General features: G+C 41.1%; 4 protein-coding genes across 20 annotated transcripts; 2 read left to right on the forward strand and 2 right to left on the reverse strand.

Annotated features, from left to right (window-relative positions):
- Positions 1 to 5,873: 5,873 nt before the first annotated feature.
- Positions 5,874 to 29,213, forward strand: LOC110985973 (metastasis-associated protein MTA3-like). Of its 4 annotated transcripts, none has more exons than XM_087132911.1 (20): positions 5,874 to 6,196; positions 7,860 to 8,687; positions 13,096 to 13,163; positions 13,699 to 13,792; positions 15,522 to 15,709; positions 16,315 to 16,432; positions 16,974 to 17,076; positions 17,977 to 18,076; positions 19,045 to 19,233; positions 19,493 to 19,626; positions 20,047 to 20,177; positions 20,380 to 20,496; positions 21,061 to 21,167; positions 21,989 to 22,217; positions 23,550 to 23,675; positions 24,185 to 24,346; positions 24,606 to 24,659; positions 25,061 to 25,104; positions 25,489 to 25,583; positions 27,054 to 29,213. In XM_087132911.1, exons 1-20 carry the CDS (start codon positions 5,998 to 6,000, stop codon positions 27,178 to 27,180), a joined length of 3,213 nt encoding a protein of 1,070 aa, XP_086989037.1. In that variant the 5' UTR covers positions 5,874 to 5,997; the 3' UTR covers positions 27,181 to 29,213. The 4 variants fall into 4 exon arrangements, with proteins under 4 accessions (XP_086989037.1, XP_086989045.1, XP_086989048.1 ...); XM_087132919.1 differs by having other exon boundaries at positions 5,875 to 6,196; positions 15,534 to 15,709; XM_087132922.1 differs by lacking the exon at positions 5,874 to 6,196 and having other exon boundaries at positions 7,893 to 8,687.
- Positions 29,214 to 30,085: 872 nt separating this feature from the next.
- LOC110985947 (uncharacterized) lies at positions 30,086 to 46,615 on the reverse strand. 12 transcript variants are annotated; one of them, XM_022247439.2, is made up of 5 exons: positions 46,490 to 46,615; positions 36,719 to 37,108; positions 36,184 to 36,264; positions 32,422 to 35,226; positions 30,086 to 30,963 (listed from the first exon to the last, which is right to left on the reverse strand). In XM_022247439.2, exons 2-5 carry the CDS (start codon positions 36,996 to 36,998, stop codon positions 30,584 to 30,586), a joined length of 3,546 nt encoding a protein of 1,181 aa, XP_022103131.2. In that variant the 5' UTR covers positions 36,999 to 37,108; positions 46,490 to 46,615; the 3' UTR covers positions 30,086 to 30,583. The 12 variants fall into 12 exon arrangements, with proteins under 12 accessions (XP_022103131.2, XP_022103127.2, XP_022103130.2 ...); XM_022247435.2 differs by having other exon boundaries at positions 32,422 to 35,229; XM_022247438.2 differs by lacking the exon at positions 46,490 to 46,615 and adding an exon at positions 46,333 to 46,447 and having other exon boundaries at positions 32,422 to 35,229.
- On the forward strand, positions 46,604 to 57,313 carry LOC110985949 (uncharacterized). Of its 2 annotated transcripts, none has more exons than XM_022247449.2 (9): positions 46,604 to 46,791; positions 47,702 to 47,858; positions 49,495 to 49,589; positions 49,888 to 49,980; positions 50,615 to 50,688; positions 51,942 to 52,057; positions 52,722 to 52,814; positions 53,185 to 55,544; positions 55,996 to 57,313. In XM_022247449.2, exons 2-9 carry the CDS (start codon positions 47,773 to 47,775, stop codon positions 56,142 to 56,144), a joined length of 3,066 nt encoding a protein of 1,021 aa, XP_022103141.2. In that variant the 5' UTR covers positions 46,604 to 46,791; positions 47,702 to 47,772; the 3' UTR covers positions 56,145 to 57,313. The 2 variants fall into 2 exon arrangements, with proteins under 2 accessions (XP_022103141.2, XP_022103142.2); XM_022247450.2 differs by having other exon boundaries at positions 49,498 to 49,589.
- A 9,704-nt stretch (positions 57,314 to 67,017) lies between these two features.
- LOC110985950 (homeobox protein Meis1-like) lies at positions 67,018 to 119,146 on the reverse strand. 2 transcript variants are annotated; one of them, XM_022247455.2, is made up of 12 exons: positions 118,805 to 119,146; positions 113,032 to 113,279; positions 110,603 to 110,744; positions 110,058 to 110,108; positions 107,498 to 107,548; positions 100,308 to 100,460; positions 90,528 to 90,732; positions 89,641 to 89,789; positions 88,199 to 88,275; positions 85,173 to 85,231; positions 82,172 to 82,323; positions 72,469 to 72,604 (listed from the first exon to the last, which is right to left on the reverse strand). In XM_022247455.2, exons 1-11 carry the CDS (start codon positions 118,814 to 118,816, stop codon positions 82,193 to 82,195), a joined length of 1,278 nt encoding a protein of 425 aa, XP_022103147.1. In that variant the 5' UTR covers positions 118,817 to 119,146; the 3' UTR covers positions 72,469 to 72,604; positions 82,172 to 82,192. The 2 variants fall into 2 exon arrangements, with proteins under 2 accessions (XP_022103144.1, XP_022103147.1); XM_022247452.2 differs by lacking the exon at positions 82,172 to 82,323 and having other exon boundaries at positions 67,018 to 72,604.
- Between the last annotated feature and the right edge of the window lie 517 nt (positions 119,147 to 119,663).

A 119,663-nucleotide genomic window follows, 5' to 3' on the forward strand; every position in this document is an offset into this window, starting at 1 on the left:
TCAATTTGTGTTTGTGTTATTTGACAAACCATTTTTAAGTGGCAAGCTTGCTTTGTGGTTAAAATGAATCGAGCAAACGTGTTGACTAGGCACTTGCACAATAATTGAGAAAATGGAATCTGCAATCTTGATAACACCATAATGGATGAAACCGAGTTCCAGTGCTATGGCACCAAACGAAAAGAAAACCAAACCATCAGTCGGCGACGTCAAGGCTATCAGCTAGCGCAGGTTGGACGCCAGTCTCAGTCATTTCATTACGACTGACCATGGAGGAATAAAGTCGTAGTTCACAAAATGAGCCTTTTTTCGCCATAGGCTCTGCAGAAAAAGTGACGTTTAACAGGGCATGAACAGGGATTTAACTATAGTTGTGTGCCCATAGAAATGCTGCTCCCTTTCGCCCAGGAGTTCTGTGTTCTCTGTTCGTACCCTGTTAAACGTCATGCAGAGCCTATGGCGAAAAAGGCTCATGGGGGGGGGGGGTTCGTGGTAGCGGGGCCGACCCGGACCCCACTTTTCGTGGTAGCGGGGCGGACGTCGGACCCCACAGTTCTGGGGGAAGTACGGTCAGGGAGTCCCACCTGGGCTAGGCTGAGTATCAGCTAACACTTATTGGAGTCACTCAGGCTGTGTATACTGAGACCTTCCTGATGTTAACAAACCTTGATTTACTGAAGAAACAACAAATGAACAAAGTCAGAAAATCTAAGAGAAAATGACCATCGAAGTCGCACCCCTGTATATTTTTAATGGCCCGCTCACACTACTTGCAGCCAAGGCCATTTGTGCGCGTGCGTGCATACGAGTCCAACAAACATGATAAAAACTTTCCTTTACAAGATAGTAAAATGTCCTTACGACAAAAGTCCCCCCCCCCGGTTAACTGATGCTATCTACAACCCTATTAGACGCAAAACCATCTGTATAGGAACCTTTTGAGAAACCCAACTTAAAAACAACCAATTTATATATACTCTTCAAAGCCTGTGAGAAATAAACTTAATTCCCTGATTAAGGTTGCTAGGAAAGACTATCTACACAAAATCTTTCACGCCATTGGCAATATTCAGGGAACCTGGGAAGCGATTAATTCCATACTGAAAGGACACTAACAACTTGAAACCACTTCCTATTTTTTTCCAGGATGGGGCTGTAATTAATGATAACAGAGACATTGTCGAGGCGTTTAATAACTGCTTTGTCAATATTGGAAGTAGCCTCTCCAGCGAGCTTCCACCTGCCAGCACTTCCTTTGATTCTTTTCTAAGTAACCAAAACTCAAACTCGCTGTTTTTCACACCTATTATCCAAAAAGAGGTTGCTGATTGTATAGGAAAATGTCCTTCTGGGAAGGTCCCCAGTTGGGATGATCTTAAAGTCCCTTTGTCATCAAGCAAGCAAGGAATGCACTTGCTAAGCCCTTGACTGATATCTTTAACAAGTGTCTAACAGCTGGAGTGTTTCCTGATCATCTAAAAATAGCCAAAGTAATACCGATTTACAAAAAAATTGTAAGCACGATGTAACTACAGACCTATTTCTGTCCAATCTACATTTTCAAAATTGTTTGAAAAGCTTGTTTATCACAGATTAATATCTTTCATCAGTAAACATGACTTTTTTTCTGAATCACAATGCGAATTCGGACAAAAACGCTCTACTGAACTGGCGATATCGTATGTTGTTAGTAGATTATGTAATGCGATTGACAAACAGAATGTCTCCATTGGTGTATTTCTAGACTTATCAAAAGCTTTTGACACTGTCAATCATAATAGTTTAATTAAAAAATTAGAGCATTATGATATCCGTGGTACAGCGCTGGACCTATCAAAAAGTTATCTCTGTAATAGAGAGCAGTACGTATCGTTTAAATCTGTGAATTCCAGCAGTCTAGGAATCACATGTGGGGTGCCACAAGGTTCTGTATTGGGTCCATTGCTATTGTTACTTTTAATACATCAATAATAAATGCAGTACCTCAAAGAGTACAACATTTTGTTCATTTGCCGATGATACGAGTTTGTTGTATACACACAATAATGTAGCAATTTGTAGCAAAACCTTAATTTGGAACTTGCTAAAATCAATGAGTGTTTTTTAGCAAACAAACTTTGTATTAATGCCCTCAAATCACATTACATAATATTTTGTTCAAATCAATTTAAGTGTACACAAAATGCTCATTTGATCTTTAAAAATCCGAGGTTGACCCGGGTTAAAAGTACAAAATTTCTGGGTGTAACCCTGGATGAAAATCTTACTGGAAATTTTGTACTTATGATATCGATGAGGTAGCTAAATCCAAGAATATAGACATTATGAATCGCTCAATGTTTTACTTCCTGATAAAGTTTTATTAACATTGTATAATTCCTTAGTTTTACCTTATTTGAATTACGCTATTATTACCTGGGGCAGCTCGCCATCTCAATGTAACATTACTTTACAAAAGCGAGCGGTTCGTTTAATTACAAATGCCGGTCACCATGATCATTCTGCACCGTTGTTTTCTAAATTAAATCTTTTACCACCTGAATCTAGCGAAGTTTATGTACAAATTAAGGCATGGCCTACTCCCTCCTTGTCTTAAAGCCTGTTTTACCTTGAAATCAACCATCCACGATTACAGTACACGAAGTAGTTCAAAGGGAAACTTGTACGTCCAGTTTAGCAGGACGTCGATATCTAAAAAATAATGTCATTCACCAAGGTATACAGTATCGGAATCTTTTTCAAGATGTATTTTTGCGTTGGGGAGATGTTAATTATATATAACAGGTTTTGACTCGGACCACAGGGCAAAACCTGTTATATATAATTAACATCTCCCCAACGCAAAAATACATCTTGAAAATAGTTCGCGGTACCCGCTGCTTCATTTGACTCAGACCGGCCAGCCGACCCCGGCAAGCCGACCCCGGCAAGCTCGGTGGTCGAGTGGTTAAGACATCGGCACTAGTAAGCAGGAGGTCGTGGGTTCGAGTCCCACCCGAGTAAGCTTGTGAGGTTTTTTTTCGCAAGCTCTCGGACAAGCACTGAGCATACGGTGCTTATTAATATTCGTTGGGTAAGGGCAAAACCTGTTATATATAATTAGTATCGGAATCGCTGTTTTCCAGCATTGGAACGAGGTGAAGGGCAAGATTTTTGCATGTTTGAATGTATTCACATCCTTCTTTTAAATGTAAACTTCATACATCTGACGTTCTGGTCCCACTGTGTCCCACAAGCTAAGTCCAGTTCGTAAGTGTGACGTCACTTCAGTTTAAACCACGCCCACTGCACATGCACTACACATAGAGTTACATGCATTGATCACCGTTTACATGGAACCGGAAGTTAACGCGCAACTTCAGCGATTGTCCAATGAGAGCCTGCAAATCATGGTGCGTCCGCCTTTGTGACGAAGTTTCTTGCTTGCCTTTTTGTGGGGCGGTAGTTACGTTTAGGGTGTATAGCACTAAAGGGGCGGGGACAGAGGAGAGGGACCCCTCACGGCTCAATCGACAGGAGCATCTGCCACCAAGTACTCTTGTCTAACCATCAACCGAAGAGGATGACCAGGTTAATTAATTACTGAAGAAAGGCCTCCTCCGGTCCTGAACAGGCGGAGACACAGATGCAGCGACTGATGCTGCCCCCGACGAGCAGAATGGTGGAGATACGGGGTCTAGCTCGTAAGGCCAATGAAGGATGAAGCAACCACACCCCCAAAGAGTCACCCAACGGTGAAAAGAAGATTGTTGGCCCAGTCGTAATTGCCCCCACTTAAATCCAATTCCAACTTGTTTCTTTCTTATTGTGCAACGGCTCCAGTGGCTTGCCTACAGCCGATAAAGTATACCTGCAGAGGCACCAGAAGATTGCGAGTGCGGCGTCCTACCTTTAACTTGCCCTCTTGATTGCCGTTTCTTTGAGTGCAAACCTTTACACCAAGCAAGAAATGGGACGCAGTGGTACCCCCGGCCCCCCACACGTCCAATCTCTATACACACCCAAGAGTTATGTTATACCTAACACATCCCCCTAGATGTCTGTAAAGATTTCCTAAGATTCCGATCAAACAATGACCAACACAAAGATTGGGGCGCTCTCCGTCCCATATCTTGCTTCATATTCTAAGGTGGGTCCATACAAGCCTGTTTTTGGTGTAGTTGATCAATAATTATTGTGATTATCCTAGAACCCTGTTGAAAAACCTCCCACCAGCCTGTCGCCTCTTCCAGTGAGGGTGTGCTTGAAGAAGGACGGAAACCACAGACGTGCGCTTATATGTCTGTGACGGAGACACGGTACCTGATCGCAGAAACGACTGGTGCGATACGAGCATTGAGCGAGAGCATGCTCTTATCTTGCGTCGAGATGACAGAAAGGTCAACATATTCCGTTCGATGTAATCTGAGATTGACTGATGTGCATGCAACATTTTCCTGTATCTTGAGAATCAAGAGGAATAGGCATAAAGCAGCCAAAGAGCCACGGAAATCTTGACAGTGGGACCAACAAATGGAACTTACCATTTCCCAGTGATAAAGTAGCAATAAACCTTTTCTTTTCGTTTGTAGCGGATATTGTGTGCCGTATTGTATATGGTCTACCAAAGTTTGAAAAAAGGTCATTTTGGCTTGCAACAGGGATTTGTTTGTTTATTTGGTTTTGAATTCGTAAAAGTGCACGTTATTACTTTGTCCATGTGGTAAGCTATTTTAACTTTTGATAACTTTTGATTTTGATGTGAAAGTGTGAGACGTTTATAGTTTGTGAACTATTATGAAATTGTTTTTGTACTGGCGGCCAGGCATGGGTCATTGGTGAAAAATTTATTTCGTTGTTTGACTTGAACTACTGAGTGTCAAGCGTCCAAATCAGCGACAAAAAGAAAGGATTGCAATACCTGTTTAGCACTACCTCGACATATTTTCATAGCCAAACTGAGCCTGGAATAGTCCAGAGAAGAATAATTCCTTCTTGACGTTAATTTTCGTAATTTGACAATGGCATACTATTGTTAGAATTCAAGTTTTTTTTACAGGGGTGTCAAAACCATAAGCAGCAAACTTTCTAACCATTTACGGTGATACGAGGTCCATTATTCAGAAGTGTATTTTCAAAGAAACTGTTGATTTTTATCCCCTTTCTTTCACATCGCCCTTATTTTTTCCAGAGGGCAACCCCCCCGTGATGTCCATTGTCTTGACCAGATTTAAGAGGACGGCACACAACTAAAAATCTAACTTCTTAGTTAGGTTTCGCCCTGTGAAGGAAATTCAAAGCATTGCGGGAAATGTACTGTTATGATCATGGGTTTTAATCGGAGCCTCTCTGTAAGAAAATCTGAAAGTGAGATCCCAGAAACAATTCTCTTCAGAAATCTTGGACAGGACAATTTTGCCGTGGGAGCGAAAGATTAATGCCATGGCAACCTGCTCAGTGATTTCTCAAGCTAGTCTCATTAGCCGAGGCAGAATGCTGAAATTAGTATCACGAATATCCATGATTCCTACAGCGCTATGCTTCTTGAATTGTTGGTAATGTAAATACATAATGTATTAAGAAGCACATAATATACCCATTCTTTGATCTATGATATAACAGAATAAACAGGCATACACAAAAAGCCGGGAATAAATTATGCACTTACACCAATCCACGCACGTGTATGTAACAGTGTTGCGCCGTCGAGCTGTACTGTACATGTACTGTACATACATGTACATGTACATGTACTACATCCAGTTGTGATGCGCGCGCATATACGAAGGCAGATGACTGATAAGGCCGGAAGTGAGTGGGAATAATGCTCGAAGCACGAAGGTCGTTCTGTGTCCCGTACAGCCGTCTAAGTGCGTTGCAGACACACTAACCAAGTCTCTTGCATAGTCACATTGTAAATGGCCGCAGTCCATGTGAACTGCCACTGCATGCAAATTCCGATCGAGCTGAAAACTCTTCTGACCAATTTGTCACAGACGGCTTGAGTTTCGTTTCGACATGGTGACGAGTTGCTGTGCCGTGGGCTGCACTAACAGGAAAACCCGCAATTCTAAGCTTCATTTTTATACAATCCCCAAACGCAAGACCCCGTTTGAGCAGCGTAGGCGTCAACTGTGGCTCGAGGCCATAAGTCGGGACAACTGGCCTGAACAGCAGGTAAACAAGGCCTTCCTGTGCAGTGCTCATTTTATATCTGGTGAGTTCACAACTCCAGGCCTTGAAGCTTTACAGACTTGAGGTTTCAATAGGTAAAACTTTTATGACTCGACTTCGCGCTTGCCATTTATTATTTTGATATAGTATAACCCATAACCATGAGGTAGGCTACTGCGTGCATATTATATCCCTTGTAAGAAAATAAAGGCTGCGATTCCATGCGTATACCAATTAGCCAGTAATAGACTGGCTAAGCAAGATTAGGGAACGGATAGCTAAAGAACTCAGACTTGCAAAAAGTTGAGAGGGCTGGTGATGGACTTGTCTGTTATCCGAACGACCCCCCCCCCGAAAAAAACAAACATCGTCAGGACAGGCATGGGCGTAAATCCCAGGGGATGGGGGTATATATCCCCCACACACTTTTTTTTTTGGGGGGGGCTATTGAATCATTCCCCACACACTTTTAGTGATGAGCAAAGAAATCGAAGTGGATTGTGAAGAATTTTCAATATTTCCCAACGACTAAAATGTTTGCAAAATCACAGTTTAAAAAGAAAGTAATTTTAAAAAAACCATAAATATGCCATGCCGATGTAAGATTCTGCAAGAATCTTTAGCATGCACATCGCCCCCAATATAGTGTAAATGGTGCCCCCCCCCGCTTTTCAAATTTCCATACATATGCAGCAAGGTATGAGACGGAGAGAAACCCCCCCCCCGCTTTGTGTTGGTCATTGTCTCGCAGGAATCTGGGAAATTCCTTTTAGACATCTTGGAGGAATGTGTTAAGTAACAATAGTCTGCAATGTGTATAGGGATTGGACATGTTGGGGGGGTACCCCTCGGTCTCATTTCTTGCTGGGTATAAGGACATGGGCGACGACGATTCCTTCAAGCTCCAATATCGACCAGTGGTCTTTGGTCTGAGGTTATCATTATTCAGTGGTGCTAGCTTGATAAGAAAGCACCAGAAGAATAAAATTTATAAATTATCAAGTATCCCGTTGCCACTCTGGAAATTTCAAATGAGGGTTTTGTGGGTGCAGTCTGTATCTTGAGGTCAAGGCAACAGTGCTGCAGGCCCTTTCTGTCCACAGCTTGGATGGCGGAGTGTTTGCCTGAGCACGGGAACTATACCATTGGTATGGGAAAATTCAGACCTACACAGCATTCGCACGATCGTATCCTGAATTGGGGAGAAGTATTTCAGGCTTATGCGTCTGAAATAGACTGAAATTCTTTCGGGATTTAGGACTAAGAAGGTGTTGCTTCATTCAAGTTTCCTCCCGTGCCCCTGGCATCCTTGACGTCCTTGCTGTCACAGGCAAAGGGGCTCCATCGATTTTCGCTTAACACTATAGGTAATTACAAAATAAAGAGGATTCAATGACAATTCAGAAACATTAATAATGTAAAATAGTTTTGTCTTCTGAAGGTTGTGCATGGGACAAATAATTATTGATGTTACCAGTCTTTTAGTATGGCTCGTGTGTATAAAGCTTGAGTAATTCTGTGTTTGTCATGCCGTCCATAAAGTAGCTTTAAAAACTTTAATTCTAACGGGTATTTTTCTCATTGCAAAGGATTTTCAGGGCCAGTCAAACCTCATTTCAGACGCACGCATGACTTTATCCCATAATGCATGATCAAGCATGTTGTTCATGTTCTGGTTCAAATTATTACATTTCACTGCATTTCAGGGAAGAGGTCGGATGATCCAGAAAATCCAGATTTTGTGCCGTCAATATTCAACTTCACGTCATCTCAGCCCTATTCCAGAAAACATGGCAGGAAAGTTGGGAAAGTGAGCAAACTTAAAGACTCAGTCTCGACTGTTCCACCGTCAACTCTAAGCACAGCTTCAAGCACGTCGACTCGGGAGCAGAATGAGAACTTCACAGGCGGCAATTCTCGTCATCAACAACCCGAACTTGTGGGGTGTGACCACCTAGATTCAGCGTGCAGACTATCACAGACAATAGCTGTTAGCTTGACAAATGCATCTTCCGAACCCTCAGCGTCGGGGTGTAATCAAAAAAGTTCAAAGATCAGCAATAAACAAAAACTTACAACCAGACTTTCCAGCACATTTCCCCTGCCCTTAGATTTAAGAACAAACTTTCCAGGAAAACAGGCGGTTATTGAATCACTGAAGACCGCTGAATCAATTGACGAACCGTTGGATTTAAGTGCTGCTTCGTACTCAGCGGAGACAACTCATCGTGCTAATTCAGCCTTTGAATTCAATTCAGGCCAGGCGATACAAGGGTGTCACGATTATTTGAATCTAATAAACGCAGCCAGATTAAAGCACAGAATGACACAAATGGTCGGTCATTTACCTACTCCAGACAAGTCAATCATTTCGACAGATTTCCAAGATCCAAATGCACAATACCGCCAACCTAGAAGGGACTGTGATGGAGCAATGGATATGACGTCAAAGCATAGAAACCGTTTGCCTCAATATCACACCTGCACTTCCCAACTTTCAGAGGTGTTAACGCCAGTAAAGGTGTCATGTAAAGGCAAGTATTTTTCCGGATATGGGAATAATAATTGTGTACAATCCCCAAACAAGACATTTTAACAGACAGAATTTTGATTTTAATGATTGTTTTTCTTTTTCAGGAATGGATAGGATTGATGGACTCCATATTCCCGATACACGATCACACATTTATTTTCCAATCTTTGATCCAGCTGCTGAAATAAATGAGAACTTATGTGCAACTTCCGAAAAAAATGCTAGGACGCTATTCCTATCCGAGAATGTTCAAAACATCATATCTCACTTCACAGCAGTCAACAATTGTTTTGTTATATTTCTGGTGATGATGTTTTTCACCTTTTTTTCTAGGGAAATTAAGGGCAACGAAGGAATCTCAGTTGCGTGCGCGCGCCCTGTCACATGATCTTTCTGTGTCAGTAAAAAAACAGTATTCAAGACAGTAGAGGCTACAAGTAAAAGGTCACGCAGCGAGCTTCTGGAACCCTTGCGCGGTCTGCCTATGGGGATTTTACATCGGGCCGTCCCATCACGTTCGATAAATTTTGGAAAAATAATTTCTTACTGAAACCACCCCATGAAACACTCATGTTAGAATTTACCTTTGTCTTCCTCAAGTAATATTTAGGAAAAGTCACCTGGAGATGGGTAAAAAACGATTTTTATTAATGACCTTTCACGTCCGGCGATGTCGTACCTAGGTCTCCTTGTTCGTGCACGTTTGCTTTTACTCGCCGTGATTTCTTGAAAACGAAATTGTACAACCTTGCCAAAATTTACCTACCTGCAGTCGGTGGGTTCCAGAAGTTCCGTTGAGTTGACGTCACGCAGTTGTTGTCAGCAAGGGTTAGATACAATATAAGAATCTTTCGTAAAAGTATGTTTATTACCTTATAAACTGTCAAAGGCGGTAAAATATTTTGATATGTGTTCATTTCGGCTTTTACCCACAGACTACCATAAAATTTCAAACCGTAAATGTTCATCTGCGTACGAGACTGCCATATTACACTGTTCTTCGTGTATTTCAGACTTTCGGAAGTGATGGGTCAATTTTTGGAAGGAATTTTCTCTTTTAGATCCGGTAATTTTTCAGGTTCTATAAATTGATATACTAGCAAATATTTTCCAAAGCCCTTTTTCCAAGATGAATTTTTTTAACGAAGAAACTAACGAAGAAATATTACAAATTCTATCATCTTTACACGTTATTTTTCCTATCCAAGGGTTCCGGAAGCGCGCCATCAGGGGTCAACTTTCAGGCCCTATACCGGTGCGTTCGAGCATGCATATGTGTTAACACGAGTCACCGTACTCTCGAGCGCACGAACGGCAGGAGTACCGAGCCGCCGGTGTGCTCTCAATCTAGCAGAATATAGGGCCTACGATCGATCCGAGTGTAATGCACATGTACCATTTTGCTCCACTCGGAGTTAACAGAGTAGCAAACACGAATGCACCTTAATAGTTATTATACTTGGAATGAAAAAAATTATGGTTTCTTTCTCTAACTGAGACTCCCAATCACGGGCGTCGCCAGGAATTTTTCCGGGAAACCTATTTTGGCTAGGGGATATCCGGGTGAGGAACAGTCATCAGCCAAAAAAAAAAAAACCACAGCGGGAGGGGGTCAGCTTTTATTTTTTTCAGAGTAAATTTGATGATTCTAATTCCATATCATCCATATTTTTGTTATTTCTTTCCAGTGGGCAGATGTCCCCTTGTTTTTCTTCCTCCGATGCCCCGGCATGTCCCAAGTCTCACGCGACGGAGTTGTCATTGTTCCCACGGTTCTATGCGAAGTCATGCGCATTACCGGTCAACGTGTTCTTTCCTTTTTCGTAGTTTAAATTATTAGACGTACCCTATCTGGATAAGTTGCCAGGCCGTTGATGACACAGGTGCATAGGGACCACTATTCCCATCGTTTGGGCTCTATTGTTTCTACGTCAAGTCTTTGACATCCGATCTACCTGTCTAAGATTGATGAGTAAAACCAAGGCTTGACTGTTCATGCACTTCGTCTAGCCATAATATGTGGAGTGTAAGTTATAATAGACAGACATATCATCCCCTCTGGGTAGTTTGGAATTCAAAGCTTGCGCATAAGTAGCATTCGTGTAAAAATAAGGACGTGCCGGGATGGCCCTTCTGTCAGTTTTTTTTTAATCGGAAGACGAATCTAATTTGACTTCCGGATACATTTGGACTTGTCAGTAACATGGGTTTATACGTTATCACTAAGGGAGGCCTCGGTGTAGCGCTCAGTAATTTTACAAGTGATTTATCGACATAGTAGTTGCTGCTAAACATTAACAATTATCATTTCCTTTATTCACTGGGGGATCCGGATCCAGGGGGCAACGGGCATCTTCCTACAGTCGTAAGCTTCACAATTAAGCATTGATTGAATCACATAAATAGACAGCAACCTGTATTGAGAAAATTGAAAAATTCTTTAACACAGAATTTGAGGAAAGCGAGAAAATTTGAAGTTCAGCTCAACTCGTCATTGCATGGCATTCTGACTTATGGACGGTATCTTGGAAAACTTATATCTTTTTGGTGCCATAGTGGCAGTGCACTGTTGGGGTAGGAAGGATGTTCAGATGTGGGTTAATTTAATGTGACCCACACTTTAATTTATAACCCTTGACTGATTTATCTCTTTTCTTGTTACCTTGCGTCTATAAGCGGAAATCCTGGAGGTGGGGGGGGGATGCTGGCGCCCGGGGAAAAGGTGACTTCGTCTCAGGCTGGTGGTATGGGCTGGTTGCAGCTTCACTATGACTGAGGTCACGCGACGATTGTTCCACACTTCCAGTGGCAACTCATCCCCGCGTGCACGAATACGTGTAGCGTGCATTGATTGACAGAACTAAACGCTTTACCGCAGCCGGGTTGTAGCTCTATGGTGTACCATACTTTTCTCTGTAACCCTTCAAAGAGCAACAGCGGGGTTTGTTTTCCAGTTGCATGGCGATTGTTGCGATTGGGGTTGGGCTTTTCAGTCTGAATGTTCAGGAAATTGGATCTCGAATTGGTGAATGAATTGTAAATCTTTTCATTCTCGAAAGTGTGGTCATTTAATTAATTACCAGTTCAGGGAGAGTTAATTTTTTTCACGCAATTTCTTCTATTGTCTTTATGTGTTCCAAGTCAAAAGGTCCATGCGTGGCTAGTCTTTGTCCGGTGCATTGTTTGCATTTGAAGCTTATACGATAGCGCCCTCATCGTTTGATTCATAGAATACGTTCGTACAATGTACACGCCGTTAATGCGCAGGGAACGCGTTGGTACGGTTTGGGGTAAAGAAAGTGAGGGGTTGACGGACTGACCGACGACATTTCCCCCTTCCCAAGCCGTTGAAATGCTCCTAAGATCAAGTATATAGTGTCTGTAACAACAGTGTTGCCATGGCAGCTAACATGTATCGGGTCGGAGGTAAGGAAAATCTGTCTGTTTGTAGTGCGTTTTTGTCGTTCAGTATTTGGGAACGTTCAGAAGGCCGACCTCAGCGCTGCAGCTACGCGCGTGTTCCGTGATCTGTAATGGCCGCTTGTCCTGCCTGCGACGCTGGCGCGCAATGGACAAATGCACTCGTCATGACTTCGTTGGCTTTTTGTCATTCGATCTGTGATTCCTGTAGTTTTCCTGGTTCCCAAATGTTGTTTTTAAAATGGCCTGAAGTTACTTCCGAAGGGAAGTTAAGTTCAAGTCTTGTCACATTTTGGGCGGAGTCACGACCTTGAGAGTGGGAGGCAAATAAAGTGTAAACACACGTAGGCCCACCATCTTTAATAACTCATGCTGTTTTAATTTCATATGCCCCTGCATTGGTTCATATAGTTTATACGAATGTGCATTTGACTTAAATTTCTTGATTTGTAACAAAGACGGTGCATATTGTGAACTGGTTCCCAATTATTTTGTAGGCCCCTAACACTGACACCAACAGGAATTTACTGGCACAGCACTGAACATGCATGTCAAGTTGGACAACGTATGACACCCAGTTACAGTTTGGTGTCAAAAATGAACAGTCATGACAGTTGACATTCTTCATTTGATTCTAATGAAAAACAAAATCTTATTTTTGCCTTTGAGAAAGATTCTGCTAGGATCGAAACATCAGGCCCTCCATATTTTGTGATATGTATTGAGGTCACTGTAGTCAGCAAGCATTTTGCAGCAGTTCTGTATTACATATGTTCTGACAAACAAAATTTAAAAGTTAATTGACTTTCGTTTGAAGTGTTGCAGTAACTGAAGACGGGCTTTAGCCTTAGGCTTGACGACGGAGCATGTCAAGCTCAACCTTAGGTTTCATCAGAGCAGCCACATTGCATAAGTATCAAAGGATAATTAAAAAAAAGGTTTCACAATGTTGACAAAACTCTATGAGTTTTTATTTCTTTTGTTTCCAGATTACGTGTATTTTGAGACATCATCTTCACAGCCGTACCTGATCCGACGAATTGAAGAACTGAACAAGGTTGGTCAAAGTACATTACATTATTGCAGAGTGATGCCTTTGTTGCGAAGGTTGTGGTTATGCAAAATGTTAAAAAAGTCAGAGTTATTGTAGACGAGTCTGCCACAAGTCCATCAAGTAAGCTAGACCCCTCAACACGTAATCTTATCCAATCATAAATCTCGTAGTTGTTAACAGTGTCTTTGTCAAAGTTCATGTTAACATCTTGTAACCAGAGACTGGATGGTTTGTGTTTGACTTGCAAGGACTTCCGAGGGCTTGATTGATTACAATTCAGCACAAAACAGTGATTTATGTGTGTAATACCATTCAGGCTTCACCCCTCTCTATGGTAGGTGAGTGGTTGAAAACCAAATATGGCCCCAAAAAGTTCTGTCGAAGATGGCAATGCAACTGCAGAATCCTTTCAATGCCTGTAAAACTTCTATTATGATTAACTCTTACCACTTTAAAACAGCTCCTCAAATGTTACACTTATTTTCGAAGCACTTTGAAGGAATATTGTCACTGATTCTTTTAATGTTATCTTTGCCAGACCGCAAGCGGAAATGTGGAAGCCAAAGTTGTCTGTTTCTACAGGAGAAGAGACATTCCAAGCTCCCTCATCCAGCTAGCTGATAAGCATGCTTGTAAGCAACTCGGAAGATGATACTCTTGGCATTTTTAGAAGAATATTTGTGGCATTGTTAATGTGTATGCTATGTATGGATAGAGGTGCACGTGCATGTTCATGCACATGTGCAAGTACATGAACAGATAAATACACCACCGTTATTTCTTGACCTTCCGGATGGCCCCCTTTAATGGTGCAACGGAACACTTGGTACACGTATTAGACACAAATGATACACAGGCATGTAGCCACGGTTTGTCGTACTATGGAGGGAGAGACATGGCGTTTCCTATTATGCATATGATCGAGTATTCAGGAATATCTATGACAGTTTAGACATTTTGGTTAAGAGCCTGTCACGCGGCCAGTCCTTAATGGTTGATAAGGAACCAGCTCATGGGAGGCACATGCCGCCGCATGGTGAGATGGTTGTTTGAAAAATTTGTTGAACAAAATCGTTGGTAATTCACAGTTTGAAACTTCTTTTGACTTTCCGACTCTGGAGGATTTCATGAATGGGAATGGTTATGTTCTTGGTCTCAAACATTCATTAAAGACCAGCTCAGGACATTGATGATGTCTCTCACCACTGGCTCATCATGTTCTGCACCACCTCCTGTAATATATACCACACGCATGCCAATCTCCAGTTAAAGAGAGTGTCAATGACTACTTATGAGAGGCTCAGACCATAATATTGCTAGAGGGTGATGCCAAAAAGTGAAGTAAAATTGTAAAAATAAAAATCCTTTGAAATTTGTAATTAACTAACTTTATTTGAGTTTCTTACTCAAAACTTATTTAAGAATGGGAATAAATATGTGACTGGCAGGTGTTAAACCTTCATTTTATACCCTGTCAGGAAAAGGGATGCTGATTATGTCCCTCGCCTTTGGCTTTGGCCATTAGCAGCATCCATTTTCCTGACACCAGAATTTGTAAGACCGTCCTAGCACGTATTTATTCCCTTAACATAATACTCGCCCATAGACTAATCATAGACATAAACAGAATTGAGCAAAGGACTAGCCTCAGAGAGCAGGAAAAACATTCTGTTGTCTTTGTGAGTCCGTTCTCTGTGGTAAAATGAAATCTGTTGACAATTATATACACATGAATATGCAAGAAATGCATACATATATGCATAAGTAAGGACACCAAAAACAGCCTCAGTGCTGGTCAAACCTTTTTGCCATTTAAGCTGCAAAATTACTTTAGAATGTACCTGCAAACAGTCGTCCTTATGAAGTGTAGCGGAATACATCTTGTTTGTATGTACTGAACATGAAGACAACAGCAGTATCGTGTCCAAAACTAGTATCAAAGTGAACACTTCCAGGGTAATTTAGCTTTCTTTTAAGTGTTTCTTTGATTTGCTTCAAACCCTACAGTTAAAGATATAAAAAGCATTAATTCACTTAGATATTGGAAATCAGCCAGGTTGGTTGTTCAGCAGTATATATGCCCAAATGAAGTACATCAACAGTCATTGGGGAACAAATACATATGTGCAAGGTCTGCCTGTCAAATCCATCACAGGCTGACTCATGTGGAGGTTATTATTTTTACCATTCAGGCATATTGTCTAAGTTTTTTCACCATGTTCAATGTCTCTACATTTCTTTGGAATTTGTTTTCGTCCTGCCAGTTCACATCTCTGCGACTCTGCCTGGTAAGAAGCACAGGCCTTGTGGGCCGCAGGCATCGTTGTCGTCATGAATTGATATTTCTCATTGTCTTTCCAGTGGCCCTCGAAGATGAACAAGAGGAGACCCTGGAGGAGTTGTCGGAGAAACAGCGCCACCAGCTGAAGCATCGGGAGCTCTTCCTGTCACGCCAGCTGGAGACGCTGCCAGCGACCCACATCCGGGGGAAGTGCACTGTCACCTTGCTGAATGAGACAGAGTCTCTCCTTTCGTATCTGTCCAAGGAGGTTTGTAATGTCAACTGTCATGTTTGAAGCACACTTGCGTCAGCAAGAAGACATGAACGTGAAAAGGACGACCTCAAGAGAGATGGCCTGTTTCCCTGTTGGGCCAATACTTCATTTCTTTGTCATCATTCATCCTGTTCCTTGTCACTACTTTAGTGACCCATTCTGTGAATGGTCTCGCGTATAGTCTAGTGTCCTGTTTCGGGATGGTCTCTACTGCAACACTGCTGCTGAATAAAGTATACTTTAGAAATAACATGAAAGAGTTCTAAGCACTTTGCAGCATGAAAGTCCACGTACATGTCGTGCCATTTTCAGGACATTTTTGATTCATTGAAAATTAATCTGTGAAAAATCTTAGTCATGTTTATCCCACTGGAAGAAGAGCAGTGAGTAGGTTCCATGAACAATTGGAACTACAGCCAAGCATTTCTGTCCGCTTTTTGTGTCTGTTGTTCATAATGGAATGTATTTTTCCTTTCAGATAGAAAACAAACGTAATTTTCTGTTCCAACTGCAAACAAAATGTGGTGACACACTTGACGTAACTTTAATTTCTCAGTATAGTCTTACACTTCCCTCCTGGCCCATGTATTCTCTTTCAGGATGCTTTCTTCTATTCCTTGGTCTATGACCCCCAGCAAAAAACCCTCTTGGCTGATAAGGGTGAGATCCGCGTCGGTCCCCGCTACCAGGCAGAGATTGCATCAATGCTTGTCGAAGGTAGGTCACCAGTGTAGCGGTGCCTAGTCAGCTTGATAATTTCATAATGTGATCCAAAAGACACTACAGCCATTTTTGTAATTACAAAATGATGAAGAGCCCATCAAAACCAAGTTCCAATGGGAATGTCATAGGTTTTTGCTCTCATGTAGTCGTAGTCATCAAGAGGGGAAGATGACTGTTGAAGTTTGAAAAACCCAATTTCCTCATAAACCATTATGTTTTGTTTTTGTTTAAGGTTAAAGTAAGCCAATTGGATATCTCAATCAGGGAAGGTCATTGTGATTTGGAATGTGGCTTTGCTAACAGCCAGTGTCATGCTTATGTAGTGGTTATCCTAAAAGTGGTCTACGACAGGCTTCGCTGTGTACATGTTGAGTTAGAGTACCACATTTGCTTCTTCATGAATTATAACTGTTGCGGTAAAGCCAGGCATAAACTGAGAAACCTAGCATGGTGGTTCTCTCCTGAGCCCTGGTTTTGCATTTGTTGGCTTAATTTTCAACCTGTTTTCTTTTGATCGTCGATTACCTGTTTCCAGATGAGGGGGACAACCGAGATTTGGCTAAACTAGAGACTAAAGTCTGGCACCCAGACCACAGCCTCCATGATCGTCAGATTGACCAGTTCCTAATCTTAGCAAGGTATGTAGTGGCATTATTTGTTTTAACCCTAAGCACAGATAAGCTCAAGCACAGATAAGAGTGCCCATGTACAGTATCATAATTTCACCCCAGTCTTCAAAAATCTATGACAGTAGAGCACTTTTGATCACTTGGAAATGGTCAAACAAAGCTTGATAGTAACACAAAAATCTCAAGAACTAGCCCTATGAACATCTGATTGTCGTGTGATACTGGTGTCTCATGTGTTCTTATAGTGTCCATCATCTTTACCGTAAGTCTTAGAATGCCAACCTGCTTTCATCATCACACAGCCTTCTCATGGCAGATATCGGTGGTGAACCCTCCTATGGTTTAACAGCACAGATATGCATGAATGCCAACAGTCACTCTTGTGCATGTATTTTTTACATGGAACACAAATATGCACAGGTTCATTGTGCATACAGTTGGTTGCCGGCGCAAAATGACACAGGATCTTTTGTGCAGTCCTCTTCACTGCATTTGGTTTATAGCACAATAATGCACATGAAACAGTGAAGCACAGTTGTTGGACAGCGTGCAATCTGATATTCCTGTGTAGGATAGTTGGTGCAGTGCACAACACGACACAGCTGTGCAGCTTTGTGCAGCTGATTAATTGACCCAAAGAGTGACTTCAGCATAGGAGGGTTAATAGGCAGGTCCTCCCACATGGGCTAGGAGACCTCATGGCTGATGTCAAATTGTCTCTCTCATTCACCCATTGTCTCCCCACACCAGAGGTTGTTGAAGCAGAAAGCTACAAAGAGTGCAAATGGATCTGTCGATTTAAACAGCAATTCCACAAGGCAACAATCAAGAAAGTGTGTCTTGAACTTGCCGTCCCCGAGTTGTCCCAGTGTTATGTCATTCCAAACCCAATTTTCTTTTCACTAACAGGTCTGTTGGTACATTTGGTCGAGCCTTAGACTGCAGCAGTTCAGTCCGTCAACCTAGCCTCCATATGAGTGCTGCGGCAGCATCAAGGGACATCACACTGGTGAGTTTGGCACCATGTTTCTTCACTGAGTTTGATGTGTGTGTCACTTAAAGTGTCAGGGTATGAAAAGTCTGTCAGCCAATTTGTCGACTCAAGCGATGAGCACCGTGCTTGAGGCACCACACGTCACAGTTGCCCATACAGTCAGTCAGTTCTTTCTTGGATTCAACTGCTGCACCCTCCCTCGTGACCTTACCCATCGTGTTCGCTTTGAAGAAGTTCCTGTGAAAAGACTTAAGACATTTACAGTTGATATGATTAATTACAGAAATTAGAGGTCCAAAAGTGTGACATTTTTGTGTCCCTGTTACATTTGACCTTTGTTATTTGACATGGAAATATCACCGGCATTTGATCTCAAACTATTACGGTTTGTTTTGCAGGGAATTTGCATTAATTTCTCACTCTTGGATATTAGAAAATGTGTTCTGAACTGACAAAATCATTTGTCAGATGTGACAGGGACATCAAAAAAATGGACCCCTAATTTCTGGAATTGCCCACACATTACACACACCATTTTAGAAGACTTAAATTGTGTAGTAGTGGCATGTATTTCAAAACACTTTAAACCGTCAGCATCAAACTGTGCAAAACTCCATGGACAGGATGTGCACTCTGTGAGAACAGCTTGCAGCTTTGGCCTAGTGCAAGAACCGGTGTGTGGCAGACACTACATGAGTGCACTTGGAGTGTACTCAATCAAATTTCATCTGTATGTTATGCTCACACTTACAGCATTTTCACAGGCAAATGCATGTGAGCGACGGTGTGCAGTGCCAAGCGTCCATCCGTCTCTCTTGTTTCCACTGCCTAGGGACTATTTCTTCACCAAGCCCGTCCTGATAAACCATTTCACTTGACGTTTTTGTGAACCCTTCTCCCCCAACTATCCGTTAGAGTTAAGCACGTATTGTCGTCATTCACTTCCCGTGCAAATACAAAGTCATCTTTCCTTTTCCTGCCAGTTCCATGCCATGGACATGCTGCACAGCCAAGGCTACGAGATCACCAAGGCAGTCTCAGCCCTTGTTCCCACCGGGGGACCGGTCATCTGCCACGACCAGCTGGAGGAGTGGTCCGCCTCTGAGGCCAACCTCTTTGAAGAAGCCCTGGAGAAATACGGCAAGGACTTCAATGACATCAGACAAGACTTTGTAAGTTGTTAACTCAGTTGAGGGCTCTCTTGTTTTTGTCAGTCTGATTGAGTCAGATTTGCAATTTACATCCGGCAGTGTTTTTGAAAGTAGGTGAATGAAGCAACATTCTTTCCAGTGACTGCATGAGTACAGTGTACTTCCAGTATTCATGTGACCGGTAACTTTCCCGATTCTTGGTCCATCTTTCATTTTGACATCATCTGAACCCATTTAAAAGCAGAGTCCTGATTATTATGTAACACCTGCCCACTTGCAGCTCCCTTGGAAAACACTGAAGAGCATAGTAGAGTATTACTACATGTGGAAGACCACAGATCGCTACGTCCAGCAGAAACGTCTCAAGGCGGCCGAGGCAGAGAGCAAACTCAAGCAAGTCTACATCCCCAACTAGTAAGTAGGAGGTCTCGGTATTGGTTGACTCGGCCTTGGGATTGGAAACTTCTGTCAGAGCAGCAAGTTCATGGAACCATCCGATTGAGTTGAACATGGGGTATTAGCCACTTTGCTGGCTCAAAGACATTTCTTAACCCACCCTACTCACACCTACCAAGGTCCCTGTGGCCACGGCGTGAAATAACAAGTCTAAGCTTTCCGCTGGCCTGACATTTCAATCCCAGCAGAATCTTTGACTTTGAGAAAGGATCGATACTTCAGGCACTTTTTGATGTTTCACATTTCTGATGAAAGAAGATCAGTTTCTGCTTTCTGTAATAAATTACTGAGCATCTTCATCTGCACTCCCACGACAAACGCTGAAGTACTCTGTCATACTACTGTTTCTCCAAATATTTTTGTTTTGTCTATTTACAGTAACAAGCCCAACCCCAACCAGATCCCCAGCAAGCCCAACATCACTCTTGGAAGCCAGATGGGTGTAGGAGGGGCACCAGGCATGCCCCCTGGGGTCACCCCTGGCAGTAGGGCCTGTGAAAGCTGCTACGGTAAGGATCTCCGTCAGTCAGTCAGTCTGACTGTCTGTCTGTCAGTCTTTCACTGCTGTGTTGGTCTTTGAATAGTTTCGCTAAGTACGGTGATCAGTTCTTATCTCTGATCAGCACAGTTTTATGCAGTCTGCGCCGGATTTTACCAACTTCTGCAGTCAGTACAAGATTCTGATATCCACATGTTTCCTGCTATTCACAGCAAGTTCCTCTTATCAGTGGTATTCCTGGGGACCAGCCAACATGCAGTGTCGTCTCTGTGCCACCTGCTGGATCTATTGGAAGAAATGCGGTGGCCTCAAAATGCCAACTCGACTTGGTGAGTTTTGAATATGAACAGTAGAATGCACCCCCCCTACAAACATAGCGTCTCAAGTGGTCAGTTGCAAATATTGTGCCAAACACATTTACTTCTTTGTTAATAAGAAGCACGTTCCTGTACATCATTGTTTCCAAGGTGGTTTTTGAGTGGAGTAGTGCTGTGTAATGTTGGGGTAATGTGATCAATATAAAATATAATTTGTATATGTCTGATAGATATATATGGTTGATTTATGGAAAGGTTATCATGTTCTGGCATAATAAAGCCAGGAAGAAAATTAAAAATTAAGAGCGTTTTTTTGCTCCTTTTATGTATTTTATTAAAAAGAGGAGGATGTCACAACAGCATCAAAACTTTGCTGACAGGTGTTTTTTTGATCAGTACATTATCTAAACCTTCTGAATGGAAACTGCTCAGAGAAGAAGACAGTTGTTTTTGCAGTACACGGTAGAAAAGAAACGTGGCAATCTGGAGATGATATGGTCACGCTGAGCCAATTACTGGCAACAAGTGCTCTATTAGTTATATCGTTAACAAATGATATTTTCCTGTTGACACCAGATGGCGACCGTCCAGGACCTCTACGTAACCGCCCTGAACGCCCCCAGGGTATGGGCACATTTGGCATGCATCGCCCATTCCGTTGTACCATCAGTGGCTGTGGCAAGGTGAGTCCATAGTGCGCTGTTGTTCCTCCCGTCTGATGGACTCACTGTGTTATTCGTTTCATCAAATAAGCATGAGATCCAAATATGCCCTTGAAGCGATTCCTTTGAAGTAAAGCGATGGTAGGAACTGTCCACGTTGCCAAACTGCTTCTCTTAGTCGTCTGTCATTTGCTCTAACAATCAGCTAGTAATGTCATTCCCATCAGATTGGAGAACCACTCACAAGGAAAGAAGTTGTGTTGCTGTGTTTCTTCTGACTATCGACCTCAAAAAGTTTTGAGTTTTTCTCTTTGGTTCTGTGGAATAAACAGTGCAGCTACATGTGACCTGCCACAACAAAATGAGAGTAAAGTCGCATCCAAATCGTTCCTATTTTGAGGGTTCAAAGTCAAATATTGAAGTGGAGGTCAATTTTGGGGTTTTGCAATATTAGAGAGAGTAACCCGTCTCCTATTTAACTGGAAATATTTCTAAGGATCATATCTTTAGAAATGTCATTTTCTCAGCAATTTTTTATGATACCATTGTTTGTGCCTGGTCTGAAATGTTGAAACAGTGTCAGGAACAAAGACGCAAAGTTGCCAGAATAATGTCACATTGTCACCTATACTTTTACCCTGGGTTTTCCTGTGTACATGCCATTGGAAAGCTCTTTTTCCACTGAATTAAAAAATATCAGTATCTCAATTTTTGAAAATGTCCAACTTTCAGCGCATTTTGTGATGACAGCTCATATATATACTCCAGTGGAATCCATATTTGAGAATTTTCTTACGGATAATTCCCAAATCTTTCCCTGTTTTTTTTTCCGGTTTGACCAGGAGTTCAAGCTGAAGGCACACCTAGCCCGCCACTGCCAAACTGTCCATGGACTGACCATCCGCACCAGTGGGCCCCGAGCCCTGGGCCTGAAGACTCGCCAGGCCTTCTATCTCTTCACCACACCACTGACCAGGCTGTCCCGCACCGTCTGTCCTAACCTGCTGAACATACGGCACGCTGCCCGCAGTCCGTTTGAACCCATCAACATCGCTGCCATTAAGCAAGCCTGTGAGTGACTCTGCGAGCCACGGAGCTTGAGTAGTGTTATACTAGAACAACAACATGGGTGTTTGCAGAATGCACTGATGTTAGATAGAGTGGGATTTGAAATAATATATGTTAGGCAACGTTACCCAGGTTGACCAAAAGGAAATCCCCTGCACTAATCATGGGTTTGGTTTGGGTGTATTGGATTTGGATGACATGGAATAATATACTGACATAGAGAACAATTTAAATACGCATTTAGCCATACTTAAAAAGCAGTACAGTTTAAGCTTCCTGTTGGTTGGTACACAAAGATGGTCTGAGCAGGTTTCACAGAGCACATTATTCTTGTAATACGGCCGTTTCACAATAGTGCGCCAGCAAGAGTTTGCAAAGCGTTGGCCAATCACAATGCGAGAAATTTGTCAGCCCAATACGCGTTTGCAAAGGGTCGACAAATTTCGCGTGTTATGATTTGGCCAATGTATTACAAACTGTCGGTGTGAATCACCCGTATTGGAATGTTAGATAGCTGTATAACTCAAACCCACAGGTGCAGGGGCCAGGCAAAATTTTTTGTTATAAGCAAGACTTCTAAAGAGTGGAAAAACAAAGAACAACACAAGAATTCAAGAAACTGGGATTGGCACAATATTTCTCTTTATACCAGTCTTTTATTATAACAGTGTTCATTATATCCTGAGTTGGCTGTAAATATGTGGGTCAGAAATCCTGCTGGAATGTAACAATATGCAACAGTTAACTTTGTGAGAAGCTCATCAATGCATATAGCATCAGACTTTGAGCCTGTCAGTCATCACAGAATTCAACCGTGGCATCATTCAGTGAGACTGATCCACTGATCTCTGCCCAAGTCTCATAGATCTACTCTGGTGTATTTTAATCAGTGTAAAAGCTGAAGGAGACATGCACTATGGAATTATCGCCATCTTGACTTGTCTCACAACCGCGGAAGCGACTTAATACTAGCCCGTGAAACCTGGTGCGCTACTTTTTTTCAGTAGCTGGGGTGACAAATGATTCATGAAGAGGGGACAATGCAATACACCATTTAAGATATTTCAAAAACGCGAATCCATTACGTCGCTTCGATAGCTTAGTTGGTAGTGATTTGAACTACAGATCTATAGACCCTGGTTCGAATCCGACCCATTTATGCTATTCATTTTCCAATTTTATCATTGTGTTTGGGATTTCCTTTTTCAATTGATGCAGAAACAGAGTCCAAGCATGAACCCTCTAAGAGTCTTGAGAAAAATAGCAGACCAGGTTTCACGGGTTAGTATCTAGTCTTTTCCCACAACCGCATCCTTGCCTGGGTTTTCTCGGCAGGTCAAGTGCTCATTCCGGAAGGAGAAAGCAAAGCGAAGAGGTTCAAGGCTCGTAACTGGCCCAAGGTGGATGTGGTCGTCACTAAACTACAAGGAATGTTAGAAGCCAGCAGGAAGAGTGGACGAGGTGAACAACCAAACATTTCTGAAGAATGTTATGCCTTAAGACCCAACCAATTAAGTAGTGTTTTCCTAAGTGTGTTGACGTGGTGTGTATTAAACTTAACCCATATCCACTGAAATCGACAAGGTGGTTTGGCAAAATTCTGCAGTATTTGTGAAGGGCAGAGCCAAACCACTGTTGTTTGATGTGTTACTTGACGCTTCTGAAAGTCAAAATGCAAAGAGTGTGTCATTGGTTTCATTTGCAGTGGAGTTTTTGAAGGTTGAGAAGGCTGTTAGGAAATCAAAGAGTCAGAGATACTCTAAAAGAATAGACAACTGCTCACATGAACAGTCTTTCACTTTTCTGCATCGGTATATTAAAAAGCAGGTGACAGTTAATTTTAATAGAAATGATGCGTGGAATATTTGTGGAGTTTTTACATTGACTGGATGGGAATGAAGACCACTTGCTGATCCATATAATCCACCAATTTGTTTGCTCTGAAACAAAAATATTGGCACTTGATTCAGATTTAGCTGATGGGCGCAGTGCAAGCACCTCAGGAACCAGCAGCCAGCAGGCCATGTGGTCCAAGGGAGGACGCTCTGACCTGAAGGACACCTCGTCCATCAGCACCATCTCCCCAACCATGATGAGGAAACGAGGATATGAACACAGCACCTCGGCCGACGGTAAGCAGGCATTGTGACTGACATGTTCCACGATCTTTGTTATGACTCCAGCTAATCCCTTTTAACCACAGTGGTCAGAGCTAGTGGTCACTGGTCAGGGTTGAGAGCTTAAATCCATACACAAGCATCCAAAATGGAAAGGTAAAATCGAATAATCGTTATCAACTAACTTGGAACCAAGAGCGTGTTCTAAATGGCTATTTACAGAACAATACTTGAATCATTGTGCTTGATTGTATACAATGTTTTCCAATTTCAGCTCCTGCCAACAAGAGAATGCAGTTGGCCCCACAACGCCACATTCCCAAGAAAGGTAAACAGCAACAGCTAAATTTGTGAATGATTACTGTCCATACCAACTACAGTGCCTAGCACTTGCCACGCTGCAGCATAAAATTGTTGACATGGGATGGGAATCAGAGATCATGTTAGTTCTTGGCACTGACTGGCAATGCAATTAGGTGTTAGTGTAAGTTGTGATCAGATCTGCAGCACTTTACACTTAGACTGTGCTCAATTTGCTGTTGATGATTTCGGGTTAACTCAGATGCTTTTAGTGTTATTGTTTTATCAGTCTTGTTTTATCTTTAATCGCATTGATAAACATTCCAGACAGGTACAGACAAGGGTAAAAACTTTTTATTGTCGGTACAGTTTAGGTTTGCTATGTGCTTTCTATGTGTAACATTTGTAATTTGCATGCGTTACTTGAAGGTGAAATGTCCGAGGAGAATGGAAGTGGAGAGGCTGGCCTTCAGGTAAGCCGTGAGGAATTCTGTGACCATCAAAGTCATACCAATGAAAGCTTGAAAGCACCAAGTCAGGTTACGACAGCTTGATCATCTGGTGTCTGAGTATCTTATGACACCCAAAGGGTCGGTTGACCTTTGTTCATATGATTGGGTACGGTGCCTGGGAGTATTGTCGGCTTTAACAGCCCTACCGAAGGGGAGGGCAAGTCATCTCCGCCAATGAAAACCCAGGAGCCATGAAGCAGCTACCAGCGATATCACCGAGACTAAAAAAGCCAGTCTGTTGAGCATCCAAACCAAAAAGTTCTGTGTGATCTGTTGTAGACTCAGAGATATTAGTTGTAATTTTCATCTTGATATAACCATCGCATTTCTTGGACCTCATTTTAGGTGGATGAGGGTAGGATGCTTTTTAAGAAGCGTAGACACCTGAGCTGGTTAGATGCGCCAGATGATGTTTACTTCCACGCTGATGAGAACACAAGGTCAGTGTGTGAAAGTGATGAAACTTGAGGCTTTTCTTCATGACGTTTTCCTGAAACTTCTTTGTCATTTGAAGTAGATTGAATAAAAGAGGTTTTCCCCTGAACCACTTGCTGCCCAGGGACCCGGTTTCGGGTTCGTTTTCTTTATACCTAATGCCGGGCTGCCCGAAACCAGACAAAACAGCTGGGCCTTGTAATAAAAGATTGTACTTGGAACAAAATACCAAGCTGCTGGGAATTTCCAACTTTTTTCAGTTGTCAGTAGTGGAGGAAATCCATCATTGTTTTGAAAGATTATGCCACTGTTTGTGGTATTCAGCGCAAGCGGATTACCACTGGGGACAAAAGCGCTCTGGTGCTCCAGTGATGAGCAATACAATACCGCTGCATGCTAATCTGGCCCCTATTGAAAAGACGTCAGCACTGTGCTGATTTCGGGAGCAAAAGAAAATTACATAACATCATACAATCTGGACTCTTTTTACAAGGCGGCAGGCCTGGCTGAAATATTCGGGCATCAATAGATATTGTCTTTCAGATTAGAGTAGCCACCAGACAGTCCTTTGTGTGGGTGTAGTATGTCTAGTAAATGAAGATACGAATTTTTTAAGAATTTTAAAAACAGAAAAAATTAAAAATCACCCAGCCCGGCAGAATCAACATGGATAAATGGGCCCTGCATGAAGTGGTTAAGCCATTTTCTGGTTCTTGCTGTAGGACACAGAATCATATGTTTCAGTAATACAGAAACTGTATTCATGGGGAAGCCATTTTTGATCATGTTCCCTGAATTTGTCATATTCAGTGTAATCTGGAATCTGGTAATCAATGTAATGGGGGGGTGCCAGACTTTTTCAGGTTCCAAACCACACTTTCATTTATTAAATGTGGCTTTAACCATTTATCACAAATTTTGAATTCAAATGTAAAACTGGCATGAATTTGTAATGCTGTTGCTGCTGTTCTTTTACTCTCGGTTTAAAAAATAAAAGTTAACCTCATTGTCAATATGGGCAATTCACAGTAGTGCACCTTCAAGAGTTTGTAACATGTTGACCAATCCCAGTGCGCAAAATCTGTTGACCCTGTGAACTGTGATTGGTCAACGCGTTGCAAACTTTTGGAGACGCACTATTGTGAATCGATTGTATTCAAGAGGGCCAATACATAAAGTTTTTTCTCAGTTAGTAAACATAAGTCCTGGAAACACCGTCTATAGAGGCAAAAGGCACTTGAGAGTTCTATAGAAGCCATCATTTTATTGCCCTACTTGTATTTCATTTTTTAAAAACTTACAGATAAATTTAACTAGTCTTAAGTAGTGTGAAAAGTCACATCTTCGTGTCTGTGATCTTATGTTCAAGTTCCCTTTTTCACATTTTCTGGCCAAAGACTCGTTAATCAGTTTCCGTTTGCTGTGCTTTGTTGAAAGTCTCTCTTTTTTGATTTTCCCCTTTTGGAACACTACAGGAAGCTGCGGAAGCAGCTGACCATTGTGGCACAGAAGCGCTTGGCCCGTCGTCCCTGGAAGATCATTCCTCAGACCACGCGATTGGTCAGCAAGATCCGGTCGGCAGAGACTATCGTCATTGACTGAGCTGGTTAAGAATTAAGTTTCACTTAAATTAACGTTAGAATGTAGAATTTCAGTTTCAAGTTTATGATATTTTTGTTTCAGTTTATAAAAGATGTCTGTGTGACACAACTTGGTTTAGGGACAATTTTTCAATATCACAAAAATTTTAACCTTAGCTGCAACTCAAAAGGCTTTGCATGGTAGCCATCTTGAAGGGCACTTCTTTTGTGCTACAGGGAAACCTCCTTTGCGCAAACTCTGTGGAACAAAAGCGCAGGCTGGAAGATGGCAGCCATGTAAACCCCTATAGCTGCACTGGTGATCTGATGGCATTTTTTAGCCATTGTCAAAGCATAGCATAAAGTGATGTAACTTGTCAGTATTATTCAGGTTCAATTGTCATGCAAGGCAGAAAGTGACACCTTGTTTCAATATTCACAAGCATTTTTGTAGACTTGCTGCTGTATGTTAGCTCTTCGTATTGTATTAATTCCATAGAGTCTGTCATTAATACTCACTTCGTGTGTTTCTTTTTCCCCTCGTCTCAGTAGGAAATAAGAACATCCCATGCGGCTTGGTGAAAGAAGTTACATTTGTTTTCAGAATTCTACCGCACGGAACATGTCGTTTCCTATTTTGAAATGCTTTCTAGAAGGCAAGTTATACCCCAGCTCAGTTGCCGTCTTTTTTTAACATTGCATTCACTACAATAAGCCAAATGAACGGCTATCCACACACGTCCTCATTAAACAGCCCTGTGGCCCATGTAAAATATTTTGTAAATGCTTTTATCGTGCTGAAAACAAATCAACCTTTGGAGGGAGGACTTTCAATTAATGAAATAAAATTTCCTACAGTGTGCTTAGTTTAGTAGTTACATTTTTCCAATCTTCGGGGATAGTAGAGGTGTATTTACCCTACAACCTTCAAGCCCCTTCCCTTCCTTCCCATGGGTGTTTCACAGCTCAGCCAACCATGGAAATTGAGTGTTTATGCCGGGCATTCTGAGTGGGGTCATGCTATTTAGTGTCAACAAGTATCAAGTAGCGTCAACAAGTATATTTAAGCAAAAAAAAAAATATGTACAATATTAACTAGATATCTACATATCATATTCACTGTGTCACATTTAGCTAAAATGATATTTGAATGTGGAAATTGAACAACAAAGTTGGTTCGCATGGATGGCAAAGAAAAGAAAGATGGCGGCCACCTTACATCGCAAAAAAATTTCATTTTCCTGCATGAATCTGGAATAAAATTCTGTTTTTCTTACACAGTTAATCATGTTAGAGTCTGCAAAATATGATAAAACCACTTTGAAACCTTCAGAGGATATTTTCAAGTTGTTGACGCTACTTATGTGTGTTGACACTTGTTGATGTTAAATGGCACGACCGTTCTGGGTGTACCAATTGGACACAGAATCCTCACTGATGGGATTTGCTCATGTGCATCGCTCAGATATCCTTGCTAATTTGTGAAACACGCTTAACTTTAGCGTAGAGTTTTCTGCCATAGTAAACAATGGTCCTTTCCCCAAGTGTTTTTGTCAGGATAAACACCTGCACTGCAACACGTTGGCATGGAGTTGACTCTAGGTGTAGATGTATAGTGCTGATTGCCATTTCCACATTCCCATCTAGGTGGGTTCAGAGGTGTAGATTGTAAATAACATTGATCAAGGCACTTTCTCTATTGTGTTAGTGATAAATTAGATATGCCCATAGCATAAGTGTACTTGCATGTTTGTGTCATCTTAAATATCTGGGCATGGTTTAAATTGGTCACCGGTTCAGAAGGAATTTGTATGTAATAGCGAAGTCATTTTTTGCGACATTTGTGTCGTCAAACGTTTTTGTAGTTGATCATACCACAATAATGAAAACATTAATTTGGTTGGCTGTGAAGCAGACAACTTAATAGTGGAATTGGTGTGAAGTTGGGCACCGTACTTCACAAACTTAATTTTTTTTTTTTAAATGTGAACAAGGCATTTTAGTAATAACCCCATCATAATTGAAACCAAATAAAAAACCTTTTTGGAAAGAGTATTTGGTTTTCAACAGGAGTTACTTGTTTCTGAGACAGAAGCTGTGGAGTCAAACGGACAAGTCGTTAAGGCAGATTGGATGATCCAATGGCAACATCCCATGTTGCAGCTGCATATCCCACTGCCATCCTTTAAAACACCTGCATTTAAATCTTGCTGGTGATCAAGTCATCCCTCCAAGTCCAAGACCCAACGAATAAGGAATATGTTATACAATTCCTGCAAATTCACGGTGAAATTTTAAAACCCTTTTACTGGTTTTGCAAGAGAGTTGCATCCATTTTTATAAACACCCAGGAACCCTTATAGCAACTATAAAAGTAAACATGTTCATATCACATAACTGCCATGTTCACTGTCCTCTTGCAATCATCCACACTTGGTTGGTTCTTTGTTTGTCCTGTCCCCTTGCCATTTTGCCTTTGAGAAAGATTCTGCTAGGACTGAAACGTCAGGCCCTCCATATTTTGAGATATTCACTGCTGCATAGCTCTTGAATCCCCTTCATGCAGCCGAGTGAAACCAACCTTTTTTGAAAAGGTTTAATACTATATTTATTTGTGAGAGTGTTCAAAAACTGCAGAACGCTCGCCCTTAGTAGGCAGCAGATTTTACCTTAAAATGCAGATTTTTTTCTCGCATTTAAAATTGCAGGGCTTTTTATGGAGTACTCTGATAGCTGCAAGAGTTTTTCCAGCACTTATGAATGAGACTTTTCTTTGTGCTAACGTCCAACTACACGCATAGTTTGCCAACCATGAGTAGGCAAAAACTAGGACCATAAAGAGAGGGATCTTTTTATCTTGAGTTGATCTCTCGTCACACCTCTCTCCAGAAAAGTACTGGAAAGTGACATTTCAAACAAAGGCATAGTTTTCGTTTACTTCAAAAGCAGTTATCACTGCCACCTTCAGTGGCCTTTTTATTATATGATGATGAAAATTCTTTTACATTTCTTGATATAAATATTGCTCCACACATGAACAAATGGGTATAAGTCTCAATGATATGAATTTCTGGGTTATATGAGAATCAGATATATGTTTGATTGTTTCCATTTATGACAGCAGAGGCTTTTGTAAGTAATAGGCTCCCACACTTCTATCATTCCATGTTACTCGAAAGAGTTAAGACCATTTGAACAACTTCAAGATGTGGCACACAAAAGTGGGAGTACGAAGCCAGGAAGCCTGTGTCCTCCAAAACAAAATGAAGACTAACATCTTGTGAACAACATGTATCCATCACCAAGTTTATCCCTGCATTAAGTTGATGCACCCCGTGAGGTTGCTGTTTTGCACTGTTGAGAATTTTCAGAAAAATCACAGCAAAACTGTTCAGTTCAAATGAGAAGTCCCTCAGCTGAGCATGTCATAGAAGATGAACATCTTCAAGACTTTCTTCTTCCATCTGAAGATCTTGATTTTCAGTCGTTGCATGTAACTGTCCCTCTTCAGACAAGCTGGCCACAGAACGTCTAGCAAGGAAGCACTTGCGCTTGCTGGGAATCTTTATTTGGTACTTCCAAGGTTCCAGGAACCTTCTGCTGTCCTGACATCTCTCTGCATCCCTCCTTGCCAGCACCGCTGAGATTCGTCTCCGCTTGCGGCCACGGCGCAACTCTGCCACAACATCAGAGCCAGGCTGGCAGCCTTTTTGGCCTCCCTTAGTCTCCTTTGCCAGCAGGCTGTCATCGCGGTTGACTGGATCCATGAGGGGGGCGTGTAGAAGATTTGTAGCCATTGGAAGATCTGAGAAGTGAGCAATCCCGAACCAGTGTGCTTTGTTACAACATGGAAGACAACAATGAACCCATTATGCTCAAAGTTCATAGGAAAACATCATTACCATACCTCACAAAACAGCCAAATTTTGATCGGTCCGCTCACCATCACATCAACTGATGTTTTTCTGCTAACCAGAGAGCTTATGTGAGGATCCATACACAAGTCAAATATGTACATAAAGTTGACTTCCCACCAGTTCACCCAGGGACAGTCTACGTACATGTTTGCTTTACAAATCAATCATGGAGCTATGGTAACGGGTTAGTACACATATATGCACATGTGAACATCACCCTGCTTCTAATGAACAAAACAGCAGTACAAAATAATTAAATCCCCATTTTCCATCATTCATTTCTTGTGTGAGGTATGGCAAACAAATACAATAAGGTTTATACAAAGCAGATAGTTTTGGACAGTACTGAAAGTTGACGATACCGAAGGAGTGTCTATTGACTAAAACCATCAAGCGTTGTTAGATTTAGGTATTTTAACAATATCTCTGTTTCTCTTTATATTAGTGAGGATATCACATTACAATAATTATTTTCACAAATGTATGAATAACTTTGTACCATGTATAGATACCTTGCACTACAAATTTGTGGCACAGTTGTGCAATGTACTGATTGCACGAAAACTTGCTTAGTTGTCCAATCTTTTAATTACATGTATATTAAACTTCTTGGACGAGGGTGATCACGGCTTTATGATGGCTGTTCCTTTACAATATTTCAGCAGTCATCACCAGTCATAAAATTATCTCCATCTGGCATTTTGAAAAAAACATTTCCATCACTTCTTCATCAGAACTGATTAGAGAATCCCAAAGTTCTCTTACTTCCGAACAAGTTTGTTATTACCTCTATAATGTCAAGAAGTACATTTCTTGTATAGCCCCTTTTAAGTTTAACAATGAGCCATAACAAAACATGATTCATTCATTACATGAACATGTAAACTGTTCATTGCCAACTTGCTTGAAGCAACTTACGATATCTAATAAAATGATTCAGTGATACCACAATTTGTTGTACAAGTCGCAGACTTACCCAATGTGTAGCTTTATTGCATGAAATGTGTCATGATATGTTGTGCATCTGATACCATAAAATGTGGCATTAGTAAAGTTACGGCACTACATAAAAAATTTCATGAAGTCAGCTTCAGATGTGCCACACAAAGATTTTTGTAGAGTGGCTTAACACATTCACTCACTTTTTTTCAAAGGAGCTTCAGCGATTGGGGTTTGTGAAGGAAAGTGCCAGTACAATATTTGACGATGCCCAGTTTCCAACCTGAAGCCAGCCTTGAGAGGGTTTGCTAAAAGTGAGGTAGCAAATGGTGTTTCATCACAGCTTGACTAAGGCAATCTAAACAAAAATACACAACCTCACTTGCTTTTTTCATGAGGGAACTTACCGAAGGAAGAAGGCACCTTATCCCTATGGGGAGCTTTCTTGTTGTACATGGCGTAGATGTTCTTGTGCTGATACAACCTCTTGAGCGCTTTCCAGGCATTGTAGAGAGCATCATCTCGACGATCATCGCCAATCTGAAGCCGGAATGTGAAGGATTGTTTCTGCTCGTCCGTGAGCATTTTTTCAAGACATGTTAGGGCATCAGGCAAGGACTTGTCGACCTTGCCTTTGGCTACAAACACATTTGCAGATGCATGACTGTCACTATTGTTACCGTTGGAATTCACCTGAAACTGCGGCAAAGGCTTCTCTGTTTTAGGACCAGTGGACAGTGGGATAACTGATGGGGCATGTTTGTTGTCTTCTGTAGCACTGTGGTGCATTGACAGCTTTTTAAAGGAAATACCACTGTTAGTACCGATTATTGGCATAGTAATGGCATCTGTGGTCAGCACATTTTTGACAGGGTCTGACTGGACTACTTTACTTGCAGTGACAACGCAGTTCTGCGGGAGGATCTGGTTGCTGCCGACAACCGAGTTTTGCCGGATGATATTCTTGGACAGTATGACCCGACCAGGTTGCAGAGTCTGATTGGCAACTTTCACCAAGATAGGAGTGGAAGACACGAGGGAAGGTTGCAACACTGGGTTGGCTACAGCGCACATGTTAGGTTCTACAAACTGGGGGGCAGGAAGTGCTGGGTTGGGCTGGGGGGTAGCAACATTAGCAGCCACGATACATGTAGACGGTCGAGCAATCTTAGCTGCAACAGGTGTCCCATTTGGTCCTGTCGGTTGACCTGGCTGAATGACATCACCAGTGACTCCACTTGAATCTTCATGAGCACTGCCGGTCAGAGGATGCAAAGACCCACTTTGGGTAACTATACAGTCAGAAAGGGTGACAGTGTTACAAGACGCTCGACTTGTCTCTACTACTTCATTTGAGACAACTTGGCCAATCTGGCCTGCACCACCAGAACCATTGATTACACGTGGCAGTGAGAGTTCAGTGCCAACTTGCAGGGTGGGCAGGGTTTCATCATCACCATCATCATCAGTGCCCATGGCACTTATCTGGGGGAGCTCTTGGGCTCCACCTTCTGAGAAATTTTGAGCAGCTTCAGATGAAACAGTCTTGTCAGTCTCTACAACTTCATTACTTCCAACCTCCAGACTGGGTAGGATGACTTCCTTTCTGTCAAGAGCTGCATTTGTCTGCTCCATCTCACTGATTAGAAATTGTGAAACCTCAGTAGCTTCCTCTGTGGTTTTCAGAAAGTTAGAAATTTCAGGCTCATCCTTTGTGACTTTTTCAGCAGCAACAACTACACCAGCATCCCCAATTTCCACTTTATCACCCGCTCTTGTCTCCCAATTGATGTCTTCATTGACCAGATTTGGGTTTGTCAAGCTATCAACGTGGTTACTGCTATCCAGCCTCTTTTGTTGGGTTCTAGGAGACTGGTTTACATCAGCAACACATCCAGGCTGATTGGAGACAGCTGGCTCAGGAATGTTGGCTACTGGAATAGCCTCAGAACATGGAGTAACTTGACTGGCAGGAAGGGTGCCCTGCTTAACCACAACGACTTGCTTGGGGGCAACCATTTGGCCTGACAGAATGTAATAAATTTGGTTTGTAGTTGAGGGTTTTAGCATCAGTTCACGTTGGACGTCGTGGGTAGATGATGGTTTGGGGACAACGTTGGAAGGAACCAAGGTGCTCTGGGCTGAGACTAAAGGAGTAGTATTGTTTTGACCAGAAATCTGGACAACTGATTGAGTGGGTAGCGTCTTCAGAATAATTCCAGAAGGGGTTGAGGCACTCTGGTTAGGGGGAAGTAATTGCACAATAGTGGTCTGGTCAGAATTCTGAATGGTTGATTTAGTGGAGAGTGGTTTAAGAATGACATTGGATGACACCTTTTTCCTTTGGGGTGAAGGAGTTAACGGCTTGATACCTAATATCTCAGAGCCTTGCTTCTTTGTTTGCATCACAAACTGATTCACGATAACTTTTGAAGGGACTGGATTATAGTCAGGTGAAACAGCTGGGTTACTTTGGGATGAAACAAGTTCTTTGCTTTGGGAGGCATCACAAGATCCGATTGCCTTAAACTCTGGGTGCCGTTTGCGGAACGTGTCCCACCAGAAGTCGTCTGGCCTGTTGTTTGTGAATGAATGCAATCTCCTGATTCCTCGTGTCTCCTCTTCATCCAACAGCTGCTTGATCTTTGACATCACTGTGCTTTTTATGTCAGCTGACTGGCCCAGCACTGTCATTCGGATGCACATTTTGACGAGATCATTCTCTTCCTCTGTGGTCAGGGCCTGTACTGACTGGAGCTTGTTCTTGAGCATCGCGGGGGGTACGTTGTAGGTCTTGCTGGCCTTGTTGATTGTAAACTGGTCCAGCACGACAGCAATGCAGGCCTGCTGTAGGTTCTCCTCAAAAGAGGTGCTGGATGATGAGTGGCTGTCTATCCGCCTACCATCGGGCATGCACTGGCTGTTCTTCACGGCCTTGACTCTTTCCTTCAGAATGCCGGGGATGACGTTAAAGGCAGCAGCTGCCTTCTCCACAGAGTACTTCTTGTCCATGACACTGTGACAGGCCTTGGTCAGATTGCGCTTCAGTTGGTCATTGACACAATCGCTCAGAACGTAGCGACCAATGCCAAACATCTGAGCTGCAACGCTCACACTCGTTCCTTTGCAAATGACAGCGTCGCAGGCTTGCTTCAGATTGCTGGCAAGCTGCACCTCAGCTTGGTTCAAAGACCTTTCTATGATGGGATCAGCTGCTGTATAAAAATAGAAAGTTGATGTCACTCACCTTAGACATTATTAACCAATACATGTGCCATGATTGACAAGAAGCATATCCTTACTAAAGTGGATACCACAGGTGATCTCAGTTCACAAGAAAGCTGCACAGTGAGCAAACACCACACGCATTTATCAGATTCTCCACCTGTTGGCGTTTCAGTATCATTTGTCCCATCCCCCATAACATCTAACGACTATTTTCAAACTGTTCTAAGTTAGAGCCAAGTCAGTGACCAATGTGGTAAGGAGAGGGTTCAGACTTTCACAGTCATCAGATTATATTCAAGCAGACAAAAACATACCGAGGGTCACTATTTCACGTAAATAATTCTGAAAAGTAATTTGGTTGACTGAGCTGACATGGAACAGGAAATATGGTTTCAGAAAAGCAGTTTTGAGATACTCAAACCCTCTTTTTGAATTCCAAGTAGAATAAGTGAACGCACAGCTAGCAGTGCGTAACAGGACCTATGCACACACACAAATATAATGCCCCTTTCTCAATTAAATACTCTGGCAAATTCAATCCTTTTCACAAAAAAGTCAAACATTGCTATCTGCTTCTTTAATTTCTTTTATTTTTCCCCAGAATTTTTGTTGGTTGGACATTTTTCACAAGCAGGAAAAAAATGGACTGATGTAAAATTGTTGTGCAATTGAATTTGTAACAATCCGGTAAAGCGTTTGCATGGTTTAGGTTCCAATTCCTGCTTTTAATCGGCAAAAGGGCGGTCGGGTATCGGCAGACATCACATCCTCAAGACTACCAGAAACTCAGGCCCCCAATTGACAACACTGACAAGGGAGAAAAAAATCTATCCTCTACAGGAGAAGCTCGTTCATTAATTACTGAATGACTCCCCACACCATCATCCCCAAGGGACAGCTAACTCCTTTATAATAGAACATATCACTAATTGACTATTTACCCTTTCCAGAGTCATTTTCCTTGTCCGAGTTGGTTGTTGGACATACAAACTGGCCGGATGGAGCCTCAGGTTCTTCTTCAGCTACAAAACAAAATGAAGGAAATTTTCTTACCGACATTCTCAGACTACAATTACATGTACACCCTTTACAATATAATATCTTCCTGGCCTGGTCATAAAAAACAAAAGGAATCTCAAAAAACCTCAAATGAATTGCACTAATCTTTAGTCTGAAAACATTAAACCTCAAGGCATGGCACAATGGCATCTCCACACTGGACCAAACTCAAACAATCCAACCAAGAATCAAGCATGGGTTACACGAGAAGTTACAAACACTCCATCAGGAATCAACCCAACGATTGTTTAAGTTGTAGCTACACAGGCCAACTTTTGGATAAACACCAAACCAAAAACTTGTATCATTTTGAAAACATTACAGTTTTATCTTTTAAGCAATTCTGTTAAGAGTTGAAGTTTCTTTATTGATATCTTCTGGTGAGTCCTGAGCTGTTATCCAGTTTAAACAACTCACCATCTTGTTTATTTTGGCAATCCCAACACAGCCATTTTCCCTTTGGTATCTTCTTGGGATCGATGCCCGCACACCCGAAGTGCAACCATTCGTAAGGGCATCCACGCCCGTCGCACCCAATCATGTTCTTTGTGTTGGGACCCCCACACTTGCAGAACACTCTTTCTGGCTCCGATCCTGACTGGTCGCTGGCTTCGCTGGGGGACTCGTAAGAGTTCTCCTCCGATTCAGAGGACTCCTCCTCCAGCACTTTGCGCGGGCGTCTGCCCTTGCGCGTCATCTTGACGGTCCAGCTGTTGCTTTGCCTGGTCAGACTGCCAAGTCTCCTAGGCAACTGACTAGCCCAGCATTATTAAAATGACTGGGGTGGTCTCTGCAGAAGCTGAAGAACTGTATAAGTGAAGCATGGAAAAAAATTTATGAAGCAAGCCTAAATGCTCCGATATTGCAACCATATACATATCCAGTGTACGCACACAGAAGCCACCATCAACCTCAAAGCACCTATCCATGAAAAGTTGCATCGACGATACTTTGCAGTGATATCACACCATAGTCGGACAATTTCCTGTATTTTCCATTTTCATGCTACAAATTATCCTGCCCATGTCAAACTGCCTCACACCAACATCTTCAGCAAAGTATAAAGCAACTGCCGTTTCTGATCCTTAATGGGTGAGAGGTGAAACTATCGCATTCAGTTGGGTTTTTCAGGAGCATGTATATCAATGTGTTGTTTTGGATTGTTCATAAGGAACCGACACGGCAGTGTAAAAAAGTCGATTCTACAACATGCTAAATTTTATTCAGGGATGCCAAACATCGTTAATAGGAAGGTCTTTGTGTTTTTCTTTTGGAAACTGGACTTAACAAAAACGGACCTGATCAAAGACAAGTGTTTGGGGAAGCAGTAAATGTTATTAACTACACAAACTGCAGATACCTGTAAATAACTACACGTACATGTAAATAAAATCAATGTCATTTCCTTTATTTTGCCATTGAAATTCATGACTCGGCCTCAATACTTCTATATATACCTTTTATTTTGGCATGCAACCAATTAAAATAATTTTCCTGTCTCTTTTGTTCTTGCATGCTCATATAACTTCTACTGTTTTCCCCCTTGCACATGCATGCTTCATTCAATGACTAGAAGACTGTATCAGTCCTTCTTATTTTTCAGTTGTAGTAGTCTTGGCTCAAGATGTTACTAGATTTTTGTTGCCCGTGTGTATATATCCACACTGCAGCACTTGAACATATTTGATGAAGAGAGGGTGTAATGTACAGGAAGATGATGGAAGAAATCAACACTCACACAACATAATTCATTACACAATCAAATGCACAGTGGAAAGAATAAAAATAAACCCCAACCTTCCTCACCACACAGAATTCAACGCCAGTGAAGTGTGTGAGTTTGTGGCATTGGGTACTGGTAGCTTACTATCTGGTGTTTCATTTTGTGTGGATGGGTACTGTGGGCCTGCACATACCCTGTTGAATTTGGACTGAATTGGTAATGTGGCCCTCTCACTTTATCCCAGCAGTTGGGGATGGATATGCAGCATGATGGCGTGTAAGTTTGTTTGAATAGGTACTACCTGTCCACACTCTTTGAACTGTACAGTGGGCCTGCTGTACCCAATCAAACAGAATCACACAGGTAAAGACCTGTTGAAGTTTGTGGGATTCAGTACTCCTGCAAGAGGAATACTGTTGAAGTCTGTGGGATTGGGTACTGAGAGGTGTTGAAGTTTGTGTGATGGGGCAAGGTTAGGTCCAGCAACCCTTGGGCGATTAAGGTTAATGTTGGAGATGTGTACAGATTAAAACATAGGGGGAAGGGAAAGAAACAGCACAAAGATAATGGAACCAAGACTATGTTTGAAGATGATTTTTAGATTGGTATCAAGGCTGAGGCTATCAATGCAAAGCCACTCTAAGACACTGGACATTTTGGTACTTCTACGAGACGGAGTCATTTGGGTTAAAAAGCACCTGACATAATGCCAGCTTGGTCAAAACATGTTCGCTCCAAGTCCACTGGCACCCCGCTGAAGTGAAAGGGCTGATTATATTAACTTCTGACATGCTTCTAAATACTTGCTACTAAAAAGAGAAATGGATCGCTTTGTGTCAATGCTTACTTGAATATAGTCAAATTTCATGTTTTAGAAAGCATAGTGAGACCACTTAAGAGTCATAAATTATGTATTTGAATACACAGAAAAATTCAACAGGTAAACAACATTTCCATTTTTCCTAAATGGTTCTCAAAAGAATACTTCAGCTTATTTTTACCTTCAACTCAACCAATTTTATAACTGAAAATATTTGACACTACATGTACTTCAAAATGTATTACATTCTTTCCTGAGAATCTGTGTGTTAATTGTAACAAAATCATTAAGTATACAGTACAGATGCTGGCCAATTATTAAAAATCATGATTTCTTAATGTCTGAGTCCACATAAAATTTTAACAGCTCATTTTGACAACAGACATGTATTCTTTGAACAGTTGATGTAATGAATCCCTCCCAAATTGAATTTACACTGTGCAACTTGGCCCATTTTGTTTGTAAGTGCCTTCAAGGTAGTGAGATCACTGCAAGGCTGACACACATCAGTATTTGTACATAAGCTATTTTGGGGTACATTATCTCGAAAGCTAACCAGCTAAGGTTGAGAACATGGAACGCAAGATCATGGTGCTAAAAAGGAACCTACAGTAGAACTTTCAAATTAATGTGTGAAACAGTTACATGCATCAGCTGTGAACCAGCCACAAGCCATATGCACTGCGTAAGCTTTTAATCGGTAAACTGTTTTTGCAAAAGGCACATTTTCTTTCCACTAAACAACTCGACAAACTTGATCTTAATATTCACACAGATAATACATGATGCGCTCAGAAGATCACACGCTTTAAGGTCCTCTAACCATGTAGCCAAGAAATTCACTGGTAGCCCTCGAATCGCTGCGTGATATAGCTCTTCCTCCGGTTTCGCTTCTTTACTTCAAGCTTCCAAGATTTGAGGACCTGCCTCTTACTGCCCAGCCTGAACCTCCAAGGCTCCAGGTAGTGACGTCCTTGCTTGGCCTTCATCGACTCAATCCGCAGCAGTGCTCGTTTCTTGCGCTTTTTACCCAGATTCCCCAACAGCAGGGACACCGATGTCCTACTAGATTCGTCCGATATGTAGAAGGGTCCATTGGGACATGGCGACCAAGGTGGGATGTCACCCTTTGTGGGTGGTACACACAACTTGTTAGGATCATCTGAAAATTTAAAATAGGACATAAAAATGTCAAAAATCTATGTTTGTCATTACATGTATTTCTCTAAACTGAATTTTATTTTGTTGATTGGGAGAGAATTGTAGAAACATCTTTCAGCACAGCTGTTGGGTTACAGGTGTCAGAGGTACCTCAATTCCCCACCCCCCCCCAGGTTTAGCATAAATCCCACAGAACCACGGTTGCATTTCACATTTTTACAACGTAGGGATGAAATGAAATCAGCAGCATACTTGCAAACAGACACTTCAAGTAACTGAACCTTCTAGGTATTTGTGTAAACCTTTCTTGAAACTATTTTTGGAAATTTCTCTTCCTTTCCTTCCTGAAATAAATTTAGGAACATACATCAAAATTTGGAAGAAGCTCGGCAAATAAAGCATAGAAAAATCAAAATATTTCAAGAAGTACTTTGCAAGTGAAGAGCGTATATGGAAGGGGGACAATTTCCAGATCTACAAGATGTACATTCTCCAAGAAAGAAACACATGTACAGTCAAACACGCTTCATGCGAACTCGAAGGGACTCTCCAAAAGACCTTGTCTTACTGTAAACCTCGTGCTTATACGTGTTGACACTTATCCCATTCATAGAGTGCAAGCCTGGCGTCATGCACCAGCAAGCATTGTTACACACTACGGCAATGTACTGCAGGCCTACATGTACCGTACGGTACAGTATATGCACGGGATTAGTATTCGATGTGCAGCCTTTAACTTGTTAACCCCTTCGCTCCTGGAGATCCCAAGAACCGCGGCTTTGTGTGAGGATTAGTGCATACCACACATACAGTCTATTCACCATGCAGCTGCTGGTTCAATGGGGCCTGCTGCAGGACAAAGCCCTCCAATCACGACATACCACAGCCCAGCAGTCACGGTCAAAAGAATAACCGGCGCGAAGGGGTTAATAAATTTCAAATCATATTAATAAATATGATTCGAATGAATAAAACTATGATTTCGAATACGCCTACTTGTTTGACGCAACAGCAGAGAACAGAGGTTGTAAGTGGCCGGCCGAACCGCACCACGCATGAGCGTGGCCCAGCAAAGCACTACTTGGAAACTGGTACCCGATGTTGCACGTAACTAAAGGTTCAACTTGAGAACCAGTTTATATAAGGACCGGACGTAAGAGGGAGTTGAAATTGAGGAATTTTCGTTGGTTTGTAATTGGCAGGAGGGGCTCTATTTTCAAGTCAGGTTCACACATTGTTCATGTTCGGCTTAAAAAAAGCCTCTTTCGGACAAGACCCGCTGTGATCAAAACTCCTTTGATGCCGCAACATCACAACACCTATTGTCATCTAGAATAAAGCCCCCTCTAGTGGCACAACGAACAGAGTCGCCAAGTCATTGGTGGCTAAACCGCAGCGCAAATTGCCGAGCGGATTAGCGTTTTTGGAGAACTACTGATGCGATCCATCAGGAATTACTTACTGTGATTACTAGGATTAAGCTTTTGAAGACGAATTTTCAATTGTACTCGTATTAAAAATGCCATGGACAACGGTTTTTGACACTGCCCGTTAGGCAAAAGTGCTCATCTTGTCCGTGTTCTTGTCTTAACACAGCTCGTAATAAGTTTTCTCTCATAGGAATGTGTACATTTTGAATGGGACTGAAGAAATATGCTCGTTTTAAGCGCGATCTCATGTTAATCGTGTTTGACTGTACATACATGGACATGAACAGGGAACTAAGAGCCTTCCTACTCGCAAGATGCGGAAGTTTACTGACAAAAAAAGGCTCTGACTACTAACAAGCGATGCCAATCTCAGAACAACTCCCACGATTTATCCTGTTAATTAACTTACCCTGTTCCTTCTCAGAATCATCACAGAGACATTTGAGAGCCCTCCAGGCAGAGTACACTACATCACTGTCACTCTGGTCACCATTCTTGAACCGTTTCTCAAACAAGTGTCTCTGTTTCTTCACAATGATAGCTTCCAGACACTCCAGGGGAGTGGGCTCTGGCCCCCGTGACATTCCTCCATGAGCTGCCTGGGGTTTCTTGAGGCCAGGATCTGAGACTAAGTTCTTCTTCAGTTTGTACTTCTTGTGTTTTAGGTTAACCTCCTGGGCTGTGTTTTTCAATCTTTTAGTAGATTCCTGTGGTGTTGAGCGGCACAGTTTTGAGATGGTCTCCTGGACCGACAAACCCTCCTTGGTCTTACCCTGTTCCAGAGAGGGTTTATCCACTGCAGACTCATGCTGTTTCCTCAGCTCTTCCATCTTGGGGTGGCGCTTACAGAAGGCCTCCCACCAGTCGTTCTCCGGCAGGTTGTTAGTGAAGGGATTCAACCGCTTGATGCCCATCTTCTCCTCCACGTCCAAGAGGACCTTTACGCTGTGGACGACGCTGTCCTTCACCATCATCCAGTGACCCTGCTTGCACATGTTGACTGCCATCTCCACCAGCCTCTTCTCCTCCTGAGAGGTTAGGATGGGCTTAGAGTTCAGTTGCTCCGAGATGGCTTCTATGGAGAAGCCGTAGGCCAGGGAGGCAGAGGGGACAGATATCTTCTTGGCCATGATCTCCTGGCACACTTGCTTAAGCTTGGCTTTCCAGTTCTCATCTACCCCTGCAATTGAAATGCATGGCATAAAAGCTGTTAATGAGACAGAGGTTTCCTTAGAGTATCTGTCAGAACAGGGTTTGATAACTCAAGTTTAAATTACACTTGAAAGACTTAATCTTTATAAGACCAACCTTAACACAGCTGATAAATTCTTAGGAAATGTTGGACCAAAAATAGACTTAGTTTCGACAGCCTGTTGCTTTCAAACAGTTTCCCCTATCTTTGTTGATGACTTTTTAGCTATTTTCCAGACACACAACGCAATACTTATTAAGTAAGCAAATTCTGAATTACTTGCCATTTTTCACAATCCGACAGGAATCACAGAACCATTTTCCCCGTGGCACCTTCTTTGGGTTGATCCCAACACACTTGAAGTGAAACCACTCGTACTTGCAATTCTTCCCATCGCATCCGATCATGTCGTCAGAGTTGGGGGCGCCGCACCTGCAGTACACCCGCTCATCTGAGTCTGACTCAGACTCTTCCTCCAATTCTGAGTCCTCTGACCCTGATTCATCCGACGTCTCCTGCCCCTCGCTGTATTTTTTACAGTTCTTCCTGGGTGAAGTTCGTGTCTGCCTCGGCAACCTGGCTGCTGTTCCTTGGGAGGCTGCCCTGCTTCCCGACTCTTGAGCTGTTGAGGGAGGTGAGTGTGTTGCCGAAACTTCCTCCATGAGGTTCTGTCTGTGGTGAGGGGTTCCCTCATTTGCATCCTCCATGTTGTTTTCAGGTGAGGGCATTGTCTTCCAGTTTCTACCGAGTTGATTCTCATCCCAAGGTGCAGGTAAGGTCTCTTCCAACTTCCATTCAAACCTGAATCAAACTTGAAGTTGAATTAACAACAGTTGCAGTGGAGTAATTCAGCTTCCACAGATGTTTCCTTTCTTCACATTTTGCCAAATCCATCAACTGCTGTTGGTGATCAGTTACAAGCAAAAAAGATCTTCACAGACAAACATATCTTGAAAGACTTCCTTAATGCTGGTTACAGCACGAAAGATGGCACTGAGAGCTGGTTCCTTCATACCATTTCAAGCAAATGTCCCATTTCTGAGGATTAACCAAAAAAATGGGGTAAGTCTTCCTTGAAAATGATTCAGTAACAGTCTTCATAGGACCATGGTCAATTATCCGACAGGATGCAATACACTGGGGTATCAAGTCTCGTGAAAATGAAAGCAGAAATACTTTTGACTTCAAAAGTGTCCATTGCATTTTTGCCAAGAACAGTCTTCCACCACACAGGACAAAGATTTCTGAAATTTTCAACTTCACAGGACATACAAGATTCATTCTTTGTATTTTTAAATTTTCAAGCAGACTATGTAGGCTGCACCCTCCCTCAATCCTATAAAGTCCTTTAAAAACTGCATGTGCATTTCGAAAGATCTGGACAGGTGAGGGCTAGTTCATCCAAATATCGCAAAGTGTGAATGCCTTAGTTGTTAAGATTTTACACAAAATAAATACTGTAAGACAAATGTTTTACTCGTTGACTGCTGAGGGTGCACTCACCTCTGACAATGTCGCCCTCTTGCAATTTGAGTGAAGCGGCCCTGTTCGAAGATGACAACTGCTGTTGCATGTATAGAATGATACAAGCATGTACACAGTGTATTCAAGTTGTACGCACTGCAACATGGTTGAGCACAAGTGAGAGGTGGCTACTTACAGTTGACACCAATCTCAGATTCGGTTTTTGTTGGTTTTGGGTTTGGTTTTTTTTTTATCCACCCTTACTCAATGCAAGAAGGTGACACGGCATATACACTAACATCTTCATAAAAACTTCTTGAACATTTCCTCTATAAACCACTCTCACTTTGGCAACCGTTCCTATGGACGGCCAAAGTTTGTAGACATATCATTTTTTACCAGATTTTTTTGGGGGAAGGAGTTCTTATACTAACACTCTGTGCACAAATCCTATGAGAGTGGTCTGAAAAAAAGTCTCTCTAAGTAAATGACTTGGTACTATTTTCCCATCTAAATTAAACATTCCTGGACATGTTTTTGCTTTCTGATGGTAATAGGTCACTATAGGGAATAATTACTGAGGCCCACATATGGAACTTTTTCCTTTTTTTAAATCAGATTCTACGTCATAATTCACATTTGCCCCATACTTTTTAAAGGTCTGTCTTTTCATTCAGTATTTAGTAACGATGTTTGTTATTTGGTATTTTGATAGCTTTGGGCTTTTTTGGAAAGAGTTCCATATACGGACAACAAAGAGTTCCATATAAGGACAACACAAATTTTCCCTTAAAATATTACAACAGCCGTCCGGAAGTGGTAACATGTCCCAAAAAGTGAAATTTAGCAAACAAAAATCTAGAGCATTTTTCAAACCTTTAGGTTTGCGCGCAGGGGCATCAAGTGTTGTCCGTATATGGAACTCTTTTTTACATTTGGTGAATTCTTCTTTTACTTTTGCACTGTTTCCATTTTAGTCATCTAACGAAAAAAGTTATTCAACCAAAGGTATGTCATTCTATAAGCACACATTGCTGATATAAACAAATTATCGGCACATTTGGCAAAAATATATTATTTTCTAGTTAGGCCAATCCAAGTGCAGCACTTTAGCTGGGACGTACCAACTATTGGATAGTTGGGAGAAAGAATTCCATATAGGGATGCCACCATTTATATCATTGCCGTGACCTATTTGTCACCTGAGAGCAGTAATAAGCTCTAAAAAGTTAAATTTAACGATGACAATATTGAGGTATCCCACTTGGAATATTTCACACCAGTCTTATAGAGTTTGTTCACAGGGTGTTCAGCAACGTCATGAATGTCAATGTATGGAATTCTTTCCTCCTTGGGACAGATGTTATAAATGGCAGGTTAGGACACAGGCCTAACAACTAACGGATATAACGTTACACGCATTAGCCTATACATTTTTCAGTACAGAATGTACACAAGACGGACATACAACTAGCGTCAACAAAGCGTTAACACAAAATACCCTCTAAACTTAATATTTAAAAGCAGTTTTATCATAATTTAGAACCTCTAAGACCTGCCACTGTGTAAGAGAAACATCGAATTTGCTTGCCGATTAACGCAGAAAAACAAAACTTTCTCACGATGTACGGAGGCTGCTATCTTTCTTCACTCAACCGTCCACGCGAAAACAAGAAGGCAGCTGGTCGGGCCGCAGGGCAGGCCCGAATTTGTTGCTCAAATTTCCACACTCAAATATCATTTTCAATAACATGATACACTGAATATGGTATGTAGGAGCCTTATTAATATTGTAAATATAAAATATTTGCATAAAAAGGCTTAAAATTTTGTTGACGCTCGACTTGTGTTGACGCTAAATAGCATGACCCACACAAGCATGACGGACTTCTCAAAAATTACAGAAATCAACAAACCTGTGGTAACCCACTAACGTCTCTTTAAATTTCAACTGCACTGTCTCGCAATACTGGTGTCCTATGCTTAAAACACTGTTACGTTATTCCAAAAGTCGCAGTGAATAAATTTGACATTTAACTGTGGAAATATTACCCCCAAAAGATGATTTAGTTCCACTCAAAAAGAGATTTTCATAATGTTCAACATGGCGGCCGCTGGTCCCTGCATACCCTGGGAAAAATGCAGACTACTCTGACTTCCTCCATCGCGCAGTACTGCCACTAGTACATACTACGTCATAACTCCGCGCGGGTACCAATATGCAAATTTTTCTCTTCCCACCTTCATTTTATGGCCAAATGCCGCCGGTCGGACAGGCCACTCACTGCACTAGCAAACTGACGAGTCACTAAAGTGTTGCCATCTTAACGAGCTTAAAAAGGCAAAATGTAACTAAAGCTCTGTGGTCTTGTGGAACACACTTTTAATGTGAACTTACGGTCTTCTGAAGAATGTTCAATGTCAACTTTACTGCCACTTTGCCAAGACTGTACTGGGGCAAGCGGGAGACCCGCGAACTCGTTGAACATGTTTTCTTGATGATCTACAATCGTCGGGTGCCTTTAATTTCAGGTTATCTTATATCACAGGGAAGGTCTAGATAGCGATTCTAAACCCCGCTTAGATCCGTCACGTGGGGGCGCTACACATAGAGGCGGTATTTTTGTAAAATAATGTTGAGGCTGGTTATCAACTAATTTACTTGAATCATGGAGGTAGAATACTTCGCTTTTTCTTGAGGTAATAAATCACTTCGCTTTCCTTAATTTGTACGCAGAGCATAAATCCTTACTTTTAGATTCCTCAGAAAGAGCATCAACAAGTTTAAAATGCATGCACTGCGTGACGTTAAAATTTTAAAATGTGATAGGCCTAGTACTAGTACTATAGTAGTACTAGCACTACAGACTAGGCCTAGTACTAGTAGTAGTAGTACTGTGTACCAAGTACCATTTTAGTATTTATGCATGACTGACATGACTGAGCATGGAGTTGCAAATTGATGACAACTGGCGTAGCTTAGGCACTTTTACAGTTTTATTGGAAAGAGTTCCATATCCACAAACCTGTACACTTTGTGAAACTGTTTCTTTACAGTAATTATGTGAAAAATAAAGTGAACTGAACTGAACTTGATTCCCCTCATGGAGGTAGGATTCCCCTGTATTCAGGTAGTGTGTCAGTGTCACCCTCTGTGCAAACCTGTGGGACTTGTCTGAAAAAACTAGAAAACCTGTCTCCTAAGTACATGCTTTGGAATTTGTTTAGCTAAATTTCACTTTTTAGGACATTATATCACTTTTTATTAATAATAATGTTATATTTCAGGAAGAATAAACACTGTGCATGAACCCAATTGAATATACGGTTGAGCCTCGTTAAGAGGTTCTTTGGACTTTGCAGATTACATTTTGTAACAGGAACCTTGTATTATCACTATCAGGCACAAAAACAAAGAATTTGGACCTAAAAATATCCTCGTTATAAGCAGAATGTATTAGGAGTGCTCTCATCAATGGAGTTCAGCTGTGATTCTATACATGTATTGAAATCACAGTTGATGAGGTATCAGAGTGTCAGGTTGTTTGAAAGCAATTTGATATGCGATATTCTGAATGATATTGCAGTGTACTTCTTTGTTTTTACACAGATTAGGAGTTCAACAAGGGACGGTACCAAAACTTACACAACCTACTTGATGTGATTTCTTTTGTCTTTGAGATGAGTAAGAGGCGACGAGAAAAACATGACATCAATCTCACCAGGCCAGACCCAGGATCAGCCAAAAAGATGAAAATCTCATCACGGTAAAACTCAGATGGAAGCCTGTCTCTTTTGACCATTTGGTTTCTGGACATATGTGTAATAAAAGTGAACTTCTCCTCTCCAAGTGCTGTGGGTGGGACAAGTATCTCAGACCGTAAATTGGTAAACTGCAACAGCTACTCCGTGTCAGCCTGGATTGCAGGCACAAAATTATTGAATTCTCTTTTATTTATTGACTAATTAGAGGAGACACCTTTGACTGCAGTGGCACCACGCTCACACTCACATTCTTGAGCTTGGAGCGTGTGTGCATTTGGTAATTGAAGACACCCTATTGGTTGGAGTGGCATGCAACATTGGCGTACCACCCGTACACGAACATTGTGCCACCACAGTAACGGCTTCTAATTCTGGTTACCAAAATAGGCACATCCACAGGATATATAATTGATTTTTCTTAGACACAATTTTTCTGCAAGTTTGTACTAATCTTTAATGGATGCAACCTCTTTTACATTCCAATTTGGTTATATGCATTGAAAAGTGTGCTTTTTTTAATTAAACACTTAAAATTTTTCAAGCTTTCCTCGACAACTGAGGGCACTGTTGTTGTGATGTCATCCAGGGAAGACATAATTCCAGGGCATAGGTTTTTCTATTTAAATTGTGAACCCAGAATTTACTTACTGAAAACATTTCTGAGACAGGGATTGATGCTTGCTTATTGCTATTCATATTGTCATCAACACTACGGAGCAGTACTCATTCATAGATGTGTGCGCCACTTCAGCACGTCTTTTACAGAAAGATGTTATTTTTATTTTCACAAAGTAGCGCTTGGTGCCGTGTGGCACGTGCTCCATGGATTGTCATTTTCAGGAATTGACTTTTTCCTTAATTTAACAGTTAAAACAAGTTTTAAGAGCATCTTCTAGTTAAGTCACATTTACGGGTGAATCAAATCATCTTAGACCTTTCAAAGTGTTTTTATCCATGCCATATTGACAAAACACACGAGTGCTACTTGTGAAACATGGTTTTCACAAAGCATGGTAGCACGCAAGTGAAGTTGAGTGCTACTTCGTGGTGTTGGTGATGATATAAACAACAATGAATCAACAGAGAAGAGAACATTTGTACACACCAATGTAACATCAGGATTTCTTCCTGAGGATTGAATCACAGGTTTGCTTGTACTCATTAGTGTAAAAACTGAAATGGCAGTAAAGTAACCTCTGAAAAAATGAAACAGAAGTTGAAAATAAGGTCAACCTTTTGAAGGTTTGTATTAAAACAAAGTGTGGCCACCAGGAGGATTTCCAGAGATTTTCTGAGGATAGCAAAATGGTGTGCCCAGCCGCTGTTATTTTACTGGAGACTTGGTACCCTGTAGAAGTTTAGAAAGCCCAGACAGTGTACCATTGGATTCCTGCAAAGTGGTAGGGTTTGGCTGCCAGAAACGAATTCCAAGTGAGTTAGGGTTATGGGCTGTAGGCAGTTGTGGGTATTTTCATTGACCCCCTAGATTGTTGTGAAATCAGTGACTAATCATGACAGGCTGCTACATTCTGCAGAGGGCAAAGCTGTACTTTGTGAAAGCAGACCCTGTTGCATTGTACCTATTAATAATAATTAATGCATTATGTAGGAATTTCAGTTTGCTTTCCATTCATTCAGCAGCTTAAGAAGGCGCAAAGCAGAACCCCAGACAGACAGCAACATCATATCCACTGCTTACGTCAGCCCAGACTGTAGGTCCAAGATCTACTCAGGTAAGAAATGCATGAAGTACTGTGCTGGGTATTCTGAGATTGTTGGCTTTATTGATAAATTCAAGGAAATGAATGGGGATCCAGTGACTGTCCGACAATGCTAGTCTGCCAGTGTGTCTTTCAGTTAAGAATTAAAAAAATGGGGTAAGCTTTGGAAAATATAATTATACCTCGACATGTAAATTTTTCAGTTTTCCATTTAAATGAGGTTTAAAAAGATTTGCAAGTGTCATAACAAAGTTGACATTTGTACACAATAGAAAAGGGGTTTTCATAGTGCATTTGTTCACCACTGCAGGGCGACGGATGCTAAACAATTCCCATAGTGAATCTGACACTGAAATAATCTGGGACGGCAACTCGCCCACAGCCCATTTACAGCGGAGAATCGGTAAGAAAAAGTGAGATTTGAGATACATGAAGATGATCGTAAGACTGACAAAGGAAGAGAGGAAAGAAAGATCGATCGCGGTTCTTGGTGAAGACATTGGTGGTTACAATGAGTACAATGATGATTATGGTGAAAGCGGAATGGGGTAGAGGTGGTGGTCTGCTGACTGCCTTCATCTTGGCCGTCAATCCCTACATCCAATTTTCTTCACCACATCAAAGCACAGCCAGGTTTAATTTCAGTGTAATTGCACACTGGTGTATCAGACACATTGACAGGAAGCCAATGTTGCAGTCGAGCCCATCGCAAATCCCTTCACAAGGCCAGTCATAAGTAAGAGGGCGAGGAATGTTTTTGTCACAGTACATTTGAATAGGCCGTGACTTGGCCTAACACTGAGTGATTCATGCTGGACTTGCAGGGGCTTGTAGTGGACTAGACTACAATAACAAATGATGTCATGATCACAGCACACAGCCATCAGTTAAATCTCAGGAGCTGGGAGACCACTGCCTCATTCATGAGGTCGGGGCCTCTAATAAATGAACATGTTCCCATAAATTGCAGTGATGAAAGGTATAAAATGATAGTGACATCCGGAATACATTTTCTTAGTTCCTTCGATCCTTTGCAGGTCGCAATGGGCGCAATAAGGCAGGGGATATATCCGAGATGGTCCAGTGTGTCAACAGTCCCACAGGGAACACTGTAAGTTTGTCATGAAGAGTCTTATCTGTGCAAGGCTATTTCTGACCCGACCCATTAGTAAACTCGGCGCTTAGACTGTACCTCGTCGTGATCATGGCATAGTCATGTGGGCTATTTTGCCATGATGGGTGATCTCTGGTAGTTTGTTGAGAAGGGAGCTAAACTTGTAGGGTATATGTGTTTGAATGAGATAGGTTGTAACTCACCGGGAGGGAAAACAGCATCCATTCTGAACTATGTTATCTGTGCCAGAGAATCTTATGTTCAAATTTGCACCAACTCACGTATCATTTCAAATTTGTATAAGCTAGAAAGGTAGTCAGACGGAATGAAAATAAAATTTCCAACCCCTTGACGATGGGAATTTCTTTCCGAAAGCCGACTCCAAGAATTCCAGACTCGCTTGGCCACGAAGGCCACCTGCCAAACCGCAAATTCTCGGTTTGTGGCCCTGCGTGCTCTGCACGCTTTGAATTCACAGTGAAAAGGCTGATTGTTTGGTGGTATGCAGCTCTACTCACGCTTCCACATTCCCGTTGCCTCTTTTCAAAGTGGGGACTATTGTGAAGCCGGTGATTATGATGCAAATTCGGTCTTTTCATTTCTGGGCTACACATAAAGACTAATCACCATATATACGAGAGCCAGGGTCTGCCTTCTTTCACCGTGGTCGCTCAAGCGTGGGCTGAGAATAATAGCTGAAAAGTGGGCTGAGGATCTCAATTTTTACGGCGGCTCTAGCCGCATCCCGGCACGAAGGGGTTAAGTGAACGTTACCTGTTTTATTACAACTAAATTATCCTCGATCAAAGTTTGAAATTACTGGACATGCTTTTAGCATAAGCCTAGCAATTGTCAGTCATACATATTCTTACGTATGCTGCATACTGTTGTTTTCTTTAATTTTAGATCACACAAAATACTTCATTGTGTAATTCAGGATAGGTACATTTATAATCCAACAAATACAATAAAGTTGGCCTCGATGCTTTCTCATGCAAAGGTCTCTTGTGATAAAATCTCACTAGGTTTTCACAGAGTGTAAAAAAACTGTTCTTAAGTAACCGCACTGGAACATGAAAGCATGACTTTACTGTTGAACGGAACTGTTGCTTACCAATTTTTTTTGGCTGCTGGCAAAAAAAAGTCATGGATTTGAACAGAAACATTGATCCACGTTGAGGCCCCGCGCTATGCAGGAAATTAGTAAGTCATCAATTTAAAATGCGTTGTCATGGATGTTTATTCCCTAGGATAATGATCCTGCAGACATGCCTCTTCTCGGTTTATGGATGAGTCGTAGCCCTAGCCATCCAGCAGTGGACCTCAGTGTTGTCAGAAAAACCCTAGGTCCAACCGACCAAGAAAGGTATATATTAACCTTTAATGTAACTTCCAATGCTTGTGATTCTTTGGTATTTAGTTGATAAGACTATACTTAGCTGTTCCACAGAAACAATCAGTTACTTATTTCAGGGTTTCTGGCCAGAAATTTATCTATAACACTGCATGTCTGAAACTTGATCTGAAGGGAAGGACGGGAAGAGTTGGCCCGCTTCACCCTGCACCTTTACAAAGTAGCACAGGAAACACTGCAAGTTATTTGAATGATTTGGGACTTAGTTATAGTTGAAAGTACATGAATCCTGCTGTAGGAATGGTGACATGTCTAAATCGTTGCACCTGTTTTTTTTCCTATTTCCCCCCACACCAACAACCCTGTAAAGGAATTCAGGTTGGTGTAGTGGCTCTTTACTCATCTTTCGCCTCTGCGGCCTGGGTTCGATTCCCGGCTCGGTCCGCATGTGGATTAGGCTTTTCAGTCCCTTGCTGATTCTGCAGGTTTTACCCAGAATATTCATTGGGGGTTTCCTCCCACCTCTAAAACTGCAACTGCTTCTCACTGTCTCCTCTCAACAGGTTTCTTCAGGCTTGCAAGCTACAGTGCCTAGGGTGCTTTTGAGAAGTCCTTGTTTTCATTATCCACAATGTTTAATGATGATATCACCTTTGCTTTGCCGTTCCAATTTCAGCTCTAAACCCAAGATAACACGCAGGAAGACATCGGGCAGGGTGTCCCTCCTCCAAGCAGAGCTAGAGAAAATAGCCAACGCAATCAACAATAGGTGAGGCTGTAGGTTGTGGATTTCTTATTGCTTTCCTTGATTTTTGTCTGGAAAACTGTTCTGGAAGCCATCTAATGTGGCAAAAGGGCAGTTGGCAAGTTACTGCAACCAGAGGGACAAATTCAAGATTTTACCAAGGTGTGCAATTTTACCATAGATCAGCTGGATTTGTTTGTTTGTTTGTTTTTTACTATGGGAATATGCTGTTACAAATTGAAAACACTGCAAAAATCTAGAGCAACTTCGAATTTCCTCCTTTTTTCTGGCTTCGCACTTGTTCGCTGATCTTTCACAAGAGTTCTTGTTTTGACTAGAGCCCTACGATATTGAATTGAAAATAAGTGTGTTTGCCTGTTGTACTAATGTTCAGTGTCTCCAAGGATGCCATGGGCGGACACATGGAGGAGAATTCCACAATTCCTGAAGGACATCAGGAGCCTCTTTGTACTAAACAACTCCAACAAAAGGAGCCTGTGCATACTGGACAACAACTCTCTCAGAAACAACTTGTGACCGAAAACGTCAGCAGGGATAAACCAGCACCAAATGATGCCCACCATGTCTCCCATCATCAAGCAAATACAAGGCAGTTCATCACTGACCAGTCTGACACTGGAACATTGTCAATCTCGCAGTTCAACAGTGGTCACTTAGTTTGTGATCAGTCAAATTCTGGTCGACCAGACGTCTCCAAGTCAAAGGTTACTCAATCAGCCTCCGGTCAGTCAGACGGTAGCAGTTTGATGACTGTTCAGTCCAGTGCTTGTCGAGTGCCCACTTCCCAGTCTAAGGTTGGTCAGTCAGTCAATGGTCAGACAAATGCCAACTCTTTGGTCACTGGTCAGTCCAACACTCATCGAATGCCTATTGCTCAGTCGAAAGTTGTTCAGTCATTGTCAGGTCAGCCACTTGTTCAGTGCAGTGTTTCTCAACCCATTGCTTCCAAGTTAAATTCAGGCTCTTTGCTCGCTGATAAATCCGGTACTTCCCAATCATCAACCTCTGTGTTCAACTCTGGTCAGTCAGTCACTGGTAAGACAAACGTGGGATGTTTAGTCACTGGTCAGTCCAGCACTGGTCAAGCATCTCTTTCCAAAGCCGATAATGGTCAATTGGTCATTGGTAAGTCAAATACTCACGGTTTTGCCGCTGGTCAGTCTAGTACTTGCCAAAGATCTACCTCACAGTCCCTCAGTGGTCAGTCATTCTCTGGTAAGTCAAATACTGGCTATTTGGTGACTGGTCTGTCAATTGGTCACAAATCGTCAACCAATACAGGTCAGTCAGTCATTGTTGGTAAGTCCCATGCCGGCCATGTGCTTAGAGGTCTTTCTAGTACTGGCCAAATCTGTACATCTGTGGCCACCATTGGACAGCCAGTTACCGTTACGTCAAATGCTGGCACTGTTATCACTAGTCAGTCAATTGCTCATTTATCGTCAATTTCTCACTTCAATACAGATCAGTTGGTCAATGTTGGTAAATCAAATAATAGTTGTCTTGTCACTGGTCAGTGTAGGTCAGGTCAAACGTCCACATTTCAGTCCATTACTAGTCAAGCAGCCCCTGGTCATTCAAATGCTAACCATCTGGTCACTAATCACTTAAGGTCAGGCCAAACATCTATACCTCAGGTCACCACTGGTCAGGCAGTCACTGTTAAGGCAAATTCTGGCTGTTCGATTACTTGTCAGTCTAGCACTTATCAGCCATCCACATCTCAGTTAAAACCTGGCCATTTGACCAGTGACCAGTTAAATGCTGGCCATATGGTCACTGGTCAGTACAAGACTCCTCAGTTGTCTTCGTCACACTCCAGTACTGGTTTTCAGATCTATTCAGGCCATTTGATGACTGGTCAGTCCAGTAAGGGTCAGTCATCCACAACTCGGTCTACCGTTTGTAAAGCAGTCACTGTTAAGTCAAATTCAGGTCATTCAACTGCAGGTCGGGCCAACATTGGACGCTCATTTGTGTTTAAGTCCAAAATCAGCCAGTCACCCCCTGAACAGTCCATCAACGTTTCCCATCCCTCTAGCACCAGTCAAGCCAGCACAGGCCACTCGAACTTGGGCCAAGTCTCCTTTGGCCAGTCCAGCTCCAGCACCTCATCCAGCGATAGGCTGACAAGGAGTCAGTCAGTCATGGGCCCGGCATCAGCTGACTATGACGACAGTGTGTGGAGTGGCTGTCTAGACGATGAGACTTTGCTCGAGCAATTGTCCCAGGCTGAGGCATTGGAGAAGACCAATACAACTGGACAGCAATCCTCAACTGGATCCTTCAAGCCAAACCCACCAGCCTGTAACAGCAACCAAGCCAGTAAATTCAACCCTCAGACAGGCAGCACTAATCAGCCCAAGCTAGTGACTGGCCTCACAAGGTCAGTGGTAGGTACCATCAGTGCGTCCACAAACGGTACCCTGAAGAAGACAAACACTGAGCCTCCAATCAATCAAGAGTCGGCCGCAGACCCATTTGACGGTAGTCTGACGGATGACATGTTGATATCACTGTGCACTGGGATGGACTCACCTCAGCGACAACCGTCTTCTACCGCAGACACCAAATCTGTTACTGCTACAAGAACCATTTCAGCATCTGTCAAGGTGGCCCCAAAAGATCATAAATGGCAGCAAAGCATGTCAGGATTGACACACTTATTATCACATGACCCTCCAGTTTCATCAAGGAGTCATCTCAAACCCATTGTTCCTCCTGCTCAAACTGGTAAGTTTATAAATTGAAAAAGTCATACACGTTCTGTAAACTGAGTTTGGATTTCGGCTTTCTTAAAATGATCTGTTCTGAAGACATTTTAATAACAGCAAGCCAAGCAAGACACATTCTGCCCCAAATCTTGCCAAATTATGAATCAATCACAGCTACTTTGTTGATCATTTTTCACATCATCATGTTCTTGTTTGATATGAAGTTATGGTTTGGGCATAGAGTGACATGGGTCTTACCAAGATGCATGGCCTGAACCTTTTTAGCTATTAAATGAATATTAATGCTTTGCCTTACAAAAATTCCTCTGGTTTTTTTTTTTACCATTGCTGATGTATAACACGATGCACAAATGCCTCATCAACTTATTTTTCAAAAGAATTGGCCCCATTTGTAAAATACACTAATGGAACCACCTAGTGTACAACATATCTTGCCTCTTGTTCTGCAGGGAATTGTCAGAAAGTCTGCAGCCAGACTGAAATTGAAAAGAAGCGACAGCAGGCCATGGCCCGGCGAAAGAAACATGGAAAGAGCAGTGGACGCATGGAGACATTTAAAGGAGCTGGAGTGCACGGATGCATGCCACCTTCAAGGTGAGGTAAAGCAAAGGATTGGATGTACTCCGAAGAGAGATGGTCAAGGTCCTATGTTATTGAGCAAAGCAAGGGCACCTTCTGGACACTTATGGGATGCATAAAATTGTTGGCTTGTGTTGGATCCTGGTCCTCTTTGCTGAGAATTCCAGTGTTGTAGTCGAGACCTCTTAAGACCATCACAAGACCGTCACAAGAACATCAGAAGGCCGTCACAAGAAAATCACAAGACCATCACAAGACCGTCACAAGAACATCACAAGACCGTCACAAGAACATCACAAGACCGTCACAAGACTGTCACAAGACTGTCACAAGAACGTCACAAGACCGTCACAAGAACATCACAAGGCCTCCAGTCTGACTTCAGATCAGGAGCTATTCCAAATGAGAACTGTAAACGGAGCGTAGCTTTGTCACCCAGCCTGTTATGTGCGACCGGTCTTCTGTGTGGTTTGGTGAGGGTCTTGACTACAACACTGAAGTGTTCATCAGTGTTTGCACTTAGCTGATTGGGAACTGAATGTATTCAGAATTAGTACATTCACTCTCCTGTAGACTCTCTGTACCATGCACAGCACAGTGAGCACCAGTATGAAATGCATTGTATGTGAAATGGAAAACTATCAAAAAGTTTACATGTGCTTCCCATCAAAAGTCTGTTCCTAATGACGAGACTGCACTTTCTGTTATACGTGTACATTAAATAACCAATACGGTGGAGGATGTGTTGTATAAATTTTGCCATTGAATCAGGTAAAAACAGTTGTTTAAACCACATTGACTGTTAAATATCAAGTGTTGCTTGGCTTCAAGTTCCCAAATTCAGTTGTTTTGTCTTTATTTATATCTTCGGAGCTATGGAGAATGTGTCACTGGAGCATAAAATGAGACTTACTGGACTTGTGACAGTAAATTAGCATAACTACATGTACATTTAATTTATTAAGCATGCATTTTTGTTTGGTGTAGGTGTGTTCGATATTTTAGACATGAGAAAAAATGATGCAAGTGAACTCCAGGATAATGAAGTTCTGCAGTTCAGTTCCATTTAGACTTTAGAGAGTGCTAAATTTTAGGCTACTTTGCCTCAGAAAATAGAGTAGCTAACTTAGCCTTTGAAAATAATTGGGTGGCTACTTTGCCTTAGAAAATAAATTTAAAAAAATTGAACTCTCTCTTTTTGTGTGTTTTTCTTCATGCAGTTTTCTTCTTTCACAAACTAAAGTAAACAAATTTTTAAATCAAGAGGAAAATAAATAGACCACCTGAGAATCAAATAAAGTAAGATATGAAAAGAAACGCTGCCACTGTAGCTCACCAGAATATATAAGCTGTATGCTACTGCCAAACAACCCGGTTCACCACAACAACGAACGCGAAGAAAAGAATAAAAATTAACAACCGGAATCACCTAGAAGGAAGCAGAAGAAGTCAGAGTAGTGAAGCGACCGCTGTGATCATCAGCAATGCAAGAAAGAATGAGAAAGAGACCCGTGGCAATAGGGGCTATTTAAAGAGAAATGGGGACACGCTTCACTGCTTGCGTTACGTAATAAACGAAAAAGGCAATGACAGAAATTGGACTGGGGGCTACTACAAGACTTCATTAATTGGATGAACCTAATGAAAAGTACAAGGGTTACTTAATTATAAAAAAAACCTAGTCATGTTGATTTCTTTATACATAGTTTCCTTTTTTTAAGAATACATGTTATAATACTGTCGAGCCTCGGTAATACGAGCTCGGGTAAGACGAGACACTGGTTTAGACGAGCATATTGCCAGTCCTGACTGAATTGTGCACATTCCTATGAGGGGAAAAATGTGTAATACAAGCTCGGATGTCACAAGATTTTGGTTAAGATGAGCATTTTTTTGCACACCGGGTGAGTGCAAATCTATTGTTATCAGTCTATTTAGAACAGGCTTTTTGGAAGGCAACTTGTCAATCAGCCAGTCCATTCAATTTTGAAAGGTGCTTCCGTAATTTATGCATATACATGTAATTCTGTCACCCAAAGACAAAAATCATAAATGCTGATTTTGAAAATGTAAAAATATGTAACATCAAATTTGCAAACGAAGTATTTACTTGCATCACCACACATCCCATAATTTGCAAGTAGTCAAAATGATCCCAAGTATTATTGGACCATTTGGCCCTTGGTCTGGCACCCTCTTTCTCTCATCAATATATAACCATTTTATAGCATGATGGATAATACCACCCTGACTCTTTCTCATTAATAACAATCATATTGCACGATGGATTACACCCATGATTAATAGTGTACCCCAAATTTCAGAATAATCCTCAATTACAGTATTGTGCGCTCTATAACACACACTGTGAGGGGGGTGACAACATGGCCATATATGTTACACAAGGCAAAATATTGCCAGCATTTCAACAATCTTTTTTCTCTTTCATATGTCCAAAATTATTAGCCGTATGGGCATTATTTATATTTATCAGAAAAACCCCAACTGTGATTTTTGTTGGAACATTAAAATGGTTAAATATTAGCATGTTTTTCGGAAGAATGCTGGATCTTCAGAAGTGCAACAACTCAATCGGACTCAGAGGAAAATTCGCATATCGGATATGGCTTACTTAGCCATTTATTTATTCGATCTGAAAAGGACAAAGTTATTAACTATTTTTGTCAATGTTGAGTTTCCTAGAATAACTAAACTTCAAGAAGTTTACAAAATCTGATTGGGAGTAGTCAATAAACTGCCAGTCATGTATAACAGTGTGCATATTATCTTTCCTTTCAAGAGCTTGTTACACATGTACTACTGTACATACTGCACTTATCGGTTCTTCAAACTAGGCCTACAGCTTAATTGACTGACATTTGCTCATAACATTCAACCAGGCTAAACTAAGATGATAAAACTGACTTTGGGGACTTCAGTGAAACAGGTAAGTTCAACATATTCATAACGCTTACTTGAACCTAAATCTCCGGTGAGATAAGTCTCATGTATGAATTGGTTTCATCTCAGTACGTGTTACACTGTAAATATTTGCTAAATCTAACATTAAAAATTGTGCAAAGTTTCATGGTCCAAAGTCTCAAGAACTCCTTTAAGAAAAAACTCGCAAGCAAACTTACTTCTTTGGCAAACTCCTCCAAGATACTATTTTAACTTGGGCTATGAGGGTCTCTCTGTGCAGGCTGCAAACTTATCACATTTTGGTCAGGATTTCTTCACTGGGAAAACATTAACAAAAAAAGCTGACAAAACATGTGGAGCTTCTTATTAGTAAACTATTGAGGGCGATGTTTAATGTTTTGATCTGGGTCACTGGAACATCCTCTCCCGATGAGAAGTTAGTCCTCATATCCTTTTGACAGGTAGAGCACTGTGATCTTGTGGATGGATCTCTGGTATTCTCCTGTTGCCGTCTTCACCTTGACGTTGCGTACCTTGCCATCTGGCCCTGGGTATACTTCAAGAACACTACCGACACTCCATCTCCCTCGTACTCCCTTGGGTCTGCTACAGTCACGACAACGTTGACACGGATGTTATGCTTCTCTGCTTTCCATATTTTTCGCAGCACCAGTAGTGGTAGTACATCCCGGCTCCACTGCCTCCAGAATGAGTCTACGATCCTTTGTACGAACTCCACACGGTGTCCGGGATTCTTCGTCTCATGAAAGGGCCCTTGGGGTACTCTGCCAGATGACTTGCCCAGTAGGATATCATTTGGAGAAAGGTAGATACCATCATCCGGGTCGTTGGGAAGCCTTCCGATTTGTCGCCGATTTACTAGATCCACAACCTCAAGTAGAACTGTGTAGACTTCGGAGGGTGTCAGGATCTGTGCTCCAACTGCAGGTTTCAGTGCAGTTTTACAACTTTTTACCATTGACTCTGCACAACCATTTTGGTGGGGTACATTGGGCGTAAGGAACTTCCACTCCATCTTCTTTTCTGCACAGAACTCTCAACTTTTCAGCATCCCAGTCTTGGATCATCTTTCTTAGTTCTCACTCGGCTCCCACTAGCTGCATCCCGTTGTCACTGATCATTAGAGCCGGATAACCTCTGATGGCGAAAAACCTTCTGAGAACTTGCAGATACTCCATTGTGGAGCAGTCAACTGCCAACTCAAGATGTACAGCTCGTGTGTTTAGGCAGGTGAATATAACACCGTAGTGCTTTGTAGCCTTATTTTGTCTGATCTTCACATTGTATGGGCCAAAATAGTCGCATGACGTGAAGTAGAATGGTGGCGTGTATGGTGCCAATTTCTCCTTTTGTAGGTCTGCCATAAGATGGGTCTCGGTCTTATGTTCTGCTTTACGGCATGGAACACACCTGAATTTGACTGTTTTCGCTAGATTGTGCACCTTTAAGATCCAAAACTCTCTTCTTGCCTTCGCAACCGTGGTCGCTACACCTGTATGGCCGTCTTGATGCATCTGTCGCATGATCAACAGTGATATGTGGTGCTCCTTTGGTAGCAATGCTGGATGTCTCACTTTACACGTCATCAAAGATGCACCTAATCTGCCACCTACTCTAAGTACGGACTGAGACCTTTGAATTCACTCTTGTTTAGACGGTCATGTAGACTCTTCTGTGCCTGGAGTACCAGATACTTTTCTGCCTCCTGGAGTTCTGGTGACAAAAGAGGGCCATCATCTCTCCCAGTCATGTTGAGTTGACGTTTGACGCTTTCGTTCCAAGTGAATCTCAAGGTGTAAGCAGTAACTCGGACAAGTTTTTTCCAGGATGAGAACTTCGTGCTTTCAATGACTTCTTCTCTTCCCTGTGCCACGAAGACACTTTGCCCATTATGTTGCTCCTTCGTCATTTCTGCTTTGACACACCTGACGGCCATTCCTCCTCTGGTAGTCGTAAAAACTCTGGCCCCTGTTGCCAACGCTCAGTCAGGTGTTTGACTGGAATGCCACAAGAGACATCATCTGCTGCATTGTGTTTTCCGGGAATATGTCGCCACTGGGAGGGGTCAGAGGAACTCTGAATTTCACCAACTCTGTTGGATTCGAAGGGTTTGAATGCTCTCGTTTGCCCTCGGACTCATCCTAACGTGATGGAGTTATCTGTCATAAAGACCGTTTTCTCTATCTGAAGACGTGTCTCCTCCAGGATGGTCTTATACAAGCGTGTAGCAACAACTACTGGTTGTAGCTCCAGTAACGGTATGGTAAGCCTTTCGAGTGGTGCTACTCTTGACTTTGCAGCTACAAATCGGACATCAAATGTGCCATCTTGAAGTTGCCACCTGACATAGGCACATGCATGCTCCGAATGCATCCTCTGATGCATCAGCAAAGATGCACAGCGTTGGGTCTCCAGTTGCTGTAAGTGGTGTGAGCGATCTTGTGAAGGCAACATTGTTCAATTCGTCCATTTCATTGAATAGCTTGATCCATATGTTCTGCTCTGGTAGCGGCAGCTCCTGGTCCCTAAGCCCTGTCGCCAAAGTTGGTGCGTTGCGATTTTTGCTCGAATCACAATGGATGCTGCAAATCCGACTGGGTCGAATATTTTGGCCACGTTACTTAGAATTTTTCTCTTCGTCAGCCTCACAGAATGCTGATCTCCTTCAGCAGGTAAGCCATGGGGTAAGCTCGTAGTTACTTTGAACTTGAGGACATCATGTTGGGGATCCCATGCTGTTCCAAGATGCTTTTCTTTTGTCATGACTTGGAGGGGCTTGAGGTCACACTTTTCTTTCTCAAGACTGCTCGTTTGCAGGGACTTGTTTGATAGCCAGCCCTTTACACTGAAACCTCCACTGGCTAGTACCTCGTCTATGTCCTTCGTCAATTTCTGGGCCTGCGCCACTGTTGGGGTGGAGTCACAAATGTCATCCATGTACATGTTTTCGGTGAGAGCTTTGGCTGCCTCTGAACATGTGTGTTTTCCTTCCTCGGCTGTCTTCTTTAGTGCTATCTGCGCCATCGCAGGTGTAGGCTTGTCCCCAAATGTGTGTTTTGATATACACATCTGGGCTTCGGTTGATTTCCAGATCTCGCCACAGGAACCGATGGACGTGCTGATCTTTCTCGGGAATTAGAATCCGATGATACATCTTTGAGATGTCTCCCATTACTGCAACGTCATTCTCTCTGAACCTCAGGATCACCCCAAACAGGTTGTTCAGCAGGTCAGGGCCTTTCATCCAGTAATCATTCATGCAGTGGCCTTGAAATGTGGCAGATAAGTTGAACAGAATGCGTAGTGGTGTACTTTTGTTCTCTGGTCTGAGTATGCCATGGTGAGCAATGTAGTAAACTGGACCTGAGAGCGACGTCATTTCCTCTTGGGACAGCTTTCTGGCAAAATCCATGTTGACCACTTCTTGTATTTGACGATCATGTGCTTCAGCATGCCCCGGTTACTTCACAAGATATCTTTCAATTGCAGCAAGTTTCTTCTCGGCTTGTGCTTTATTGTCTGGAAGAAGATTGGGGTCCTTTTTACATGTGTATTGGAATGAGCCAGCTTTTTCCGACTTTCGTGCAAGATTCTTCGATGACTCTGGCTTCCTCCACTTCAGTTGGACTAAGTTTTGATGGTTTGCATGAACAGGACTTGAGCATCACTCCCATTGCTTCACTCGTCCAGAAATCTGTCATGTCTACTGGTGCAGAGAATTTTACATGAAGTACTCGGTTGGTTTGGCGTTGCTTTCCTGGTACAGAACCAAATATCACCCAACCAAGTGGCGAGTTGCTTGCCACAAGATCTCCTACTTCTCTCGTCTCTCCAGCATGTATCTTTGCGTCGTCAATTCCTATCAGCAAATCGATGGAGCCACTTCGTCGATGAAGATAAGATGGGTGAATCTTGAACTGCTCTGCTATGTCTGCAATTTCTACTTCAGCAACGTCATCACTGATACTTGGTATTCCGACTGCCTTCACTGTGAAAACTTGCTTCTTATTCATCGGGCGCATATGGGCTTCATAGCCTCTGGTGTGGAGTTCTTCCTCCTCTCCTCCTACTTTAGTTAGTGTCGTGACAACATCCCTTCCTCTCAGATGCAGATCTTCTGCAAGAGATGTCTTTGAGAGGCTGATCTGACTGATACTCATCGTTTCCAATACATCGACTTGAATGACTGGCAGAGAGACATCACTGCAGTGTACGGTAGCCACGCCTACGGAGTTGGTAGTCGTTGGATGATGCAGTGATTTACACTGAACTCCATTGATGAATTCAGTACACTGTCGTCTTTTCAAACATGTTGTCATACTATGGTTCCTTCCCGCCTTCTCCGGACAGCTGAAGCAAGCATGTCTATCTTTCATCGTATTCAGACTTTCACCTTGGCTCATCAAGATTAGCTTTGGACACAGGTCTACCCAATGATCAGAAACTTGGCATGTCCAGCACTTGAAACTGGGCATCATCTTCTTGCTCGGTGATACAGCCTTGGTGACATGGCTCACTGAGTGGGACCTTGGTGTGGAGTGTTGGCTGGTGTTACGTAGTGGTGCTGCTGCCCTCATCCATGACTTCATTTCTGACGTCATCCATGTCATGAGATTTTCCATCGTTGCTTGAGGGTTGTCTCTTTCCAGTGAACGAAACCACACTTTGCGATCATCTGTGCTCATTTTCTTCTCTACCATGGCTAACATGTGATTGTTGTCCATGTCATGGGAACAGCTAACTGCCTTCATCATGTTGTAACTGCATTTCAATAGATGTACCAGCTCACAGAATCGGTCATCCTCGTTCTCCTTCAGTGGTTTGAACTTGGCAATGTCTTGGGTGATGATATCTGCTGTGAATCTTGGATCGCCTTAAACAGAATTGAGGTATTCCCAGGCAGCATCGTAATCTGATCCTAGGCCTTTAATTAGGTCCAGGGGTTTTCCCTGCAAGCAGGTTCGAAGAAGTGCAATGGCATCATGTTTGCTGTACTTCTCATCAACCATGTGTAGGAAATCTGAACGGAAGGTGAAAAACTCCCTCACATCACCTGAGAACTTGGGCAGTTTCGGTTTCTCCATTTTGAGGCTGCAGAACTTAGGCTTACTGACACTGATTGGCATTTCTTCGGGGTTAGCAAGGTTTGCCTCAGGGTTACCAGGGGGTGACTGGTCGATCAGGAACAGTAGATCAGCGGCAGGGTGTGGCTCACTAATGGGTTTTCCCTCAAGGTTTGGAAAGTGTGGTTCAGGAACAGCTACAGTACATCATTGTTTGGCCTGGTAAAGGACGTGACGGGATCTATTCCTGTACCTTCATTTGGTTCAGCTTCTGTGAGTGGACTAGCTGCACTGCTCTCATCTTTTGTCAGGTAATCAGTTGTCTCATACTTCAGGTCAAGAAAGCTTTGTTGACATTCCACCAGTCAGGTTTCTTCATGGTCAAATTCATCATCATCATCATCAATGCACAGTGTGTACACCTCATGTTTCTGCACCAGATCTTCATATGCATGCTCAATTTTCGAGAGGAGATCTCTGACCTCGGCAGCCGAACAGTTACCTTCTATCAGGATGTGCAAGGCCTTGCCATGACGGGTGAGCGCTGCCTTGGCACTTCTCCGTGTCTTATTCGCTTCCTTAGCTTCTGCTTCTGCCATTATGCATACACCTCGTCAGAGTAGAAATCGAATTTTGTGGATCTTCAGAAGTGCAAGCAACTCAATCGGACTCAAGAGGAAAATTTGCATATATATTGGATATGGCTTACTTAGCAGTATTTATTCGATCTGAAAAGGACAAAGTTATGAACAATTTTTGTCAATGTTGAGTTTCCTAGAATAACTAAACTTCAAAAGAGGTTTACAAAATCTGATTGGCAGTAGTCAATAAACTGGCAGTCATGTTTAACAGTGTGCATATTATCTTTCCTTTCAAGAGCTTGTTACACATGTACTACATTCTGCACTTATCGGTTCTTCAAACTACATGTAGGCCTACAGCTTAATTGACTGACATTTGCTTATAACATTCAACCAGGCTAAACTAAGATGATAAAACTGACTTTGGTGGCTTCAGTGAAACAGGTAAGTTCAATATATTCATAAAGCTTACTTGAACCTAAATCTCCAATGAGATATGTCTCATGTATGAATTGGCTTCATCTCAGTACATGTTACACTGGAAATATTTGCCAATCTAATGTTAAGCATTATGATTATGCAAAGTTTTATGGTCCAAAATCTCAAGAACTCCTTTAAGAAAACACTCAGAAGCAAACTTACTTCTTTGGCAAACTCCTCTAAGATACTATTTTAACTTAGGTTATAAGAGTCCCTTTGTGCAGGCTGCAAACTAATCACATTTTGGTCAGGATTTCTTCACAGGGAAAACATTAACAAAACACTGACAAAACATGTGGAGCTTCTTATTAGTAAACTATTGAGGGCGCTGTTTAAAAATTAATGTTTTGATCTGGGTCACTGGAACATCTGCATTTCCATGTACAGCCTTACGAGAAAAATCACACAGTCCAAATTCTTTTCCAAATGACACATAATTTCAGATATAATTTTTGCTCTCTTTGGTTAATTTTCAAAATTGTCTTTAGTTTCAGTATAAATTTTCTTTCTGCCTATAGAAAATGTGATGACTGGCACGCATCACGGTATTATGCAGCCGGGCAGGCTGAGTGTGGACCGAGTTGGTCTTAGCGTGGTCTTAGGCATACATGTGCATCAATGACCTAGGCGTTGCATGCACCGGTATCCTTTGTCACTGAACTGTTTACATGTCTATTGTACATGAACCTTTTTATTAACAAACTTGGTTATTCCAGTGACAGAAATGGTTGGTTAGATAAATCAGTAAAATGAAATATGGCCAAAATATATGCAGAACATTAATAATACTTGTCCTGTTCTTGGATTTGTGTGTAAAGCTTGCGTCAGATTTATACAGTTGTATGAAGTTATGTATCAGTTTCATATTTTATATCCACTTTGGAAAATATTTTGAAGCTGCCTTTTGTGGTGTTATTTTCAAAACAGTATTAAACTTGGTTGTTTTTTTGTAGTTGTTGAGACATAATGTAAGAGTTGCCGATAGAAATACTCATGATCAGTGTTAGAATTGGTTAATTCATTATGTGCAGGCAAAATTGATCTTTGACAGCTTGAATAACTGAGAAGGCACAAGTTATTTGAGAACACTGTGATGATGTTTGTTAATGAAACCAGATGATTCTCTTCAAAGCAACTTTGGACTGTCCGGCATGCCAGTAGACTTCTAAGATAAGCTGAAGACAAAAAGCTTTTAAATAAGGAGAAAACTACGCAACTAAAGGCCAGTTCATACTTCAGGCAAAAGCGAATCTGATGTCACAAAAAAATTTGCAGCAAAATTTTGCTTGAGCTGAAATGTGTGTAACTTTTGCAAATTCGTATATGTTTTCGCTTTCACACGAAGTATGAACCAGCCTTTAGTCACAACACAATGATCCTTGGATCATTCCAAAATGAAATCAAACCTAGGTCAAGGTGGCAAGACAAGTTTTATTTTTCCAAACTGAAGAAACAACCGGAAATGGTCCATACTCAGCATTGTAGTGTGCGATATCTGCCAAACAGAATATAGCAAACCTATGATCCCATAAGAAGTCCCCTGCTCACAGATGCAGTACGTAGGACCTATAACAGCCGAATTTTTACACCAAACAATCTGACCCTTTGGGGCCACAACTGAGGTCTTTTATTCCCTAGACTATGTGCCTAAAATATAAAACATATTGTGTATGTTTTCCCAACCAAGTATTACTTTAAATTGCCAGCCAATATTGCTCAACTATGGTAATGTATAAAGATGTTTACTTCCACTTCACCAACTGTCTAGAAAGACTGACAACTTGGACACTGACTAGGTACAAATCAAGTCAAAAAGACGGAACACTTTTCTGTTCATTAACAGTTTATTGTATATCACTGGTAAGAGTTACAGCTTGTCAGCTTTTCTATACACTAGCATTCAAAGCTATAACACATGACCAAAAAATGACAAAAACAGCAAGGGAAAACAACCAAAAAAAATAAAGCATAGGTATACATGCTACATGTAGCTTAGAAAACACAAAAAAGTTATGATGGGGCCACACCATAAAGAGAAGTGTGGCACAAACGTGTTACCTCTGAACTAACAATGTACATCATTCTACAAGACAGAACAGGAAAACACCACAGCTTTTAAGCATTCTAATCCAAACAACTTTTAAAGACTTTTTTTCAGTTTAATATAACTGAAAATGTATAAGTGTTTTAAATTGGTTTAAATAAGGAAAGTGTTCACACATCTTTTAAAGTAAGTTTCTGTGTTACACATACTGAAATAACTATGTGAACATGTATACATTTGACACTCTGTGTTACAAGGAACTAAACAAAATAGTTTTCTCAACACTATTTTAGATGTTTTTGGCACATCAGTCATTTTTGCTTGCTTGGGGTGCTAAAAAAACCCTGGTATTAACAAGATGCCTTTCTGTTAGAGACCATTTGCGGCTGGAATCACTTTCTATACCTGACATGTTATGCCATGCCATTTTTGAAGCCAGTTTAGGCCATCTGCATCAGTTACCGAACAACTACATACAGCTATAAAAACCTTGAACAACTATTGATTTTTTTTACCAACGTACACTGTGTGCCTGGTACTGGTGTAGCTTTGTATATAACCCCAGATAGAAGAATCCTTTCAGTGGACATTTGACTCCAAAAATGGTGGATCCCATTTCAATCAGTCAGGTTCAGTGCAAAGGGCCTACATCAATGAAAGGAAAACAGAATCAGCAAGAAGCTGATCCATCCAAATTTCAACCTGACTGCCAAGATCTAGGGCATTTGATCACTTAACACCAGGAAATCTTATTGTAATGGCAAAGAACTATGCTAGCCCTGTCGACTCGCTACACGAGAGCTTGTCACAGTATGGAACCGACTTTGCACGACTCGTTTCATATAAAACTGGCAGTGAAATCCAATAAGCGTCAACCCAACCCCTCTGCTTCCAATGAGGGGGGCGCACAATGATTCATTTTTTCTGGAACAACACTTGGTATACAAACCATCTGCCATTAGTGACTCGCTGATGTGCACTGATCACATACCTAGATTTGTGTACAAAATAAATACAGCCATCCCTGCTCGCATTACAAATAGGCAATAAATGTGTGCCTCTTCCATATCACACTGCCATGTACCAGCCGCTTGTGTCATGCATGCGTACACGCATGTTGCACTTTTGTGCACACATGTTGAACATGAATCATGACTGTGATTGGTCAGAACACCCTGGGGCTGAGGTAAATAGATGACCTTAATCTTCAACTTCAAAATATCTTTAAAATAACATGAAGCAAGATATGAGAAAGAATCTGCACAATGTTACAACCTTGAATACTCCTTGTTCTTGGGACTGGGGAAAAGTAACATTTCATCAATCCATAAAGAATTATATCCACATGGATCCTGATAATATAAATACAAGAGGTAGAAAAATCCAATCGCTGTGTACATCTAAAAAATAAAGACCTCTCAAGGTTTAACAACAAAAGCAGTCCAATCATGTAGGCAAAATGCTTTCATTATTTCATATTACAAGTGAAACAGCACTGTGCCATTAAATTTTTTTCTGAACTTTGTTACTATGCTTCTTGTGTCATCAAAATCTGTGAAATTTATTTAATACATATTCACAAATGTCTAATATAACATTAATGAAACACTCTGCAGTCATTAAATGTTGAATACATTTGTAGCATTTCCATGAAAGTTAATCCTACACTTCCCTTTCATCTTGGATTTCTTCTCGGAGACATTTCACTTTCCCCTTTTTCTTCCTGATCATCCGTTTACAATTACCTAAAGTGAAATGAGAAGGACCCCATGAGAATACAGGTAGATTACATTCAACAAATGTTCCACAGCAATCTAAATGCGCAGTTGACGCATTTGTATTCAACAGATATTTCTATATTCGTTTCTGATCAAACACTCGGAAGTAATCTTGGCTTTGAGCCATTTTTTTCCCCCAAAACATATGGTGGTGTCCTGTTATAATAAGAAGTTTCCGACAATAAGAAGTGTGCTGTTCAATTAGAATACATGTTCCACACTGCCATCAAGGGTAACCATGAGTAATTAATGCCAAAGCCCTCTACCTGACCTTTCATTTGCCGTATATTACCACACTGCAGAAAGCCTTGTTGCTTGCATTTTCTTGATATTAACTGGTTCCGGGAACATGAACGGCATAAATCCCATAACTTAATTGGTTCTACCTTACACAGAGTGCTAGCACATGCTTGAATGTGGCAGAGGACAACTCGAGTGTTTGTGGTGCCAGCATATCAGCCCTTTTGCACTCCAAGCAGCAATCCCTCTTCATATACACCTAGGCCAGTTCTAAAATCAAACATCCCTGCAGATTTACGATGTCCTAATCCCTGTAGGAACTTTAAATGGGAGTTCACAATCCAACACACTGCAGATTTTGCCATGAAAATTTCATGACATCATCACTGCAAGTTCACAGTCGCATTCATTTTCAAGAGCAAAATCCAGCTTTACACGGAGTGCTGCAGTGGCCCACAGGGATATCAGATCTGGTTACTTGGCTTCATCTACAGAAACTTGTTCTGCATGGCAAATGCGATAACTTTAATGGATAGCAACTGGTGTCTTGCCAATTGGTTCTGAGATGAATTTACAGTAAGCTGGAACCCCTCAAATGCAGCATGATATCCACAAACATGCACTGTTCTTGGCAAGAACAAAATACAAATGGGGGGTTGCATGGCTTATATGACCCCCCAACCAGTAGTAATTTTTCCTCCTGTCTATCTTCATGTTTTTAACATCTCACTTCTAACAGGAGACAAATTAGTTAAGTAGTTTTCAAGAATCAGAGCAGTTGATAAATATATTTGTGCCTGTCCAATCAAAATAAGCACAAGATTACTGAACAAAAGGGGACAAAAGAAGTTACAAGTCAGTAAGCAAGGGTACCATTTTGCATACTTCACCAAAACAGGGCAAGAATAGTGTTATCCTATTTCAAACATGTCTGTCAAAATATTTCAATAAAGTAGTGCCCCAACATAACAAAACGGTCTAGTTAAAAATGCTGTGTCTCATTTGTATCCACACGTTGGATAGTATTATAAGAAGCAATGTTTTATCAACTGTTTTAAATACACACTCGTACAAATGGACTATGTATTTACACCAAATAAATCCTTGTTTAGTTCTGCAAGCACCAATACTTTGGTTACATTACTGCTAAAAATTGCCCAGAAAAATCGAAAACCTACTTTAACAATGCTGATGAAATTCTGCCCGTCATGATCAACGTGGCATTTTCTATAACCAGAACATATTGCACTCTCAAATGTACAAACCATTACCAACAATGGCTGCACATTTAAGACAATTAATATTCTCTTTTTCTTCTCCTTGTTTTACATCAGTCTGATGTCAAATCCCATGAATTTCCCAAAGCATCAATGGGACAAGCCATTTTGAAGAAATGTTAAATAAAAGCAATTAACACAAAACCAGGTGGGCAGCATACATTTCAATGTTACGCAAACTAAGTATACAGACTGTGACACTCAGATCACTGATTACTTAACACAGATTTCAAACTCTGTAAAGTGTTTAAGTTACACCATCTGCCTTTTTCAGACAAAACAAAAAGATGACACGAAAACCACACAAAAACACGTTAGTATTCACATGTACGTGATGAAACACAGGATCTAGGTATCTAAGTCATAATCTCACCCCGACAAGCACTCTTCGAATAAAAAACTTGAAGACCGTATGTATATTTACACAAAAAATGAGCTATATAACCAAGTTATTAACACTACATCCAAGTTTAAATATATTTAAAAAGTAACAAACAAAACTGTCAACTGCTATTTCGGGGGGGGGGGGGCAGAAATAACTTGTGAAGTTTTCACGAATCAATCATCATGATAAGTCCACCACACAAACTAGGACAAAAATGCTTAAAGAGCAAGTGTCCAGATAACTCAGCTTCATTACCTTGCTTGTGTGAGTGTAACATAACGGTGTCTGTCGGTGATATTTGGGACTACACCACACCACATTATGCCGTGTTCCACTCAAACGAGTGGGACAAATTTATTTTCCAGCAAACTCGGCACCCGGGTACCATTTTTTTATTCACGGTGTACTCTGCAGCTTTGAATTGGTACGCTTAACCTTGCAATAATGCAACGTGCGGTGTGCAATCAGACTTGTGGTGTATGAGCATGTACTGCATGGTCAGCTGCCATGCATGTGACCAATCAGGATAAGGGATTCAAGTTAGCTCAAAAATCAAATGACATACAAAAGCTGTATTAAGTCATGTTGTGTCTCGGAAATGCAGGACTAAAAGAGATTCATTGGAGGATGGAGTGTCCATAGTATCAAATAATACTGGCTCTTTGATGTCACTTGTTGAGAGTAACTAAGATGAGAATCATTTGCCTACAAGTCGTGGCAACATTAAAGATCTCAACTCCCTCATTTGCATATTGCATGAATACCTGATGGTGACTTTCAATTGGTCACTTTCAATTTTTGAATATTTTTCCTTAATTGGAATAGCAAGGTCTGTCAAAATAATTGAATTGTTTTCAAGCCATGTATTTCCCTTCTTTGCAGCCAAAGCCATCAATGCCATGGGAGTGCAAATCTACAACTTGGCATCTAAACAAATGTAACCAATTCAATGGCTAAAAACATTATACTATAAAGTGACCTTCGGCTTAATCAGAAGAGGCAAAATAGGAAGGCTTGATGTCAACACTGGTCACTTGACTAGAATTTAGTACAAGTTGGGACCTCTTGCCTAAAGGTTGGAAGTTTCTCTCATCCATATCATCAGGAATCCATTTAAAGCAAATAATTTAGTCTGTTTCCAAATTTGCATGGCAAGAATACTAGTTTGTACATATTTCCATCAAGTGAAAGGGTAAAATGTGGTATACAGGTAAACAGTTCCGCAAGTGTTTTTGGAGTAGACAAGAGTATGTGGGTGGGCTGTAACGGTGGGAGTAATAGCATTGGCCCAGGTGAAAAGTACCATGATATACCACAGAGGTTTAAAATCCAATTACACTAGATCAAAAAGGATGACTTTGACAATATAACTTGTCGGTGGCTACGTATACAATTGTTTTTGTGTCGTCTTTTTTTTCTTCTTCCTCACGCTGTGACTGAGTCGTTGTGGTTGAGAAGACTTGGTGATGACTGGCCAACCGCACTGTGAGATCCACTGTGCCCCGATGCATGATGGGACATCATCATGGAGTGGGGGTGGCCGGCGAGCATCATGGCTTGGGAGTGCATGGAGGGGTGAAGCTGGGTAGAGTGGGAGTAGGAGGAGCCACCCGAGGCAGGGGGCATGCCCATGCCTGAGACAGCTCCTGACTGGCTAATCATGTCACTGCCAATCATGCCCTGACCACCTATCCACAGGGGGAAAATAAGAAAGAAAACAGCAATCGACAAATTAATTACCACTGCCAAATACTGGCAACATGAAGGTCAGAGTCACTTTCAGATAGTTACAAACATAGGCTCCACATCTCTTCTCCAACCCCAAACTCAATCAGCTTGCTGCCAGAAATCTAACATAACCAATGGCACATTCTCCAAACAGCACTAAGCTCTGAGTAATGTTACAGAGTCTGGACCCTATCTCTCTCACTCTTTAAAAATCCTGCAAAACTTCCCAGAAGATCTTGAAAGATCTCAGAGGGGTTATTGATCTGGGTTTTGGGGGATATCTTGATAATCAACATCTTTTAGGTTAGCCAGGCAATATAAGTGTTTCATCAGAATGGTTCTTATTTTTTTAGACATAGATTATGCAATTACCCATTGAATCCTGGTAATCTAAGAAAACATTTCTTGGAAGAACACATCGCATAGTTTTAGGATTCTCAGAAACTGAGTTCAAAGAAAGTCCACAAATTGGTTTGCATCCTCTGTATCCAGAAAACAATTTAACCCCTTAACGCACCATTGTTCTCATGTTCCCTAAGGCAACCATCAAGTTTGAATGGTTTGAATGCCAACATGGATAGTTATCCAAATAGTTTCCAACTCTCTATAAGTGATTGAGGCAAGTGATTTTGTGCACAATTTACAAATGTCAGAAGTACATACTTCAAGCAGTGGACACACACATGCTCTAGCAACACCTCACTGTGATGTAAACATGCTGGTGAGTAAACCTTTAGCAAACAACTTACTCAACTAGTGTCCTGTACATGCATGACCAGAAAATCCACTGAATCAAACATGCAATTTGGACCAAAATCTACCTATAAACTCTACCAAAAAAAAAGGTACAAACACGTAAACACTGCTCTGTAAGCAAGATTAAAAAATGCACCAACATCACCACATGCACAAATTTACCACCCCTCTTCAGAATGGTTATCTGAATCATGGTGAAGTTTCCTCACCATCAGCCACACAGTGAAATGCTTCACCACAAAACTTAAGCATTCCATCAAGAACCGTTGACCTTGTTACAGGGGGCAAAGGGACAGATATCAGTAGATTCCAACTTCAATTTTAACCCCAAATACACTGCTGGTATCATTGTTAACACCATCTATTTACAGCACCTGTCGAACATTGTAAATTGCCTGGATGGACCTGACTATTTTCCACATCATTTATTTCAAGAACTTTACAAAGGCTCCACACCCAACATTTCCCAGGTGTGTTGGATCATAAATGCATAACAGGTGGATTCTCTCAATCCACTGGCATTTTGTTTCACAAAACTCCTTTCCCCCCTTAATCCACCCCCGTAATTACTGACACATTTTGCAGCCAAGAAATACAGATATAGTCTTGAGTTACCCTGTATGTCAACCTGCTCCCTTCCTCGAATCTTGCCCTCAATTTCCACCTCAGAGAAATTAAGAAACATATTCCCAGGTTTCATCATCTACCTACAAGCAACATCTATGACACAAGCCCTTCCCCAAACCATCCAATCAGCGCAACAGGTAAAGCTCGGCTAAAAAATCTGAGATGAATCAGCCCGGCATCAAGCAACGGTATCTGCTATGATTTCACAAATTACATCTCTTTCCCCCCCTGACGGCTCTTACAAGATGACAGGGCAATGAACACGTCAGGACATTCCTCCCTCCTGAGGGTATCCTGACAGGTAGGGACCTTTGGGTCTGGAATTGAGAAGGGTGAGGGGGGGGTGGTAATATTCTGACGACTATCAACTGACTAGCTACGAAATAAATGGAGATATGATTAAGCCCACCGTAGTGATGGAGCTGGAAAGGGGGGTTATAATTGGAATCCCGGATGAGGGAATCGGAGGTCCCGACTTGGGTTGCCAGCGATTATTCTCAAGCTCTTCCATCATGATCATGTACTGAGACATCATTCATTTCAAGGAGTTTCCTTTGCCTATCAGACAGCAACTCTGTGGAAATTAACCAAGCCAGAAATCGTTTCCTCCATGTAAGACTTTTTCTTTTCCATTTTACAATTTCCAAACAAGTTGTTCAAATGGCCTTTTTTCCCACAACTTAAATGACTTGGTGCGCCAAAGGTAGCCTTTAAACATCTGAAATGCTGCAGGCAATTCCGACGTGCCACCTTACATTGTTTCCACAGTATTTCCACGCCAAAATGAATGTTGTGGCTGTTGTACTTCTATCCGGATCCTGATGGATGTTAATTCCTTTGCAAACACGGATGAAGGACTCTTTCAAAACTCAAAACCTGTGTCCCCTGACAACAATGAAGGTTAACACCAGTACACACTAAAGCAGGACGAGCTGTATCAGTACGATAAAAATTTGACTATTTAATTTTTTTTTTTATGTTTAAAAAAAAAAAAGCCGCCAAGCAGTTGGACCATACTGTGGCCTCCGTGACAGGACAGGGACCACTAAGTAGGCCACAGAGTGAAGCTATTTGCGACATTTCCCTAACTCTAATGCGGCATCAGGCTCAGGAGCACAACAAGTTCATTAGCCCACTTCCCCCATAACCTAGCCAGGGGGGGTCTCCTAATGTGCAACGGTAATCCATGGGATTAGCCCAACTCAGGTAGTTTTACAGAAGAAAAAAAAGGGTTTCCCGAGTTCACCTGCACTAGATGGTCATTCCCTCTTGCAATGTGCACATCTAGACCTAGTTGCTGGCAAATTATTTTCCTCCTGAGTCAATATTTGCAAAAATTTCAGGAAGGCAGCAAACATCACGCTATCAGGTTTCATTCCGGGCATTTGAGTCTCTAATGAGTAGCATGCAGTTTTTGTGTACCATGCCTGGGCTGCCAAGGGTTGAACTTATCAAAAACTAGTCCGGCACGCTGGCGATGCTCCTAGACTTACAAACATTGGCAGTAAACTGGAACTTGGAAGAAAACACAGGCAATGTCCAATTCAAGGTATGGATGACGATAGTCTCTGATAAGTTTATGTGATGCTGCATGACCACAACATGAACAAAAAATGGCACATACAGACTCAAAACATTTGGCAACTCGGTCAGCAGGTGGAGTTCAGTTCATAGGAAAAACGAGTTCCACTCATAACACGTTTTTTCTCTCCTGACCCACTACAGCAGTCACTGAAGGGCTCACAAAATCGTGGTGAATAAACTGTCTGTTAAAATGCATAAAGATGGTTGAACATATTTTGCCCAGCACTTCACACTGCCACCGACAGAGGGCATTCTACTAGAGGGCAGGCAGCCACCACACGGCATCTACCTAAAATCCCCCTCAGGCTTGCTACTTGCTAGCTCTGACCCATCCCCAGGGGTAGCAACACAACGGATTCATTTGATCAGGCAGCAGAGTGACAGTGACGTCTCCATTTTCATTAAGGCCAGCAACTCCACCGGTGTTTACTTTTAATATGCATCTTGCCAGTCATCTGTTGCAGATTATATTTACAGCCACTATATCATTCGTCCTCGGCTCCGATGTCTTAATGACACAACCAACCACGCAAGAATGAGCCTGGACGCTTGATACTACTAACTTCCTTTTTTTTGTTCCCTGTACAGCCAGTGTTAATCTGCCGTTGTCCAACTCCTGCGGCGATGTGAGAAACATTGGATGTATCTTCCACCCAGGATATTAAATGCAACGTCAATCTTCATTACAGACATCAATGCATGAGCAACAGTGCAAGACACCAACAGTACAGAGATCAGTGGTTCTGAGAAATGCATCTCATCAGTGGTTTATATTGAGACATACACACTGTACATGTAACTTTTTTAAACATGAAAGTTAACTTTTGTGACAAGAATAGCCTCTTTCACAAAGATGACAAACCTTATTTATGTGCAGAAAAGAAACAGCCTGTTTCAAAATGACTGATCCTATTTCACTAAGACAGCCTACAGACACACAATGGAAAACTTCCATATATAAACGTTACGATGAAGGAAATGTGAACAGGAAAACTACACAGAAATCACAACCTGAGTCCCTACTGTAAGGTCAATAAGCCAATCAAGCTGTTGTTTCTTCAAATGCCTGTGATTTGATTCCAGGCAGAACTGTGTGGATCATCAATGAGACCACTTTTTCCAAGGATTTCGAATCATGTCTAAAAAACACAATTTCCTTCTTCCTCTGAGGGTCAGCAGCACTAGAGCAAAAAACCAAGACTCGAACGAGAAATACTGATAGTAAATACCCTGCAAACTTTTGACCTTTTCCAACCATTCTAAAAGATTTTTTAGTATAAATTGGAAGCCCTCCCCAACACTTTTTCTCCTCTCCTTCAAGTGCAGGATTGATTATGGTGATTGAACTGTCTTCAAAACAAGGAAAGACTTATTAGTAACTGCTTACGACACTGTTAGGCAGATTAAATGGACTTCATACGTGAAGTCTGGGAAAGTCCCCTCCCTTGCCCCTGATGCTTATTACTGAGCTTTTTTTAATTTGTAGTTGAACATTTCGTTTTGGCTTTCTGACAATCCTTAATGAACATTTGTAAATAAACAAAGAAAAATTAACTGACTCTGGCTTATCGACCTGACAATATCTGCATACAATCAGAAAGATACAAACTTTACAACTTGCATATCTCTGTTCGACATGATACATGATTCCTCCCTCTCCCCCAACTATCTCGCCGGATAATTCTCTGGTAATTCTGACAATTTTGTCCCAGGTCAATTTTCAAGGTTCTGACAAACTGCACTGAAGTTTGTGGGGGGGGGAAGGAAAATTAACTTGACCCACGATACAGCTGTTGCTGATGATGCAAGCAAATTTCCACCGATGCTAAGAGTGACTCAGCCCCTGGCTAACAACAGATGGTCTGTATATGTCACCTAGTAAACCAGTTTCTGTTACCTGATCAATTGCCACGGTTCATCAACCCATGGTCAATGCCTTCCGAGCACAAAATTGTGCACTGCTTCCCTTCGTGATCAAATGTCCGGAGCTCAAATAGCTCTTAATGGGCACACCAATCTTCACAGTTCACAGGACCCAGATGATCAAATGCAACAAGAGCCAGCCAGCACCAGGACTTCTGTTGCATCTAGTTAACCGGAAACAAGTGAACTAAAGACATTTTTCTGTCTGTCACGTCCAGGCATTGCTTGGATTTGCTGGGATTCAATAGACTTCACTCTTTTGATTTGCTCACTAAGACATCTAGAGATATTTTACTGGAGGAGGTTAGGGCTTTACAACCTTCAAAGTAATAGAAAGTCTACTTATGAATGAGCCATATCAGCCATCAGCAAGACATAAAATTGTGCAAGTGCATAATAGTGGCTCTTACTGCTGAAATATATGCTAAGCAGTGCCGTCAATGGGCAGAGTACAGGGACCAGCAGCTTAACTTATTAAGGTGATTCGAGTATCATCGGAACAAGCCTGTGAATTTCTCTCTTCAACAGCACTCCGACAGCACTGAAAAACCAGTTCCCCTGTATTATGCAAGTAAGGGGTGACCACTAAAAATGTAGATCTCCTTGCTGTCAAATTCCAATCCAATCACAAGTTGGTGGCATAGCTACAAAGGCAGCCGGCATTAACAATGTTGAGGTACTAAAATGATGTCTGAATTGTCTGATCTACTTTCCCCGTTTGCCTGTATTTCAAAGCCAACAATTCACACACTATCTAGGTCCTTCCAAAATCCTAGTCAGACAATCCTATTAGAGCCAACCTGAACCATTTCAGAATGATTCAGGTTATATAAACATGCACACAAGACTTCTGTCTATCCCCCTTCCCTCCCACACCCACACCTGTTTTACATACGAAGTGTGGACATTCCTTTGTTCTCCTATGGTTAAGGTAAATGCTCCTTTTTCTCCCACTAGGATAACTCCTTCAAGCTAGATTTTTGATGATTTCCTGGATTGTTCCTCTTCATTTTGCCGCAAATAACCTTGATCCCAAAGTGCATCTGAAACTGTTTTTTTCAGAGAGGGGAAAGCATTATGCGGACATGTGCAAGTCCACACAACGCCATCATATCCTGCATTATGTGGACTTCCTTCGTGCAGAGGTCCACACACAAGCATGTACACACAACTACACAGTCTAATGCTGACGCCATTCACAAATGGCTCACTGCACAACACCTCACAACTACTTCTACACACAAGCTTAAAATATCTTTTCTAAAGGAAACTTCTTTGTTCTAATTGATTTCTGGCTAGGAATAATGAATTTTTCCTCATTTTCCTATCCTCGTACCGAATCTTCCATCCGTAATTCAATCATATGATCACCACTTTCATTACCAGACTTCAACAAGCTTGAGCTGCAGATATGCAGCTGATCCTCTCCAGTGGTTGATGGACAAGGCCCCTTAGGCCCGCATATGCTGTCTTCAAGAAAGGGAAGTGACCAATTCATGAGCTTGTACAATCCACAACCACCTGAAGTTATTCGTAGCTTATTTCTGAATTCACACCCCCCCCAAAAAAAAGATTTAATGCCATAATTCCAAGAGGGAAAGAGCCTAGTAACCGTGGAATCAAAGATTTGAGATCTCAGGCTCAAACTCTGAAATATGCAGGTCTGGCAGGCTGAGGATCAATGAGTAAAACAATGTTAAACACAGCTGAAGGCCTCAGAGACAACTGGCTGAAAGGCTCATACTTGGGGCAATGATTTGTTTCAACTACTTCACTGATAAATCCCTTACACTTTGCAAAATCACAAAAGATTTTGACTGAAGCATCACCTTCTGTTGACAAAAATGGTATCTATTTGCATGTAAACATCATTTAATCTAAATTTTAATCCAAGGGTCAATCAATTAACAGTCCCTGAAAGGGAAAGAATGTCATAAAGTAAAAGTTTAACAACTGAAATTTGCACTGAAACTGAAAAGAAGCTGGAAAATCTTGTCATCATATTTCAACTACTGATGTGTAATTCTCACTTTGCATGTTACAAGTCTTTGTGTGATAAAGGGATGGAGAAGAGAAGTTCCTTTATATTTTCAGAGCCCCTTCCTTCTCTCCTTCACAGAGTTGCCGGTCAGAATCATTATTAATTCCACAAATCCTCACAGAAATGTATAAATGTACAACCTGGCCAATGTAGAGAAATGTCTGTGAAAAGATATAACCCAGTGGTGTCAATTAGAATAAGGCGGAAGGAACTTCTGAGTTTGTGGGCTAATTAATGCCACTAACATGTTTGCTGTTTACGGTGATTTTAGATTTTTAATCCTTTTTAATGACTGTATGCACTACTAGATGTATGCAGAGGTTCTATTTGCTGTACTGATGTTTACTGCAATCTGCTTGATTTTACTTCCAGATCTGTGTCCACTGCTAGTAACTCAATATTCTTACCCACTGCACAAGGCAGTCTTTTTTCCATTTCTTCTAGAACTACACTAGAAACACAGTTTGGTTTAGACACAATTCTGAATTAACACCTGTGAAAACAAGTAAAAACAAATAGCACCTGTTAGCTATTCTTTAGGGTCATATGTGAATACTTTGGGATAGTTTTTGGACCACCATACACTTTTTAATCCATCCCACGATGCTGGTTCACATTTTCCACTTGAATTAGATGACTTCTAAAGAACTAACTGCACAATTATTACTCACAGCTTGTGCTACTGAATTCAATCTCAAACAACAACTCACTACCCCAGCCATCAAATTCTCTTTGATGCAGTAGACTTTCCATCCCAATACGACCAGCATCTGCACAAGAACAGTGCACATTTTTCTGACTAGGGAGAGAGATAATTTAGACAGATTGAGTGGTCAGGTTTGGGTAATAATGAGGGGGGAGCTATGCAACCATCCCTAGCAGCAAACTATTGATCAGCTGTCAGTCACTGCTTTCCCCCTATCCAAACCTTCATTAGAGGCTGAGCAGAGTACCGGGCAAAACATCTCCATGCCTTGTGCAAATATCACTCCAAAGCACAGCCAGTAAAAACTCTGCAGGCCTTGACGATATAGCACACACACACACAAAAAAACCGAGCGATGAGCAGAAACCCTTTACTGTGCAGTGGCAATGCAAAGGAAACGACAATGAAATCACTCAGGGATTTGTGATATTTGGTGAACCGTTTGATCACACTTAAAAATGTTTTATTTTTTCAGCCCCAAAGGAATATATATCTGTAAGAATATGGGCAAAACAAATGAAAGTAAATCTTTTCCAGGAGAAAAACAAAAATTGGTAACATTTTGCAAGAAGACACCAAAATACTCTGTGAACTTATTACCTGCAGGCATACACACCCAAAAAAAAATAATAAACACAGACATCAATCTACCACCAAAAATCACCATCACAACATTCGCAGAAAAATCCAAGAAAAAAAGAAATGCACAAGACATTCACTAACTAAAACTACAGGAGAACCTAAATAAAGAATATCAGAAAAAGAATGGGAGGAAACATGATTTGGGAATTCTTTCTTCAAAGTTTGCAGCTTAACTACTTGGTAAAAACTGAGGAATTCTGACAAACTCTTCCAAAAATAAAATCCCAATTTTTTTTTGGCTTTTTTGGTGTTTTTGTTTCCCTTTCCCGTTGTTCTAACTGATGGGTTGTGTGGAATACAGGTTTGGTAGCCTGCTCCTAACTGCCACCCGAGTTCCTCATGTAAGCTCCAATTGAACCACAGTAAACAATGTTGTGGGATAGTAATTTGTGAGCATATTTCCCCACTGTCTTTCTTACAGACACAGCCAAGAGGGAATTGTTTAATTAAAGTAATTCACAGCACCGTTACCGGATTTTAAACAAAGAGTGACACCTTTTGAAAGAAAGGGGAAAGGTACTAAATCCAGACTATAACAGTGAAATTTCATTTGTATGTCAATGATCTTACACTAAAATGCAACTTTTCAGGAGATATTTGCAAATTAAATTGCAATGCAGTAAGTAATGTTTCAAAGCTATGCAAGCTTTCATTTCAACCTTTACCAAGCAGTGATTTTGAGCAGGTTTGTCAATGATTTTTATGCAGGCAGGGCTACCTACTCGAACACAAAGGACCTTTTTAAAGAGGGGCCAATCCTCAACACAAAGTAAAGATGCTATTCAAAATGGAAAGTCCCAAAAGTTGAAAATTACCTGCAGACAGACGCAACTAACAGTGGCACCTGAATACTGTTTGAACAAGTCCACACGACTACAATACTCTATGCATGACTGGTACAACTGTATACATGTACAAGCTTCAGTGAGTGCGAATAGACACTATCTTCTGCATGCAATCATTTTACGCTCACAAATGCCCGAGTAGGATCCTCACAGATCCATACGCTGTCGGTCGGCAGGCTATATGAGTAAAGCCTTCTGAAGCAGTGTCTACTACATGTAATTCAAATGAATGACGAGTGAAACATTTCACCAGACACAAGGCACAGCAGTCCTTCAGTTCTTTTGAACATAGCAAGAAATAATACCTCTGCATGTACATGTACATATATAAAATAACACACTATACCACCATCTACACATGTAAGTAGAGCAGAAATAAGAGATATCACAAGTATAAAACAACCTTTTTGGGGGGGGTTTGGTCTCAATACAGATGGTGATCGGAGTAATCGCCAGGGGGTGGGGGTCGTAGGTGCATCTGTTGCGCGTCCATCACAAATCCCCCCATAGGTTGGCTATCGGGGCTATAGGCAGACCCACCAGACATTCCTGGAACTGTAGAAGGGAAAAGAAACCAACCCCAAAAACCCAACCAAAAAAAAAAAAAAAGCCCACTTAGTACAAAAACTCAAGACCAAATTGTTTGAAAAATTAAACTACAATAGTGATCAACTCGAACAAATAGGGCAAGAAAAATTGCGACAGTCAATATTGTCACGTCGAACAGGATGGCCAAATGTTACAAGTACACTTGAACCTTTGCTCCTGTTTGAGTGAAGGCTGATGGAGTCCCTATACACGTGTTATCGCAGGATCAAGTTGCAGAGCAGAAATGGGGCATAACCTCAAGGGCATGGGACCTGGGGGAGGATCGCACAGGTAATGACTAGCTACCCCCTCTTCCTCCTAAGACTAATCTTGACATCTTGGCCAAAACACTTATTGTATGCCTCCTTCCCATCCCACCCCTCCCCTCCCCCCACATTGGCCAGATAAACCGGCCCTGGCACACTGAGGCACCGCCAGCTTTCCCTTGTGTTTTAGGCTGACAAGTGTGTGAGTGAACATGCACTGCATCCCAGCGTTTCTTGACAGCAATCAAACCTGGGGCAACCTTACTCTCAACTCTTGCAGTAACTCACTTGTGAAGGGAAGTATGCAGGGATGCCAGCCAGGTTCTTAACCGGAACCTGAAATGGAAGGCCAGAGAAACCTCCATATGCCCTGCTAAGGCCTGGAATTAGCCAAACCATTTGAATGATAAGAAGCCTAATATCAGACTTTTGTTGGCGAACTGGCATCCCTGACGATAACTGAGCAACTGGCTGATGCAAGCTGCTGATTTCTACTTGTCACTGGTTGTAGATCTAGCGGTTAGAGCACACTGCATTTTAAACGTTCTTTTTTCCTGGAACTTCTCATTAGCCAATTAATGAGGATGACACTGCTAAACGATGGTCGGCACAAGAAAAGCTTGGGCACCATTTCCTTAATGGGCACCATTTCCTTTAATGGCTATAACACTTTCTTGGAAGATTGCGGCAAGACTGAAATCCAAACGCAACTGGAGAAAGTTGCAAGGTTTAATTATTCTAAGATCCTTGGAAATGGTCCCTGGGGAGGATATGGATGACAAAACAACTCTTTAACAAGCCCTACATGTGTGGGAGTGATAGGAATGTACACCAAATGAATCACTTTCCTGTCCGACTACATGTATGTTCACATATACAAAACATCTCTAGACATACAGTACAACACACAACACGATCAGTCTAAAACAGGTCGGGGCCAACCAGAAAATGCCCACACACTGGCACGCACTGGAAATCCATGCTAGTCTGACATGGATCCCAAATGTGAATGAGTAATTCTGATTATCAGTGAATTCAGTCAGTTTAAAAAGTCCCGTTTGAACAAAATGGAGGCGTACATACGGTGTATCCTCAGCCTGCATGAATTTATGGAATGTGAAAAGGTGGTTTTGAGTTCTGGGGTGCCCTGTAGGCCATGCTCTAACGTGCTTTGTTGTCTAACAAAGCAAACACTAGGCATGCCTGGATAAATGATGTTGAAGCCCCATTCGTCAACCCTGATCCCGTTCAGAGTCAGTAATGATGTTACCTTTGTGAACTTCCTTTGAAGGGAACCACAATAATGCAGTAGAATATTTTTCATGTGTTAATGTCAATCATCACTATGTTAACAAAGATGCATTACATTTTGCCCTTTTTTGCAAACCCTGCTGTGCCAGCAGCGTCACAAACTGAAAAGGGTTTTTCAACACTACTCATCTAGTAACGCTGCCAAGAATAGATTTTGCAACTGTCACTTCCTTTTTTGATTTTTTGGATTCAAAAACTGGGCCTTAACAGACCATTTCAGAGATGACAAACAAGTACCTCTGTCCAGGACACCGCCAACCATTATTTACATACTGAGAAGCAGCCACATTAATGTCCAAGCAAAACACTTGATAAAGATGGAGCAGCAAGTATGGTTTCTATTTTACCTGTTGCGACACAAACCACACTGAATTACATGTCTAGGCGAGAGCAGTGGCTATTTCCTCTCTGAGTAAGGCCGCTCAAATTGTGATATACACCAGCCATTTTTCGGTGCTTGGAACAATGTGAGCTAAGCCATGTGGAATATTTCTTCCAGGTGTCTGCCCCAGGATACACATGAAAACTTTTAAACATAATGAGAATTATTCGTGAGTGTTTTGTCACCACAAGTCAGGCATTTTCTCTACAGCCACGGTGACCGGGTTAGGAGAAACGGTTAGAAGAGGTACAGTTGTGGTCACTAGTTTACATACGCTTAGACTGGAAATGTTAAATTACAAGTCTAAGGCTAACTGATTCTTGCCAAGTTTATCTTTTTCTCAAAAAGATCTGTCAGCACATTTCCTCTATCTCAATAAACTTCTAAATAAAACATTGGAGTAGAAGTGTTGATTGATCAGATATATAAAAAGAATGGTAGCCAAGAACAGCTAGACTTTAAATTGTAATTAAAAACTTTCAGTCAAAGCATACGTAAACTTATGACCACAACTGTACTTATATGTAGCACAATGCACAAAGTCAAGATGCTGGATGTGGGTTCAATCAGATCATGACAGGCAAACCTCTGATGATGGCATTTTTAGGTGGCTGAATATGGTTGTCTAAGGGACTGCACTGGCAGGTTTCAATCCTCGTGCCACTGCACTACCAAAAAAAAAACCACCTTGGATACAGAACTCACTGTACACTATCATCAGCAGGCATTTTGCAGGAAGGAGGGTTGACAGAATGAGAACGGGCAGCATTGGCCAATGAATTGACGTCACAGCTGAACTGTATCCGGTCCCGTGCCATGCATGATCTGGATTAGCATACTGCAAGTCTGTCACTCACCTGCACGGTTGGATTGGTCTATCATTGGTTGGACTATCCTGCGTCGGGCATTGATGAACCTACAGAAGTAATGTTAAAAACAGGAAGACAAAAAATACTGGGTGATTAGTCCTTCATGCCTGCAACAACTGCAGTGCCTGGACAAACAGCTAATGGATAAGAACACTTTTAGGGCATTCTATCCTATAACACAGATATAAACAAGGAAAGACTGAGCCATCAGTGTCTTGATGTCATCATGCAGGGAGAGCAGCCATGTTCCCACTGGACATTTAACTTCCATGACCTCATGGAGACTTTATGCTTATCACCCATGCATTCTCGTTTGCACTTTTTTTACACAAGCAGAATCAATCAATAAATTAATCCATCAAAAGACATTTATAAAGTGCCAAAATCAGTTTGCTCTAAGGCGCTGATGAGGCACTAAATGAAGAATGACTGATGGAACACCTAATGAAACAGGTGAGTTTTAGGAATGTCTTGAATGTATGCAGAGAGGTTGGTGGCTCCGGTGTGTTCTGAAAGCTTGTTCCAGATTCTGGGGCCATGAACAGAGAATGATCTATCAGCGACCAAAAAAACACAAAGGGTCCTCGGCCCAACAAAGTGCAGTGAACAAGAAGTTGAAGACTGAAGTTGCCTCTGTTGAGAACTAACTAGGAGCATGTCCGTGATGTAAGCAGGGGCTCCTTTCCAGCAAGCTACATAAAGATGAGACTGAAGACTTTTGTAGCTGTGCGGTTGGAAGCCAGTGTGATTTAATAAGTTCAGGAATGATGGAGTTGAGGTTCTGTTCGTTTCACATTATTCAGCGGCAGATCACTGAACATTTTTTCAACCTCTTCAGTTTCTCACTGAAATCAATCACAAGGCTATTACGGTAGTCCAGTTGTGATGTCACTAGAGTTAGTTCTTCATGCATGGTTAGTCACATATGGATACAACCAAATGTGGCCGCGATGTTGAGGTTACCTTTATATGCTTACAGTAGTCAGCTAACACAATATGAGTGGATACCTTAACCAACCGAAATATTGTAGGTTGATAAGTGTGACTAACCACTTGCTGCCGGGTGGATTTTTCTTGAGCAAGACAAGATGCCGGCTCTTTTCAAGATTTTCCATTTTCAAAATTCTTCAAAAATTCATCATTTCATTTAATGGCCATTTCTACCTAAATGAAGGACTCTTTGGGCACTATTCTAAAGCTGACAGGTAAAATTCATTGACTCCTGAATATTTCAGCCAGGCCTGCAGCCTTGGAAAAAGAGCCCAGATTGTGTGGTGTTATGTAAGATTCTTTTGTTCGGGAAAACAGTACAGTGCACTGCTGACCTCTTTTCAATAGGGGCCAGATTAGCGTGCAGCGGTGCTGTGTGGTTCATGGCTGCGGTGGTGGAGAGCTTTTGTCCCCGGTGGTAATCCGCTCGCTCTAAATGCCTCAAACCGCGGTATGCTGTTTCAAAACAAGGCTGGATATCTCCACTACTGAGAGTGAAAAAATGTAGGTAATGCTCAGCAGCTCAGTCTTTTGTGCTGAGCACGGGTTTTTGTTATAAGGCCCAACTCTTTTGTCCCAGTTCTGCATATAAAGCTTATGTACTCAAAAACGGGTCGCCCGGCAGGAAGTGGTTAAGATGCCAAGAAATGGAAGGACAATGTCCATTTTACTGGGAAAAAGATTTTTTTTCTGAATGCCATTCCTCATATTAGGGGTTGGGCAACTAGGGCAGAAAAGCCAAGCTGACCAACACAATCAAATTACGAGCACCTTCAAAAAGGCAGGTGCTTGACAAACAAGTACCCGAGTTCAGCTGTCTCTCCCCAATATTATATCACGACATACATCAACGTACAATACCCTGGATATTTGACAATAGTCCAACAGCTTGCAGGAAGTCGCTAATTGGAATGGGACACATTCACAGCTCCCCATTACATCACCTCCAAAATCCCCAGCAACTTTGTGACAGATTTGATATCCCCCTTTAATCAATAGTGCGTTTGCTCAAAGCCTTGAACACTTGGCTCTGAGTAGCAATAAGCTTGGCCTAGGAAAAATGTTTTCCACTAGAAGAGTCTGAAATTGTTCAATGCTGGTGCAGTTCTGAATACACTTTTTGAATTGACAAATTGTCCTCCCACTGCAAAAAGTTGCATCTCAGTTTCAAGCAGTTTTCAGAACAATGCATAAATAGGTTTGCGGCCTCATGGCAAATTTTTGTGCCCAATTAAATGAAAGGTCCCTGTAATATCTTTAAGTAAATCTGACTAAAACTTCAGGAAAAAAACCTGAATTTCACAAAATTTGCAGTTACGACGTTTTTGCACTGGCGTGATGAAATACCCGGAAAAAAATCCACTTTAAAATGTGGAATCAACAAGAATAAACACTGAAACAACTTCCGCATTCTTTCATTTTTACCTCTCATATATTTTAATCTTTGACTTCATCTTTTTACTGACTTTACTCTCTTTTTTCAGACAGGTAATATGACTCAATTCAGCAAAATGATTTAGAAGACACCAGGGCTGGTTTCTGACTTCAAGCATGTTTTATTGAACAAGGAGCAAATGGAGTTTCTCCGGCAACAGCCTGTGAAGATTGTTTCCTCAGTCGGTATCTGCAAAGACACCTGGCTGGTGTATCAAACAATGCATTAAAAAAAAACTCAGATGCCAATTACGGATTTGTGGAATCAGACCACATATGTCATCACTGTCAGTTCTCTTTACATTATTCATGCTCATCTTCGTGTTAGTCACAGAAGAGATTAGCACTCGTTTGTCGAATCATAAGAATTACTGCCAAGTTCATCAGGATCCCCCCTCCAAAAAATCATCCTGAAGGCATTTCAAACTCTTTCACAAAATTTGAGAGAAAACTGTTGCGACAGATAAGATGAGGGGACCAAGTGATTGAGCAGTCAGAGCTGGTGTCTAATCCATTACCCTGTCATGCGCCAGGTACAATTATCCCCGCCCTGGACCAACAGGCTCATATGCCACGGTCGCGCAACTCACCAGTTGTTGACTTGTAGGATTGTCAGGCCCGTGTCTTGGGCTAGCTGTTTCTTCTGCTCTTCTGACGGGTAGGGGTGCTGTTTGGGAAGACAAACAGTAAATGCAAAGTCATGAAAAGAGAGCGATTCTGACTTGACAAGGGGGGACAAACTGCTGCGAGCCGCTGGCTTCACCGTCAGCTGTGTGTTACTCAGCAATCACACTCACCCAATCTGTTTACTTTTATAAAATTACCAGACACTTACATGTACACATCTAAGACACACACATCAAACATTGTCAAACACTGCTGGTTGAAGAACATGCTAAATGACAATGACAGGAAAACAAGTAACTGACACATGCTTGTCGTGTGCGACTATGACAACAAAAAGTCTCTGTAGAAAGCGACAAGTCTTTGCAAGCAGCACTCAGTGTACGTGGTGTACACACGTAGCTCTTCCAACAATACCACGGTAATATTCCATGTTTCATTGTCTGAGACATCCTGATACTGTAGATGAGCAATGCCTTCAAGGTAATCCAAATAATGTTCAAAACTCTGGCAGAGTTTGTGACTTTCACACTCTTTGACAAGTAAACTCGTAAGCAGTATCGCATTTCTGCCCAAGGAATGCAATGTCACTGTAGTGAATACTGCAAACGCCGTCTTTGCATCTTGTCTGACAGGGTGAGACGTCCACCTGCCCATCTTTTCAATTGCAAGGGCCTAAATGAGTAGAGGGACACTCTCAGAGAGACTTGCCCTCATCTCAAAGAAGAAACAATATCCCAGTTACTACACACCACAGACACATCTGTCTCTTTGCATCTTGAGGTTTCTTTGACAGAGGAATATCTGGGACTAACTTATGTTGGGCAGGTAGACCATCCAAGAGTGTTAAAGAAAATTCCCGTATGCACTCCCTAATAAAAACACCTATGGAGAGCTTAAAGACAGTGCACGTTCCCAATGTTATCCAAATAAAGAGGTCTTTCTTCTATGTAACGGGTCAACACGTCAATGGGTCGGAAACTATGCAATACACTGCCAGCTCCCGCACTTCAAAAATGGCAAACGATACATCAAAAGAATGAAATCAATTAGACTCAATGACTTGAAGAAATTTTTTTGACTGATCATAGTACCCCATGACAGAGAGTAGCAAGAATTGCTTGTGTAGTGAAGACAAAGTACAGTAATTTACAGCCAGTCATGAGTGATCATCATGTAGCAGAGTTGTGCAATGTCAACGTTTTTGTACCATGCGGTGTATTTCAACTCAAGTCCCAAAGCAGTGCCTGAGCATTACTGTGATTCAATCCTACCAGAAACTGTTTTGAATATTGGTGAAACAAAAACAATATTCCCTTCAAAAGCACTCACTACAATGACCCGTGTCATGCTTTGGCATAAGAAGCAAAGCCAGATTGGACAGGCCATGGAATGCCATTCGACTTACAGTGAGGTGCTGGAAAAGCCACGCCCTCATGATGTTAGTGGCTGACTTGGGGAAGATGCCTCGTTTCTTCTGGCGTTTGGCAGCTCTATCATCATCGTCATCTTCCCCGGTACCCTCCCCCGACCCCAGACTGTTGTCTAGGCCGCCATCTGCAATTGCAAGAATGGGGGATGATCAGAGCAACACGGAGCATGACAGTGCAACATCATCACCAGATAATGTAACATTAGTAGAAAGACAGCTCACTGCTATTCAGGTATGGGCAGGAAAAGAAGTTTTATCATTTCAAAGCAGTGTTGCTGAAGTGACTACCGTCTGAACTCGTTCAAGCTGTGTGAATGCTACCTGCCAATATTTATTGTCAGAAGTGACAGACAGGTTTAATAAAACAGCACTCGCAAACACAAGCAATGGAGGCCACATGTAACTGAACACTGATGCTCAAGTGTCTACAGCTCACTGGCAACAGGGTTCAAACTCAGTTTGCCACAGATGGCTGACAAAGAATTCTGAAACTTTGTTAATCTTCGGGCCGATTGAGAAAATCTCTATGGAAAGACTAAGTTTGAAAATAAAACAAACTTCAATCAACCACGGTGTCTAATACCTAACAACTATTGGTTCACGAAAATTCCATGCCCCCAGCAGACAAAAAACACAAAACACTGTCACTGAAGGACAAATGACAGAGGAATTTCACCACGGAACAATGCCTGGGTGATAGTCATGTGACGGTTCAAGGGTTTGAGCATAACTCAGTTGGCAAGTGGTCATGTAGGCACTGCGACCTGCCTAGACTCGGTCGAATGGGCAAAACAGCACCACCTGCGGATTGGACACAGCAATGATGAACCTGAATTAACCGAGCATATTCAAAGTTCCTTTACCTGTCTCACTGTTGTTGTCCCCAGAATGCATCTGCGCCACCATGTTCGTCAGCGGTGTGTCCGACCCTGCATTGGAGTGAGTGTCATCTGGCGGCTGCTGGCTGTGGCTGCCCAGCGGTAAGCTGCCTGAGTGCTGGCTGTAGTTGCTGCTGGGCTGCTGCATGGACGGGGTCACAGCTCCCTGGGTGGGTGGGCCAACTGAGCCCTGAAGTAGTTGTACAGAAAGGAGATAATTTATGGAAATTAGCAAAAATGCTCTTATGCGGCAGCAGGCCAGGTGTTAGTCAAGCTATGCCCATAACACACTACAAAATGTGGATTGCGGTCACCAGTCAGACTTACATTACATAAGGATGGAGGCTAGCCAGTGCAGTGGTACATCTAGAGCAGTGCAGCCATTGCAACCCCCTTCATTTATTTTCTTCCTTTTTTTAAGATCTTTCTTTGATATCAAGGGATTTTGCTTTATCATTTACTCTTAACTAGTTATTTATTGACTTTAAATGCAAGAATGATTCTAAAATATGCCTGACTCCTATTTTCAGGTTCACCTCCGACTGGCATCCCCCTCTCCCCTTCTTCATAAATGCTGGATACACCACTTCCAATGCAGATAGAGCTCAACAGTATTTGAGTAGTATTTCCTTTGATGTTCACCGAGTTCAACTTTTTGACTTTTGAAAAGTTTCATCGACTGAACTGAAAATGAGGGCCTTCCAGAATGCAGACATAACTTTCATATGGCTCTCCTCCAGTGCTGAGCCAACCACGTCTGCAATGACGTCTCTGCCGCAAATATCATCAACTGTGAATCTATATAACCCCAGAAATTTGGAAAAGTTATCTCAGCACCTGTGTCTGTTGTGGGAGAAACTGTTACAATTATAACATCGCATTACGCTTACTATGTGGCAAGTTTACCTATCTCCAACATTCAAACAATCTCTCTCGGCTGTAGAGACCAAAAATGCAGGCCCGTTGCCTGACCAGAGACTGGAGGGGGTTCATCAAACCAAAAAGGGGAACTTTTGGCACCGTGAACACATATTTTTATACAAAGGCCTATCACAATGAGCTTTGAAATACAACATTGAAAAGTTGCATGTCACAAGCCAAAGGTTGCATGTAAGACTTGTACACTGTAGTTTTCAATATTGAATAAAAGTAACAAAAATACATTGATTTCAAACCCTTTGAAACACCTGAAATGTGGGTATTTGCTGAACTTCCTGACGGTACATATGACTAGAGATTGACACATTAATATGCAGAACTGTGGTCACCTTGAGCTTGAGAATCAAAATATAAGCCGTGGCTTGTATGACGAATAGTACGGTACATGTAGTACACAAAAAACTGACCACAAACAAACGGAACTCAGAAGCGAGCGGGGGGTGGTTGGTTTGAACCCCTCGAACCCCCAAGTCTATGGGCCTGAAATGGAAAATTCATAACTATCGTCACTTTTTATTCCTTTTATTCCTAAAAACTTGGAAACGTCACCATCTCCTTTTTTCATTGTTTGCCAAAGCAATAAAAACAGATGCCCTCAATGAAATTTGTTTGCTGAAGGCAGCACACCACTTTTTTCCCCTCTGTAAAGCTTGGGGCATCTACCCTAAATAATAACGTGGCTTTCTTTTTTTTCTAATCCTGTAAATAAGTAACCATCTGTTAACGAGTCATCAATAATTCATAAAGCGACTTATGTTTGTGTGCAGCAGGCGTAACCATTCTCTGTCCTCTAGAATGTTAATTAGTAACATTATACTGGCAGATCCCACGAGCGGATCAATCATGAACGGTAAGGAAAGCTGTGATTGCATACAACTGAGTCCTTCCAACCCAAACATCCAGTTCAGGTTCATGAATGAGTACGCAATTTTAGGATTTCGAAAAAGAATGGTTTCTCAGCAAGGACAGGTACCATCTTATAAAAACTGTGAAAGGTGTAGCTCATGTTAGATACCCTTTGAATCAGAAATTTACTTTGTAAAATTCACACCACGGAGCATTCACCTGATCACGTACTGTACTCTGACAATTACCCCCTAGATTTTAAGGTATTTGGTGATTATGATCTCTAGACTACAAAAGAAATCAAATGTCCCACATATATTTCCCTTGGGAAATATTCAAGAAAAAGAAATGTGACGGTGGACATTGCCATGGTCACCAGGGTGGATTTTTATGGCATTTACATTCGCTTGAACTGGTATTTAGTTCAAGTCCTGGGATTACAGGGTTCTTCCCTGGAGCAGCAAAGAGCACCCTCAATCATTCAAACAAAGCGAGGAAAGGTCAAAAGGTCAAGGTTCACTTGATCCCCCAAGCTCCTGGCCACCTCAATCATAGTGCTGTCATTTTCCCTATGCACCGGGAAACATTATAAACATGCTTTTCAAAAATGCTCACTTTGGAGTGAGAAATGTAAAGCTTTTTACTGCTTTCATACCAAGACCACCTTTCTTCAACTAAAACAGCAAAATTGTTTTCATCCTTAGTATCTTTTTGAAAAAAAAATTTAAGCAGAAATGCAGAATTCAGAGCTACACAATCAATTATCTGTAAATTCCATATAACTGTTCAACATGCCGGTAGTATAACACAAAATCATATATGCACATGTATGACTTAATATTTGAATGAGTTGTGAAGTTAAAACTGTAACTGCACGGTAAAACATACTTTTTTCAAATGATTGTCCCATTTTAGGATATAAGGACCACATGGTAATAAGAAGCTAGTGTTTGTAAGTTTTTTCAAAATTTCAGCAGATATCTTGTTTTGCCTTTGCTTCACGTCTTCGAGCCAGCTGGCATAGTCATTTAATTTTATCAGTGGGAAAACATTTTCCAAGTGTCAAACATTTTATTTTGATGGATGATGGAATCCGTGGGTGAAGATTTACCCAATGACGCATTCTACGCTATTTGTAACCCACTCTGTAAAAATGAGTCTTAAGTCACCAGAGCCACTTTTTGAGTTTTCATTTGTATTGGAAAGAGCAAATTGAGTTTTGATATATCACTCAGATTAGCATCATGATGAAAGTGGATACTCCATGGTGACAAATGCTGTGGGTTCCTTTTACTCCAAAGTAACTCTAGCGACTTAAGAATCATTTCACAGTGGGTCACTTTTCGCCATAATACAAAATGTTTATGAGCATGTTGCCATTATGGCTCAATTGTACAGAAGTACGTCTTCCTGCAATGCAGTGTAAAAATCTACAGCATGATCAACTTCATGCCTGGCATAATCTCATCATTCCAAAAGTCCTTCCAGCCCGTCCCGCTGTTTACCCTTTTCCATCTTTTTCTATGGGAACATTATTTGATAAAATCACCTGCGAGCCTCAATGCATTCACCTGGAGGAAAGCAGTGTGTTCAGCCATTAGGCAATTGTCCGATTAGTGAGCATGTAAGTGCGGTTCAATGTTAGCCCATGCATAATTACAATTTCCATCGACTGGAGTCGCTGACTGATAGACGTTTTATTGAATTATGCACAAACCTGGCATTTTCACAGTTGGGTGCGCATACGCACAAAATTTGTGGAAAGAATTTGACAAAATATCGAAAGTGATGGATAAATGACATGTCTTCGGTTAAGAAAATAAAATAATGAAAATGGCAAAGAGAAACAAAGGAACGCAAAAAGCAAAAAACATGGTTGACTATGCAGTTATGGTACCTTTGGGTTTTAGGGATTGTAGTCATGCATGCTGCCTTTTTCAAGCCATTCTATGTTGATACAAAAAGCCAGAGAGTTTTACAAGTACAAAAACTGGATAATTCACGTGGTTTATTCCAGTTTTATGTTTGAGGTATACACAAGAGGATCTGAAACATACACATTTGAAATCATCTGTGCATTTTACTTTTCATGCGCTTAATAATAATAAACCAGTATGTGAACACGTGATGCACTGACCAGCGAATTGACAATGCCAAGAAATCCTAAGGCACCAAAATACTGTAGAAGCGTATTTAAGAAATTCCTCTTCTTCGTGTATCAATATTTTTCCAAACAAAATTCTTAAACTCAACATGCAACAAAATCCCCCAAATCCGGCAGTTTCTTTGTCCTCTCGCGGCCCATGTTTAACCTGACAAACATCCACCATATGCCTGCCCATTTACACACAACAGGCCTTGCACAATACCCCACAATGGACTCCTTCTTGGCTTCAGACCCGACCACAGGATAATCTGCGGCTTGCTCTGTGTGGTTATGTGTACCCTATGCAAGGCTGTGTGTACTGCAGATTGACCTCATGGGGTCGTGTTTATTTTTGATGGATAGGTTTACATTGGATGGAGGCCCCATTTCTCCCCAGCTTTCACTAGGGATTGACTCAGAAAGGGAACAGGGAAATTCAACTGAGATTTCTTTTTTCCTTTCTCCTATTAAAAAAAGGGAGGGTTCAGATCTCGTCTTACTGGTACTTTCCTTTTTCAAATCCAATTCTGATCCTGAGGTTAGGGGCCTACTTGTACATACAAGACTGGCAGTGAGTTTGCCATTTGTAAACCCCTATCTAAATAAAGGAAACTGAATCAAAGCTCGCTGACAAACATTTCAGGTAAACTGCTGAATAACCACCCCACAGTAACAAAAGAAGCTTGCTGTTTATGTATAAGAAAACAAATAACCTTTGATCTTTCGGTAGGGGTGATTAATTTCAATGTGTCTTTATGCATGTACTTCCACATCTCGTCAGGACAGACCTATTTCTTTAAATTTAAAACAACACAAATTTATCTCGTCCAGTGGGATAAAAAGTACTTTTCGGATGTCCTGCTCCCAATTTTTCATCTCCGCATAAAGGCAATATTTATCTTGTCGGTGCATTAATCACATCTTTACAGAATAAATGATATTTGTGCATCGGTGGCTAGGATGATAAGGACAGATAAAGCTTTGCGTGTGATAATTTTTGTTCAAGGGGTATGCTCCGTTCGCTGTTGATTCTTCCAGATTCAGGACGATGGTATCTCAACAACAGTGAGAAGCTTTCACAATGCATCGATTATTGAACAAATTTAATAAAACCATCAACAACCATTTCAAGTGCTGTACAGCCATCAATGCTAACATCACTAGAAACGGGGTGGAAATTCTCATTTGAACACAGCTTTTGTTTGGAAACCATATAAAGAGGTTTTGAAATTGCAACAAAAAGAGACAGCAAATGGGCACACTTATCCATCTTGGAAATTACATTTTCAATGGAAAATGGATGATCTTCGAAAACAGAATTTTTATTTTCGAAGCCTGCTGTGTCCTTTATCCTAAATGTTCCTTCCTGACCTCAAAACACTAATTTTTAAAGATTTGTTATGATTACCTAGTAGTTTTTGTTCAGGGATAACAGTAACAGACTTCTGTTAGAAAGTTAGAAACATTTTCTGAGAGATAACTACATGTATAGTCCAGCTGTCTTTAGCTACATGCATGTTAAGAAACCAATAAAATAATGCAACCCTCAAAGTAACTATTTGAAATAATTCTTGTTCATCAATACCAATGTGTATAATCCTGGATATCCCTGTTTATGTATTGACCTGAACATGGATGCACAAATGCAATGCAAATTGGAATGTGGACTTACATTCATTCAAGTGCAAGTATCATGAAAAAACAATTACTCAGAAAAAAAAAGAGAGAAGATTTCCATCATACATGTACACACATGACTTTCTGGCAAATTTAAGTAAACGTGCATGTACATGTGCCGGTGTATGTATGCCCCAGCTTAGAAGTTAATCCCTTATTTAGCAAGACAAGAGTAGGCCAAAGCCCACACATGTTGCCAAGGAAACTCCTGGCCAATTAAAGACATTTTTTTTGCAGTCAGAGTGTCCCCTCATTTTCTCCACCTCCCTAGGCACTGACCCCAACTTTCACTTTCCTGGCCAACCCTGTCTCGGGTGGGGTTGGAGGTAAAGGTCATTGGGGTCAGCTGGGAAAACACTGCGCTAGTCCACCACAAAAACCCACAAAAAAGCAACAGTAAAGAGAAACAGACTCATTTGACATATTTTTTTCTCCATCTATCATCACAGACTGTTTACTCAAGCTTAAAAAAAATTACATTTTTGGAAAGGCGCATAACAGAGAATTTTTTTTTTTTTACAAAACTGCAATTGGTGCAGATATTTCTGAATGCTGTACAGAACAGTTCTTGTTTTAGGAATGCCAATACATGTTGACAACACAATGAATAATTGAATCTTTCAAGTGAAATGGAGACAATGCATTGAAAGAAGTTTGCCAAATCAGATACCAATTAGGCTGTGCCTGTAAACAGACAATACCAAGCAGGACCTCTTTCTAATTGGGAAAATGTTTGCAGCAAACAGTAATGCAAAAGCAACTGTGCCATTAATGATTCACAGCTTGTACTTTTTTAGTAATTCATTTACATGAATTCAATTAAATTGAACATGCATTCATGTTTATCTTATTTCAGTGAGGGGAGAATTCAATGTATTACCCCCATTCCCATTTTAATATTTATTGCAGAGCAGAATTGCTTTTCAATTTTTAATCCCATTATAAATTTGTTTTTCCTTTCCGCCATTCACTTCTTTCAACTGTGCAACGTTAACAAAGACAACATTTTGCTCCAGTAGACTGCAGTGATGTGTCTGCGCCCAAAGCACTAGGTGGCAGCCCTGGATTATTAAGGGGGAATATTGCTACGTGCACTCAGAAAATTAAAGCTGAGGGGAAAAAAATGCACTGTGTATTCTGCCTGCATCCACTTGCCGCCTAAACACAAACAATGGGGCTGAAAATAGATTAAAATCTGCCGGTATATCCGCGTTTGTATTCACAGGGCAACCATGCATTATATACAAGAGGCTTTCCTTTTTTTTTCTGATCTTGATCTCCCTTTTTTCCTCCTCTTTCACCTCCCCCCCCTGAAGAGGACAGCACTGAGATGCATGCATGAGTGCAGGTACGGCAAGCCTTCTTCGCCGTGGTTGTGGCGCGAAGGCAGCTTCTCCGGAGGTCAGAGCAAACACTCTCTCATCGGCACCCCCATCAATCAAACCGGTGCCATTAGCGGTTCCAAGCAGCTTCAGTCATGCTGCCTTTGCACGCACAATCATCAGCTCCCCCCCCCCCCCGGAAAAATATAACAAATACAAATGCTAATATTCCGGTGCGGGGAGGGAAGAAAATCACTTTTTTTGGGAGGGGGGGTTGGCATTACAATACCGATAGGTGCAGCGCGGCAATAGGCTTTTAACAATGATTTCTCAAGTTTAATCCTTCAATTTTACCTCCACATACAATGGAGATGTTCTGCTCATGCTCCCATGGATCTGACGATGGTTTGTTCGTATCTGCCTGAGTACAGTACACAAAAGGTGGCCCCCTGTATTCAGACACTCTTAAGTATACTTTCTTTTTCGGGGGGGAGGGGGAGGCAAGTTGGGACGAGGCAGAAAATACAGCAATCAATTTTCAGTGAAGGTTTCTGATATTCAGTCCTCCAGTTTTACCCCTGTTAACAATGGACAAGGTCTGCTTATCCTCCTGTGGATCTGATGATGGTTTAGTTGAATTTGTTCATGTTTCCCAAGCCATGGAGCACAAACAGCTATCCCATGCACTCACACCCTCATTTAGCATGCCGTGATGCTTTCCCAATACTTTTTTTTGGGGGGGGGGATACTTATTACTATCCTTACTGAACAAAGTAATGGCCGTTAATGCCTGCTTTGGGATGTGATACCACAAACCCGGTTTGCTTTTGTGGTGACTCGCTTCGGCTCTCCAATTTAATCAGAAAGCACTGATGACGGAGTGAGTCACGAGAGGTGCTAGCACATCCATTATCGTGGTTACCACTGATGAAAACTCATTCCAAATTCAGCACTATCGTGCTTAGTTAATTTACAAAAAAAGATGTATAGAGATTATCGATCACGTCTGAGATAAGCACTGCAGGTCAAATGTCAAAGCTGTTCATCCTGTGAGTTTTTGAGAGATCTTTTTTTTACAGATAACATTCTTTTGAAAGTGATCAAATCTAACACACTTTGATAAAGACAACGTGCATGCCCCTTTGCATTTTTTTAAACAACAGAAATTATCCCAAAAACTAAAAAAGAAGAAATGTATTCTGTATATATTAAAACAGTTCGTGATAAAAGGTACTGCACTTTCTCTATCCAAAACGGAAATTTTGCCCCATTTATTATGAGAACGAAGTACAGGTCTGGAAATTTAATTACAAGCACGAGCAAAAACCCCAATTGACCAATTAAACGCATGCATTAATATCAATTGAAAGAAAATTAATGGCCATATATAAATGTCCAAGAGAAGAAAATCCCCATCCAACACAGTTTCGGGGGTTTTGTAATTACCCTCAATAATTATTCACAGCTTCCTAAGCGCAATGCCTCTTTATACATCTGCTGCATTCACATGGAGTCCTGACCAAAGTTCATGATATCTGTTAGATATATGTGGGTCGTCTGGTCCAAATAAATTCAGTCCCTTCAGTTTTTGAACTTTCAGCGCATATTTTTTAAAAGACAATAACATTACAACAGAACTCTGCACTCACTATCGGTAGTTCACTTACTATGGTAACTATATTTATACCAGCACTGAGGACAGTTTCCCTTCTTTGCCTTTGGCTTTTCATTCAGCGATGTCATTCAGTGAAATTTACTATCCTTTACACTGAGCTCATTTGAACATACATGAACATGTGTATTTACCATGGCATGACTTTCGTACTGGTAGCAGTAGGCTAAGGACAATATGCAATCCAAACAGTATCTCTTTCTGATTCATTCCCTGTGTTACTCTTGCTTATCCTGTATTCTTGTGAACTCACTGCTTCCAGCAATATGGAACTTTTCTCTTGTAAATTCCTGTGCCAGAGAAGCACTGTCAATGGTATACGTTTGTCAGGTTTCTCCAGTTTGCATACATTATGAATCTGTACACACCGATATCAGTGGCTTCTTCTTTGTGCCACTATGGTACTGCTGTATTTTTCACACATTCGCTGTTAAAAATTTCTAGGAATACCTTGGTGGGTCCCATTTTCAAAGTCATTGCTTATTGATCAATAGAATGATACACTAACCTACAGAGGTACTGGTACTAATATGTTCAGCTCTTTAGTGGATGCTCTGTATGCTATTTTCTACAGAGTACCCTTTTTTTCTTGTGTTTAAACAATCAAGATTGCACCAGCACAACTGTAATCCCATTTGTGTTTGATTTGTAACGCCTAAATGGACCAGTTCTTGGGAGGTAAGGACACATGGTCAACAACTGGACCAAGTGTTCAAAAAAGTTCAAACCCTCCTCAAGTTTCCCCTTCACCAGCTGGGGCCAATTTCATAGAGCTGCTTAAGCAGAAAATTTGCTTAAGCGCGAAAAAACCTTACTTGCTAAATCAGGTAACCAGCCAAAACTCTATGTGATGTATATTGTTTTGGGATTTTATTTAGCTGTTGTTTCGCTTAGCATGACAATCAGACTGAGTTTGAGCTGGTAACCTTTGTTTATTAAGCAAAGTCTTTTCCTGCAAATTTTGTGCTTAAGCAGCTCTATGAAATTGGCCAGACCAGGACCATTTCTAGCTTGAAAGAAACCTAATCATACAGAAACAACCACAAACATGAATTTAGACAACATGAAAAGCAGACTGCAACAGAATTCCACACTTAAGATTTTCAAGTTGTTGAGTTCAACCCACAAGTTACGACTCTTTAATCTGAAAACTGCTGGCTTACCGTTTCACTTCTGGAATCTGTGTGGTTCTCGCCCAAGCCTGGCTTTCCTCCGTTCATGCCTCCTTCCCGGTCCTCAATCACTAAATCAATGGGCATCTTCCCTTTTAAACAGTTGATGTACCGATGGCAGAAGTTGTCACATAGCTCATGTACCTGATTGCATGAGAAAGGAGGGATTGAGGTGAAGCCAAAAAAAAGTAGTCATCACTGTATGAAGCCCGATAACAGCAAGCTAGAGTTAGGATCATAGGTGTGAATGCTTCTCATCTCTCTTTCTTCTGTAAAATCCTCATGAAACAGGGTAGTCATGTTAGAAGCGTGTGCCTTTTACATCCAAGAATAAGTGTATGATTGATTTTCTGAGCATTCACTGTTACTCTCATTGATAACATGCCTCAATGCCAAGATGGCTTCTATGGGCAAAGAGTCTATAGATGAATTCAAGGTCAGGACAGCTTTGCACTCGACGTTGTTCGTACTATTGGTAGAATCACTATGCCCTAGCTAGCCAGTGCAAAAACTGTCTTCTGACACTTCTGATAAACACATGCAGCTGATAATATGCTCTCAGCCACTGGAACTAAAAGGCTTCCTTCACCGATTCACAACAAACACAGTAAGAGAATACACTTTTGAATAGCATTCTTCCCCTTCACTATATAACGACAAAAAGCACATGTACATGCATTTTCTATTTAACAAAAAGGGAACTGGACTTTTTTGCTATGGTATCTGGGTTAATAGTGATTTCCTAAACCACAAAATATATTAAAAAGAGTCAGTTACTAACAATGTAAAAAAGTGAGTGGGTTCAAATTGTATCTGGCATATTCTTCCAAAAATGAACCAAAATGCAACTCCGCATGCCATTCTTCAAAACTTCTAAAAGAGTGAGTTTGGTCCTTTGAAACACAAATTTATACCTTCAGAATTACAAAAATGATCATCTGAGGCTCATTCAGCAGACTGCATACATTTTGTGCACATTTGGTTGGCTACCAGTGCAAATCAAAGGGAGTTTGACTCATTTAAAGTTTGAAGTCAAAATGTTTGAACCATTTGACTTGATTCCAATAATCTCAACAAAGAAACTTCAGAAAAATGGGGCTAATAGTACTTTCCAAAACCACTATAAAATAATCATCAACTCACAATGTAAAAAGGTGAGCTTGTTCAAATGTACATATTGGTATATGTACATGTACCTTTCTTGTAACAATAAAACAATCCTACATGCACTAAGATAAAAAGTCAGTTCCTTCTTTCATCGCATATCAGTGCATCTAAAAATATACATTTCTGCTCTACTGAAACTTGAGTCTCTGTTACTTGCCAAGCATAAATGTGAGGCTCAAGAATTTCGAGACTTTGTTGAAAAAAAAATAAAGACAGCAGGGGAAATTATCGTTACGAAATCTTAGCACTCTGGGACCTTGAGGGTAGGCCCAGCATGATATGCACATAATTTCACTGCACAACAGATCCCAAAGTCTTCAATGTAACAGGAACTAATTCATTATTAGAGTCACACACACCGCTATGATTAACACTGAGTACGCTGGTAAGCATCCCCCCTAAACAGTAAGCCCATCGTTCATGGCTGCCACAAACAATTTGACCAGATCTACAACTCTAAAAACAGTTTAGCTTGAGCAGGGAGCACGTTCATCCAATTAAAGGAAAAATATGCAGAGAAACATCTTACTTCAGGAGATTAAGCCTGACAAGGAATAGCTGGGCTGTAACGTTATTCTAAAAAAATTAAGTTTCATGGGTGTGTAAGCACACGTACATGTACACTGTATACAAGTACACCAACACTTCTAAAAGCACGGTAATATCAGACTACCATCTCAAAATAAGTGACACTGCATTTACAAGCGAACATTTGGATGTGGGCAGCTGATTTTCAAGAACTTTTATGTTATACGCCAATTTGAAAATCTCCTCTTTTTCTGATCAAGAATCTCTCAGCTCAATACAGAAGCCCTCCAACTTCATAAATGTGACCAAAATAGGACATCTGACAAATCTCTGCCACACAGTGACACTGGTGACCACATAGTTTTAATTTAGCCAACGGAAATTAAATGACCTTGGGTAAATTGGAGCAAAGATACAAATACTACACAGTTGAACCAGTGAGGGTACAGCCACATAATCTGGCAGTCCCAGAGGCATGAGACCCCCCACGTGTGAATTATTACTGGAAATTTAGTCCAACAATCCGGTGCCAATGTACAAGGAGGTCCATATACAGATACTTATATGTGAGTAATGGGCCAACACGCAGGTGCACTTTTAATGCCCAGTGGACCCCCTAAAATCAGAACACCCAGTAATTTGTAATATGCAGGACAGTTTGCAAAAGTTGTACCAACAGTTAGACCAAGGCTGCAACAAGTTAACAGGTCTGTCTCCCTATCTCCCCCAATATGGTATGGGCCACATTACTCATAATTGGGTCATGCCAAGGTTCAAGGCCATCAGAGATAAGTGTGCATCCTTCAGTGTTCCCTTAACAAGGCGGGAGGGGAGGGGGGACATAACGGACGGAAGAAGAGGAGATGGGAAGGACGGGTCCGCAGATGGACGGGATTGAGAGAAAGGGAAACAAGAACGTGATTCTCGGCCAAAGAGCATGAGGACTCACAGGTTGTTGCGCATTACAAGCTGTCAGCTTCTCATGTTACGTGCAGGCCTCAAGGGTTTACTCTCTGGTTACAACACCCCATAATGACAGCGGAACCCCTTAGACAACAAGCTGACACATTTGGAAGGGCTTTTCAAATGATAATATTCCTCCAGTTGTGTGTCAAGTGCCCTGGTACATTCATTGTGCACAATCAGGATGAGAGTGATGCCAACACTAAGTTACTACTGACTGAGTAAGGCGTTTTATTTGCAACTCAATATTTTTTCCATAAAGGAATGAAAGTCAAACAAAGAGTAACACCACTTAGTCAAATTACACCATTTTATAATTAATAGTTATTACTGTTTATTGAGAAAAAAGAACAAAACTGTTTCCTCAACACTACATGTACCCGGGTACATGTAAATACTAACTAACCCTATCCAACACACTGCAGACAAATGCAGACAAGAATTGAACAAAGATTCCATGTTTGTGTGAACATCCCCATGTACAAAAATTGCACCAAAACACTGACACACTCAAGCTAATCTTAATCTCCTTGTAGCATCCATCCACTGGTGGCTCTTGAAATCATCCGAGAAGAATATAAATCCCAGGGACACTAGTTGTGATATAGCCAATGCACTGGAAGCTGAGACGGTGACACAACGGGACAACAAAGAGGACAGAGGTCAGTGTCATCCTGGCAGACTAATCCATGAAAATTAGGAAATATTACTGAGCTGGCAAACAGGAATCCATTATTTGAAGGTACATGTACATGTACATGTACACTCTGAGCTAAAAGCATCAAAGATCAACAATGGTTAATAATCGAAACAAGAAGTCTACACTTTCTGGAACTGTCATGGAAATCTATCTTAACCCAGTATCAGTTTTTGCTTGGCTTATTATGGAACATTTTTTCCCAACCATGCAGATTTTCTTCATATTAGGTGTTTCCCGTGGTAGAAAATATAAGGATCTGCAGTTAGAATGCTCCATTCAAATAACAAAAATGAGGGGATTGTCACTACGTTTAAGACTCGTTTTCCAAAGCCTCTATTAGGCTGTAGTTAGTCTGTTGAGATGCAGATTAGCATGGCCATACACATCTCAGGTTTTCAACTGAAAAGCTGATGTGGTAGAGTGCACATGCCCCCTTAATCTATGACCATCTTTTACCCAGGTCCCAAGGTGTACGCGCTCCAGCCCAACTGGCCCAATTTCTTCAGCTATAAATGTCTCGTAATTTGTAAGGAAACTTCTTGCCATGCTCAATTAATGTCAGAACCAGATTCCATGTCTTTTTTCTCTCTCTCTCCCTCCTAGAACGCTCGCGAACTGAAAGAACCAAGAAAGGCACCCTCCAATCCACACTACCGTCTTTACAAGACTTAATTTCTGACCCTGTTTTGCAACCAGGAAATACATATTTTACTCACTCCTCTATCTTAATTGCTGTTAAGAAAGATGGGAAAAATGTCAAAGTTGAGTCATTAATGGCGTGCCCAGCAGGCCACGCAGGGGCAGGAAGAGACCTGCATCCAGAATTTGTCCAAAATATTGGAAATGCAGCTGTATCTCTGAAATTATGCTAACCAAAAAAGTATATCAAAACTGAGAACGATAGAAATCCATGTTCAAGGACCCCATCACTGGTAACAACTTGCACTGATTCTCAGGCCGCGTCTGGACAGATTACTCTTTCTCAAGATGTGCTGGTACTTTGTGTTGGGGAGATGTTAATTTTGGACTACTCTTGACTCTGGGATCAAATTCAGCAAATGGTCAACGGATTTGGAACAATTTGAATCAGTGGAATTGCTGTTCAAAGTTTGGTTTATTGTTATGCAATGCAATTTTTCAGGTTTCTGCAGAGGTGTTCCACTTTTGCTTAGCATTCTGCTTGGTTCCTCAGGGATCCTGCAAGTCTACCACAAATACGGGTAACAAAGACTGATGGCACTGTTAGAGTTGTTGGAGATATGTGCATACTTATTTGCCAATTTCCCATAGGTATTGTGTAGAGCGAAATAAAAACCAAAGGCCACTCAAGAGGCCATAGAGTAACAAGATTTACACCAAAGGAAATCCGTTTACAGCTTGATCCTGGTGAAAGTGTCCCCTTGCTTATTCCTAGGATATACTCTTGCCATTCATACATTCATACATGTAGCATTGTGCATGCTTGTGTTGACACAAGTAGTAAGGTCAAAGAGCCTTGAGGGCTACTGCTGATATGTTGCCCTCTGATCAGTAGCACCCACATCTGAGCAGGACACTCAAGTGTGTGCTCAAACTCTCGGTCCCATGGATCGGACCTCACCTTTGCAAACTGTGCATACTCTCTCATTCAGATGTACTGATATGGTAGGTTTTGAACATGTTGAAATACATGCCGAATGTCAGCAATGCAATCCACAAATTACTGGTCCATAACATCGGTGCTGCTCAAGCAAAAACTGGCACAAAGACTTGTTGACCTACTGTGCAGTATTTTACCCTCAGCAAAATGGCCACTGAACCTCATGGTTCATGTGTATAGATATCTTTGCAGTTTGGCTGGTAAACAAATTTGTTTTTATTAGGTTATAAATGGATCAAGCACAAAGAAAGTTTTCCTGTAATTTTTTCGCATCTTGGTTTTTCTTTGCAGGAAAAGGCTTGGGAGAGGCAGACAAAACTTGGAAAAGACTACAGACAGCATGTCAAGACCGCAACAAATGCTGATCAGCACAGAGTCCGAACAGGTGTATATGCCAATTCTGCAGAGTCATATCACTCTCAGCATTATACTGCCGCTGACTGAATGAACACCCCCCCCTCCCCAGACCCAGCCGCTGAGTGTCTCAAGGCCTGTATTACAAAAACCTGCAGTAATTTCAGCAGCACGCGCGATGAATCACAACATGCGGTGAATAATTGTGCGAAGAAAATACACTTCCTGGGTTCTTCTTGGCTGGAGGATTGCGTCGTACTGCTAACTAACGTTGCATCCTGTTGCACGGGAGGTTGGCGGCAAGGGGGGGAGGGCTGGTAAAATGGTTTGGCCACAGAGGTTGCCCATGGCCTGTCATGCTGTGGTGTTATGCTCCATTGACTGCACACATGGACCTTATTAGGTTGTGCCTAGGTATGGGCCAGCAGTGGGAAGATTATGTTCTCATAACAAAATACATTGCAAATTCTACAAATAATAACTCTATTAGCATTCCTTGTAGACCGCCACAGAATGGTTTATCAATGACAACTTTTCCATCTGCGTAATTATTACAAAGCCATAAAAAGGACTTCAACTATTAAACTTATTTGTCCATGAACTCTAACATTTGAACATGTGTGTACGCTGTTTTAATGCCTTACACATGGCTTGCATTCAACTAATTGATGTCGTTTTAGTGAAAAGTTACAATGAGGGTTAGATGTTCCTTTTGACCCAAGCTGAAGCATTTTCACCTTTAAAAGAACAACTCTGCCATGTATAGGAATAAAAAGTCAAGCCCTTCTTTTACAGGTCATAATTCAGGTTATCCTAGTTTTGAGCAGTTTTGCGGTCACATAATCATTACTCATCCTTCTCGTTTCATCATGATTCATGAAATACCCATTTTTTTCCTATAATTTTTTTCCAAATTGCCTAGACTGACCTTTTTATTCAGAAATTTGCCAGATATATGCTGATGAAAATTGCCACAAAGTCTGTCTTCCAGCTCTTGCAGCTAATGAAGGTCATTGGCCCATGCTAAACAGATCTGTTCCCATCAGATCTGATCTTGCTTAATAGCCCATGGTAAAGATTATTGTACTAAATGAATGGATGCACTAAACAACACATAAAGCAGGCAATTCGGCCTCATCTCCTACCCCAAGAGAAAAAGGGCATCTTTTTACTTTCTTTTCGTCTTTGTTGATGGCTTGAACAAATATAATCACAGTCCTCTGGTGTACAATGTGTAATGCTGACATGCATTGAAAATTAGTCTTAGATTTAAAAAAAAAAAAAAAAAGAAGAAAAAAAAAGGAAGAGGAAAAAACTCCAGGGAAGGCAGCATGAACCACGTTATTCAGGCATGAAGCCCAGAAGGCTGTTACCATGACAGATAGTCAATACGGAATGGCAGCAAAGACGCTGCATGTTATGCTTAAGGCAACAACTGTGGGGAGAGATTATAAGTACCGTAGGCAAACACAAACAGCAACGGACGAACTCCGCTCACAAAATGCACCAGTTCCTCTCGGAAGAGTTCACTCCCTTGTGAGATTTTCCCCTGAAAATGGACTTACTATTGATTAGGCATCTTTGAGACTCTAAACAAGAACTTAGAACTACATGTATGTAGCCCCTTGGCCATTCAAATCTTCATGTGCTCAGGCAGCTGATTATCGGCATTCAAATTAAATTAAAAGTGAAACTATTAACAGAAATACTTCAAGTGATTCTTTCCACCTTCTTAAACATGTCAACATTTGCAGGAAAATCAACGGCGCTACAGAGTTCCAACATAATGACTCAATCAAGTATGCTACTGAAAAAAAGTAAACGACTTACCTTTTCCAATTCTAATAAGTGAAATCGCAGTACCTGAATAGACTGAATCATCTGCAAGAGAACAAAACCAACACACATACACAATTCAAAAGTGACAAGTAATATTACAAGGGCAAAGCAGGTGCCAAGTGGTCTATGTTCTCTTTCAGATCCAATTAAGAATTGATTGTGTATCCCAAAACACAACAATGTCCCTAGGCACGCACTTCTGTCCCAGGCTCACAGAACCACTGACATATCTCGGAATTACACTGTATGTAATGCCAAGCCAAGGGAGGTGCACCTTCACACCCACGTGATACACGTAAAGTAAACTAGAACCTTAATCCTAGAAAAATCAACAAAGCCAGTTAACAGTTCATTTCAGACAAGGGCAAAGGGCAAAGCCAATCTTTCTCTGGTAAAATCTTCAAGGGGCAGCGTCTCCATCTGTGCATTCATCAAGGAGGGGAATGACTATTTTCAATCAGATATCTGTATCAGGTAAACCACCACTTCAACATTTCTTGCTCCTCCAGTGAGGGCAATGAATCACTACCCCCCCTCCAAAAATTGGGGTTATCTTTGGAATAGGCATGTACATCGGTGGCACCAGGAAGTACTTGCCCAATCACTTCCTCATCTGATGTTTCCTCTGTGTTGATGGCTGATATTAAACTTAATTTGAGGCTTACATGTAAATTATTGGTTAGCCAAACGTCTTTGGATTCTCAGTGAAAAATAACACGAAAAATATGCATTCTAATGCTCAAACTTTGCTTTGTTTTCCTCCTTTAGTTCCTCCTTGTCACTGTCATAAAATTCTCCCCACTTTTTCCTGGTTATTTGAAATTGTTTTGAAATGTGGATGAAAGTATGATAAAAAAAAGATAAAAGTAAAACATATGATAAAAGAAAAGATGAAAAAAATCAGAAATCTTTGAGCTGCAGAGACAAATTCTGAGAGACTACATATTTTCAACAATTTCCTGGAAAAATGTAGACAATGCCCCTTAGTCCTCTTTACAACAACTGTACGAGGTAGTAAGGTTGGCAAATACCTCTTTGAAAAAATAAAAACCAACCACTGACAACAGTGAATAAATGCATCTCACGATGGACTAAAACTTTTTTTAAAGAAAGAAAAACAAAAAAGACAAGCTTTCAGTTGTAACAGAGGCCGTCTAGAGCAGAAGAAAACTAAAGTTTATTCATCCCTTACAATTTAAAAAGGCAAATTTGAGGTAAGGACAATGAATATATTATGCAATATTTTAGGAATATAACAAAATATATATTACCAACCCATAAGTGACAGTAATTGGGGCCATCCCCGACCAACAGGCATGCCCAGAGCAAAAAAAAAACCAAAACAAAAAACCACAAAGTAGATTGTTAGCGAGTGCACAGAAACCCAAGGATGAGAGCTCTGTCTTCAGCAGGAAATCCCAGTGTCATTCTGAATCAAAAGCGGTATTGGGTTGCTTGGTCTCAGCGGCTTTGTGTGGCCAGCCAACTGCTAACTTCATGTTCAAGAGCTCTGATTGTGGATTGTCCTCTAGTTGTAAGGTCCAATTGGTGTATTCCGTATTTAATTTCAAATGCCAGATACTGACTTAAGATTCCTGTGATTTTTAAGATGTTCAGTTTAACAGTTTAACACAGTCCAAAAATCAGGACTTTTCTCATTCTCGATACAGTTGAACAATAGCATTGTTCAGTTTTAAAGGCAAGATTTGCAAAGTGATTAACAGATTTTATTTCCAACTGATGAACATGAGAACAGAAGTTCATTTCCATCCAGAACAGAGCTGTTTTACATGTTAATTATAATTCTCAAGTTGGCAGAAGCTAGATGAGTAACACTCCAAGTACATTCATACTTGAGAATTCAATTTTATTATGGATCATGAAATTTGTGCTCACAGGTCTAGTTTTATCTTTAAGATTCATCCCCAATAAACTATATTTGTACTTACTACATAATCAATTAATGCATCCATGGAAATTCAATTCATTTTACATCTTTGAATCTGTCACTACGATTACAAACGGATATGGAACAAATAATCATTTCAGCAATTAATTAGGTCTAACTTATCAATTCGTTTTTATTCTAGCAACACAACTTTACTTTATTAACACAAACAATGGAAAGAGATCAAACCACAATTCAAGGGAGGTATTACTTTATCCAGCCGTTTTGTAGAGACGTTCTGATGTATGCAGTAAGTGAGGCTGTAAGTATAATATTTATTGTGCATATACTTGAGGGCGACAATAGAATGTCATCTTCAAGTCCGAATTTGGGACTATATTCCCACTAAATGATGTATCTAAACTAGCACCACTAAATTTTAATTTTCGTTCTGCAATGGTGCCAGCCATCACACAAAAACATTTGCCCCATGTCTATTTAACCAATAAACAAAATATACCAACTTTTGAGGAATGCAGGTACATGTAATGAACATAATGTTGTACCTGCACTGCTCAACATACTGATGCTGACATGATGCTTTTCTTCAACAGAAAAGCATTTTTGAAGTAACAATCTAACACAATGACTGGAAATACTCACCAAACTATCAAGTTCCTCATTACTGGAGAAGTACTGCTTGTCAGTCCTTGCCTAATACAGAAGTGACGGAAAGAAAAAAGTCATCTAAGGTCAGATTGTATTTCTAGGAAGTACTGTTTCCAAAACTCATTTTCAAGCACTTTGTGACATGACAATGTGCACTCAACAAAAATTTCAACCATGTATCTGCACTGTATGTGACTAAGGGTCTTTCCACGAGGTTGGGGCTTGATTCGAGACATATTGGACAAATTTGGCATGCATATATAACAGGACAAAAGAGCAGAATTTAAGAATGCCTCTCTAAAAGTAATTATTGAGAAAAGAAATACATACCCATCTGACATGATTTCAAAAGCTTAAAAGCTCATTAAACTATTTCAATTTCTACATGAAATGTCAAATTTACTTTCCAAATTAAAATCATTTTTCGACCATTATTAGCAATGCAAAGAACCTTTGAGCAGATTCAACGCAAGCTTTCAACAAAAATCTTGTACAGAACTTTATCGAATGGCAAGACAGTAAAGGGTGAGGGAAAGTACCTGCTTAGCAAAAACTGCTATGTCTTCATTGAAGGACTCTGAGGAACAAACGTCGCCACCCGCCACCCCTGGCTCACGAGGTGTGCAGGTTGCAAGCTCGCACTTCTCAAAGATGAGTGCAAGAAGTGGAAATAAGGGATGGCTGTAAAAAGAACCAAACAAAATGGACAAATGAGTACATCTGAAAGGAATATGGATCAGTCAAAACTTCTGATTCCAAGAAGTATGCACAGCTCTCGTAGTAGTTACTGATGAGGATATACACAAAATCTTCTTTCACAGTTTTAACTTTCCTTCCCAAACCTCATAGTTTTCTAGAAGTAACAATGATGGTAAATAACAAAAATATATAAAATGCTTTGATCTTTACTAACAACACAATAATATACCTGTGGAATGTATCATTTTCATAATCTCTTCTTTCTACATATGTTAATGAATTAATGTACACTGTACTTTCCATAATGTTTATGAAACCAAAGACACGACCATTTTTTTTTTCAATCTACTTTCCACACAAACCATGTTTTAGGGATTAACAAAGCATACTGGTACATGTAACTTGAGCAATAAGAAAAGAAATCCTCTCTGGAAAATTCCAATTAAGATAATACCAACTAGCACAGTCACAAGTCACACCATCACAGCGAAGTAATAAATCAAATCAGTCTGTCCCTTCCCAGGGTCCTTTCCCAGACTGAGTTTGCACCATCCATCAGTGATGTTACCTACAGTCCTACAGTACACTTTCCCTTTAAGCACACACAAGCGCACGCACACACATGCGCCTCTTTAGTAGGCACCCTTGATTTGGGGACTGATCTAGGCGACTAATAAGGTCAAATGAAGTCCTCTTCATCTTCCTTGCGGCCCGTGCCCGTGCGTAAATTCGGAACACATTTTGATTTGATATGATTCATTGGCTAACCCCGGAGGCCATATCCTATCAGCGACTCATCTGCTGTGTGTGAATTCCCGGTACCTGCTCGACAGAACTTGTGCGGCAGACATGGAGGTAATGACAAGATCAGAATGAAAGACTGAGGGCGGCAACTTCACAGAGTTCCAACGATACATGTACCAGTATAAAATTGCACGTATAAAGATGCATGCAAATTCAAAACCCCTGACTGAACAACATGTATATCCACTGAGACCAACAGTATCTCCATTTTTGCAATCAAATACATGTAAATGCTTTAAAATAAGCAAAAGATTTGCAATCTTGTGGAAAATTTACACAGTCTTTTTAATAAGTATTAACTTTTGAATGGTTTGTGAACCTGTTCTACCGGTACAAACTGCTTATCACATTAATTTCCTTGAGTTTGCTAATCCCCCCCCATACAAACGTGTTTTCCAGTCAAAACATCTCACGAGCACATTCCACAAATGTGATTTTCTGCTGTGTAAGATATTACACCACCATGCAACAGAAGGAACGAGGTTTTAGTTACCTAACTGTAAAGGTGTTCATTTCATCTTTTCAATTTATGTCACCACAGTGAGCATTTAGTTTGCCAAGTTAGTCCATGAAGAGACTATGAGAAAAGCATATTTTGAGCATAGTTTCCTCACACAAGTATTTCACATCTGAAAACTTCATACCAGTAAACCTTTTCACTAATACATTCATAATTATGCACACATGCGCACAAACGGCCTTGGTGGCAAGGGCCATTGAAAATATACAAGGGTGCAATTTTGATCATTTTCTCTCAGGTCTTCTGACTTTTGTTCATTTTTTTTCTTTAGAAAATATCAAATTATTTTCTAATCTAAGTAGGATTTTAATGCTCTGTAAAACAACTTTACAATTGTGATTTTTCCAGTGCACACGAGATTAAGTGAGAAAAATCTTGCCTTAGTTAGAAACTAATAGCAAAAAAGATTTAATGGGATCTTCTCAAGAAAAAAAATGGACAAAGCCAGAAAACCTGAGAGAAAATGATCAAAATCACACCCCTGTACATTTTCAATGGCCCTTGCCGCCAAGGACATTTGTGCGCATGTGTGCATGATTATGAATTTATTAGTGAAAAGGTCTGTTATGCAGGGACCAATTTCATTTACAGAAGGGGAACAGTATTAGCTTATCACAGGAGTAAATTCAGTTAACGTATTTTATAGGTCAGCGTAGACTTTGGCTTCCCGATGCATTTGTACCTCTAGTAAAGTTCTACAGATTTCTGTATTTACAGAGGTTAGCCAAGAATTTGAGTACTAGATCTGTAAGCACCGAATGATGATCCAAGAGCCAAATACTCTGGCTAAAAGGGTTATGAAACTGTGCCCCGATTTCAAAATTTAACAAAAAACTTACTTAAGGCAGAAGCTGTTCATACAGGTAATTAAAATCATCTCTTAGTAATCAAATGGCTCAAACCATGCATCCCAAAGTACCATAAATAAACAGGAAAAACTCTTACCCGTATATGGCATCTTTGTCTCTTTTGTGTGTGTCTGGCACTCCTGTTGAGACCGGCGTCATGACGTTAGGGGTGTGGCTGGGGTAGAACTGTGGGTGGCCTACAGCTGGGGCGTGGTTCAGCTGTGGTATGCTGGGCTGGCCATAGGCCTGGGAGTAGTGAACTGCAGAGCGGGGGGCGTGGGCTTCATACATGGATGTAGCTGATGCTTCTAAACCGCCGTAGTGGGGTAAGCCATCTTCATGATACTACAATAAAAGAATATCAATTTTTAAAACTCAACATGGAAGATTTTCAAATCATTTTTTTTCTCCACAAATCACAAATCACTCTGATCACACACACCTTTATTTTTGTACAGGTGCTTTCATGTACATGTATATTACCATCAGCCAGCCAGAACTACTTCAAGAATTCCCCCGAGTATATAACTGAACTGAATATAGTCACAAAGCACTGAAAATACAGTGCATATATTCTTGATAATTGTAGGACACACTGTTTACCACCATGCAACAGAAGGAACGAGGTTTTAGTTACCTAACTGTAAATGTGTTCACTTCATCTTTTCAATTTATGTCACCACAGTGAGCATTTAGTTTGCCAAGTTAGTCCATGAAGAGACTATGAGAAAAGCATCAATGCATTCAACTTTATACAGATATATGAAATGATGTCTGAATCATATATTGAAGAAAAAGAAAGGATTCAACTGTTGGGCAGATATATGTAGGTTAAATGACGTGCAACAAAATGAAACATATGCCACATATGCAGGTATAATGTAGAAACCAAATCTTGGCCAGTTATGGCAATGTCAGTGCATGCAAACAACCAACAAACGTACAAACTTGTCCTTTTTTTAAGAGCACCCTTATACAAACTAGTACAAACCAGTTGTAGGCTACAAGTTGAAGCTAAGGAATGCCACAAGATATTGAAGCACTGACAGGAACAAGACCTAGAACCACAGGAAATAGCTGGGGGGTACTTAGTCCACGACTACCTCACGAAAATTAACTAGCAAGTTGTATCAGTGTTTACCGTCAGTGCTGTCGGTACAACCTTTATCCTGCTTCCAAGTCAACTTGGGGAAATGACTGTCCACACACTGACCCAAAATAACCTGTGGGTCAAGGTGCATACACACATGTACAACCTTTCCATTTCTTGCAATATCCTTTCTCCCTTTACTTTATAAAGTTGCTACTGGATCAGTGATAAGCCAATGTGGCAGTTCACCCTTGCACAGATTAAGACATTTATTGTGGAAGCCACAGGAGACAAAGCAGTGACATTTTATGCATATTAACAATTGATTCCTGAGGAAAATGAGATCAGTCAGCTGTTCCCACCCTCCCTGTCCCTTTGTATTATGCTGAAAGCAACAAGCTGGACTAATAAATGTAACAACTTCATGCATGTGGACATGAGGCACAAAAACAAATTCCACAGGATCCCAGACCTTTTGCTCAGTGGAAATGATATACATGTACGCTTATTGTCCAACACTGGCGTTATTTCTAGAACAGTTCAACAGACCGTTCTGGGACATATTCACAAGGGAGAGCATTGAGTCGATCTTATGACTGATGACAACTTGGGATTGCAATGAACTGGCAAGTCACAACTGGCATAATATTATGTTCATGCCCCATTACATGAACATGTCGGTGAGCAGACAATAATAAACCCAAACAAGACTGGGACTGGGGGGGGCCTTTCACTGCCGTGTTACTAAAGTAAACCACGTTGTGTGTTGCTTTATATTTTGTAACTTCCTCCAAAAAGCAATAACAGCCTGTCGGAAAAATCCATCTCATTTTAAACGGAACAAACTAGAAAGATGGCAACACAGTTTCGTAGTGCACTATCCTTCATCAAATATCTATAGCTACGCTACAACATATGACACAGAACACGGTAGAGCCGAACGCTGAGTTACTGTACCACCAAATATGCAGTTTTTTCCTATTGGTTTTTACAGTTTTTCCTTCGACTTACATGTACACATGAGTACTCTGTATTCCTGTTCATGTTTATCGGTTTGGAGATTATGACTGGAGTGAAACCACTTTCTACATAAAAACAAAGTTGATTTTAATGTCGAAACAAGCAGGTAAATTCTGTTCCGTCCATTTTTAACTGCAGAAAAAAAATAAAATGTTTTGGGTGGTGAAAAAATGGTAGATATTAACAGACATTTGGGAAGCACTTTTAAACAACTGGCAGTCTTTGCTTTGTGTCATATATAAGATTGACTATAACTTGTTTGCCAACTACCGCACAAGGCCAGTCACATTAAATAGTTAGAATAGCTTACAGATGTGGATAGGAAGTATCCATACCACAACCTGTAAATATCAATGAAACATTAAGAGTGGATTTTCCAAGGGTCAAATACTTTGATGTACCGGTATAAAGTAGTGAACAGTTCAGGTCTAATCAAATTTCTTGCTTCTCTAGAATGAGAGAAAAAAAAATTCAGCCCTTTATTTCCAACCGTCTGCCGCCCCGGCCAGCCTGCGATGCGATTTGAGAGAGATCAATCCAGCAATTGGAATCTGGAGTCTGGTTGCATGAGATTTAATTCCTAATCCAGTCTCCTTGTAATTAGGCAGTGATGGTAGATACCATAACACTGCACAGAAGCCTGCATCCTGACTAGACAGAGCGCACCGACACAGTCTTCAGGTTTCCCCTGTTACAATGTGCATACTTTCAGGCACTGTAAGATTTCAGTCACCCAGTAAAGGAAATGGATTCAAATGTACACTTATCATCTCACTTTTGGTACAGAGGCTCCATGTATTTCATGCAGACAATATGCAGTGAGCAAGAAAAAAGGCACACTCTTCTTGGAGGGAAAATTTGTTTAACCTAGTGACAAAACAAAAGAAATCGCTACGCGTGTACAACCATAAACACAACCAGGCCAAGCACTGCAATGAAACAATGCTTAAGGTTAGCATTTTTTTCTGCTATGGTAAAGGCGACTTTGCTGCTAACTGTTAAGCAGCTCCATGAAATTGGACTCTGAATAGGAAATGTACATCACATGTACCGGGGTATGTCCCATTCATGGTCAATTTTTCTAAAGTCCTGTGTTAGAGCTAGTGTTAGTGTTCGTGGCAATTTGGTGCAGGTATTTCTCACATCTCCTGTGAGGCAGCTGAAGAATTTTCTTCCTTGACAATGTAATTGTAGCATGAGCCTCATTTTTTTATATAAGGTTTTTTGTTGTTCTCCTAAAAACACAGAATAAGTTACAGTATTACCAAATACATGTAAATTCCCCAAAATGCATAAAGCATAAAATGTTCTATAGGTTGGAGAAAAACTTTGCCCACGAGGCAAATAATTTAGTGTGACCCTATCGGCTCAAAACAGACCAAATAAAACGTCCATACATGTACGTGTCATACATTATTTTGTTACAGGACAAATTTCGTACTTTTAACGTCATTAGCCAGTTTCAAAACATTGGTTGCAAAATGGCACTGCCAAACAACATTAATGTGAGTTTCCCAACCACAGGTACCACAAATTTTTTTATGTTTCTTACTTGAATAATTCTAGTATTTAATATTATTTGTTTTAGTGCTATATTTTTTGTCAAAAAGGACTTTATTGTCAGATTTTGTACGACATACATGTACCACATGAATCAATTAATTCAACATACTTGCTGATGCTGTTGCTTTTTAACAAAACACTGCCTTTGACAAAAAAGAAACCAAAGTCCTTAAACTTCTTTCCACAAATTTAACTTTGTTTCTGTTTGGCACAATGTCAGGACCAGCAGCCAAGGTTATTAGAGTAATACTTTTTGCTACTAAAAGAGTCATGTCCTGAACTGCACTGCAACCATATTGTTAGTCTGCATTTCCATGGAAATCCAGCTGACATCAATTTAAATACTTCAAGTGTCAGAAGTATAATTTCTCAAATCACAAAAAATCATTACCATCATGATCTGCGTCATAAAACTACAAGGTCGATTGAAATTTATGCCAAGCAAATTAGACTTTTAAACTTTACTACTGGAGAAAGTATGGCAGCATGTTTTCTTCACTGGTTATGTGCTGACATTCAATGGATTTAATGCAGTATCTCTCTGTCATAACTATTTGCAAAAATCATTGCTTCACAAAGAACAGGTTCAAGGCACATGAGGCATTATTTCAGGCAAAAATCTCAACCTTTTTAAAACAAAATACCAAAGCCATTTTCTGTGACCGAGTTCAGCAAACACACTTTGTGACTCTTTGAGAGTCTTTGTTCAATACTTGTGCATTTCTTATTGCAACTCCAATTTTGCAACACTCCAAGACGCTGTCATGGTGCAATATGTACCACAGTGCAGGCTGTGAATAGCAGCCAAGTTCAAGTTGAATGCTCCGTCACCTTCTCCATGGGCTTGTGTGGGTGTAGAAAACAAATGGGAAATTTGACTGTTTGACCTGCCACCAGGCAATGAGAACATACATATACACGTAGGCACACATGTGCATGTACATGGCCAGGATGTGCTCAAATTTTCCTTGAAAGTTTGAAATTGTCACAGTTTAAAACTGTCGTGGGCTTACATGTATACATCTCCTCTGGTGATTTCTGGTAAAACTGCTCATGTCCTTAACTCTAAGGTACTCCTTTCAAGCTTAGGCCTTCACATACATGTATTTGTGACCAAAGTGAGCCATCGAATTCCATCTCTTACAACTGCAGACAGTATGTGTGCCTTTCATACACATGTAAGCCATAGATGTCCCACTGATGAGAATCATACTTTGATGAACCTTTCCTCAATATTTCAACTCATACTTTTTAAAAAGCATTGCCACTCTGCTCACTGATTTTGAAGAGTTACGAGGGTCTCTGATGGATGACACCCTGCAACACTCCACTTAGAAAAAGCATACAATCGGTCACAAATGACAAGTAACCTTTACATTGCATATCAAAACCAGTATCTTAACTACGGGTGCAAAAAAGTCTACAGTGGGGAGTTGTGAAAAAAAATGCATTCTCAAAAGAGAAGCGTCCCAGTTCAAATTTCAGATTTTTTCAATGTAATATCTACAGCAATCCTTACCATGCTACTCTTAAAAAGCATGTCCTGAACTCCAAAAATTGGTAAGAATTTCAAATTTTCTAGCAATGTCCTCCTTGTCTCCTTTAAGGACAAGGAAGATTGCCAAGGCTGCAAAAGGTAATATGACTGCACTGACATACGCCTTGTAAGAAGAGTAAAAAAAAAGTCAAGTGCAACAAAAATGTGGAGATCTCCCGGCTTGTATTACTGTGTATACAACTAATGACCATCACCGGAGACATAACGAAAAGCGTAGCATTAGAATATTACATTAGCTATTCCTTCTGTTTGACACTATGGCTATGCTCACTGATGAATAAAATACTTCTCTATGTCCTTACTACAACATTCCTCTGCACTTAACAAGAAAAACAAGACCACAAGGAGTACCAATGACAGCTGCATCTTTCACGACTTAAGACTAGCTGCACAAGAATGCTTCCAACCCTGGCCTGGTCCATTCACAACATACAAGAAGACTCTTATTACAAGCCAGGGTAAACCTTATTGCTGCTAACACATGCAAACCTTTTTTGTGTGTTAAATAATGCGATACAAATATACACAAAGCACGTCCTCGACTATTAGAAACACCAACAATCGCGGGGCGAACAAAACCTAAATCAAGCAAATGAGCTGTCTGGATTATACGCCAAGCACAATAGAATTGCTACCCACCCTCTGTGCCATTTGGGCCAACGTATGCCGTGTATGCGGTCAGATTCACCGTGCGCTGTGTTCGGCGCCGTTCTCTGCCAAAACCATCAAACGGAAAATTTCCCTCAAATACTCATCCAAAGGCGATATTGTTCACTCCCTCCGTATCCACATCAATCTAGGAGAGCCAGAGAGACCGATGAACTCGCCGATATGCCAGTAATCTGGCTGGGAATTGACAGTTTAGGCGGCTAGATTCGATCACTTTGGCCCGGAGAAAGCAGCCATGTAATTTGTGAATTCACATGCACACGTTCTTTTACGTCGTGTACGTCCAGGGCATCCTATACAAACTGTGTGGTATTATAACTGTGTACAGGTGCATCATAATGAGATGGGCAATTTCCGACGGCTGTTGTATGCAATTGAATTATGAAATAATACTCGGGTTGAGTGGAACTCGGAGGAAATTAACATTGCATTTAGCGCGTATTCATTGGGGTGTTGTAAACTTTTAATTTCTAGTACTCTTTTTTTTCAAAAAAAAATTTGACTTTGACAGTCACACTACTAGTGACCGTCAACAAAGTCAAAGTGTTTTTTTTAGAAAACAATCAAAGGTCTACTTGTTAGCATTTGGTGAACGAAACTTGACGAGTTTTGAGTATATAATTTATGTGGAACGTAGGTATGTACGGTAAACATTAATCTGCTTTATAGAATTGCAAATTGGTTTTTTTTTTATAACAAAAAAATTGCACATCAGTATGTACATGTACGTGCCGTAACCTGCACTTTGTGCACGTGACGAGTGCAAATTGCAACAGTCGTTGGACGCACTAAGGCGATTTGGGATGCAGCTGCGCAGTGAAGTGAACAG

The sequence above is a fragment of the Acanthaster planci genome, linkage group LG01 (assembly GCF_054643075.1).
Source record: "Acanthaster planci isolate LZ-2023a linkage group LG01, COTS_SCS, whole genome shotgun sequence".
NCBI lineage: Eukaryota > Metazoa > Echinodermata > Asteroidea > Valvatida > Acanthasteridae > Acanthaster > Acanthaster planci.

Excerpts from the sequence above, each read along its gene's own strand:
- LOC110985973 (XM_087132911.1), top strand. The coding sequence starts at position 5,998 with ATGGTGACGAGTTGCTGTGCCGTGGGCTGCACTAACAGGAAAACCCGC. Across the intron at positions 8,688-13,095 it reads AGTAAAGGTGTCATGTAAAG|ATTACGTGTATTTTGAGACA; the intron begins GCAAGTATTTTT and ends TTTTGTTTCCAG. Across the intron at positions 17,077-17,976 it reads CAGTTCCTAATCTTAGCAAG|GTCTGTTGGTACATTTGGTC; the intron begins GTATGTAGTGGC and ends TTTCACTAACAG.
- LOC110985947 (XM_022247435.2), bottom strand. The coding sequence starts at position 36,998 with ATGACGCGCAAGGGCAGACGCCCGCGCAAAGTGCTGGAGGAGGAGTCC. Across the intron at positions 35,230-36,183 it reads GGAAAATGACTCTGGAAAGG|CAGCTGATCCCATCATAGAA; the intron begins GTAAATAGTCAA and ends ATTTTTATACAG. Across the intron at positions 30,964-32,421 it reads TAAGGTGCCTTCTTCCTTCG|ATCTTCCAATGGCTACAAAT; the intron begins GTAAGTTCCCTC and ends CTCACTTCTCAG.
- LOC110985949 (XM_022247449.2), top strand. The coding sequence starts at position 47,773 with ATGAGTAAGAGGCGACGAGAAAAACATGACATCAATCTCACCAGGCCA. Across the intron at positions 49,590-49,887 it reads TAGGTCCAAGATCTACTCAG|GGCGACGGATGCTAAACAAT; the intron begins GTAAGAAATGCA and ends TCACCACTGCAG. Across the intron at positions 52,815-53,184 it reads GCCAACGCAATCAACAATAG|TGTCTCCAAGGATGCCATGG; the intron begins GTGAGGCTGTAG and ends ACTAATGTTCAG.
- LOC110985950 (XM_022247452.2), bottom strand. Across the intron at positions 110,109-110,602 it reads TAGCAGTTTTTGCTAAGCAG|GCAAGGACTGACAAGCAGTA; the intron begins GTACTTTCCCTC and ends CTTCTGTATTAG. Across the intron at positions 85,232-88,198 it reads ATCCTACAAGTCAACAACTG|GTTCATCAATGCCCGACGCA; the intron begins GTGAGTTGCGCG and ends TTACTTCTGTAG.